Source organism: Ostrinia nubilalis, chromosome 24, assembly GCF_963855985.1.
Source record: "Ostrinia nubilalis chromosome 24, ilOstNubi1.1, whole genome shotgun sequence".
NCBI lineage: Eukaryota > Metazoa > Arthropoda > Insecta > Lepidoptera > Crambidae > Ostrinia > Ostrinia nubilalis.
In genome coordinates, this window is record NC_087111.1 from 4,206,980 (window position 1) to 4,351,158 (window position 144,179).

The following is a 144,179-nucleotide window of genomic DNA, read 5'->3' on the forward strand; positions in this document are numbered from 1 at the left end:
CATTTTCGGGAACGCCTGATTTTATCGTCTGGCTGCTACGTAGATGTAAATGAATTCTCATATTTTATAGCACCTAGGCCACATTTCATTTAGATAATTTTTTACAGCTTCGCATCTCAATTTTTCATTTCAATTTTATTTGAGCATTTTAATCATTATTATCATTAACAGGTATAGCGGTGGTAATAGAAATACTTGAAATGACGAATATTTGACTCGTATTAGCCAAGCATTAAAAACTGTTGGTAATTAAATATTTATGGAAGTTTTTTAATTGATTAATCAATATAATTATGTGAACCAAATTAAAGTCGGAAGACAATGTATAAATGCTTCTCATGATTTTTTAATTTCAGTTAAATTCTGTTAAAATTTTTACAGGTAAACAATACTCGTAGTCTTTGTCCCAAACCACTGGACGGATTGGGCTGAAATTTGGCATGCAGGTAGATGTTATGACGTAGGCAACCGCTAAGAAAGGATTTTGTGAAACTCCACCCCTAAGGGGGTAAAACGGGATCCACACGTACGAAGTCGCGGGCGGCCACTAGTTTATCTATAAGCGTCTTCGTATTTCCTAGTTATAATATTTACTTGGATATTGTTCACTGAATTCTCGTTTTAAAAACCACACACGGTCACAGATAATAAAACAGCTAAGTACACTATTTACCCGTTAATGGATTAAAAAAAGAACTCGTCAAAAACAAACGCGAATCACATTAAATTTTCACAGCGGAAGGCGCTGTCATAACACTCATAATCGACAAAATACTGTGATCAAAAACGCCTTCCTATTTTTTTATTACCCATAAATCAAACATCACATCACTACCTGCACCTAAACTCGATAAAAACTCGCGTACGATACACGCATGGTGACTAAAATTCGACTTTTCAATTGTTTTTAGGGTTCTTTTATGAAATAATAAAGTTTATAGAGTCGTCTTTATTAATAATTGTAAGGTACATTCACCACAATTTAAGATTAGAATAAAACAAATATCACTGAACTAGGTCTACTTAGGTAGAAAAAATGTCTCACTAAAAACAAGGTTTAGGTAAGGTTAAGATTTATCATACGTATGTACGCGCTGTTAGTATATGCAGGAAGTATTTCATTTTTTGTACTATCTCGTCCAGTTCCCTATTCCCTCCTCTTTGTATGCGTTCGTCAAACGCAACCCCACTTTATTCTTCCTTACTTAATCCATATTTTTTCACTTATTTATTTCATTACCAAGCTGCTTCTGACGTCATTTTATTTTAACGTGTGAACGCTTTTACGCTTTAGCTTTTTATGTCCGTTTTATTTTAAATTCAAAGCGGCCAAATTGTATTTTGTCGAGCCAAAGAGGAAAAAAAAAGTTTTCGGCGTTTTTATGCGGCACTTATTTAAACGCTTGCTGGAACGACGCATTTCACGAGGCAATATAAGTTACGTTTTGTTTACTACCACATGCGTGAGCATTCCTACGTAGTTTTAAATAAGTAAAAGGTGTAGGTACTATTAACCAACTGGACAACATGGAAAGCATTGGGGGAGGCCTATGTTCAGCAGTGGTCGTCCTATGGCTGAGATGATGATGATGATGATGATGATGAAAAGGTGTACAATGTAATTCCAGGTGCATCGTAGGATATTTCTTTTCCTCGACAAAAAGCAGCAGGTGGACGAAAAAAAATTGCTTTGCGTTCTCTTCCATTCCCAATCGCGTTTTTCACAAGGAAATCCGGATTGATTTCCCAAATCCTTGGGACATTGCCATAGGGAAATGATGAACCATAGTAAATTATACTACATCTATTCATAATAGCACAACTTCCGCTTAGTATGGGACAATGCAAGTAATCGGATTTAAACAGGAATAGAAAAATTTACATAAATTTTTCCCCTTGTTTTTTATCAACTCGAATCACATCTCCGTCCGTAACATTACAGAGTCAAATCACAGAGCATATTCAACGCTGTGCGTTCGATTTGCTGTGTCACTTAAAGAAGCATCGTTTGTGAATACGGGCGTCAAAATCCCAGTGATGCGAAATCCAAACAAGGAGGCAAAATTTGCATAAGTCCACAAACAGCTACGGGACCCTCAATTCTCTTCAGCTTCTCGCGCACATCTGTCTTTTTTCACCCATCTTACCTCATGTATATTCCCGCTACATACATAATAGATCGATAATTGCTACGATAGGCATTCGCATCGCGTGATGCCTTGCCGTGTGGCTTTCCACTCACTATTTTTAAGATGGCCACTGCTGAATGTGTTTTTTTTACAACGATTTTCCCCGATGTAATGTGTGTATTTATGCATGCTGGATCTTGACTCTCGTTCTTTCAGTAATCAGATGTTTATTTATCAAGTTTCATTACAGATAATGAGGTGGTGCAGTTCGAACTTTGTTGAAGAAAATAAGTTTTCCCATTTACGTTTCAAGTTCCTTTGACTTACTTGACTTATGCCCACCCGTTTTCAATTTTGAGGTGACCCCTATGAAAACAAAATTTCTGTTAAGTCTTACCATAAGGGTCACTTAAAAATTAGGGATTGATGGTGAAAACGGGCATTAATGTCCTGTCTCCCCTAGATGGGGCAGAGGGCGTCCACAACAGTCCTCCATCGCGTTCGGTCTTGAGCTTCGCGTTTGATCTCGTGCCATGTTACTTTAATATACCATACTTTAGCGCCATCTAATCTTCGAACCTTAATAAATAATCTTCCATAATACAGTTTTGTTTTTGAAAGATAAGTCTCTTTTTGATTCAAAAATATTCCTCCCGAACTTACCATGGATCTCGTGTAAGGTAACGGGACATCTGGCCTCCCCAACCCATCTGGCCAAGGGCTAATACCTCCATTTGTCCTTGGTGAATTGAAGAGGGTCTTGAGCAGAGGAGACTAAATGACCTCATGATGATGATTCAGAGATTTCAGCTTCGTGTCGCAGATAGAACGCACAGTGTAGTGTATTGTCACTTTGCGTGTTCCTTTCCAGTTAAGACATTGCGCGATTGAGTCAGCGATTTAGTTTGATGAGTTCGTACTTTAGAGGATGATGATGCATTGTTTTGATTGAGGCACAAATCCCTCCTCTCTTTCCCACCACTGCATCTCCTATACAGGACAGTCAGGATCTACATCTTGGTCTTTATGAAACCCATTCAGTGGACAGTTGATTGCGGCAAACGAAATGTTTAGCTCATAAAGATACCAGTGCACAGTGTGCTTACAATGAGTTGCTAGCGAATGCGTCACAAAAATCTATGAAGATTTTAGTTCTTGAAAGTAGCCGCTAGGGGCGCTGTACAATATGCGGTCACACCTAACGTAAACTTATGGTAAGCTCAGGATTGTGTTTATGTAGTCATTTATTTATAAACATACCTTTAACGAAGAACGTGTAAGCTATATAACGCCTGACAAAGTTTCCCAATAATTTAACTTCGAGTTAAACTGATTAACAACGTCAAACAATTCGACAGCTAGATTGATGTTTTAATTAAGACTTTGGTTAAGACTGTGTTAGATCTATAGCTTTTAAACAAATATGTCATCAATATTGGATTATTGCGTCCTTCAAAACAAAGTCAGTCTACAAAGTGTTTAACGGTACGACAGAAGTACTTATCAAACTGGAGTTCTTAATCGATCAACACTTTTCTAAACATAATTTACTGCCTTATAAGATTAATATCTATAACTTAACAGCCTATAATAATCGGGGAACATACATAAAAAATAAAATATTTCGACGATTTGAGAACCTCTTCCTTTTTTTGAAGTCGGTCAAAAACTGAACCTGTGAAGGCTCAAAAATCTAGAAAAAATAGAAGATCACTACATAAGTTACCTATTACTCAGATTGTAGTGTAAAGCGACATCCTGACTCAATTCTGTTCGTGAAAAATTCTACATATTTGTGAAGACAGGGTTAGATCAAACTCCTTAAATCACGAAGCTTTTTAAAAAAGTTTTAATCTGAAACATTTTCCTGGAAATAATTCCATCAAAATTTCAATAAGGACCGGAAAAAATCAATCAAAAAATTTACTTTTGAAGCAAATTAATAGGCACTTACAGGGCAGATAAATGTACCATGCTAAACTGCATCTCACTTAACACCAGGAGGTGCGATTTGCGGTCAAATAAAAAAAAAATTGTTGTCTTGAAAAAAAAATTACGATAATTGAGTTGAAATAGCGTGTCTCGCCTGCCAGAATTATCGATCGACCTGCCTATTATTGTACAAAAGGTTTTTTGTATAAAAATAAACAGTTTATGTTAATAAACCCACCCAATTAATGTTCAATTTCTTAGCCCCTTATCGAAACATCAGTGAAAATGAAACTACACGTTGCGTGCGAACGCGACGCGTTGTAAAATTAGTAAAATGTTGTTAATTAGGTATCGTTAATCCTAGTAGAGTTAATACTGGAACAGGTACAATTAACAGGTATAGGTAACAGGTATTAGGGAGCACTGGATTGGATTAATTACATTACCACGCCCTTGTATTGCTTCTGTGCCTATAATAATATCATTTCATTAGAGTAATTAAAATTTATTTATGGAAAGTTTTTGCTTATTGAGAAAGTCTATGTATCAGGAATCAAATTGTGCTTTTTAAATAACTAGGCACTAATAATAATGACAAGAAAACGCTAAAACATCCATTTTGTTTTGTAATCTAGATTGATACAGTGATACTTTTCCGATTAGAAATCATATCATTCTTCAACCACCTTGATGAAATCGAAATTCATACTTTTTAGACTTTTTTCTTATTTGTAAAGTATTTTTTATGGGCTGGGTTGCACCATCTTACATTTTAACTAACGTCAAAAGTCTGTCAATTACGCAAACCGCGAAAGCCAAGAAAAAAAAAAAAAAAAAAAAAAGTCTGTCAATTTGTCAAAAAAATATGGATAAAATAGGATTCAGCCTTACAACCGAAATTAGCTGTCAGTTGACAAATAGTTTCTACAAAGACCTTACTTTAAAATTGAAATGTCCTATCCCTAGCAACTAATCGATTAACTATCCCGATTAATTTATTCAATTGTACCCAAATCGGGGCTACTTTACCGATGTTTATGTTCACGCTTTGTTTGTTTACTTATACAGGGGGATAAAATTTTATGTTACTTCGCCGCCAATCCTTTTATTGGAGAGTAGACGTTCTATTTTGCGGGGTTATCTATACTTCTATACTAATATTATAATTGCGAAAGTAATTCTGTCTGTCTTGCTTTCACGCCTAAACCACTGAACCGATTTTGATGAAATTTGGCATAGAGATAGTTTGAGGCCCGGGAAAGGACATAGGATAGTTGAAGACCACACGGGAAAAACAAAGAATGTCAAAAAACTACAATTAAGAGAAAAACAGTTTTTAAAGGTACTTTGAAAATCTATATTTCTTTCATTTTAGACTCTTTTATGTGAGATATTGAAACAACTTACTACTGTTTTAACATATGCTTTGCTTGTACCTACTTCTAAAACTCGATTTCTTTAAATACGTTTTAAGTTATGTAATATAATATAACCGTTTCTTGCCATGGACAAACAAACACAAATTGAACTATTACAGTTGACCACGACGATTTTACCCAATTCTGATTTTTGAAATAGAATGTTTCCCTAAAAAGCTAACAGATGGCATTAAAAAGCAAGTTTCACAAAAAAGGTGACATTCATTGTTTTTCCCGTGTGGTCTTCAGTTATTATCCCGGTTTTTGAAACAAGGACGCGCGCGATAAAGTTTTTCTGTGACAGACAAAATTCCACGCGGGTGAAGCCGCGGGAGGAAAGCTAGTTAGAAATATAGCGTAACAAACAATTATTGGGTAAACGGGACTATTCCTACCTCTCGTTCCCACCGCTGCAACTCCTGGTCAGCCAGATCAAGTTTGTACCGCGGTAAAATAAACTGTTTGGAAAATATTGGTTTTTGTGCTAACTACAATATCTTCAATGTAGTTTTAGCATCTTAGGTTGTTGTTTGTCCAAAGTCCAAACCATCATTTCCACAAAAATAAATAAGTATAATGTTACTTTAAAAAAATATGTTGTCAATACAAGGTGGCTGTTGGGCATAGGTAGGCAACAACTTTTTTACAAAAATAGGACCAATCTACCTATATACCAAAACTTATCAAAATTAGATTAGCAGTGTGAAAATTTTAGCAAACAAAAATACAGAGTTTCTCGTACTTTTTCGACTCACATGACTTTGAATATGTCTTAAAAAGATTAAGGTATAGAAAATTGGCTGCGTTTGAAGAATCTTCTACGAATATTATTCAAGGGTTACGAGGTACGATTCGAAGTCAACCATGTATACGCAATCGAGAATGCTTTGTGAAATAAATATGAAGAATTACCATTGGTCTTGATAACGGGTGAGTGGATTCAAACGACCCCAAATACCAAATCGTCTAAAGGTGAGTATTGACTAGAGCGTTTACTTGTAACAGAACGACGAGTCGCTCTATGATAATAATTAGGCTCTAGGGTATCATCATTTTACGAACTAAACGTCGACCACGCTCGCTGTTTTATTACAACCTGATTTCTGTCGTCGTCGTCGTCGTCGTCGTTTCAGCCGAAAGACGTCCACTGCTGGACAAAGGCCTCCCCCAAGGATTTCCACAAAGACCGGTCCTGCGCCGCTTGCATCCAGGTACTTCCCGCGACCTTCACCAGATCGTCGGTCCACCTAGTGGGAGGCCTGCCCACGCTACGTCTTCCAGCTCGTGGTCGCCACTCAAGAACTTTCCTGCCCCAGCGGCCATCAGCTCTTCGTGCTATGTGCCCCCAGTGCTGATTTACAAGTCAACGAGTGTATTGGTGTAACATTTTGTCGAGTCTTTGCACGAGCGGACGATGCAAAGAGTGAACGCATAAGTGTTACTGCTAAGTGTTACGGGTAAATGCACATTCGCTGTGAGCATCACGCCGAACGGAGCGAGCATTCGCTTTTGAAACTGAGCTTTTACCTATCTTGTAAGAACGTTACATTACATTACGTTTGATAAAATGCTCTAGTGCAGGGGTGGCCAACCGGTCGATCGCGACTATTAGTCCGTTCGATCGTGGCAAGGCAAAAAATACTACATGATTGTGTACTAAACTATGCTATTTCATTTAAGATTTCAAGAAGTATGTACCTAAGTGGTAGATCGCCCAGAGTTTCGTTAGTAAACAGTAGATATTATGTCTAATCAAATTGGCCACCCCTGCTCTCGTGTGTATCCACTTAAAGTGTGATACACTAACTAGAATATATTATCATAGAGCGACTCGTTGTTCTGTTACAAGTAAATACTCTAGTCTATACTCACCTTAAGGGACGTGTAATGGAAAATATTTGGCAAATCCCATCTTACGTCATGTGGAATAAGACGTCTTGTGAAACAAATAAATGGTTTACCAACCGCAGACGAAATCTAGCCCGAAGCTAAGCAGAAGAACAAAGGCATCTACAAAAAAGGATTTACATACATTTAGGCTGGGTTGCACCATCTTACTTTAACTTTAACAAACGTCAAAAATCTGTCAAACTCTATACAAAAAACGCCGGATTGTTATAGTCCAGTCATTTGGTACAAAATAATGGGGTCTAGATAATATGCAGAGGAGCAAAAAAATACACGTAGCTTAATCTACCTCCTTCCAGGTGATGTGGAAATTAGTTTATGAGCCGAAATGCATACTGAAGTATACTTTGCGGCGATCTTACGCTTTAACTATTGATTTCACAAAAAAGTTATCTTAACATCAAACATAGAAAATTAATTATCTCTAATTTATTATTGTATAAATGTTTGAATAAGAAAAGATAATATTACACAAAATCTGCTATTAGGCGCAGTTTTTCAAATATGGCGGCGCCCGCGGCAACGGATAGGAGGTTGCAAAGTTGAAATTCGGAAAGAGCACATCGAAATCAATAAATTCCAATTTTCAAAACTCCCGGAAAACATTCCAGGAAAAATTACCAAATGTCTGGGCTATTATAGTTACGGTTAAAGTTAGGTGGTGCAACTCAATTTAGTTTGCTCTTGTTGTAACCTCACCCGAGGGTATACATGTGATTTGCGGCGGAGCCAGCTCAGATCTTTTATTATTTGATAAACAACCCAAATAAAGTTCGCTCTACCACCACTTCGGGACAGTATGTTGACCGGTCATTCTATTACTATAAAGTAGAAAGATTTGTATTTTTGCATTGAAACAATGGGACTGAATAAAGAAAAATCACAACCCACCAAAAACATTCTGTAAAAAACTAGCGAAGTCTCAATGGAGCTGCTTGTTTATCTCTAAAAAGTAATGAATTCTAGACAAAGTCGTGCCAAGTCTATGGTTCATTATTGCGATTTCTGTATTATTATAGTTGCTACATTGTCCTTGACGCCCGTATTCGCAAACATTACTATGAGGTCTCACAGTGCGCGTGGACGCACAGGGTGACATACCAACCAATCACAGAGCTCTATTCAACGCTGTGCGTTCGATTTGCTGCTTCACTCAAGCAAGCATCGTTTGTGAATACGGGCATAAGTTTGAAATTGTTGTATTTGAGCCAACTATATGAAAAAATGTTAAATTAATACCCACTGGTAAATGATTTATGGTTTAGACATTTTTTTTAGAATACAATTAAATTCACTTGTAAAAAAAACACAGAATACACTTAATAATAATTAAGCAGCAAGTGCACGCAACAGACAAGTTCATAAAATATACATAAATGAATCTACTGAAAATAAATAAGTCAATCAAATTAACAAACCGCTCAATGCTTTTTTTTGCCACCTTTGGTTAAAAATCATAACTTTATTCAACAGATTACTGTAAGTTCTGTATTATTAAATGCAATGGTTAGCTTAAATTATTTTCATTGAGATGCACTTGAATTCTGATTCATTCTGAATTTAATTAAGCCATTCATAAACAAAACAATGACAACCATAAATATAAATGTCACTCTTAATTGAAATACATTTCTATTTTGCAATCGATCAATTTAAGAGATACGATCTCTACTATAAATTTGTATTTTCTCTAATAATAAAGTTTTCTCCAATATCACTGAATCGAAAATTTTAATAAAAAACAGATTTTTTAACAAGATTTTTATGTGCTCTGAATTTATTATCACTATCACTGAAAAAAAATTAATGACTCGTATAGCTGATAAATGTCGGTGTAATTTATAAAATAAGCGAACCTATAGTCTAACTATAGTGGAACTAGCATCAGTTATTTAATCGAATGAATAGATAGTTCATGGGATGAAAATGAAAAAAGACAAAATATTTTAAGCTGTTTATGTTCAGGAGTTCACTACCATTGTCTGAAAATGATGACAATCTATACTTATTATTATAAAGCTGAAGTTTGTTTGTTTTCTTGTACATGCTAATAATATCTCTGGTACCTACTACTGGTCTGAAAAAATATTTCTGTGTTAGATAGCCCATTTATCGAGAAAGGCTTTAGGCTATATTATCATCACCCCTACAGCCAATAGGGGTGGAGCAGTAAAAAAAAGTTGCAAAAACGGAAAATATTGTTCAGACTATTTTGACGCGTACGAAGTCGCGGGCACAGCTGGTGAGAAATAAAGACTGTAATTATTTTTAATGTAATTTTAATTAAAAATAACAATAAATAAAAACAAAATATCGATCAAGAAATAAAAGAGGACTCAGTAGCGTGCTAATCCTGACGTAGGTGTTGACATTAATTATTATTATCTTCTTAATGATGACACATTTCAAATTGATTGGCCATTAAACAGTATTTAACATTAATCCGATTTAATCATTAAAACAATTATTTTGTTGATTTATTTATTTTTAATATTTCCTCGATACATATCCTCATTCTGCTTTAGCGTGATATTTAATAGACTAGTTTTTGCCCACGGCTTTACCCGCGTGAATTTTGTCTTGTATCAAAAAGTCTTTATCGCGTAATGTTTTCATAATTAGGACTCCGATAACCCATACAAATACCCATGTTGATTTTCAGACTGTCATGTCACCTCATTTCTCCCTTTTAGGGGATCAAAAAACCTGAGACACGTACTTATTCATTATAGATAAGAGTACCTACTATCCTGTGAAGTCTCAAATAAAATAGTCTTACTAATCTTGTTTCCTCACACAAACTATGGACCGCTTTCCCTTTACCCTCTAAGGATACTTAGAAGGTAAATTTTTAACAACCCTTTCTGAATACATCTCTAGATCTCATAATATGGAATCTAAGCCTTGAATCTCTAGACTAGTGGTTCGAGCTGTGCGTTGATTTGATAGCTAGTCAGTTAGTATTCTTTGATATTTGTGTAGAGACTAGCTGATCCAGCAAACGTTTTGCACCTAAGGGTATGAAAAGTAATGAACGTCCTATTCTCAGACTTACTGAAAATACACACAAAATTTTCGAAGCCCTTTCACAAGCCGTTTCGAAGAATTTTTGGTACAAACAATGTCACATAAAAATTTTATATAAATAGAATAAACGTAGGTAATTACCGTCTCATTCATTAGTCAAAAATTCAGCAAATGTGAAGTTTAACACGATTTCCGTGACGGCTGTAAGTTTAATGTCTTCTGCCTTTCCATTTCCTTTGATTTGTTTGTCATTTTTCAGTGTAATTTCAAATAAATGTCGTAAAATATTTACCTACACGAAATTACGAAAGCAAAACAACTTTGTCGTTAACCGTTTCCCAGAAATTGTTAAGTTGATTTTGATTAAAAGACTCGTAAACTCATATTATAAGTCATTTTATTTTTGCAAGTAGGTTTTTCTTCTTCTTCTCGTGTCGACAACAGGTTTGTTGTCACACAGTGTCAGCCCAAAAATCCGCTACAAGAGTGGCGTTGTCAATAGCCTTCATTAAATCTTCCTGCGTGCAGCTGTTTGGGCACACAGGGCACGACATCATCGTTGACTGGGGAACAAACCACACTTGCACTCCAAGTTTGAGCCATCCAAGAATCCCTACTTGAACAGATTGTCCTTACTACGGCCAACTTGCGTCTGAAGTCTATTTAAAGACTTTCAGGTAAGCCAGGGGATCTCATGTCCAGGTGGAGGACTCTCAAACATAGGGACAAAAGGGCAGGGAAGATCAGCTCTCTCACGCCATAACATGCATCTCTCTTTTGATCGATCGTCATGAAGGAGAGGGGGCACACTTTACAAAATTTCTTCGGCTTTTCAACCTTTGCTTACTTAGTAGGCTTTTAAAAAACTTTTACACGTCCCAGTAATACCCTACCACTGCTTCGGGGAAAAAAATGGGCCAGCTGAGAAGTAGCAGCGCGAGAAACTCAATGGATACAACTTTTGCAAAGGATGTACTACATTTTGTTGCCTGTGTTCTTCTGAAACCATTTTTTAGACATCTTAGGTGGTATGAAATATGGAATGTAATTGTAAAGGAGAACTAATAATAAATATCTAATTACCACTCCAGTTAGGATTAAGAAAATTCATATTTTTAGGTTTTGGTGATTCAGATCACGAGATTTGCTTTAAATAGATGTAGGCAAAGTCGAAGGCAAAACGTATTCTAGTATTAATTAAAAATACGTGGTAGACAACATACAATTTTTATAGCCCCTGAATAATAAACTTGAAAATACCTACTGTATGTTTGTACAATGTTCCTATAATACAGACGCGTATGATAGAGCATTATAAAACATTGTAACTTATTCCAAATTGATTCCGAATTGGTGTTGGTATCTGTAAAAATCTTACATTTATGACGTATTTCAAATGCTAGTTTAATTAATGTGCTCATGGATTTTAGCTTTTATTAAATTAAGAGCTCATGTAACTTATTAAAAGGCAGATGAAAAACCATTGACTTTGATGTATTGTATAGAGTTCCAGAAAAGATTGGATGAAAAGAAAATAACTTGGCACAAAAAAAAAAGATCGAGTATCTTTGATCCAAAAATGAATATTTCAAAGAAGCTAATTTATACAATTTTATTCTAAAACTGTAGCAAAGAATAATGAAAATCCGTCACACCATTCAACATCGCGTTGACAGTTTTCTCACTTTTCTTCGAGTTATGTGCTCGCCACCCCACTGCGTGTCCATTCGACCGTGTACGTATAAAGCTGTAATATGTGATACGTTTCAGCATTTGCTATACAACACCTACGTGCGCAAGTCCTGGGCGCACATTGAAAAAGTGCTAGTGAAGTGATCAATTATCGACAATCGATATGAAGGCGTTTTTGGTTACGATTTTGTTGTTCGGAATCGCGAGGGCGAGCCAAATCGATAATGAGGTGAGTTTTGTGGATTTTATCATTATTTTTTGCAATTAATGAAGTGGTTTGTGTGATTGTTTTGATCTTGTAAGAGTTAGAGAAAACTGTTTTATCTTATTAATGGGAAAGTAATCTGTCAGCTGTTTTAATAATAGGTAGTCGTTAGTCAATTAAGTTTTAAAATTATGTCTTAGATGATGAAGATCTGCAGTTTTTATCTTTATTATATGCCACAGAGAACTATTCACACTTACAAAGTATCAAGTAAATTATTTGAGAATTAATGAAGTAGTGCACTAATAATTGAAAATATTAATTGCAATCAGATGAGCAGTAAAATTAAATTATCTTACGTTATTTTAATTCTGGTATTGAAGTTTACAATAATTATACCTAACTAACTTATGATTAGTGATAAACATCATTGCATTAGAAATAGTATTTTACAAATTAATTACATTATGCTAGAAGTGTTGTATTCAGAAAAATATTAGTGCTACACATCAATGCATTAACAATAGTATTTCACAAATTAATTACAATTTATGTTACATGTTGTATTCAGAAAAATGTAGAAAATAGCAATAATAATAATTTATGTCGTGTAACAATTAGCCTCACTAATTTTACATATTAATACTTGACTTATATGAGAATTTACAATTGTAAAATTATGAATGACACATAGACACATCTGTAGACATAATTACGATGTTTAGCCAACAGCAAGTTAAGCTACACTTTAGTATCTTATGTAGTTGTAATTAGGTCCATATTACAACAAAAATGTTTGACTTGATATGCTGTCATCTGTATTACAAGTAGACGACTTTCGCGCTTGACATAGTTCTTGCGTGCGTATCAAAGTACTGATTAGTACCTAATTACGATTTCACAAAAAGTACACAATTAAAAAAAAGTCAAGATTTTTAAGCGAAATTGATTGACACGAAAGAAAACTTGACATGTGTACATTCTGTTGTTTTTCAATTTGCAATGATAATTTTGTTTATTAATGATTGCAATAAGTGTAATTCGTTATGATACAAGCAATATTTTATTGCTAATAAATATAAGTTAATTAATTGTGAACGGCGTTCACTTTTGCTTTTGTTCAATTTGAAAAGTAATTAATATGAATCAAATTAATTTATACAATTATTTTGACTTGTGAACTTAAGTGAAACTTGTCGATCGAAATGTTAATTTGAACTTTCTTTGTTACTAGAAAATGTTAATTTAATTTAACTAAGAATAGTAAGAATTTAATTAGTGTCTTACAGTATTTTTTATGTAAATGAAAAACAACATTTTCTTTTAACATTTTTGGCCCCAAAATTTTGCCAATTACTTACACATTTTTAAAAGACAACTTTAAAGAAGTACAACTAACAACTACACGATCTCATCAACCTGTTCAAATATCTATCTTGAAATAGCAAGGGGATCCTACGAAGCACCTAATTTCTGCGAAACATGCAAACCTTAAAACTATGTTCAAAGGGTTAGCAGAATGTTGTGTAGAATTAAGTTTATTAAACATACAGTTTCACGAACATTGTAGAGTCGTTTTGTGGGATTTATCAACTGGGATTGGTATAGGAAACTTTAAGGGATTTAGATTAGTTTCCCAACCCATTTGGTCAACGTGGTATAGACAGAATCCTCCATTGACCTCTGGTAAATTAGATAGGGTCTTGCTTCTGCAATGGAGACTAATGCCCGCATTCACAAACGATAAGTGAAACAGCAAATCGAACGCACAGCTCTGTGATTGGTTCGTATGTCACCCTATGTGTCCACGCGCACTGTGAGACCTCATAGTAATGTTTGTGAATACAGGCGTAAAATAGCCGATGATGATGAAATAAGTTTTGCATTTGAAATAGTCGTTTCAACTAAACGATTGGCTTCTGGCTTACAATCCCGTGGCGCAAAAAGATTAACGTCAAATATATTTACTACAGCAACAGGAAATCATTGCATAGATGCGAAAGTTAGAAACATTAAAATTAAATAGGAAAAATCAACGACAGCTCGAACATTAGGTATAATTATTATGTATTGTTCATCATCGCTAAAACTTTCCCGCTTATTACAAAAAAGTTAAACGCAGGACGAACACTGGTTTAAAATGTCATTTACATACTAATAACAATTAAACCGGAGTTCAACCAGAGTCTAACTTTTTGTAATAAGGGGGTTTTTGTCAAAGACCCTTTTTTACTTCAATCTTTAGCTAAACGTTTTTTCCCTCTTAAAGTCTTAAGTCTTTAAATAAAAACATTTTAATTTTTGTCATTGAACAAAATGTGCCGTTACTAAAAAGATCTGTAAATCCATTTCGAGGACTGCTGACTCTGGGACACGTCAAATGCAAACAGATTGGCGCCCTTATCCGCGTCGAAAGCAAAAAGTAATACGGCAGATGGCGTGATTTGTAACGGAATCTTTTTAGCGCGCTGTGGAAACGCTAAGCGCTAAAATCAAATTATTTTTCAAATTGCCACTTGAAAAATTCACTTTAACACGAATGAGTTTTCGTCACTAAATCCAGTACCTATTAACCTGGAAAACTGCCCTACATCAAGTCAGAGAGCTAAAATCGAACTTTGAATTATTATACAGGATGGCCCAGAAGAAAATTCACTTTTGAAAATTCAAGGAAACGAAAACTGTACATTTTTGTAGACCTTTAACTGTTGCAATTTAAAGGAAATTTAGTGCAATTACTTTGAGTAAGGAAATGCTTTCCAAAGCATTAGGAAAAAAATCTTTGAAAAAAAAAATTTTTGCAAACATCCCTCGAAAGAAAAATTGCATGTTGTATTATTGAAATAACGGCATTGTAATTATGGCTTATCGGAGTTATTCACGATACATTTTAATTCATAACGGGCAGTCTTCGTTAGAATCCATTAATTGCCAGCATACTCGTAACTGTTAGCTCCCGATCCGTTTGGTTAGAGAAACAATTCGTTCCAATCCGATGAATATTTGAAAAATTATACTCGGAAATTATTAGTAGAAGCAGTAGCAGAAAATATAGGCTGCACAAGTACCTTCTCTAACTTCATCATCATCATCTCAGCCATAGGACGCCCACTGCTGAACATGGGCCTCCCCCAATGCTTTCCATGTTACCCGGTTGGTAGCGGCCTGCGTCCAGCGCTTTCCTGCTACCTTTATGATGTCGTCGGTCTACCTTGTACCCACGTAAAGGACAGTTTATGTTTTATTAATGAGGAGACTATTCGTATTCGTTATCTTAATCATACTTCCCCCAAAAAGTATAATGTAAACAAATATTTGACATTAATATTTGACCCGCACAAGTCAGATTTCTCTCCAAAATGTAGGCGTATTGTTTTCTATATATGTATATATCGAGTTTTCTTTTATTATTATTTTTCCGTCGGTATTATGTTTACTTGGCACATTTTTACGATAATTACGTTATATCTGATTTCAGAAATAACGTAAACAAAGATGTTTTCGTAGAATTCTAGACAGAAATGGTATTTTTGTAGAAGTATTGCTTAGGGAACTGTGTGTATTATTTTATTTCAGATGTTTGTGAAAGGTATTGCTTATTTACAGCTTTGATTAAGTGCCTACATTTGTTTGTGTTTGGTAGATGTTGTTTTAGTAATTTGCTCTATAATTCTGAATATTGACTTTTTATTTGCACGTGTTATTTTTGTTGAACTTTTAGTACTCGTATTTGTGAATATAATTTGACGTCTAATGCCTTTTTCATTTTATTATTTTGAACTAATATCAGTATCTAAATACAAAGTATTATTAGCTGTCAATTTCAGTTCAATTTTAGTTCGTACGAGTATAATAAAGTTGTAAGCTCTACACAGCGCGATAATAGAAAATGTAACATTTTCTATTTCGTAATCGTTTCGCTTTTACGTAACTACTTCGCTTCGATTGCGAAATCAAATCTCTAATCATTAAAGTCGCGGGAAGCACTTGGATGCGGGTAGCGCAGGACCAGTCATTGTGAAATTAAGGGAGACTTTTGATCAAGGTGGTCGAATTAGGTTGAAACGAGAGAGATAAAGAAAAACAATAAGTGCTATCATATTTGCCCTCACTAGATGGCGCTGCTGTAGAGTAACGGTAACGGTAAAGGTACTGTCACTGGCTAGTATAGATCGATTCATCCACGAAGACGCGCCCCACCATTCTTCCGCTAATGTGTGAGTGTTATCGGCACACGCTAAATTATCCATGAGTGCACACACACACTACAATAATGACGCTCGGATTTCTCGGATCAAACTCCCCGCACCCCGCGCTTCCTCGCACCCTCCGCGTCTTTGTGGATGAAACGATCTATGACGCCAACTAATGACTGAATTGGTATGAGCTCTGTCGTATGTCGTATTTGCACTCACCAAATGGCGCAACTATAGAGGAAGACACTGTCACTCACTAGTAGCTAAAACAGTGGCGCCAACTGATGAGCGCTAAAGTGGTAGGATCACTATAGCATGTGCACTCACCAGGATGGCGCCACCGTAGAATAAGGCATCCGTCACTCGTCAGTGGTGCCAACTGCTAAGTATAAAAACGATAGCTCTCTTAAGCTTCAACCACACCAACGCGTGCCGATCGCCATCGCCGGCGCGATCAAATGCCAATGACAGGTCGCGCGACCTATGACAGTTCACGCGACCTGTCATTGGCCTTTGATCGCGCTGGCGATGGCGCGCGTTGGTGTGGTTGAAGCATTAAGCCACACAAGTGAGTTTTCACGTTTATCTTTCCAACTTTCTCGTTCTCTGAAACATAATACAACAAATACGTGGAAGTGTGTCAGACTGGGCGCTTCGAGTGAACCAATACGATTTGATGTGCTCTCTAGCTGACCCAATAATTTAGTTTTGCCCCGTGTGTTTACTCAGTTGTAACATATCGGGTGACGTTTTGTAAGTTATGACCGGGAGCGATTCTTACTTATGGTCATAGCAGACTTATCAACTCGGAAAGGGATCAACACCGTATCGCCTTTCGCGAGCTGTCATCGCGTTTCGCGCGCTGTCAACCGCGAGGCGAGATGTTTACGTTACGGTGCAGATAAGTTCTTGCAGTATGGAGTTTCATACAAAGATAACCGCCTCGAGTTGATACGGTTACGATACCTTTCGTGCTACGTCCTTATCAATGCGATCGAGCTCGAATGCTAGGTACTCCTCCTAACACTCACCCGCACTCCTCCTTGCGTTCCCTCCGTCCGTCACGAGAGCGTCGATGTGACGTAACGGCAGCCAGGTGCACAGTTAACTCGACTAGTTACTATTTGTAATTGTATAAACCTAATTTACAACCAACCTTTAAACCCTTTAATTCTTGGGTTCTTATTTTCTGATGTGGTACGAAAATGTCGCCAAATCTGTAAGCAGGTAATCATTCGTCATCATCATTTCTCCCAAAACTTACTGTAAGTTTTTTAACAATCAGTATTTTTTTTGTCAAAGTGACTGAATCATTTTACGCTAACCTGAGAACCAAATGAATTGAAAGTTAAAAGTGATTTTTGTTTTACATCATCATGAATAATATTCGTGCTATGAAATAGCGCTATTAAGTTACAAAAAAAGACAGTGCTAAGCTAGATAAGCATTCATTTTTAAAATAAAAAATCTATCGATAAATCACCAACAAAAAAATACCAAGTTCATTAACAACTCCAGTCCAAACAATAAATTACAGCTCTAAAACAATTTTCTTGTCTCACAATGCTTGCATGGAAAGTGCTGAAAGTGAAAAGTGGCTAATTAGCCAGTTTTTATTAGCCACTTTTTACGAATTAGCCGTGAATATTAATTAGAAGTGAATTTTCTCATCTCTTGTAATAATGGGTGCGTGTCCATGACTTCCACCACACGTATCATTACCATGGAAAGTGGAAAACTAGACCGCGGATTGTTCCCAGAGCGATTGACTTCTCTTAAGGCGAAGTGTTATTGGATATTAATTAATACTCGTATCTCTTGTTTTTCGTCACTTATGGATAGTTTACACGTATTAAGTAGTTAAGTAGGCAACTAAATTTTAACCTAATTCCAAACGTCAAGCTCTTGTTTACTATGAAACAGCTTGTCAAAAAGTGTCAAGTAACAAGCCCAATTTAGTCACCAATTTAGAGTAGGCGCACACCGTTGATTTTTCGTCGGCCGATAGTTAAGTCGGGTAGTTGATCAGTACGGGCATGTATGGGAATGCGCACACTACGCCGATTCGATTTGGCCGATTCTTCATACAATTTAAAAGTGGGCACAACTATCGGCCAACTATAAATCAACGGTGTGCGTCTACTCTTAGTTACCTACTTATCTTATTAACACGTGTAAATCAGCCTTAAGACTGATAAGCAGATTTATTGAATGTTTTCTTGCATTTTGTTTCATGATAATTTATACCGACTTTAAAAGAGGAGGTTGTAAATTCAATTGTATGTTTTGAGCTATCTGAAGGCTCTTTATATACTTGGACACTTTGTATTTATGAATTCTAGCGAGTTTATAGTTGATGATGTTTTTACTTTCATTTTTAACAAACTTCTGGCTTTACTCGTACTTTCATCTGGTCTTAAGTATTTAGATTACATAAAGTTTGAAATGAACCTGAAAGGGGTTAACACAATTGCAGAACTTTCTTAGTTCAAATTGGGATGAAACATAATTCATCAACGTTTCTGCCAACTCCAATTTGGAAGGTTTTTGACTTCAACACTTAGGCTGGGGTTGCACCATCTTATTTTAACTTTGACAAACGTCAAAAATCTGTCAAAATCCATACAAAAAGCACCGGTTATCGTCAAAGTTACGGTCAAAGTTAGGTGGTGCAACTCAGCCTTAGTTGTTCAATGTATTTTAAAAAACAGCTAAAGAACTTTCCTTTAACGAGGTTAATCGGTGTGTTTAAAACGATTAAACAAGCGTCATAGTTCAATTGTTTTCTTAATGTGAGGTGTACATAGTTCACATCTTTGTAAACGTAGCAAAAACTACTACGTTACGTAGCGCAGTGTCTTAACACCTTTATTATTGAGTTCAATATTCATTGATTTGTCAACCAATGGAATGCGGGTAAACGGAAGTGTAGAAAAGTTTTTTCCCATCGATTACAGTCTTACTTTGTTGAACATCGCAATGATTAGGTTAGATTAAGTTGTATGTATATTTATTTGTTATGTGATATACGTGTACAATATAGTAAGTACCATTATTGTTACTTAAAACTAGAAAAAACTGACTGCCTCAGGTGGGAGATGAACTCTCAACCTTTTGTTTGCATTGAGCTGAGATAATTAAATCAAAAACTTTACTAAAGATTTAAAAATGATCGTGGTTACTATACTAATATTAATTAACAACGAGATGCAATAAATTGATATGTATTCGCTGTGTGATTTCAATAACCATTTTCATATTGTATATTATGATTATGATGACGATATGAGGGATGGATATTCTTCTTAGCATTGGCCCATTTATTGTCCTGAAGCAGTGGTAGGGTTAATACTGGGACGTGTAGAAGTGCTTTTTTAAAGCCTACTTACAGAAATAAATGAGTTTTATTGAGTTTACTGAGATTTACTGAGTTTATTTATCCAATTTAATTCCAATGCATTCAAAATTATAAAGGCATTGTTATAGCTCAATTAAGCTGGATTAAATTGCTCCAGCCGAACACATTCCGTCCTCGCCCACAGAATCAATCAAAATTCCTCTGCAGTGTTTCAATTTAAAATAATATCATATTTCAAACTCCGTGGCTGAGTTAAAATCAGTCAAAAGATAAAACGGAGCCTTCAGAAGTTTACCCGGCAATTTTGCCCTCAAAGTTTAATATCCAGGGTTAACATTTAAAAGTTTTGTCTCTCTCTTTGCTCATAAAAATTGATGAAATTCACAAACTGGGGCGTTTTGTCCAGAATTATTAACGGAAGAAATGAAACGCTGGGAATAGTAAACTAGGCTGTCAAGATGAAACGTCGCGAATTTGACCTATTACTTACTAATAATGGACTCTAAAGTTTGAGAGGGATGGATACTGTTCCTTTTTTCATGCCAATGTCAATTTTTGTTTAGTGCTTTAAGTCACAGGCACGTGTCATATTAATGATGTCAAAATTAAATAAGGAGGAGGTTAAAAAGGAGGAAAATAATTAAATTATCAAACTTTGCCGTAACTTGTAACTGGCATTATAAATATAGAGTTTCATGAGCAATGAAGAAAGTTATAATCGCAAAATAAACACGCGATGAAGAAAAAACCGGCCAAGTGCGAGTCGGACTCGCGCACCGAGGGTTCCGTACAAACCTGCAAGGTTTACAAAGTTCGTTCATTACGACAATCGAGTCATAACTATGGTATTTTTATTGCAAAATGAAATTCATAACATTACAATGGGGAAAGATGGAGGAGCATAAATTTAAGACAAAGATCTCTTTATCGTTTAAGTAATCCTTTATTTTATAGTATTTGATATGAATTTCAACTTGATAGCTCTACGCGTTCATGAGGAAAAAAGTAATAAGTTTATATTTATTAAAAAATATATATTTTGTAATGTAACTAAAAATTTAAGGTTTTCGGAATTTTTCCTTTATGTGTGCTATAAAACGTTGCTTCATGCCAAATTTCAAGATTCTAGGTCGACTGGAAGTACCCTTTAGGTTTTGATTCCCTTGCGAGTACTTGCGAGTTTCAAAATATGCAGCTTAAATTGCTGTTTCTTTTGATTGCGTTGACATAGAAGTTTGATTTTGTTACAGCTTAAAGGTATTATAGACCTGAGTATTTGGTATGAATTTCAATTTAATACCTCTACGCGTTTATGAGGAAATGGGTAGTAAGTTTAAAATTATTAAAAAAAAAATATATTATGTGATGTAACTAAAAATTAATGGTTTTCGTAATTTTTCCTTTATCTATGCTATAAGACGTTGCTTCGTACCAAATTTCAAGATTCTGAGTTCACGGGAAGCACCCTGTAGGTTTTTAATCCCCTGCAAGTGTCGAAAATTTGCGGCATAAACGGCTGTATCTTTTGATTGCGTTGGCTTAGAAGTTTGATTTTTTCACAGCTTCAAGGGACAGTAGACCTGAGTAATTGATATAAATTTCAGCTTCATACCTCCACGCGTTCCTGAGAAAAAGGGTCTTGACAGACGGACGGACAGACGGACAACAAAGTGATCCTATAAGGGTTCCGTTTTTTCTTTTTGAGGTACGGAACCCTAAAAAATGGCGACCAAGGGTGTCGCCTGCGTGGCCAACTACCAAAGAATGTTATTTTTAAATTTTTGATGAGCAGGGTCAGTAAACCTTTCGTTCGTTTCAGTAAAATTATGTAAAGGCCTCCTTCAAGGATTTCCACCACGACCGGTGCTTTCTGTGACCTTCACCAGATCGTCGAACCACGTAGTGGGAGGCTTTCGGTCCGTGGTCGCCAGTCGGGAACTTTCAGCTCCAACGGCCATATTAAGCTCTATGAACTATGTGCCTCGCCCACTGCCACTTAAGTTTGGCAATTATTCGGGCTATGTCGGTTACTTTGATTTCATGCATCTCCTCATTTATGATTCAATTACACACTGCGAAAAATAAACCAAATATTTCTCTCATACTATGACTGAGTTGCACCATAATACTTTAACTTTAACAAACGTCAAAAGTCTGTCAAACTTCATACAAAATACACCGGTTGAGGTCATAGTTACATTTGAAGTAAGGTGGTGCAACTCATCCTAAGAGTGTAGTATGTTAGTTAAATGTTTAAGCACATGATGTCGTGACTTGCGTGCCCAAACAAATACACGCAGGAAGATTTCAGGAATGCTACTGACAACGCCACTCGTGTAGAAGAGTTTTGGGCTGACACTGTGTAGGTTTGTTGTTGACACGACAAGAAGAAGAAGTTATTTACCTGTATGAGACTCACCTGATAGTAAGTGATGATCAGGCCGAAGGTGGAAGCGAACTTCACCCGGAATCCTCAACCACGGAGGAACTGGCTATCTTACCTCTAACTGCCGGAACACAACAATGCTGTTAACATTGTTGTTATGGCGACAGACTTGGGTAAGATGGTGGTAGCTAGCCAGGCGGACTTAGAACAAGCCCTACCACTAACCAAACTAAACAGAAAAATTTGCCCCCACTAGGAATCGAACCCGGGACTTCTGCTTCTCCTCTTCTTCCTTCTAAAGCAGGTGGTCTTACAACTAGACCACAGAGGCGGTTAAATGTTCCTTTTTCCACGTTCCAGACAGCATCCCCATCAGAAGAGTCTCTCAAGCGAGGACTGAGCAACAAGTGCGCCCAGAGGGAAACGTCGGCATGCATCGCCGCGGAACTCGTAGGCTATGTGGATCGGATGCTCAGGACGGCGTCCGTTCAGCTCAGCGAGGATGCTATGATTGTTGATGAAAGGTAAGGGTTCAAATTCAAAACGTTAATTGCATGCGATTGCGGTCAAATACCTGCCTTGTTCTATTTTTTTTTGCCACACCTTAGCGTAGTATCTTCTTCACTACCAATCTGTAATAACCTTTGGGGCCATGTCTTAACAAGTATTTTTGACTAATTAAGATTTTTGTGCTTTTATTTTCATTATTTTTCCTCGTCATCCACCAAAAATATTTTTTCTAAACTAATTAGGTATATCATAAGGACAGCCTTATGGTTATGGATATAGTTTTTATTCTGTTCTTGTAAAGTTAAACTTTTCTACAGAATTAACTGGCCTGCACTGTTAGGGATTTTACTGGCGGTTGGCTTTGACTGGTCAGATTTTTACTGGCGATCAAGTGAATGGCATTAGCACACTATAGGTTGGTGGGGACGAGAAGTAGAAACAGTTAATTGGAATGACTAATTTTCATGGTCGAGTTGAGAAAAAAAACAAAGAAAATTGCAATTTTAAACACTCATACGTTTTGCGAGGCCCTGCATTAATGAACCCTGTAAAACTGGATTGCCGTGGAAACGAGCCCTCTGTCCTGGATGTATTAGGTCTTAACACTTCATGTAATCTCCTCACCCTTACCTATCCCATACAGCTTGTGACACACAATCATCCGGCCGTCAAAATGCCTACTAACCTCCCAAAGGCAAGCAGATTGGCCACAAATTGTTTCGGACACCCTTTATCCATGAGTAATAGGCACAAAATTATCAGCTAATCCAATTAATGAGCAAATCAATCTGCGGACAAAATGTTGGGGAATTTCAGCATCGGGAATCATTGACCAACTATACCTACTACCAATACGCACAATTCAAATTTGGGTTCGTAAAAAGCAGTGGATTAGAAAAAATAATTAGACATAATATAAACATGTTTAGCTATGTCGTGTGTAAAATGCAGTATATTATACTAGCTTAGAGACCTTGTATCCTTGGTAAAAAATAGGGGGACTTTTAAATAAATTGAAAAAATTGAATTGCCTAAGGTGGTAAACTAACCTACGACCTTTCGCTTGCTGGACGACTGCTCTCACCATCTGAGCTGGTACATTGGAGAACATATTGAATTTACTTATTTGAAATTCAGTTCTAGATGCGGCTTTTAACGCTAAAAAATATTTTTACAAATAAGTTTTTTTACCCTTCTTTCAAGAAAATATTTCAAAATATTGTTAACACATTTAGTACTATCGCCCGTATTCACAAACGATGCTTGCTTAAGTGAAGCAAATAGAACGCACAGCGTTGAATACAGCTCTGTGATTGGTTTGTGTGTCACGCGCACTGTGAGACCTTATTGTAATATTTGTGAATACGGGTGTATGTCTTTCATAAATTCTAAATTCATGGTTAAAGTAACATTTATTTAACAGTAGCAAATCCTTTCAGAATTTTCCTTTCGAATTCAGTAAGCGAATCAAACCCCTGTCATTATCGATGCACGGTTAAATATCGTTTACAAAACGATGCATTTATTTTAATATCGAATTGAAATGCGCATCCGATTGAGCATGATGATTAAGCGGTTATTCCAAACGAGCGATTGTATTCGAATAATTGGGACTCGTATCGACTTTACGTTAGGGCCAGCGCGAACTTTTTGAATTGTGGTTCTGTTAGGCATAGGATGAGCGCCATGATAAACTTTTATAACGAAACATTTTATCAATCTTAGGCGATTGGCCCATACATTAGTCGTCCGAAATCATCGATAAAATGTTATCAAGGCGCGCATCCGTTTTAGGCCTTTACCTACTACGGCGTTTTTTTTGTCTGAAGTTACTTCGCCCCGTGAATGGATTAGACTTTCGTAGGGAACAAAGAATTCCAAGCATCGCTAAGGCCTGGTTTTAACCAAAGCAAAGAGGAGATGAGATTGAATAATCAAATTCATTACTTCATCACCTCTCCGCTTATTTGATTATTAAAAAGCATCTTATCTCCTCTCCGCTTTGGTAAAAACCGGGCCTAAGAGCCATCAAGAGCGCTGGCGCGGCGTCCAAAGTTGCATATCACATGGCGGAATTGTCAAACATCGCTTGGCACCGCCAGGAGAAGTCGCGCGCTGGCTCTTATGACAGAACAGCTTACGATCCATTAGCTTTAGCACAATCATTTCCAATCGTACTACCAAGATACTGAGCTAGGTCTGCGCTGGCCCTAAGCATTTTCTACGGAATTTCACGTGCCATGTGTGCCGTGCGGTCATGTCCGAGCATACATTAATTTGAGTTAATCCTGTTATTTTAATGTAGTTATCGGTTCTGTGGAGTATTTGGATTAAACACCAGTTCATTATTAGCAATAGTGGAATATGTGATAATTGATGCTACTTATAATACTTAGCATAATACCGTAAAGGGCCTCTCAACAATGTATTACGGTTTTGTACGTATTTACTAGAGGTCGTATCGAAGATTCACGATTACAATCTCGAATTGAAATCAGTTAAATGTCACAAGATTTGCAAGTACTATTCGAACGACGGATCACGTTCACGATTTTGAAGAATTGAAACCAAATATCACACACATGTCTAGAGATTTCACGGGTTTTGTTCTATCACCACTTCGAGAGCTTTAGCAATTAAAGAGCTTAGAAAATATAAAAATCACCAGCAAAATGGCATACAACTCACCGCCACAAAATAATATCCTAAAATACTGCCCTAGAAGTTTAGTATACTCGTTCATTCAAGACTAGCGACCCGCCCCAGCTTCGAACGGGTGCTAAGTATACATGTCATATAAATCTTCCTCTTGAATCACCCTGTCTATTAAAAAAAACGCATCAAAATCCGTTGCGTAGTTTTAAAGTTCTAAGCATACATAGGGACAGACAGCGGAAAGCGACTTCGTTTTATAATAATACTACATATTATGTAGTGAAGTTCTCACCAACTTACTATATCTGTCATTCTTTCAAATTCCAGTAACGGTGCTGCCGCAGAGGTCACCGTCAGGCCAGAGACCCTCGCGCGAGCTGGCCACTCCCTAGAGGACCAGGCCCAACAGCTGATCATGGACAAGTTGTATGCCTTCGCCACGACCAGGTCGTTGAGATACAGGCTACTGGACAACGCTGACCTGGTCATCTCTGGCAAGACTGAGAAGGATGGCACTCTTGGCGTTGGTGAGTTATTAGTAATTATTTTTTGTAAAGGCTTTTAAAGAGCGCTTTTAAACATCCTAGTGTTACTTAAACCCTATACTGCTTTGGGGCCGATGGTTCCAAATAAACAGGCCAATGCTGAGCCAGCCACCATCTCGTAACTCTCAATTTCATAATACATCTGTTTAGACACGTGGTTCAGGCAAAGTTGAATAAGATCACGTGCACAGCTCGTGGATATCGTAAAAAGCGACTTAAGGAGAAAAATCAGGCCGATCCCAATCCGTCTAGGTCTTTGGTAGAATGTAAAAAATAGCTCAAATCTTTGATCGTTGATGAGTTCTAGAATGTTCTTCAATTATTGTTAGGAGATCTGGTTTGGTCTTCTCAAGTTCAACTAAGAGAGCAATGAGACAACTAATTTATAGCACCTCAGGTTAAAAGAAAGATCTTACCATCATTATCGTCATCATTATCCTTAATAACCAAAACCACTTACCAAGATCGTGAAAAATATTTAAAAGACTTGTAGTTATTATGGCAATTTTAGACACCTAATCGATTTTGTTTGCAAAGATCTAATATTATTAGTAAGAAATCTTTGTTTTTGGTTATTATTATTCGATGCCTGCCAATAATGTAGTAAGTAATATTGATAACACAATCTAATTCTCTAAAAGTGTTGCCTTTACTGTCGATAGCGGATTTATCGATTATGTGATAACTTTTATCGACGTCAAAATGTATGGGTAAAATCGATATAATGGCGTGATAACCGCTTATCGCGGCGCGCATCTTAGGCCTACTGAATCCAATTTATATTTAGAAAATGTACGTTTAGTATTAATATGAAATTGATTTCAATTTGAATTTAATTGTTACTCAATTGAATTCATATTTAATACTCATGTTGAATATGATTTATTAAATAATTAAATTGAAAACCAATCAACCAATAACTTCACGAACAGTTATCGACAAATTAACTACACACACGGACGCAACCCCAACACTATTTAGTAATCAAGTTCTAGTAACACAATTTTCAGAACTAAGCTAAGTTGTTTGGTGAAATACATTTATATCATACAATGTGATTATTATTAATAGAATTTTCGTTAGCTTTATTAGGCAACCTAATCACTTTAACTAGTAACTCTCGTGTGTTCAAACATTAATTTTGTTAGTAAATATTATGTTAACGTCTCCGTGGTTCACTTAAAATGAGCTATATGAAACGTCCATCCACAAAATGATGACTTCATAATAACGGTTCCAGGAAGGCCGCTGCCAACCGGCCAATCTGGAAATCATTGGTCTCCATCCATTGGCCTCCGCCTATGTTCAGCAGTGGACGTCCAGTGGCTGAAAATGATAATGATGACGAACATAATTATTGAGTATTCACCAATTGCGGGATTTATTCCACTATACTTTCCCACCACTGCGACTCCGGTAAAGCTAGGATCTACAACTTGGTCTCCAATGAAACTCAACCAGTGAAAGTTTAGTTAACCCGCAACGAATTCAATCAGAAGAATTATAGGAGGAGTTCATCATCGTTTCAGTCATAGGACGTCCATTGCTGAACATAAGCCTCCCCCAATGATTTCCATGATGATCGATTGGTAGCGGCCTGCGTCCAGCGCCTTCATGTCGTTTTTTCGTCTTTGGGAGGAGTTCGAAACATGTATGATATCGATTACCTCCGTTGCAAAGCGGGAAACAGAATGACTCTTAATTTGTGTATTCACCAATTCTTATCAAAGTATTTATTTTCCCTTCTTCCAGGAGTATCAATGAAGGCGCCCAAAGCAATTGAAACCGGTCGCGCGCGGAACAAGAACATCGGCCCGTTCCTAGCAGCTGCTGCCATGAAATTTGGCCTCCTCGGAGCTCTGACCTTCAAGGGTCTCACGCTCATGGTCGGGAAGGCCCTGCTGATCTCCAAGATCGCACTGCTCCTCGCCACGATTATCGGACTGAAGAAACTTTTCTCCCATCAGGTGAAAGACTAGTGAGAGAGGAGTAAAGGTGTTGCATGAGTTTTGGGTTTTATTTCACGGTGGAGGTTTGTGAACATGGATGACGATTCCGTAGAGTTAAACTTATGATCAGTATAGGGTTTAACATACTGGATGCGGTCTACTGTAAGTTCAAAGGAATCGTAGAACTGCACTAGAAGCGAATGAAATACTATTATTTAAGATCTACCTGTCTATGGACAAGTTTCTGATAGTCTTCTGAGAAGGACAGTTTGGCATATTTCATACATACCTTGCTTTTTAAAGCAGCTAGGTAACAGGAAATGTGTGAACTTTATGACCTTACAATCCGGTTGAGTTAACTGCGCACCTGGCAGCCGTGACGTTAAAACAGACCGGGCGACCGGAGTGCGGGGAGGATTTTTTTTATTATCCACAACAAGGAAGCTCTTGGCCTGTATCTCACCTGATGTGATGATCAGGCCGAAGGTGGAAGCGAGCTTCACCCGGAATCCTCAACCACGGAGGAACTGACTATCTTACCTCTAACTGCCGGAACAAAATAATGCTGTTAACTTTGTTGTTATAGCGACAGACTTAGGTAAGATGGTGGTAGCTAGCCAGGCGGAATTAAAACAAGCCCTACCACCAACCAAACCGAACAGAAAAATCTGCCCCCACTAGGAATCGAACCCGGGACCTCTGCATCTGAAGCAGGTGGTCTTACCACTAGACCACAGAGGCGGTTAAAGGTGTACGAGTATGTGCAAGGGAGAATTGCATTCCAGCGAACCTGTTTAATTTAGTGCTCGTTGTAACACCATGTTCATAAACCTTCGCGATTTTACCCTCACAACAGCATGGTATGTCTCTCATACAATATGCACGGAAAATAACATTATTGCAAAATCACATCTGACATAGACTCACGTAAAAAATAATCTCGCACGATGAATGTGGAACATTTTAACATTGAGGGTTTAACATTGAGTATGAGTGTTATATTTCTTGGAAAACATTTTCATCAGCTGTGAAACTTGCGAACTTTATAATTAACTACACCAACTGTTAATTCAGGAGCTCTAACATTATTACAAATAGAAAATTTATTATCTGTGGGCTGAGTGTGAGTTTACATGAAACACCCTCACTAGTGAGCGCGTTTAAAAAATGTATGAAAATTTTAGTTTTTGAACGTTTCCCGCTAGGGGCGCTGTACAATCCGTCATACATTTAATGTCATTTTTTGACGCGCTCACTAGTGAGCGCGTTTGATGTAGACTCACACTAGGCCCTCTGATACTTTATTGCACTGTAGGTATGTATACATACAATACTATAAACTAAATTCTTTCTAGAAAAGTATGATAATTTAAAAATAAAAATAAGGTCCATTTTATAGTTTTCGGCCCAGGAAAGAGAGCTGTATTGAATTTTAGATATTAAACTCTCGAACACAACCAAAAAGGGACCAATGGGTTTTCTGGGCAGATCCAATCAATAAACCCATTAGCATACAAACAGAAATATTAATGAATCCGTTGATTTAGGCTGATAGGTATCAGATAATTGTTTTGTTCACTAACCGAGCTACTTAAAATGTCTAGAAGTTTTGAATGAAGCCGCCGAACTGGACATGACATGTAATTGATATGAAATAATTTATTTCTACATTTCAATATTCATTAGAACTGTTCCAATTAGTACATAAGGTATTTAACATTTGAATTCCCCGCAGATTACAGAGTTCATGTCGGCTAATAATTTGTCGAACAGTTAATTAGTATGAACATGTACGCACATTACACCGATTTAGTTTTGGCCGATAGCTCTACAATTGTACAAGTCGAATTTAGAAACAGTGTTAATATATTTTAGTAAATGCACCATACGTAGAATGTTCCCTTCACTTGAAAAGAAAACACTCACTATGAGAAATATTAGTCACTCAGTATTTTTTTAAATCCATTTATAAACCATACATCGTTGGTTTGCTAAAGCACGTTAAGTCACGTTCACACGACAGTATCCTGTTTAGTAAAAAAAATGCTAATGTATCAACTGTGTTAGCTCTAAAACTTTTACTAACCCTTTTGCTCACTAACTCTGTTAACCCTCACACATTCACTTCTTTAGTCTTTTATTGTGTTACAAAAACGGACCCTACGTGGATCAACACTGGCTAAGGGTTACACACATTCGTTTGGCTTGGCCAACATAGTGCTGATATACATAATAAGTAATTAAGTAATTATTGTGGATACTGCTATCTTGCACACATTGCACTGTAAAGAGAAAAAATGACAGTTTGTCTTTCCCCGGGACAAACTTGACCTTCACTGGTTGGGTTTTTATAGGTGGTCAAGCTGTAGATCCTGGCTACACAGGAGTTGCAGCGGTGGGAACGAGAAGTGGGAGTAGTCCCTTGTAAAAAGGAGGAGAATTCATGTATCACAAACAACTCCAAATTAATCGTATAAACAAAGTCCAAAATAAGTAGCTACGAATTTAAGATTGTAAACGGTAATTTGTGCAATACCTACTAGTAAGTGTAAGCTTTAGGAAATGAAAGTGATACGGCCCTGTAGATTACTCGTATAATAATTAAAGAGAGTTGCCGATACAAATTACGATTTACAATCTAATTTGCATGTAAAATTATTTTTTATACACAATAACGAAAGTAAAAAAGTTTGTTTTACCGGAATGCTGTCTTCTAAAAGAGATTTAAGTACGAATACGTTTCAGGCTGTCATCAAAAAGGATTAACTCAAATTCCTTGAATGAGACTTGATGGGATGGAGGCACCGTGGCAGGAAATACCTCAGCTAAAATATGTAACCTTTTGGCCCTTGGTAAAACATGCAAAACAAGGTTAACTCAGCCTTTCGGCCCGGGCGTACACACGCACTGTAAGGGTTAACAGAAAACAAAATGGTGTCTTCTAACCCAGCCAGAGAATTGATACGTGCCAAAGACCAAAATCAACGAATATAAAAAAAACATAAAAATAATCAGTCCCCTGATGATATTTATACAAAGTCTATAGTTTAGTAATGTAAATAACACGTTAATTTATTATTATTTATTTTTAACCTTAGTTTTATTTTATACTTGTGCTAACTTGTACAATGTGCTAATTTCGCATTTAAACAACTAAGCATTTGCTTACAATAATAATTTATTAATTTATTGTTATTTAATTATTATTAATTGTACTAACAAGTATTTATTATGGATTAAACGAATTAATACGATTGTATTTATTTATTTCTTATCCTAATCTACTAATGGCGAATTATACTAAGAATGCTAATCTGTAATTTTATTTACCAATGACAAACAATGTTTATTGTTTTACGAAGGTTAGGAAACTTTTTTATTTGTTGCCTTATAAAAGTTACATAATGAAAAGTCCTATATGTATATCACTTCGAGAAGTTCGAGACAACAGTTGATAATAAAAATAATGGGCAAAAGATATGGATACGCTATGATGAAGGCTACTGACAACGCCATTCTTGTGGCGGAGTTTTGGGCCGACGCTGTGTAGGTTTGTTGTCGACACGACAAGAAATAGTATAGATACGCCCTGTGAGACTTTCAGACAGTTATTATTTATTTAAGAAAAATTAACTGCAAGATTTTAGTTCAAAATCGGCTAAAGTTATGGTTAACTTCAGCCGATTTTGAACTGAAATCTTGCAGTTACACAGATACTAAATACCTAGGTTTTTATTTTTAAACTTCATAAACTGTCTGGCAAAATTAGGTTTGAACAGGCTATACTCAAAACTGTAAACGCCCGAAGCGTAATGGATTCTATTCGTACAGTCGACCGCACATCAAACTATACATTTTGTTGCAATCTCGCCTTTATTTCGACTACATAAGATGGTACAATATTTACGCTTATTATGCTGTCTGTACACCGATTGAGTCTTGGGTCGGGTTGGGCAAAAACCAATCGAAAGCTCAGGCAAACAAGAAACAAAATTAGTATATTTCTAGGCCTTTCAATTAAATTTTGTAATGGATGAAACGTGTTGGAGGCAGTCCAAAAAAGGTATTGTGTATTGTATTGGAAATCATAGATACATGTTAAGGACATAATAACAGTTATCTACAGTGTGCTTACCATGAGTTTACGTTGGGTGTGCTCGCTAGCGACTGCGTAAAAAAATGACATTTAATGTATGACATATTGTGCAGTGCCCGTAGCGGCTACTTTCAAGAAATAAAATCTTCATAGATTTTTTTGACGTACCTACTCGCTAGCGATATTTTGTGCTAGCGAGCACACATAACGTAACCTCATGGTAAGCACACTGATCGGACAGAAATAATTGACAGAATACAGATGTAATGCAATATTAAAACAAAAATATAGGAAATCTTAGTTTAGTAGGTACACGTACGTTACATCTGCATGTAGGATGGCCAAAGAGCATACTCTACTTTTTTTCCTACAGACACTGCTAGCTATTTCCTTCGGGGCATCTGAATAGACTCAAATAGTCCTTTAGATTTTAAGTTTAATATTATTACTACTCTGAATGGATCATAACGGTCTGAAATAAACGCATTATTATTATTATTTATATTATACGTTTATCAAAACCAGACTCAAAATTAGATTTTGTGACTGACCGAATTCTGTGACATACGCTTAGTGACTAAACTTACCTTAAGTTTAGTCACGAAGTTAGATGAATTTACCGTATAGGTAGTTACCATTACCATTTCTTCGGAAATTGAAGATGTACTGATGGCAAACAGGAGTTTTAACCAAGATAAATACATTACAAGATGTGATTAATTTTATTCCTCTTGATAAGATAAATAAGCAAATTCTTTCAAACCATGATTGAGTTTGCACTGTCTTTGTATCGATAGCCTTTGATCAATCAAGGATTCAAATAACGAAAAAAGTTTTAAACTCCAATCCTCTTAGGAACACGTTCGGAAAAAGGGTGTACAATAGACAAAAGAGTAGTGATTTTGGGCTTTAATATCAGATAAATAAAGTACATTCGGAGAGCAACTTGTGCTGTTGTTTGTACAATAAAGAATCATTAATTTATGTCAAGGGAATTGCTTTTTGGATCCTATTTCATTTGTTACATTGTGATGAATACTGAATGACTTTTAAAACGAAGTTAAGACAAAGGGTTTCTGATCTATAAACATTCCTGCATTTATGAGTTTTTTATTGGTTTAGACTTAAATAACAAAAGTAAGTAGAGTTTCGTGATTGATTAGTGGCAAACCTAAGTTATTTATTTGAGGCTCTAAACTATAGAAAATAATATTATAATATAGTTAATTTAATATAGAATATATTTCTTAAATTGTTGTAAGGTAGGTAGGGGAGACCGAGGAAAGTTGTAACAGAGGTTCAGATGTCACACAGCCGATTCTTTAGCCGAAAGAGCAACGAATCCACAGAGTTGCTAGCTTGATAAATAAGGTTCGGAAAATTGGCTTTATTACAACCTACTCCTGTTACAACTCTCCTTGGTCTACATGTACAATTGTCAATTGATTTCAAGTCACCCTGCGGCTTGTCTTGACAACTGCCTACAAAGTCAGCAAACAGACCGACATTATTTTATCTCTACCCATCCAAGGAAACGCTTGCGAATAAACTAAATTAGCAAGTAATAATGTACGAATAATAGTCTCTATGGTATCATCCATAGAAGTGTGGAACCATTTAGTTTTATTGCCCAACTCTATCATATCTCTAGGGACGAGTTTTGCCGTAATTTGATTTTTTGTCGACGGTAGAGTTGTAAATCCTAAAAGATGTGTCAGCGGTGGGAACTAGAGGTGGTATTAAACATACGGGCCCTTGAGTGAACTCGGCAAGTGTAGTGTAGAACGCCCTCCAGCTGGGTGGAGTGATGATTTGTGATAGGTCGCCGACTGAAGCTAGATGCGGCAAGCTGAAAACAGCGTAAAATGGCGTATATTGGAGGAGGCTAAAGCCGCGTTTTCATTAGGAAACATTTGTCCCGCGACTCTGTCGCCCGACACGAAATTCACGTGTCCCGCGCGATGTCGCGCGACGTCACTTGCGACATCTACGGGTCGCGAGACTTGTCGCTTGTCATGCTCTATGCACTACTGGCTACGGGACTATTCCCACCTCTCGTTCCCACCACTGCAACTCCTGTATAGCCAGGATCTACAGCTTGACCGCCACAAAAACCCAACCAATGAAGGTCAAGTTTGTCCCGGGGGAAAGTTAAACTGTCATTGGACCCGCAACGAAATTAATCAGACATAGGAGGAGTTCGAAATTAAGGTTCGACTTCCCTCCATTGCAAAGCGGATGACAGGTGACAAACAAAGAATTAAAACCTTTAAGAAAAGATTATGCACCACGGACAATAAATTAAAGTAAGGGGGCCTATCTTATGAGCAATTAGCCAATAATATTTTTCACAAAATCGCTTAAAAGCACGGAAATTTTTCCTTGTCGCGACAAGATCGGTGTAATAAATTGCGGAAACAGATATATTATGATGTATTCAATTAATTATTATATCACGTTCATGTTTCCAAAGATCACACTGGCACTACTGGCTAGTGTGAACATGTCAAAGGTAGAACAGGACAAAGTTGCAGAGACAAACTACGTGAATGTCGGACGACTAATCTCTGCGACATGTCCCCAGTGAAAACTTGACTTTATATCCAGTAGCGGATTGCTAGAGGCTGATTGATGACAACTGTTCTTATGACTACTGCTGAACAAAACCTCCTTCAAGACTTCTACAACGAACGGTCTTGCGCTGCCCGCATATTAATAGGTGCTTCCCTCTACCTTCGTCAGATTGTCGGTTCACATAATGGGAGTCGCCGCTCGAGACCTTTTCTGCCCTTAAACGGCCATCATTCTATTCTACGTGCTATGTGCCCGTAGGAATGCAATAATAGTATTAAGTATTGAGTAATCTCTATAATGAAGCATTGACCTCAATCCCAGAGTTTGAAAGCTTAAGTATAAACAAATTAATTTAGAATTTATTCCAGAAATAACTTGACTTCCTGTTAAATATTAAACTTTGAGGAACATGGTTTGAGTTCTGTTGTTAAGTTTTGACAGACTGTCTTTTGCAGGTCAGTAAATAAATGAGTTGGTAAGGTCATGGAGTGGAAATATTAAATAACATGGGAGATAAGGGTTTAACTAACTATCAATAGGCAAAGATTGCATGCATAATCTTCACAAACTAATGTTAATTATTTAAAAAAAAAATAACTCTTGAAAAAGCCTAAAAAATATACAGGGTGTTAGGTAAATGGGTATATGAGCCGACACTAGCCCATGTTAACATGGGCATATAAATGGTATGGTGAAGTCAGAAATTTGATATCATCATTTTAATTTTTTTAATTTTCATAGAAAATAAATTTTATAAGATCCGATTTGTATGAAAATTAAAATAATTAAAATGAAGATATCAATTTTCTGACTTCACCACACCATTTAATATATGACCATGTTAACATGGGCTAGTGTCGGCTCATATACCCATTTACCTAACACCCTGTATAAGACTTCTCACTCAAATTTTCTGAACATGATATTGTCTCATTTGTAGACTTTATAAAATACTAAGCGGCTGCTCGCGACTTCGTACGCGTGAATCCCGTTTTACCCGCTTAGGGGTTGAATTTTTCAAAATCCCGTCTTAGTGGGCACCTACGTTCTAAAAGGAACCCTCATGCATAATTTGAGACTCTTAGCACTTGTAGTGTTTGAGATTTCGTGATGAGTGAGTGAGTCAGTCAATGAGTGACCTATCGCTTTTATAGATATAGATGTTACAACCAATGCCGTTGGTTTTGCAAAATCTCTATACAATTTCAAGTATTTCATAATTTATTTGTTCTTTTTCCACACACAGAAGAAAAACATTACCTTCGAAGTGTTCACCGATCTACGACCTCCAAAAGACTGGAGCCACTGGAAGCGGAGCCTGGATTCAGAGTTGTATAGCTGGCAACGAGGGAACTACTTATAACACAAATTATTTTACGTGTTTATCAGTAAGATTAGCCTATTTTACGTAGGACCAATGTAGCTTTCCACTGGTAATTTTTTTTAAAATCGGTTCAGTAATTCGGTTGAACTTTAAAACAGTTTTCCACAGTTTTGAAGTTCAAAATCGGTTCAGTACTTAAGTTTTCACAAACTTATAGTTTTATCTCTTTAAACAGATTTTTAAATAAATATTCGAGTATTATCACATTGTAAAAATATTAACTTTCTCATATTTTGATTAGGTACCTACTAACTGTGTGACTATCTGACTAATATTTAGGAGACCTGTAAATTGATGCAAATGTATTGAATTAATGCAAAGTTAATAATCATGTATAAACCTACCTAATGAGAATAATTTTAAGGAAACAGCGGTTTCATTATTTGATTGAAATAATTCTCTGACTGAAAATAATTAAACAACTGCTCAGAGGCAAAATGTTGGCTCTATTGTAGAGGTATTACTATAACAATTTACAAGCGCCCCAAAAAGGTATTAATTTAGTTACGAACAAGGACTCTGAATGTAGGATCAAGGTGTAATCTAAATTATTTTGAATGAACTTTATTTAATTTGGCGTTAACAATTTATGTTTCATTTTAATACGGTTTTATGCCTTCTAAAAAGCGTAATAGAATTAGAAATGAGTGTTAGTAAATGAACGCTCCTGAAAATTTTATGTGAGCAATATTTCACAGCGGTAAAATATTGCTATACAAGTCTTATGCTGGGTTGCACCATCTTACTACTTTGACAAACGTCAAAAGTTGCCAAACTCCATACAAAATACACCCGGTTATAGTTATTAGTTACGGCCAAAGTTAGGTGGTGCAACTCAGCCTTAAAAGTGAAGTAGCATCAGCATCAAGTACGTTCAGTCAGTCATTTTCATGGTTGTTAAAATTATTATTTCTAATAAAATTAATTAATAAATGCTCCAGATTTTATTATAATTTCTTATGTTCTTCTTGTTAGAAGTGTCTATTCAGTCTAACAGAAAAATAAGTTCCTAGACTGTTAGACATCAGCCAATTGTGTCATCATAATCATCATTTCAGCCACAGGACGTCCACTGCTGAACATAGTCCTCCCCCAATGATTTCCACATTGAGCGGTTGGTAGCGGCCTTTATGAGGTCGTCGGTCCACTTTGTGGCCAGCCAGCCAGTTGCGTACCAAGTATAAAACGCACTGTAGTATTTTTTCCTAAATTTGTTATGTCTAAAATCGTTTGATATTTTCTACCTTCATCTTAAGACAGGCGGTAGGTAGGTACTTTGAAACCTACTCAATGAATGGTTATTCGATTGGAATGAATTTATGCTCGAGTAAGAATCGAGACTCTAAGACGGCTTCATAAACATTAATTTGTTTGATGGTTGTAGGATGTGGATTGTGGCTGTCTTTCTAGTGCTAAAATAACTTTAGACATTAGACTTGATAGACATTAGACAACTCGGGGTTCTAATTTATAGATGACCTAAACTGAACTCTCCCACGAAACTCATTGACAGGGGGACGCCACCATCGTTCAACTATAGTTTCCAACAAGGCAAAAATCGGCACCAGCGATCCAGTATTGACGGTGGCGCCCCGCTGTCAATGTCACGGATAGGACAGTTCAATATATTGGGTCTTTATAGGAATAACTATGAACCTACTACCCGTTCGCGCTAAGTTTGCCGGTCCGTGGAATGCGTTTTGCGCGTCCCCTCTCCCAACCGCGATTAAACGCAATTAGTTAGTGATTAAACGCAATTAATGTGTCTTAATTTACACAGATACACAATTTTTATCAATATTAATAAAACAAATTATTTTCAATATACTTTACTGTACCTAGTTATAGACGATTCCCTTCGAGTGACGTCATATCGCTAGCGGTAAACATATCGCGAACGGTTTGTGCCTGTATTTTGAAAGTAGCTAACATAAGCTACATTGCCTTGATGATGCTTGATGTATTGATGAATTTTCAGGAGCTTACTTATAAACATTTTCAGGAGTTTACAAGTAGACAAGTAATTAGTATATTTTTTAAATAATTGAAGTCGTTAACATCACCCTACTCATGAACCTGATTATTCTAATACATAAAACAGTTAAAATCCATCTTCTTCTATTGAATGTTGATTGAAGTTTAAAATGGTAATAAATTAAGGTTTAAAAATTCTGTAATTTGACTTTTGACCCCTATTTTTTGTAATTAATATTTTTCGGGCCTCATCCCAATAAATTATTAATTAACCTTTACTGGTTTGACAGGTTGGATCGCTATTTAATAAGATGACAACTACAGGCTACTTTTTTGAGTCAAAAATATTTGTATTTTTTTACGTTATCCTAAAATGTCAAGAATTTACTGAAATATGTTTTAATTATTTAATTACAATTATGTTGTTAACTTCAAACTTTGACTTATTAATTTCTATAGTGAATAGGTACTGATTTAGCCACTTATCAATGTAATTCAATTGTTTCTCGTTATCATCATCATCATCATTTCAGCCATAGGACGTCCACTGCTGAACATAGGCCTCCCCCAATGATTTTCATGTTGATAGATTGGTAGCAGCCTGCGTCCAATGCATTTCACGTAATTTATTAATTTAATTTGCTTAATTGCCTGTAGAAGAGAAAATAAAAAATGCGAGCTTAGTTAAAATTATTTATTTAACTAAGTGCTGAATAAATATCTTATTACAACAACTCTTACAACTAAAAATAAATTACAATATTTAAATAAAGTCGACGGGGCTCGCGCTTAGTACAGTCTTCGACAAGAATCAGTCTTAATTAAAGGTACTCAACGTCTTAATTCATTTGGACATCAACGAAGGTTTGAACTAGAACAGGGTCCATTTGGTTAGGACGTTGAGTGTTCACAGCTAAATGCCAGACCATCTGGGAATAGCCACAAAATGGATAGGATCAGAAGACAATCTACGTACAAAGTGCACTTGGGTAAAGCACACGTAGACAACGCGACAATAGCGCGAAGTATCGCAAACCAGTCTAAACCAGTTAAAACCAGTCTAAACCAGTGCGAGCGCAAATGTGGCCCGCTTAAAACACGCGTCTGTATGTGTTGCTGATTGTCTTCTGTTACTATCTATTTTGTGGTAGCGGATCAAATCGAAACGATGGCCTGGCATTTAGCTATTGCAGTGTCACATGATCCGTTCGTCCAATTATGGGGTAGCCGTTGGCATGGCCACAGGTGTGCCGTACATTTCGGGCATTTGGGGCATTTGGGGCAACTGGGGCATAACATACATGGGCATGGTCATGGTCGGAGCGTTACTCAGGCCCGCGGGCGGTAGACCAAATAGGAATCTGAAGTAGCGCGCGAGGTTCCATAAAACATTGGACGTCTCCGGTACCCTGTAGAACAATATCCGTAAATTACAAATAATAATGTCAAATCAAATACAGTACTTATAGATCTTTTCATCCACGAAGACGCGCCCCACCATTCATCCGCTAATGTTTGAGTGTTATCGGTACACGCTAAATTATCCAAGAGCGCACACGCACACTACAATAATGACGCTCGGATTGCTCTGATCAAACTCCCCGTACCCCGCGCGTTTTCATGGCTGAAACGATCTTAGTTTTTGCAACTCACGAAGGCGAGCGAGCTTTACTTGTGTGTGTACATGCACAAACGATAGTGTAAGGTCTGTCAAAACTTTTGAAAAACGTACAGTAGCGAGCCACCACACATGTTAAGCTCACTCGCCTTCGTGAATTGCAACAACTATACTATACCATGAGTTTAAATTGATACCCCGCAGACTCCAGACTTTTAGTATATTAGTTGGGTAGACTTCCAATTTTAATGAGGAATCGGCCGATGCCAAATCGGTGTAATGTGCCCACTTCCATACAAGTTCATACTCATTAATAACCCAAACAAACTATCGGCTGACAAAAAGTCTGCAGTCTACGGTGTGTCTAAGTGCGAGTGCGTAAAAAAAAACCGGCCAAGTGCGAGTCGGGCTCGCACACCGAGGGTTCCGCCGTACAAACGTAGCGGTTTACAATTTATGACGTATTAAATCAAATTACTTACTTGATTCCGTTGCGAGTAGTGGCGAATTTCAAAATATGCGGTATGATTATTTTTTATTTATTTATTTTTCCTATATTTGCATTATAGGTAGGTACCTACCTCAGCGTTTTGAATTTTTGCGTTGATTTAGAATTTCTCACAGTTTAGAGGCAATTAGATTTAAGAAGTGTTTGATATGAATTTCAACTTTAATATCTCTACGCGTTAATGTGAAAAAGGGTAGGTAGTAAGTTTATAATTATTAAAAAAATATTTTATGTCATGTAAGCAAAAATAATATTTTAAATTTTATATAACTTCAAATTTATCATTTTCGCAATTTTTCCTTTATCTGTACTATATAACGTTGCTTCGTGCCGAATTTCAAGATTCTGAGTTCACAGGAAGTACCTTGTAGGTTTTGATTCCCTAGCGTGTGACGGAAATTCGTCTAAGGTGTCGGTATAAACTGCTGTATCTTTTGATCGCGTTAACTTAGAAGTTTGATTTTTTTACTTCTTAAAGGGACAATAGATCTAGGTATTTGGTATAAATTTCAATTTGATACCTTTATTCGTTCGTGAGAAATAAGGTAGTAAGTTTCATTTTATTAAAATATTTTTATTATATTATATAACTAAAAAAATGTAATTTTCGCAATTTTTCCTATATTTGCATTATATGACAATGCTTTATGCCAAATTTCAAGATTCTGAGTTTACGGGAAGTATCCTGTAGGTTTTGATTCCTTTGCGAGTGTCGAAAATTTGTTGAAAATATCGACATAATCGGCTGTATCTTTTGATTGGCTTGGCTTAGAAATTTGATATTTTCACAGCTTAAAGGGACAATAGACCTGAGTATTTCATGTGAATTTCAGCTTGATACGTTCACGCGTTCTTGAGATAAAGGGTCTTGACAGACGGACGGACGGACAACAAAGTGATCCTATAAGGGTTCCGTTTTTTCCTTTTGAGGTACGGAACCCTAAAAATACATAAAATGTATGATTGTACAGCGCCCTTAGCGGTTACTTTCAAATCATATTTATATTTTTTTGGCGCACCCGCTAGCGATGACATAATGTAAACTCATGGTAAAGCTACACGTGCAGACGTTAAGTTTAAAGTAAATATTCGGCTCGAAGAGTTTGTTTTGATACGATCAGGAATGGTTTAAGTACTAATAAGGCAAAATTAACGAACCTGGATCAGCAGATTATTATCAAAGTCTGTTATCTCTGTTATCTCCAACAATAACAAAATTAATAATAATAAAATTATGCTGATCATATAACAAAACAAGCTTTTAGAGACTCGCAACTAAATTTCCATGATCACTTTTCAATTTCGATTAATTTCCTAGAAATTTAAAATGTTATAAAACACGAGTTAAAAAAAGTGATCATAAAACTGAAATTAATAGCAGAACATTGTAAACATTCTCATTGATATTTACAAAATAGTCCACCCTTTAACACCATGATACAAAATTTTATACAAAATAAATCTGCATTTAAAAACCTTTGAAAACCACCACCAAGTTGCTGACGCTACCCTATAAATGCTAGTTTAAATGCAAAAACCTTAATTAAATGCAAATTGTTCGATTCCGTATATAAAACTTGAACCTAGGACTTCGTTTTCTTTTTCTTTTTTGTCGTCTTTACTTTTGCTGGTTTTATCTTGTCTACTTCTTTACTATTAATATGCTCATGTAGCTGTTCTTCTACACTAACATACCCATCAATCAGTTCTAAAGTCCACATTAATATTTCGTAGGCAAAACTGTAATATTTCGGAGGCTCTTTAGACTTAAGAGAATCTTTGATTACATATTTAGCATAGTCTTGAGCCTGCTTAACAACTTTATCCATAAAATCTGAACTAAGTAAATTTTCAAAGAAATCTAAAAAGCCTCTACTTCTCCTACCGACTCCAAAACTGTTTTGATTCACATTTTCAAAGACAGTGGAATTGCGGTAAGTGACTACAGTAGAATCATCGTCGATACTTCTTTTAGATCTCATGCGGTTTTTCGGTCCAAAAACTGGTTTAGTTTTATTGTATGCTTTTTTTGGTTGGGCCTTTTTAGTAAAATTAATCGACAAAATTGGATGTTCAGCTAAAACTATAATAGGCTTCCATTCACCAGATGCCGATAATGTTGCATTACTTATATTGTTGGTTGCGTTATTAGTAGGCACGAATGTTTCCCTTCTGTAAGGCCTAAGCCTGCTATTATTGGGCCTAGCCATAAAAGTGTTTGGATTGACAAAAAACTTGACTTTCGGGTAGTAAAAAGTATTCGGATAGTTGTATTTATATTTTTTCGTTTTCAAATAATCGTACAAGTCCTTGTTGTGTTTCAACCGTTCCAGGCTGATTTTCAGTTCTGTGTATTTCTTCGGCCTGTGCTTGAACGTTTTTCTGTACGTCATTTTTCTTTGCGCAATCAGTCTGGGTTGTGGCACGAGTATGACTTTTGGTTGTGGTGCACTGTCAGCAACTTCTGGTTCGTAGACCGCCGTGGTGGGAACATCCGAGTTCATCCCTCTGAAGGTGGCTGGCATCGAGTAGAATACGTTAGCGATTGGGTCGACAAGACTCCTGATGCGTTCTAGGATTGGTTCAAGGAATTTTAGCAGTTTCGACTTACCGTCCCATCTTTCTGATGCTCTTGTTGAGTTAACTAGTTGGAGAGTCGGCGCCTGTTGCGACTGCTGAGCGGTGGCGTCTGCGGTCTGCAAGAGCTCGTGTGCATGTGGGTGGTTTGCCATTGCAGTGGGATTATACATCTCTGGTGCTGCAAACTGTGGGCTCACTCCGCTTACGGAGTATGCGTGCGAAGAGGCGCTCGGAAAGTCAATCGGGTATTGCGAATATAGATACGGGTGGTTTTGTAAACCGACGCTGGAATTAAAAATACGCTTTTAAGGTGTGCGGCTCTAACATAACGTCAGTCGTAGTCCAAGTCAGGTTTGTTGTTTAGTCCGGAATTACGTTTGCATTTGCGTTAACGGTTTCTAGTAGTCTGTAAATTTTTTAACCCTATTTTGACCCCAATCTCAATGATTAGTTGCTAGTGAGTTTGAAGGTGTTTTTTTAACTTGTTAATTGATGCTACCTATCGGTTTTTTTACTATCATCTATTTTTTGAGTCTGTTTTGACCTAAGGCGAAAGCAATTGGTTTAATTCTATATGAGCAAAAGTGAGACCTAAATATATTTTTAAAATGGTTAATTTTTTAAATGTCGTTAGTTTGTAGTTTACGAAGTCACACAGTGTCTGAACTTTTGAAGGCTATTATGAAAGTACCAATCAGCGTGTAATTTTGTTGAATTAATATTTTAGTGCTTATGAAAGCATACAAGGCTAGAATCAAATAGTGCATACTCATGTGTAATTATTTTGTGAAGTTTTTAAACAAATCTGTTGCGAAAATCTAAGTCTAATTAATTTTTCAGTCAATCATGACTTATTTTTGCAAAAAGTGGCTGATTCCTTATATTAATTACTAATTATTTATATTTATACAACACATCCATTAAAAGGTGTATAATCCAAAAATAATAACTTTATTTCAACAATGTTTCCCGAGTTGTAACTTAATTATAATTTATTTCCTGTAATAAATAATGAGATTTATGTAAGTTCTGGTTACAATGTATCAATATTTATTAATAATAAATTGTTATTATTTCTTCAAAGTTAGCCGATAGTTAATAATTTGTAGTTGATGTATTTATTCGATTATGAACCTAAAGTCAATTGAAGAGCTCCAATAAAAAGTAATTTTCGTGTCATATTATTATGTTATTATTCCAGCGGACAGTTTTCAGTCAGTCACGTAACGCAAGAGAAACTGTACAGTCTACAAGAAAATTTTAATTACCACCAGGTGAAAGTCACAAAAAATAGCACGCAGTCTGCGTGAGGAAAATCTTGCATTTTTCATGTGTCTAGAAAAATGTTTTCCTCCGTTCAAGTGGAACTAACTTCCACATTATGTACATTACTATACGTGCGTGTCATTGTCAGTCAAGTCATGCTTTGAATTTACAGATTAGAGCGTTTTAGAAAAGCAGAATGAGCCAATGAAAAGTCTGGCTCACACTGCTTTTGTCAAAAAATAAAATAGGCGTAATGCTATTGAGAAACTGGTATTTGTTTGAGAAATATTGATTTGTGTGCGATAATTTACTAAAAAAATACTTCGCGTTAAAGTTTCTGATGATGATAAGCTTGTTAGATAGAACATATCAATTCTAAGTGGCCTTTTTTCAATAACTAAAAGGAAAATGCTATAAACTATGACTGTATATTTAACAATAATAAATTACGCGTGTTTTTATTACACAATTATTATAATAACATTATTATTTTCTCTTTTTGAATGTATAATTTATTATTAGCTATATTTCACTTTCAGAGAATACATAATATTATACAATTATTGTAATATCACATTTTGATTTATTGACATTTAATTATTATTGTTTATGATCTAATATTTTATATAGTAACCATATTATTTAATTGATTTATATTAATTAATTACCTACGTTAATAATTTTGTATAATTAGATTACGATACGTAATCTACGTCAAAACAAGCAAAAGAATTGTTGTTGTATACTGAAATATTTTTGTTATCCAATTAATAAGATAACAATCTAAGTAGATGGAATTCTTCCTTCAATTTCTAAAGATACATAATTACTTTAATTGTTTGCCACAACAAATAATAATTTTACAGTCACTGAGTCATTGAAATAAAATTGATATAGATCATTCCAATTAGAAAGAAACTGCATTTTTATAGCAAAATAAAGAAATTAAGATACTAAGTTTAATTTCTATTACTAAATTGGTTTATCGTTTCTTATCTTTTGTGAATATGCTTCAGTTTTGAAACAGTTGATTTATTTAGAAGGCAGGGGACTGATCTCTTGTTCATAGTCTAATTATATTTGCGAGTCTTTTTAAGCAATAATGTGAAATAAAATATGCTTCAGTTTTGAAGCAGTTGATTTATTTAGAAGCCAAGGGACTGATCCCCAGTCCAGTGGAATTATTTTTACTTGTTATTTTTTTCAATTAGTTAGTTCTTTAGTTATAGTTATTCATTTCCATGTAGGTATGCGTGTTTGTCTTGTTGGTTGTCCTAATAAATAAAATTATTCCTTTTTTTCTCAAAATGCCAGAATAGTTTCTCAATAACATCACACCTGTTCAATCACCATTTTTTTGTTTACTTACCCACTGGTGTATGATTCGTACAGTTTCTTGGCGGCCATGCCAACTGTCACCAGTAGGGCCAGTTTGCTAGCAACGAACGCCTTCAGCGTCAGGGCGGTGACTATGGCAAGTGCGAAAATGACTACTGCAGCAGACTTCATGCCGAAGAGCAGGGGAATTACAGCCATTAGGACTTTTTTCCGTTGCCGCCTCCCTGGAAAGAGAAAGGGATTGGTTGAGAAGGTGTGTTTTTGGTTAAGCAATAATAAGACTTATGACGTAAAAAAGTAAGCGGACAACACTATAGTTGGACAACACTGAAATATCCCAGATATGACATTTATAGGAGACTAATATCAATACTGCGTTATTAGTTCTATTTTTTGCCACTAAAGTGTCCCCATATTTATGACATTTAGAGGGTACAAATATCAATACTGGGTTTTTTAAATCCGATTTTGGTTACTTGACGTTTCAGAATCGGTAGATGTCAGGAATAACGACATAATTATAACTGTCATTCTTTCCTTCGGCAATGACATTCTACAGGACGAAACACACTTATCAGCCTGAAAATGGATCGTAATCGAATTAACTCCAGGCAGTCAGTAGTTTTTTGTATGAAACTGCAACGCACTTATTCGCACCGTAACGTAACGTAAACGCCTCGCGGTTGTTGTTAACGTAAACAACTCACAAAAGGTGATACGGTATTGATCCCTTTCCGAGTTCATAAACGTGATACGTCCTTTAATCTCCCCACATACAAGCCATGTCGCACTATACTTTCATTCCAAACACCTCACTTTCAGTTACTGATAGTGTCTGGTCCATGAACTTTTTTAAGATGTCATTTTTTGTAAGTACCTATCAAAGATTTCAAATTGCAATAGAATCCTACATACTGCTACAGAGAAACAGTCTACACCATGTCGATATCACTTGGAATGGGTCTAGACAAAGCAATAAAGGAGAATTAAATTCTTCACTGCAAAACGAGTGTTAGGATATCGTAGTGCGAGGCATTTGTCGATGGTTTTATCGATTAAAATAAGCGGGTCATTCTTACTAAGTGATTCTAATGTACATGATTTATAGCAGCAATGCAAGTAAAACTCAAGTAAAGGCTTACTTAGTCTTGGAAAAAAGTTGTGCAGCATTTGCAGAAAGAAAAACGAGTACTTTAAAATAAACTAAACGACTATCATTAATTTTGTAGTACAGTAAAAAAAAAAACAACTCTAGCGGGATAATTAACTGTGCTATGTGTTTCTATCTATCGCATGTAAAATGGAAAGGTATATCCAAAAATACTGAAGTAATTGTAGTGTAGCAGCGGAGCTAAACAACACAGAAAATGTTTCTGAACTCTACAGTTCTACACAATAAACATAAATTACTCAATTATAGATTTTGTCTTTAAAATAAATCAATCTTTTACACGACAAAATGTTGTTTATACTCATATACAATGAAGTCAATGCACTCGAATTAATTAACATTTTTAAAGTTTTAATACAAGAAGTATACATCTAGTTTTGGTCTTTAAAATAAATTTATTTTTACACAACAAGCTGTTACGTTCAGTTCATATTCTTAGACGATAAAGGTAATGTTCTCCAATTAATAATTTTAAAGTTATAATTACTATAATACTTAATGTTATTAAGAAAAATAAAATTTTATTACCAGTAAACCGCACTCAAGCGTCACAAAACATTTATTAATAGTTTTGTAAATTAACATTGTATCACTGGTAAAATTGAGATTTTAAATTTATCGATACTAAAAAAATTTAATAGCTTATGAATTCCTGCACTAGAGTTAGTCGGAAAATGGGAACAGGGTGTAACGCGGAAATGTTCAGAATTCAAAAATTAATGAAACGGATTTTTTAAAAATTCATTTATAAATTGGTGAAAAAATCACGTTTGAGATTATTTTATGTCAGTTAAATATGATAGAAACATAAATAAATTATCATCATCATTTCAGCCACATGACGTCCACGCTGATTTTAAGCGATCCCCCAATGATTTCCATATCGCGCAGTTAGTCGAGGTCTTCCGTCCACTTTTTGAAGAAATGTATAATGTGCGCTTGAATACTTTTAAACACATTTATTTTGCCATTTTGTGGACTTTCATGAAAAATATTCGATTTTATCAGTTTTTTTCTAAAAATAAATTTTCTCTGAAAATCTTATCAGAGAAGAAAAGTACTTGAAGAGCAAGATCAATCTAAACTAAGTCTTATTTCTATGTACCAAATAGACTAAAATGCTTTCTAGATAATAAAACAAGGGCGAACATCTGTATCCTTCGAACATTGATGAATCTAGATGACATTGAATAACCAACAATGTCACTGGAAAAGCAACTCTAGCTTTTAGTAACAAGCTTTATATTTCTTTGAGAATAATATTGAAAATGTTGCTTCAATAGATATTTTTGGAATTAATAAAAATGATAGTATCTACTTGTATCGATATTGTACGAAGCGGTGTAATATTTTACCATAGAAACCATTTATCTTACTTACTATTTGTGAAAAATAGTCACTGTAAATGATAGATGTGTTTTGAGAGAATTGTTACACTAGATTACACGATACATTACTGTTCGTTCGTTTCAGCCAAAAGACGTCCACTGCTGGACAAAGGCCTCCCCCAAGGATTTCCACAAAGACCACGGAAGAAGACCCTGGGCTCTTTCCGCGACATTTATCAGATCGTCGGTCCACCTAGTGGAGGCCTGTCCACGCTACGTCTTTCGGCTCGTGGTCGCCACTGAAGAACTTTCCTGCCCCAACGGCCGTCAGCTCTACGAGCTATGAGCCCCGCCCACTGCCACTTGCTTTTAGCGATTCTGAGGGCTATGTCAGTCACTTTGGTTCTCTTACGGATCTCCTCATTTCTGATACGATCACGCAGGGAAACTCCGAGCAAAGCACGCTTCATCGCCCTTTGGGTGACCTTGAGCCTTCTTATGAGACCCATAGTAGGTTACTGTAATCTAGTGTAATAATTCTGTAACACACCTATCATTAAACTTAATTTATAATATGGGTCAGATTTTATTTGAATAGACCGGTACTCTAAAGTTTTTATACGTGATAACAGATATCAGACCATAGCATAACGTTACTCTCACATTATACGAAATACCTTTACGTGACTCAAATTTTAATGTCACACACGTCCTGTGAAAACCACAATGTAATCATAAAACTCATTAATTTTCTACAAATAGGCTTTTTGAAGCTTTTACGCATCCCATTACGTTGAGACCTACCACAGCTGTGGCTATACTAAATGTATGGAAACTGGAAACATTGAATTTTCAGATAGATCCAGTTTATTCTGTAACCTATTATTGATATCGATTGAAAGTTCTCGTGAAGCACTTTCAGGATCAATAATCAGTTTTTCGATAATTATCTTGTATAGTTTAGAAATAATCGAGTGAGATCACTTTCTTATCGTTTTCACCCTGTATGATGTGGGCTACGTTCAGTTTGATCTGCCTCAGAACGCTTCAAATATGACAAAGGTGTCCTTTGTCATATTTGAAGCCTAAATTGACTAAAAGTCTTGAATAAAAATTGAATAAAAGTCTAAATTGACCCTAAAACGAATCAAACTTTAGACCAAGAGCTCCACACCTCACCACTACGCCTTCGAATTCCATTCACAACAAAACCGTTCTTTGTTCCTACATACCGCAACGCAACGGAAAAGCGCACTACAAAAACTACACTATATTGAACCTTATTTCCTTCGAATAACGTATCAATTGAAGCGTGAAGCTTGATAAGTTGTATTATTAGTGCTGGCTGGTCAGTTAATAGTGTCAACGGATACCGGCTCAAAAGAAAGCATTTGCAATTAGTAGTTGCATCCGCATTACTTAAATCTCAACGAGTAAGACATTCCAATAGACATTTTTAAGCAAAATAGTATTATGGTAATAAACAACTAGGTAGATGGATGAAGAAAAACAACAAGGGGGACAGACGAAGAAGGCAGCAGGAAGGCCCAGGATGCAAGCCGCTACCAACTGGTCAATCTGGAAGACATTGGAGGAGACATTATGTCCTGTGGCTGCAATGATGATGATGATGATGAATAAAACAATTGGTTCCTTGTGCGAATCTTGTTAAAGACTCTGTTAAAGTTCTGTTTTGCACGAGTACTGAGTTTATTCACAAAATATTATAATAAGCAAACATCAGACCATCACATAATATTGCATTGTCATCCGACTTACACATGCATGCAAAATTTTAGCTCAATAGGAAACCGGGAAGTGGGTCAATTTTAAGTTGCAAGATTTGACGACAGACACCAGACATGTGAAAGTACAAACACCCTTTCGTGCCGCTCCCATACCTCAAGCAGTTCTGCAAATAACATAAGGCATACAAATGTACGTTAACCTATAAAATATATGATTTACGATTCACTTTTCCAAACTCAGTAACAATTAGTAGGAATAACATATGTGATTTATCAATAAAGTACTAGGTATGTTTGATGACAGTTTGAAACTAGACCAAAATGTAGAAGTTTCCCTCACTAAATCCTGCACTAAAAATAAAGTGGGCGGACTCGGGTAGTTATTTACAGCGGCACTTAATAAAAATGCTGGGAATATCCGATACTTCAGGAATATTCAGGTCTTACGCTGAAAAAAACCGGCCAAGTGCGAGTCGGGCTCGCACACCGAGGGTTCCGCCGTACAAACGTAGCGGTTTACAATTTATGACGTATTAAATCAAATTACTTACTTGATTCCGTTGCGAGTAGTGGCGAATTTCAAAATATGCGGTATGATTATTTTTTATTTATTTATTTTTCCTATATTTGCATTATAGGTAGGTACCTACCTCAGTGTTTTGAATTTTTGCGTTGATTTAGAATTTCTCACAGTTTAGAGGCAATTAGATTTAAGAAGTGTTTGATATGAATTTCAACTTTAATATCTACGCGTTCATGTGAAAAAGGGTAGTTTATAATTATTAAAAAATATTTTATGTCATGTAAGCAAAAATAATATTTTAAATTTTATATAACTTCAAATTTATCATTTTCGCAATTTTTCCTTTATCTGTACTATATAACGTTGCTTCGTGCCGAATTTCAAGATTCTGAGTTCACAGGAAGTACCTTGTAGGTTTTGATTCCCTAGCGTGTGACGGAAATTCGTCTAAGGTGTCGGTATAAACTGCTGTATCTTTTGATCGCGTTAACTTAGAAGTTTGATTTTTTTACTTCTTAAAGGGACAATAGATCTAGGTATTTGGTATAAATTTCAATTTGATACCTTTATTCGTTCGTGAGAAATAAGGTAGTAAGTTTCATTTTATTAAAATATTTTTATTATATTATATAACTAAAAAAATGAAATTTTCGCAATTTTTCCTATATTTGCATTATATGACAATGCTTTATGCCAAATTTCAAGATTCTGAGTTTACGGGAAGTATCCTGTAGGTTTTGATTCCTTTGCGAGTGTCGAAAATTTGTTGAAAATATCGACATAATCGGCTGTATCTTTTGATTGGCTTGGCTTAGAAGTTTGATATTTTCACAGCTTAAAGGGACAATAGACCTGAGTATTTCATGTGAATTTCAGCTTGATACGTTCACGCGTTCTTGAGATAAAGGGTCTTGACAGACGGACGGACGGACAACAAAGTGATCCTATAAGGGTTCCGTTTTTTCCTTATGAGGTACGGAACCCTAAAAAGCTCACTAGAAAAAGTTATCTTAAAAAGTTATCTACTTAGAGAACTCACAGACGAGCGACATTAATCGACAACTACTTGCGATAGTGGTATGGGACTATTCGCACCTCTCGTTCCCACCGCTACAACTCCTGTGTAGCCAGGATCTACAGCTTGACCGCCAATAAAAACTCTTCCAGTGAAGGTCAAGTTTGTTGCGATTGTGGTAGGCAACGGTCAGTGACTGTCGGCGACAGTCCTTGACTCACGCCTTTCACTGTCATGGCATTGACACTCTCTGACTATAGGTAGTGACTACCCATCTTCAAGAATCGCGATACATTGGCGACTGTCGGCCACCATCGGCAGTATTCGCGACGCCTCGGCAACGGTCGTCTAATTTGAATATCTGTCGTTGGCGATTAATATGTTCCGATTATTGCTACTATTTGAGCTAGCGCTTTGAATATGCTTTTAGTGTTAAATGTTAATTTCCCTTTTGGAAACTAGATGGCACGGTTCTTACTTAGCTCACGATACCCAAATATTTTTTTTCGGCTTATAAGTACTTCAGTCTGATTTTTTAATAAACTATCTATGCTCTGGAACTGGCGTTTTGTTCTTTGCCTAACTCGGCATACCCTCGGACAACCATATTATAATTATGACATTTACAGGAGGCCGCTGCTATCAATCCTGGGTTGTTAGTTTTTGATTTTTGCCACTTGAATTTCAAAATCGTTAGACTATACATATTATCGGCAATTGCCGAAAGTCGCTGTCATAAATCGCAAGCAGTCGCCGATATAATCGCTCGTCTGTGAGCTCCCTAAATCAAGATCGGAATTTATAAAAATCTTTTTATGACATCCGAAATTATTTTTATACGAATAGTTGAGCACTTCAATAAGTATCAATAAATAATATCTACAAAAAGTCAATTTTTCAGAAGGCGAAAAAACGTTTCATTACGTTTTTCTATTATTTTATTGATTAATTGTTTTTACATGTATTATAAGTGGGTTGCGAAGGTATGATATTCAATGTTTTGATGAAATATTGCAGCATGTGCATAACCCTATTTTGATCACGATATACAGGCTGTCCCAGAATGGGTGAATCAAACTGCTAGGGGAGGTAGCTCTACTAATGTAATATCCCAAAAAAAAATGAAAAAAAAAAATCCGAACTCAATTTTTTTTTTTCATATTTTTTGTACTTACAAATAAACTCCAAACGCAGCAATTATAGCCAGATACTTAGGCAAAGCTGATTTATTTTCACATTTAAAAAAAAATGTTTCCTTATGCGCTTTATTTTTTTTTCATATTTTTAGGGATAGTACATTAGTAGAGCTACCTCCCCTAGCAGTTTGATTCACCCATTCTGGGACACCCTGTATGCAATGAAACATAAATCGCCAAAATGTCAGTTATTATTAATCCAAAAGCTCATTGACGTTTGTCCAAGGGCTGGAAGATGTAGTGTGGGCAGCCCTCCTACTAGGTGGACCGAAGAATCTGGATACGGGCAGTGCAGGACCGGTTGTTATGGAAAGCCTTGGGGGAGGCCTTTGCCCAGCAGTGAATGTCATTTGGCTGAAACGATGACGACGACGACCCACCGTTTGTTGCATTCAAAAAGTCCAGAATGGCTAATTTTGATTTCTTTATTCAAGCTTTCATGTTGTCGTAAAGTGTACCTAATTCCAATGTAACACAATGTCAATTACTGAAATACCTGACCAAGTGGTCAGTCTAATTGGTCTGCCTTGATGTGGCTGCGGTGAGTAGCTCCTGACTGGTCTGTAATTAAGTCCAATTTACTGTGGCACACATGAGTACTAATTTCACGTGATCGAAGTCAAGGTTTAAGAGCATTTTCTTCAATTAAAATAATACTAACATCACATCAAAGGGAAATTATGTTATTTTTGTAGAGTTGGGCTGAAAACATGTTCAGAATTTGCCTTCCACGTGAATTTTGAATCGTAATTAATCGTAATTATTCTATCTATATCTATAAAAGCGAAAGGTCACTGATTGACTGACTCACTCGCTCATCACGAAATCTCAGAAACTACAAGTGCTACAAGTCTGCATGGGGTTCCCTTTAGAACGGTGGTGCTCACTAAGACGGGATTTTGTAAAATTCAACTCCAAAGGGGGTAAAACGGGATCCACGCGTACGATCGCGAGCGGCCGCTAGTACAGTAGATAAAAATTATGTATCCTACTCGTATACCAAAACTTATTACCCATTATAAAGTTTATTGTTTATGCATGAAAATAAAAACAAACAGGCAGGCAGTAAGAGTTAATTGCTTTGGCAATAATTATAAAAAAATATTACATGCCCGAGACCCATTGTGTTTAAAAAATCGGTTCGCAATGCTTTTTTATTTTGGTTCATATTTAGAGGTAGGTACTCGATTATTTTTCAGTTATTTTTTTAATCCAAAACAAGTCAGGTATTTGACCCCAATCACACCTGGTGTTAAGTGGGATACAGTTTAGGATGGTACATATCTGCCCTGTAAGTGCCTATTCACTCTCGCCTTGATAAGACCCCGACATAGTCTTCGGGAAAGACAGCAGCAGGCAGCGAATGCAAATTCCAGTCCCTAGCTGTTCGCATTATAAAACAGTCATCGAAACGCTTAGTGCGAGCTGGTGATTGCATGATAATAGAATCAAATCAATATCACGCTACAATTTTCAACCCTCTATTACCCGCACGCTACTGCAATATCATTAAGAAAACAATATCTTCCAGCCTAATTACCTGAGCTAACATTTTTCATAGAATTTCATACAGATAGCGAGCTCGTAAAACATAAACAATTTAATTGCGGCTTTATTAATCATTTAGCGAAACAATTCTAAGAAAAATCGTGTAAGAATGTGTTTTATATGGATATTTTATTGCTTCGAAACTTGTCGTACAATTAGTAAGTTTTTTTCTATATTATGTCCTATACGTTCCAGTTAAACACGCAATGGTTAACTACACTCGGTGTCCAATAAATCGCACTTCCCGCGACAAGCACTTTCAAACGTATGCATCGTTTGAAAGTTACTATTGGTAACATTTGAAAGCCTAGTTCTAAACTTCGTTTAATTAAAGGAAAGGTTTTTACCCAAAAAATATGTATATGAAAGATCCAGTGTCTCTTCTTAAAGTGGCAGGTAGTTACGCTTGAGCCAACTTTTATCGTTATAAAACTCTTAAATTGGGATTGATTGCTATCCATTGGTTAAAGATGACACGTGAGATCATTATTTGGTTTTATAACCACAAAAATTGATCTAATGGTCCGACATTGGCTTTTTTCAAGTCACATTTATGGCGCCTTTATTTATAAATAAAATAAATGTGTTTTTCTTTAAGTTTACTTATTGGGCTTTCAAATAACACCAATATTGGTGGAGCACCATGATAGTGTCAAAAGAAAATCTTTAAAGTTATTGTCGCGGGAGAAGCGATTTCTTTGTAGCCGAGTGTATTACTGTTTGATAGATATTTATGTCGATAATTCAAAGTGTAAAAAGCATCATAAACGATAGTAGTCGTTGATATTATCTTTTATTTATGTATGGACATAAATTAAAAGTGAAAAAATATGTAATATTTAAGTTGTACATAATTTTTCACTTTTAAGTGTGAACGTAAATAACTTATGTTTGAATTTCAACAACTACAAATGATTTATGTACCTAATAAATCACTACCTTAATTAATATACTAATGATAATGGTACGTTACATATGTATAAGACTTAAAATTATCTTTAGGTGAAAAACAAAATCGTGTAAGTGAAAAGACAGTGTTCTCTGTGATAGCGTTTGAAATTGCATAAATGGAAGCATTGATATATAAATATTATACAGCTGATCAAAGCTATTCGTTATTTTAGTGGATAAATATACAAAACCGATTAAATTCGGCCTGATCGTCACTTACCATCAGGTGAGATACAGGCCAAGAGCTTCCTCGTTGTGGATAAAAAACAAAATACCATCCTTTTTTACATCGGCAAAATGCTTCGGTCATGCCCGCTGACTGGGATGACCAGGCTCACCCCCAAACCCTCCTCTAGTATAAAAGTATTTTAGAAAGATTCTACTAGTCGTTCGTCGTCGTTTCAGCCAAATGATGTCCACTGCTAGACAAATAAGGCCTCCCCTAAGGATTTCCATGACAACCGGTCCTGCGCCGCCCGCATTCAGGCACCTCCCGCGACCTTTACCAGATCGTCGGTCTACCTAGTGGGAGCCCTTTCGCCACTCGAGAACTTTTTCACCCCAGTGGCCATTAGCTCTACGAGCAATGAAGGGAAGTCGAACCTTAATTTCGAACTCCTCCTATGTTCTTCTGATAAATTTCGTTGCGGGTCCAATGACAGTTTAACTTTCCCCCGGGACAAACTTGACCTTCATTGGTTGGGTTTTTATGGCGGTCAAGCTGTAAATCCTGGCTACACAGAAGTTGCAGTGGTTGAAACGAGAGGTGGGAATAGTCCCGTTGCTCTACGAGCTATGTGCCTCACCCACTGTCACTTGCGTTTAACCATTCTGCGAGCTATGTCGGTCACTTAGGTTTACCTGCGGATCTCCTCATTTCTGATTCGATCACGCAGGGAAATTATTAATTACCTACTTTTCTGTAAGATGACAATATTTTAGGAAGATAATTCTACTTACTTAGGCCTAACTTTTGTCGATGCGGCCCTTTGTCTTCTTCCTTTTCTTCCTCGACTTTGCTTGACGATTTCTTCGGATTCTGATCCGAAACATCTGGAAATAGACAATTTATTTCTATATTTACACATCTTTATACACTTTACAACTAAGATACATGGATTACCAGACACCTTACAGAGTTCTTTGATTTGTGTAAAGTTATTTTTAATTTTTCTTGCAAAACTAGGTGGGTTAATTTGTGAAATCTAAATCTACGTTAAATGTGCGTAATTTAAATTCAATATTTTCATATTATGTTTCCACCACTATGTGGCTAGAATCTACAGCGAAACCGCTGATACAATCCAACCAATTATAACTAAGTTAGATAAACTTTGCATGAAAAGTTAGTTACAGAGTCAAGTTCGGCAAAAATAATAATACAAATTTGTTGAGTCTACGAGTTTTGAGTAAAAATTTAGTTACCTACTTAATAAGCTTGAGGGATTAAAAGAAATTTTCCTTCCTAATTTGTCACATCATCAACTGTAGAAGGACGTCCCTCTCTAATTAACTCAGGACAAAAGGGAGGATTTAGTCCTAGTAGTTAATTAAAAGTAACATTGTGCAAAATTATATTTTTTTATTCAGGTCAAAGCTAAGTTGTTACATTTATATTTAAACTATAATACAGTTAACATACTCGTAAAATTCAAAACTGACGAGTTTGACAAATGAGTACTTTTAACATACTCAAATATTAAATTTTATTAAGGTTGGCTAGCTGTAATTTCAAGTAAAACACTGCTTCTATTCAAACACAAGATTATTATTCAACTAATACAATCCTACAATTCTAGCCATGTATTTTACATACTAAAATTATATCTCAGGACATAAAAGGGATGAAGACCCAACTTGGCTGTGGGAGGGCGATATCACACATCCCAGATACTATTCAGTAATAAAATTAATTCTCTGTAGGGTACTGAATATCTTGTAGGTACGACTTGGCACATAACTAGAAGATTTTAGTACAGAAACTGGGAGCCCGTTAGTATAAAACGCTAGAACCCACGTTTGTTTGTTTAAAATTGAAGCTAGTAAAAACTATTTTTTTGTTAGCACACTTTTACACAAAGACCGGTCCTGCGGCGCCGCCCGCATCCAGGCACCTCCCGCGACCTTCACTAAATCGTCGGTCCAACTAGTGGGAGGCCTGCTCATACTACGTCTTCCGGCTCGTGACCTCCCCCAATGATTTCCTCCACACCCGGTTTGTAGCGGCCTGCAGCCAGCTCCTTCGTGCTACGTTATTGAGCTCGTTGGCTCACCTTATGGGTTGACGTTTCACGCTGCGTATTCTGGTACCTGACCTCACCGGAACCTTGCTGCCCCAGAACACAGCTAGTTGTAATATTAAAAATCTTTCTACTAAAGTTTATACATTTTTCAACGTAAGGTGGACCGACGACATCTTAAAGGTAGCACGAAAGCGCTGGACGCAGGCCGCTACCAACCGGGTAACATGGAAAGCATTGGGGGAGGCCTATGTTCAGCAGTGGACGTCCTATGGCTGAGATGATGATGATGATAATTATACGTTTTTAAACCTATTCTACATGGCTTCACGATAAAAAGCTACTGTATGTACATTATTATTTATTCTTTCTTTATCAGGCTATCAAGCTTTGAGCGTTACTTCTTTGTAGTCAAACACAATTACATAAATGATATGTACGCCCGTTACAGTATAATTTTGTTCTGAGAGATCAAAGCAATTTGTTTGAAGTAGCGTACCTATTTAAGCATTTTTGTTGTTCAACATCAGTTCACTCCCTGTTTTATAAACAGTAAAGAGTCGTAAATAATATTCTGACAAAATGTAATGAACAAAATAATATGACTTCTATACCCGGAGTCATATTATTATTTTGTTTAGTTATCAGTTATACAGGGTGGAATTTTATCAAGCCACCTGGTGAAAAGGTTCACTCCTTAATGAGTATAGTGTAGATAGAAAGTTTTACTCAAGGAAAACATTCCTTTATTTTTGAAAAGAATTACAAGTGCAATCAAAATTTTCTGATTTTTATACCAAAAATAAAAAAATGTTTTCTTCAACTAAAATTTTCTATATACAGTATTAAGAGTACTTTCCCTCCACTCTGTATACTTACTCGTGTATAAATTTTACTTTGAGTAGGTTTGTAAAGAAAATAAGTAAAAACCTATAATAAAAATAAAAACTAACCTTGTTCCTAATTCCTACATTTTTACGACTTTTTAACATTTCTCTTTGTACAAATATTTGCTGAATTCTTTTTCATTCAGCTCTTATTTTAATTTAATAATCCTATCCAAGTTTACCCAAACTTATTGTATTACATACCAAGTTCTGGGAACCGAAAAAGGTTCGTAGGGAAGACCGAGGTGAGTTGTAACAAAGGAGAGTTGTAACATCGATTTTTGGAAACCTAATAACTATCAGTGAGCTCGCAACAACGGTAATTTTTTAGCTCGAGGCTAAGGCTGGGTTGCACCATCATAACTAAACTTTAACAAACGTCAAAAATCTGTCAAACTCCATACAAAAAGCACCTGTTATCGTCATAGTTACGGTCAAAGTTAAGTGGTGCAACTAAGCCTTAAACTACATTAATTTAGGGCAAGCTGGAAGGCAAGAGAGCACGTGGTCGATCGCCAACCCGCTGGATAGACGCCATCACAAAGGCTACTGAGTCCACCATGGTCCAGTGTTACTCACGACGCCTCTAACCGTCAGAAGTTGAAGCACATCGCTACCTAGGAGCGCTACCCTCGAAGATGATAAATCACCCAACCGTGTACCTCGGCAGCGCAACCACGACCACTCTGACAAGAGTGCCCGACTAAGAACTAACTCGTTTGCCTCCTACCACATAAAAAAAAAAAAATGAAGAAGAAGAGAAGAGACTTACGCCCGTATTCACATACAATACTTGCTTAAGTGAATCAGCAAATCGAACGCACAGCGTTGAATAGAGCTCTTTGATTGGTACATGTGTCACCCTGCCATGTGCGTGCACTGTGAGACCTTATAGTGATGTTTGTGAATACGGGTGTTACTTATACTAAAAATGCGCACTGTTACAAGATCGATAGTTAATAAATCCAAAATATATCTACTATATTACAACTCTCTTCTGTTCCAACTCAGCTTTGTCTCCCCTACTGTTTTATTTTAATTTTAGGACCGGCCAGGTATGTAAGGGCTTCATTCCGAGCTAAATTTTGGGCTAAGTGAATAAAAACAGTACCTAAGTTACTATAGGTACATTTTCAATTTTCAAGGTAAGCCCTGTGGCATGTGTATTATGTATGTAATAAATTATGAACAATGTAATGATGGCCAACCTAAAATATTGTTATGAATTTTCATAGAATTATCTTGAAAAATAGAGGTTCGATCGTTTCAGCCAAATGACGTCCACTGCTGGACAAAAGCCTCTCTCATGGATTTCCATAACGACCGGTCGTGCGCTGCCCGCGTCCAGGCTTTAAAAATAGGGGAATTTTATTAAATTCTTTTTTTGCGAAAAAAGATCACGAACCAATTCAACATTAGCAGTACCAGTAGTCTAAAAAACAATTATTCAACACTAGCTTTTGCCCGCGGATTCACCCGCGTGAAATTTAGTTTGTCACATATCGTCATAAATTATGGCCTATATGTTATTCTGAGTTAAAACAATAATACTGTAATGTTTCATCAAAATTCGTTCAGTAGTTTTGTCGTGAAAGAGTAACAAACATCCACACAAACTTTCGCATTTATAATATTAGTAGGATAATTAACTAAATCTATGTTAATCCTACTCTACTTTTTTTTTTAGCAGACTTAATAAAAAAGTTTCTAAAAGTAAGTTTGCCTATCTCTTATCAGTATTGGAAATTCAAATTTATCCGACCGCCAGATCACAAAATATTATAGGTTCCAACTTTCATAGTTTTCGGCGTGTACTTTGAAATATTGTGTCTAGACTAGTTCCTAAAGCTGGGTACACATGGATTGAATTATAACCAGTTTCAGTTTTCCTAGAAGCAGAAGCTAAAACGGATTAGCAATCTACTGGAAGTTACTTTTTTTTGGGACAGGAGACAAACGAGCAGACGGGTCTCCTGATGGTAAGTGATTATCGCCTCACTGGGGATACTTCCATACTACATTTCATAATAATCATCATTATTTCAGCCACAGGACGTCCACTAAACTTCTGAACGTAGGCCTCGCTCGATGATTTCCGGTTGATAGAGACTTTATTTAGGTCGCCTGTCCTCCACCAATATACCAAGTATGGAAAAGAGGAGTGTTATGTGTAACCACAGAATAATAATAAGTACTACGTACAGAAGTTTTACTTCGCGAAGGTATTTAAAAAAATGTATGCTCAATTTCATTAACAATATGGTATAATTTAGCCTGTCTCAAGAGTCAAGCACCATTTTGTTGACAAACGTCAGTGATCGGCACTGCGCCGAAGCTATAGGGCTGACTTCGGTAAAATGATGTGACGTGAGGTGCCAAACTGCAGAAAATGGCGGAGGAAATACATGATTTAGCATGAATTATCATGAATAATATTAACTACTTATTTACCTCTCAGTGTCTTGAGGCAACTTAAAAAAGTACATTCTGTATTTATATTATTATTTAGGCAGTTAAATACTGCACAGTATTTAGTACTGTTCGCTCGTATGTGAGGCCTTGTCGAATCGTATCCTGTAGGTGGGCCATCGTGCGTGTTTTGTTTTCGATGTAAACTCGCGGAGATGAACAGGCCTGGTGTAACTTACAAAGAAACATTACGTAATTTTACGTATTCGTTGGTTAGACTTAGAAGTCATTTAAAAAACCTATATAATAAAAGGAACGAAATGTGCAAGCATTTCATGTAGGTACTTATTTTGAAAATAAGCAATACCCTATAACCCCAAAAATTAAATACAATCTTCGTGTAGGTACGATGTTCCAGTTCACAAATATTTGTATTTGTTCGTGTGTACCCAGCCTAAGATAGCGGATTCGCGTCACGTGACCAGCGTTCAAAGATTATGATCTAGAGAAGTTGTCGAGTGGCCATAAAGTGTCATGTATTTTGCAAGCATCTTTACTTCTTTTTTATGGTTCATTCATAGTAATAATCTTGTTTAGGGAACATTAAATAGTGTAAGTATCATTTAAATCTTTTAGGAGTATTCTAAAAGTACTTTAATTAAACTCGATTCGTTATCAAAATTAAAAATCTTTTTTTTTAATTTGGAAGGATTATTTTATAAGGTTTGAAATTTACGACAGCCTACTTAAAGGTCAGTACCAAATTCCTCAGATCATAAAGCTAGCTAAGGTACTTTTGCAGATATATCACATTTTTTTTTTATGCCGTTATATGTAGGTACGTTTGATCTTGGCCTGTATCTCACCTGATGGTAAGTGACGATCAGGCCGACAACGTATAAATCAATGGCCGAATCCGCCGTAAAAAGATTATGAAATATTCCACTCTTGCATCGCACCCTCAGACCAGAAAACGAAATGGAAGGGAAAACAAAAGAAAAACCATTTCCAAATCATACTGTCCTTTTGACATGACTTCTTCGTTGACATAGACAAATGGACCTCGTGAATGGCGGTCAGCACCCATTTTATCGGGATGGCAAAATTTAACGTTAACAAATCAAAATACATCTTCACTGTGGACCTTTGGGACATTGTTTCCCTTTTTTTACCGAAAGACCAAAAAGACATTCAGTGATAAGATTTCACTACTAGCTTTTTGTTTTAGTTCAGATGTTGCTTATAAGAATGAACAATTACATTTTGTTGGAAACGGCCATGTCTTGAAAATGGTAAGTACTCGTATACCTACCTATGTTGAGCTTTAGGAAATGACGGATAAATTATTATAATAATATACCTATCGTGTGTCCACGACGATCACTGGACTATGGTGGTGGAACCCACAAAATTCCAATATTTTAATAAAAATCCCTTTGTATTTCAGGTAGGTGTACACGTCCTTTAGGTTTATAATTCTAAGAACAAAAATTGTCAGGTACAATAATTTCTTCCATCTATTTTATTTACCTAAAAGTAAACCTAAAAGACATTACTTACAATATTAAATCAACGGAAACACTGAACAAAATGCCATCTTTTATACAAAACATTGTCCTACCCACGTTTTATAAGTCCTAATATCACTGTTTCATAAACTATGCGCATAAAGTATGAATGTAGAATGATTGATGGCATCCAATACAGTCCGAAAATGGCTTTCAGATCTGCTGAAATGATATTCTTCGGATCCTAAATGTTATAAGTTTAAAAACTTTCAGAAGGGATGAATGGATTTAGGTTTTGCGGGCATCAGTTTTTTGGGCTCTTACAACATGGATCTAGGTGTGATATGAATATAGGCGACCAGTTTTACTTCTAGTTCCAAGTCTTATTTTATCTTTGTCAATATCTTTTTGAGTCAAATACGAGTAGGTATACATACAAGGTGTACTGAGGATTCCTTTCATTTTATTCATAGCAAATATTCTATAATGTGATGTGACGTCGTTACAAATGGTATAATACTGAATAGGTAATTAACTACGTTTGGTTGAAGGGGTGATATTAACACTAAGGCTGGGTTGCACCATCTTACTTTAAAATTAACAAAACGTCAAGAATCTAATAAACTCCATACAAAAAAAAACACCGGTTATTGTTATAGTCACGGTTAAAATAAAAATGGAGACGTGTGCGTTATTTGTGAAAGACCGATATTCCCACGGGAGAAATCATAGGCCAATGCTAGTATTAAATAAAAATATTACCGTTTCATCAGAGAAAGTAAATTGAATAAAGACTTTTGCTTGCAATAATCTTTATGAAATCTACATTTGAATATCGATAGTGCGTAACGATATGAAGAGTGATTAAAGAAAATTGCAAGTATTATAATAAGCAGTTAGGAATATGCATTTCACTGCAACGCATGCATTTGAAAACGAAGATTATTATATTGCACGAAGAAAGTGTTAAAACAATAACGCCCGTATTCACAAACGATGCTTGCTTAAGTGAAGCAGCAAATTAAACGCACATCGTTGAATAGAGCTCTGCGATTGGTTCCTGTGTCACCCTGTGCGTCCACGTGCACTGTGAGAAAATTACTTTACAATTGAATAAAACTATTTTGAATAAAAATTGAGTTCGCGTTTTAAAATATTTCAAAAGTTTAAAACCAAAACGGGTTATGAAAAAGTGTCTTAATGGCCAGATGCTCACCCTAGGTGACTTTAATACATTTCACAATTTTTATTTTATTTTGATTATTAAACTTTAGGTACCTACCTACACAGCATACTACAAAAGATTACTGATATAATTTACAAAATGCATAGCTCGTCTCATAATTTTTTGCATATTTTTACACAGTTCGCTCTTTTGCTACAAATATAATCAAAAAATATTTTAAGTACATAAATAACATTACCATAAATCTATTCTTATAGGGAAACCTATAGCGATGAGGTTACGGACTAAAATAGGAATATCGTCCTAAAACTAGATATTGTGATTGGCTTTCTTATTTCGCTGAAAATATATTTTAGTCCTACTAGAGGAAACCTCTGACGTCACTTTTGTATGTAGAGTATAATATTATATTGGGAAAAAATTCACCGTCTTTTTAGTTTTGGTCTATATTTTAATCCCATTCAGAGAAATATAATGTTTTTAGCATCAGGAAACTTCTCCATTGGTGGCGCAGCAGGTTTTTATTGCAGAGTTAATTACAAGTACTTCTATTGTGAACTGTTCATCTCTAAATTTTCATCACACATTTTCATCTCAAAATAACTTCTTAATCTTGTTGTTTCATATACCGCACACTAACAAAAGCGATAATTATAACAAATATAGCAAATATTATTTGGGAACAGAATATTCCATAAATACACAGCGATCCTTCGGCAAAACAAACACGAATTAATTCATAATATGAATATTAAATACACTCTATCAGTTTCTGAAGCAAATGAGGGTGGGTAGTCAGAGATCGATGGGACAATAGTAAATATAGAGCAAAGGGTAAACATGGTGGACAAAGGATAGAGTCGCAAACACGTGTATGGATCATGAATAAATATGGTGAAGAAGGCTTTAGTTTTAGTTTGCCCGTAAAGAAAGAGGTAAACACTGTTTCTTAAAAAACAAGAAAGAAAGAAAAAATTACAACTAAATAATACAAAACACATCAAAACATTAAAGAGAAAAGAAAAAAATGTCAAAGAGGTCACCCTTAAAAAGTTTAGTTTGTAAAAATGTCTGCTGTCAGTGAATTTTAAACATAGCTCACAAACTAGAGGAATATAGTTGTTGCGATTCACGATGGGGAGTTTGCTTGCACATGTGTGATGGCTCGCTACTGTTCGTTTTTCAAAAGTTTTGATAGACATTACATTATCGTTATGTTCATGTACACACACATAAGTAATGCTGACTCGCCTGCTTCGTGAGTTGCAAGAACTAGACATTAAAACGGGTATGAAACTGATCTTAATAATATTAATGGCTCTACGTTATTTTGACCCTGTCCTTTACTTGGAATACAATCCTTTGACATTATTCAATTAAGTTAAAAACACTGCAACATGTTGTAATTGTAATTTGGGTTAGCAATTCTCTATATCTGCAATGAAATGCCTATAATTTAAAATTGTCTGAACAGTAAATTTTAAAGCAAATAGTTATTTTCGTGTTTCATAAAGAAATATTAATCATAATAATCATTTAGTGCAGTCACTTGCCTGCTTGTATAACTAGACAGCTTATTAATTTATTTTGTGGCGTGTACATCTATTTTATTAATTAATTAGTATGTCGAAACGAAGTCACTGTTTCTTTTTATAATGACTTAAATATAAAAGCCAGGGGTATCGTATTGCGATTTGATCCTTTGTTTTATTGATTTCGTCTATTTTTGTTATAACAATGGGTACAATTACGTATTGTTTTCGGTTATTTTGGTAACAGGGTAAATATTTTAAGAAAAATTAAACACTCTTGAGGTCTCACTTGACATGCCTTTATATTTACGCTCAGCTCTTGTATTCTTAAATAACCGCCTCTGTGGTCTAGTGGTAAGACCACCAGCTTCAGACGCAGAGGTCCCGTGTTCGATTCTCAGTGGGGGCAGATTTTTCTGTTCGGTTTGGTTGGTGGTAGGGCTTGTTCTAAGTCTGCCTGGCTAGCTACCACCATCTTACCTAAGTCTATCGCCATAACAACAATGTTAACAGCATTGTTGTGTTACGGCAGTTAGAGGTAAGATAGCCAGTTCCTCCGTGGTTGAGGATTCCGGGTGAAGCTCGCTTCCACCTTCGGCCTGATCGTCACTTACCATCAGGTGAGATACAGGCCAAGAGCTTCCTCGTTGTAAATAAAAAAAATAAATAGATAAATATAGAGTGCAAAAATGAATCACGCATCCTGAAATCAAATACTTGTTATCTTTTTAAAAAAAGTTTTTGGAAATAAACAACATTTTCATGTCTTATAACCTCATCTAGCATAAAAATATCTAAAAAACAAGCAGAGTAATTTGGTATGTGATAGAAAAAATCCATATTCCTAAAACACAAGCAAAGCAGCAGACATAGTATTTTTGCTTTTATAAAATTACGATACATTAAATATAGTAATTTTCACGTTGTTGTAGTATAACTATTAATTCTACTATGAGTTCCGTTAAAAGCCAATTTTTCTGGGCTACTTGTTTCACAATCGCGTGCTGGCTAACCCATAAATTTACTCGAAGCGTATGAATTAAACCCATCTTTCTGATACAGATTAGTGGGAAAATCATTAATATTGATAGTTTGTTAGTTTTCACGCTTGGTGAACAAAGTATGTGTGTCAGTGGTGGTTTCTTTTGATGAAGTTGAATGTGGATCACTTACTTAAAGTGTGTTTTAATAGAAGCTGGCAAATTTTTGTCACAAATAAAACCTGAAATTGACACCGAGCTGTCTATGCATTACCGATATTACAGTAAAATTTTACTAACATTTTTTATGCCTACTTACTGCTGTCTATCCCGAAATTCAGGGTACGTACGGGCCTTTTTAAAGCGAGAGTGAACAGGCACATACAGGGCAGGTATGTACCATCCTAGACTGCATCTCGCCTGATGCAATTGCGGTCAAATATCTGCCTTGTTCTGCATTTAAAAAAGTATGTTTGTTCTACGATTGGGTTCACCATGATAGACCAGTGTTGTAAAGTAAGTCTCAGGAAGTATGGAATCATCAATCAATCAGCAAGTTCAATATTTATGTCTTTGATATTTTTATCATACTATCATACTCGTACTTAGGAAATGTACAGTTTCTACTGATGGCGCCGACTTAAGGTAATGTATATGTTACAGGAAATGTATGAATTCTAGGAATTGTACATTGAACATTTCCTGTAACATATAGAATATTTGTAATCTAAATGGTGTTTATTTTCAAAAATGTAAATTCCGATTTATTTTTCACCTTATGTACTTCGAGAGAACACTTAAACTTTTGTAGTAAGCCGTAAGTCTCCATCGGATTTACGATTGACCGTAACTTGCCGGTTTTCCCTTCATTTTCCGGTTCGTGACTTCACTATGCCACACGTTATTGGTTTTACTATACTTTGTTCATTTATGCGTACATTTTAGTGCCACTAACTTTGAAGGCTTGTCATCGTGTTTAGTATAGTAGTTACCTTAGAGTATTCTAAATATATGGGATTTCCGCAACAAAGTTTGAACTTTATCTCTACAGAATATGGCTCAAAACAGTGCGATTGTTTAAATCATAGAGGAAAATCTAATCTTAAACCTGACCGTTGTTTAAAATCCTACTTGTGCCCCAGTAATCGTAAAATTTAACAAAGGTTGATAAGACATAACTTAGCCTAGGCACCGATTTTATTTGGCCGATAGTTGGGTCAGGCTGTTAATCAGTATGGATAATATCTCTTCAAAGATCAAAAGGAAGAAGGAAAGAGAGGATGAATATATTTCAAGTACCTACATATTAACGGCCGCCGATAACGTAAACATGAGATAAGGGGGCATAAAATGATGTAAAAACAGTAGACCACTCCAAGATTCAATTTATAGTTTTTTTGTGTTGGTATTAATGATTAATATCTATACCCTGTTGCTCTATGAAATAAATACCTATCCTACCTATGTCCATACAAAAATAAAACGTGTTTAAGAGGTATAGGAGCTAAGAGAGCCCTGAGGAGATATTAGAAGTTGCGCACTTCAACGGTTACAACGGTTTTATATCGGCCGATTCTTCATACAAATTAGAATCGGGCCCAACTATCGGCCGACTAAACATCGGTGGTATGGGCCTAGGCTTATAATTACGGACGAAAATTAATTTTCTTTGTAGAAATACCTGTAATTTTTGCACATAAACGGATGTGTACGTACATCTTATCAAAATACGCACGTTCTGTGAAGTAAATGATTTAATCATACGCTGTTATGGTTTTGCAACTTCTGATCTCATTTCTAATGAAGATACGTGGGGCGAGTACACACAAGTAAATATAATATTTGTTATATTTTATTATTAAAGTATTTTTTACTGGAAATATTATAAAATCATCAATTAAAACGACATATCTTGATCATCAAGTAATTACAATATCTAAGGGCTATTTCACCGGGACACTATGGCGGCGCAATCAGTCGCCGGCTACCAGCAAAATGTATGCAGCTCTATAGAGTCTGAGTAGAGCTGTCCGTTTGGTTGCGCAAAGCTGCATACATTTTGTTGGTAGCGGCGACTGGTTGCGCCGCCATGGTGTCCCGGTGAAATATAGCCCTTAAAGTGATAACTTAACAGATTGTAATACCTACGTCAGAACCGGGCAACATGGAAAGTATTGGGGGATACCTATGTTCAGCAGTGGACGTCCTATGGCTGAGATGATGATGATGATGAATACGTCTTCCTCATCGTCAACTAGTTCATGATACTTTTGTCAAAGTGGCCAAAAAGGTGACTACACAACCAAATTCCAATTATTGTAACAAAGACGTTGAGAACTTTTTTGGTGTCACGAAAAATTTGAAACTGACTGTACCACTTAAATGTTTGACATAACACACTAAAATTTGTGGAATTTAAACTTTCAAGTAGCATTGCAGCTGGGTACTTTAATGGGTAACACTAAGCGTAGTGCCAAAAAATACTCTATTATTTTGTCACAAGATTCCAGATACCTATTATAAATAATGACTTAAAATAAAATATGCAAAACCATTGTCATCAGAGTTGTCAGTAAACAACTTGACGTCATCAATTACGAGTGACTTCACAAAACATATACTTAAATAAGTAATTAAGAAAGAAGTATTTGAAATATTAGTAAAACTAATTCATAAGTAAACAACGTTGATTTGACCTGAATATCTCATGCTCACTGAAAAGAAAAACGTTAACAGCTTGTTAAAACCAATTCATCTCTAATGAGTTGTTAGTATATTGACAGCTTCTAATCTTAACTAATAAACACTAAAATCAATCTCATTATCAGCTTATTGATTAAGACAAGTTTTTAGTATTTTTAATTATTTGCTAAGATCAGCCAAGTGAAGCGCAATGGTTACCGGCCAAGTCCCATATTAACGAGATCGTGTAGCCCGTTTTGCCCGGGTCACGATGTAGGGGGCATCTTAAAAACTCCCACAGGTGGGGGCTGCCGGAACGTTTGCCCGGGCCCATTCTTTAGAGTGTCGCTCTCGGTACTTCACTGATCAGCAGAGCTGACTGAGCAGCGGCATGGAGCAGACCGTAACCTGCTATGGCGGGCCGGGGGTCCTGTTGTACCAGGGCCTCTAAAAAAACAACTGGAGGAGGGGATTGGGGGTTCCCTCGAAGCCGGAGACTCTAGCCTGAGGCGGAGCTGCGAACGAAATAAAATTTCCGAGCTAGGAGAATAACAAGTGGCTCCGTTTCTTTGGGTTCCTGTGGACACCGTCAAGCTTTAGTTGTAGGCCCTGCCTTTACTGAGCAGGCGGGGAAAGTTCCACATAACCCACTAGCCATCCCCATCGACCAGTGAGTATGCGTAAAGCATTACCCGACGTTAAAAAAAGCCCGTGTAGAGTTAAAAGCTTGACTCTACATGAGATCTGATAACTTAGATTATTATGAGCCATACGGTTTCATGTTAGCAACATGGCAGTGTAGAATTAGAAACTTGGCTCTACAAAAGATCTAATAACTCTTTGACAGTGCGAGCCATACGGTTTCGTTTTGCCAACATAGCACTGTAGAGCTAGAAGCTTGACTCTACATGAGATCTGATAACTTTTAGACATTGCGAGCCATACGGTGAAACCTTGATCCTGACAATATAGCAAAGTAGGGCTTGGCTCTACATGAGCTCTGATAAGTTTTTGATAGTGTGAGCCATGTGGTGTTGTCTTGGCAACTAACAGTACAGAATTAAAAGCTTTGATAACTTGTTGACAGTGTGAGCAACATAATATTACATGATATGTAACTTATTTTTTGATAGTGTCAAATCTTGACAATATTGCTTTTATTTATTTATATGAAAATGTTTCTGGTGGGATATTTGTATCAATCATTGTGTTCGCACCTTAACAAAAACTTAATTAATGCAACGAAGCATAACCATAACGTAAAAGATTATAACAGGCGCTCGTTATATTGTACGTATAATTATTAATAATAATTACCACGTGAAACTAGAAAAGAAAACGGTTTGATGCAAAAATAGTGCATTTCTTCTTCAGTACCTTGAGTTATGCTATTTATAATTTCAGATATTTTCAGGCGTAACTTTAAAGGATAACAGTAATTTTAGGCGAAAATAACAAAACCTACTGGGGATACATAGGTATTATATACTTAATAAAAGATCGGAACCCTCGTCAACGATAATGTACATAAAGATTTTTCTCCTGAAAAAAAATTACTGCCTTAGGTTGGATTAGATTCCACAACCGTTTGCTTCCCGAGCAATATCTACCTATATTGGATTAGAATCATCTAGAAATCATGGTATGATGATATCGACTATTTATATTAGGAAGTACGTTATCTCACAGCGTAAAAATAACTTGACTTCAACAATACAACCAAGTCTAGTGATATAGAGTTCAAAAAGCTAAAGGTCAATATTAAAGTTACATCTAAGTTGGATTAAAAATGCCCGTTTTTACCATCAATCCCTTATATTTAAGTGACCCTTATAAATACAAAATTCCTGTTATGTGTTACCATAGGGGTTACTTAAAATGAGGGATTGATGGTGAAAAAGTGGCATAAGTCTATTTAAGTAGCCTAAACAATTAAACTAAGCCCTACTTATTAGATTACTTAATTTCCGATCTACAAAACAAATCCTTACCCTAATTATGTACCTTTTAAAGATACAATGTTACCTATGTAGATCACCTCATTATTTCATAACAGGTAAGGCATTGAACTCTTCAATTAACTGTGATTACGGTTAACTACGAGTTAATGATTGATGGGGGATAGTTAGCGCAGTCAGTCTTAATGACCCGAAGCGGGTATGTGCAGTGATACTACGATTTCTATGCTATCAGCTATTTGCATACTATATTATGGCAAGAAGGAAGAAAAACTCATTAACATAATTAATTTTCAGTAAGTTTGGTTTTGAAGAGCACTTTTAAATGTGTTATGGTACTTTTACACGGCCTAATATTCAGAACTACTATTCACAACTAAAGAAATACTACAGAATTGACAGCCCTAATGTAAGGATATGGGTCTACAGAAAACAAACCGTTTCAAAATAGACATTCAAGTAACTATAACGTGTTTTAAATAAATCAAGCTTTTAGTATGACAATAAGCTAATCAAATACTTAACTGTGAATAAGGTTTGTAGATTATTTTCCTAAGTATTAGCATGAGACTCTTATTGTTTATGCTATGATTATAATTATACTCGTATCTGTCACGGAATAGTGACTCTACATTCTTAATAATTAAGTAGGACACTAGTAATTTTTCGCTTGATACCTGAAACTAAGTATCTAATAGAGATAGCTACCAACCTTTGGCACTCCTGCTCTCATAGATTTCCAAGTCCATGACGTCACTCCTGCCCTGCGGTCGCGTCACTCTAAACGTATACTCGTTCCAGTCGAAGCTGAAAGCGTGATTCTTCGTGAATCTCGTCAGAGGACTCTCGTTCGCTCTCGCCGACCTCATGCCCAAGGGTTCGATCGTCAGTGCATCGAACAACCTAACTGTCTTCTGCTGCCGCAAACTCCTCGCTGTATCCTTAAGCATCTGCTCGATGCACGTAGCATTGTCACTACAGCTTAACTCCACCACCCCGGTTACATGTCCAATTGTCAAAGCGAACAACAAAACTAGAGGAGTCATTTTGAACTTTGTCACTTCTGTCTGTAACACTAACATAACACTTTCGCACTCGCTATCACCAATCCATCTGTAACCCCGGTCGTTTGTACCACCCTCGGCGGTGGTTTGTTCGTCAATGAAGCCCTCTGGCAGCAACTGATGATTTTTATCCAACGTCACGCTGCAATGGCTTTGGTGGACTGTGTGCGTTTTTTTTTCTGCGCGTGTGTTACTAACACTATTTAACTGTGTGCACTTTTCTTTGCTGCCAGTGTTCACAGTCAATAATTCGCCATGCATGCTAACCAGTAAGGTGCAAACTTGAGGATCAGTTAAGAGAATTTATGCAGGAAAAAATACAGCACCAATAATGGGTTGGAGAAATGATATTTTACTTTCAAATATAGTGGCAGCAAAATCAGTATATGGAGATGATGCTGAAACGGGAGAGAGTGAGTGAATGTGGTGAAAAAAGTGTAATAATGTATACAGAGAAACAAAGTAAAACTGATACAGTTGTATTTCTTTTGCTGTAATTAGCTGCATTAATACAAATCAATTGATACATACATGTATGATAAAGTATCCATTGACAACTGCAAGGCCGAATTATCTAGATAAGGTACATGCTTTGAAATTTTTTTGGAAATGCTAGCGATTCTTTAAGATTAATGTTATCATGGGTTCTCCTACTCTCTTAAAAGTTGCTAAAGGATGGAGTCTTTACGGAAACCCTGGATTTTCTATATTTTTATGCCCATGACAGTCCGCGCGAACTGTCATTGGCCTATGATTACGCCGGCGATGGCGATCTGCACGCGTTGGTGTGGTTGAAGCTTATGTCTTCATTTTCAAAAAGACAGATCATTTATTTCACTTATCTATAAGTCATTTTATCTTGAGAAAGCTATAAATTATTACGAGCCAGTATAAACTGAAACTAAGCACATAATCATCCTTCATCTTTGCTAATTAAAGATTAAACTTTAGTATTAATATCGTTTTACCGAGAAATCACATGAAGTTTTTGATCGTTTATAAACTTGTGTAAATAAATACGATAGTTGTTAGTTAGGTAATGGTCTTTAAGTAACTCAAGCGAGTAGAGATTCATCTTGAGTATAGATTAATACTTTACTGGAGGTTCATGAAACTCGTATCATATTAACTTATTCTAATTTTTCTTAAGTCAAAAGCACTGAAGATTATTATTTTAAATCTGTATCTATAAAACGAAAGGTCACTGATTGACTGACTGACTGACTCACTCACTCATCACGAAATCTCAGAAACTACAAGTGCTAGGGGTCTCAAATTTTGCTTGTGGTTCCTTTTCGAACTGTCCTCACTAAGAATGGATTTTACGAAACTCTACCCCTAAGGGGGTAAAACGGGATTCACGCGTGCAAGTCTCGGGCCACCGCTAGTTTTTAAATAAACTGCATAAAACTTTCTGGAAACCAGGGTCAGGATTTCATTTCTTTCTGATATCTGCTTTCAGTCTAAAAGAACGATAAATAAAAAGAAAAAGCCTTTTTAGTTTTCTACTAACGGTACATTATGATGATATACAAACACACAGGTATGCAGTGCGTCAATATATCACGCGATGTCCACTTATATAAGTTACCAGGTAAATCTATTAACGTCCGACTAAGGTTACTTATTGACCTATATAAAATATTATTTAATCAATTCGACAACAATAAGTTAACACAGTAAACCTAAAACATTAAATAACAAAGGTCATAAAATGAGCAATATACGTGGTGTAAGTAATAATAAGTCCGAGACTATGAACCAGGCAGGTGACCCGTAGTCTCCATCCATAGCCCACTAACCAGTCCATCCATCCTTCATCCATAACCCTAGTCCATTCTTCCATAACTGCAGTAGCTCCTGTGCACAGGCTGGGGATGGTCTCTGGCTACATCCCATGATATAGTCAGAGACTAGATTAAGCATGTGCACCACTGTCACTTTTGTCGATTATTTTGCGCTTAAAACGGCCTCTACGTGTTGGATCTGTATCCCCACGCAAGCCTTATAAAGGACCGGGCCACTTTTGACCCGTGAGCTCTAAAGCGTACAAATAATAATAATAAATAACTTTATTGTGTCTTTAACAATGCTCGTGGTATCTTCACAAAAAAATACATTTAACAATAGGAGCTGTATTAAGATAGGGATCATTAACGTCTATACTAGTTACATTTAAACTGTGTGACAGACGCTAATTCTTCCACCAATTTAATTTAACAGTTGTAATAATTTAATTTAAGTAGGTACATCCCTTCAAGTACCAGCAATTAATCGAGACATAGTAAAAGACAAATTGTTACTGCGGTCTCATGCGACCAGTAAGTAGTAGAATTCCCTGAGTTCTGTGTCTTTACAAAGATTTAAAACTTTGATTGTCTTCTGTTATCCGCTTTGCACTGGAAAGAGCAAAAATTTCATTGCGGGTCCAATACAATGACAGTTAAAATAGAGTAACACGATTTATGTGTGCTTACCATGAGTTTACGTTAGGTGTGCTCGCTAGCGAGTAGGTACGTCAAAAAAATCTATGAAGATTTTATTTCTTGAAAGAAGCCGCTAGGGGCGCTGTACAATCTGTCATACATTTTGATGTCAATAATTTAAGCAGTCGCTAGCGAGCACATCTACTGTAAACTCATGGTAAGCACACTGTAGTTGAATTGAAATGGAACGCGAAATCTTATCCAATGACAGTTTTACTAGGGCCTTCATTGGATGAGTTCTCTTGGACATCAAGCTGTAGACCCTAGTAGCCAACCAACACAGGAGTTGCAGCAGTGGGAACGAGAGGTGGTATCTGCAAGTATTCTAAACATAAACCTTTTTAGATAGTAGGTATTATTCCCTCAGAATGAATTTGAATATAGTCCCAATTTTTCCCTCATGGTTATCACAAAACTTTCTAAAAATAGGCACTCGAGGTAAATATTTTATTTCCGTATTTAAAGGTCAGCTTATCAAATCTTAATGGAAACCAGAGATCTTGATACTTTTTCCCGGAAATTAAAGACGAATGCTTGCTGCTTTTCCTTTTCCAATTAATGAATATTAACATTTAATGTAAATGAGGTTCAAAACTCTTATTTACATCTCGGATTATCTATTTTTGCGGTTAAGGGTGTATTTTATTACAAAAATACACTCAAGGCCACATCCTCCATTTGCAATGGAGACTAAATTATAACCTGTATCAAGCCTGTACTGTATATAAATAGTAAATAATGATATTAATAATCCTACTTAGTATATAAATGTGAAAGTTTGGATGTCTGGATGTTGGTTACTCTTTCATGCAAAAACTACTGAACGGATTTTGTTTAAACTTTACAGTATTATTGTTTGTAACCCAGATTAACATATAGGCTATAATTTATGCCGATCTGTGACACTAAATTTCACGCGGGTGAAGCTGCGGGCAAAAGCTAGTTATTTATATTGGTGGTCAATCTGCAGATAGCCAGGATCACAGGAGTTGCAGCAGTGGGAACGAGATGTGGGAATAGTCCCCTAACCTGTATAATAGGCCTAGAATGTGGAGTCGCCACGAAAACCTTTATCAAGTCATTTTATCGACTTTGCACGATAAAAACCATATTTTCTCGTCTTAAATTATCGACAAGATTTTATCATCACGCGCATCTTAACCCGGCTGATCATGATGATGATGATGACATGTCATTAATGACAGTTTTCTAAAAGCCCTCTTAGACCCCCTCAAAAGATGGTAGAAAAGGTGGTTGACCCCAGGGAAACGACTATTTGGTATCTCTATACTAATAAGATCATTGTGATCTGCCTTTATATCATGAAACCACAACAGTACGTTTCACTAGAAACTTCCAGCCCCGTACAACCAAACTGTGGAATGGACTGTCGTCTGCGGTGTTTCCGGACGGATACGACCTGCAAGCTTTCAAGAGGAGAGCGTATCTTCACCTTAAAGGCCGGCAACGCACCTGTAACGCCCCTGGGTCTGCGGGTGTCTATGGGCGATGGTAATCACTTATTATCAGGTGATCCGTCTGCTCGTTTGCCTACTGTCACATAAAAATTATAATAAAAAAAACTTTTTTAAAAACAAGCTTTATCATGAAATGCAGTTGTACTAAAACGAAATAAATAATTGTATGCTTGGTTCTCATAAGAAGGAGAAGCTTACTATGGGCCTCATAAGAAGGCTCAAGGTCACCCAAAGGGCGATGGAGCGGGCTATGCTCGGAGTCTCCCTGCGTGATCGAATCAGAAATGAGGAGATCCGCAGGAGAACCAAAGTAACCGACATAGCTCGCAGAATTGCTAAAATCAAGTGGCAGTGGGCGGGGCACATAGCTCGTAGAGACGATGGCCGTTGGGGCAGGAAAGTTCTCGAGTGGCGACCACGGGCTGGAAGACGTAGCGTGGGCAGGCCTCCTACTAGGTGGACCGACGATCTGGTAAAGGTCGCGGGAAGAGCCTGGATGCGGGCAGCGCAGGACCGTTCATTGTGGAAAACCTTGGGGGAGGCCTTTGTCCAGCAGTGGACGTCATTTGGCTGAAACGAGATGCTTGGTTCAAATAATTTCAAAAGCTTGTATCGCGCATGGAATTTATTTCCTTTTTTTTCTGTTTGCGCTACAAGCTTTCGAAATTATTTGAACCAAGCATACAATTATTTATTTCGTTTTAGTACAACTGCATTTCATGATAAAGCTTGTTTTTAAAAAAGTTTTTTTTATTATAATTTTATTTTACACTTTTTAGTTGTATCTCAATCTCTGGGTCATTATTTAGCACCAAAGTGCTCAAGAAGTCGAATCCAACGAACCAAAACTCGATAAGATTTCGCCGTTTCGTTTAGGAGTTCCTATGGCCACCTCCTGACTCCATCATCAGGACCCTGGACATCATCTAGCACCCATTCTTTTTTCATTGTACGTCAATGACATCCCCAAATATCCGAATACGGATTTAGCCCTCTTTGCGGACGACACCGCACTCTACAAGTCCGGACGTAATCGGAATTACGTCATCTTGGCGCTCCAACGCGCAGTCACACAATTAGGCGAATGGTTCAGGAAGTGGCGTATCGAGGTAAATCCCGAAAAAAGTGCAGCAGTGTACTTTTCTAGGGCTTTGTCTGCGAAACGTCCTCCGGTTTGCACTCGTCCTAATGTCCTATTTGAACAAACTATTCCGTGGAAGAGTGAGGCCAAGTACTTAGGTGTCACCTTCGACCAGAGATTATCGTTCGCTCCGCACCTCAGACGCGTCTTGAGCCGTGCGAACCACTACACCCACCGACTCTACCACCTAGTTGGAAGGAAAAGTAAATTGTCACTTAGAAACAAGTTGACAATTTACAAAACCTGCATTCGTCCAGTGTTGACTTACGCCAGTCCGGTGTTTGCTCACACTTCCTGCACAGTCCTTAAGAAATTCCAGACCCTCCAAAACAAATTCTTACGCCGAGCCGCGGATGCCCCGTGTTTCGTGCGTAACACGAATCTCCATAGAGATTTCGAGATCCCATCGATTGATCACTTTATGAAAGAAGCCTCTCGCCGCTACTTTGATAAAGCGATCAACCACAAGAACCCTCTTATCGGCCGTTTGGTGTAGTGGTTCAGAACGGACTACTATGCCGAGAGGTCCCGGGTTCGATTCCCGGCCGGGCAGAAATTGAAATGATGAATTTTAATTTCTGTGACGGGTCTGGGTGTTACTATGTATAATATGTATGTATTTAAAAAAAAAAAAAGTATATAAGTAGTATATCCGTTAAGCTAGCACCCATAACACAAGCATTAAGTTGCTTACTTTGGGGCTAGCTGGCGTTGTGTGAAAAGTGTCCAAAGATTTATTTATTATTTATTTATCGTTAGCGCCACCACGTACACACCCCAGAAAGATGTCGCTGCACAATACCGACAAGCTAGGCATGTCCTAGATGACCCGGACGATCCTATTACCGAATTTCTGAACACAGATATCACTGCCTTAAGAACGCCAACTACTCCACAACACAGTAGCTCGTTACGCCGGCGAGTACGAGGCCCTGCATTTCATTTCTGACGGTACTGACATGTACCGGGCCGGTTCTCCCCAATCCGTCCCCCGGACACGGCCTAAGCCGAGGTCCGAGCCTACCGTGGCGCCCTCAGGCCGCGTCCGTAGTCCCCTCGATCGGGCCCACTAGAGTGAGCCCGCCGTAGGACTGGACTTTGGTCCAACACCGCGGTGGGCAACCCTCTAGTTGGGTTCGCCACTGATCGGGCGCCTTATGCGCTCGATACGGCCCGATCGAGAACAGCCCACACTCGGCCTTGTTAGCACGCGCACCGACGATCGCCAAACGGCTAGAGTACCTTCTGTACTCGCCACTCTGCCCGGTGAAGCTAGAAAAGCTCTTCAAGATACGAGCGCGCGTCCCTTCAAAAAAAAATAATCTAGCACTAAACTGCTTGAAAAGACAAATCCAACGAACCCAAACTCGATGAGTTTCTGCCTTTTCGTTTAGGATTTCCTATGGCCACCTCCCAAATCCATCATTAGGACCCTGGACATCATCTAGCAATAAACTGCTCGAAAAGACAAATCCAACGAACCCAAACTCGATGAGTTTCTGCCGTTTCGTTTAGGAGTTCCTATGGCAACCTCCTTAATCCATCATAAGGACCCTGGAGATCATCTAGCACTAAACTGCTCGAAAAGACAAATCCAACGAACCCAAACTCGATGCAATTCCGCAGTTTCGTTTAGGAGTTCTTATGGCCACCTCCTGACTCCATCATCAGGACCCTGAACATCATCTAGCACTAAACTGCTCGAAAAGAAAAATCCAACGAACCCAAACTCGATGAGTTTCTGCCGTTTCGTTTAGGAGTTCCTATGGCCACCTCCCAAATCCATTATAAGGACCCTGGAGATCATCTAGCACTAAACTGCTCGAAAAGACAAATCCAACGAACCCAAACTCGATGCGATTCCGCCGTATCGTTTAGGAGTTCCTGTGGCCACCTCCTGACTCCATCATCAGACCAGCTCAATAGTACCATAACATTGCATTGTCATCGTACTTACATAAGTATACCAAATTTCAGCTCAATCGGTTGAGGAGAAGTGGTCTTAAATTCAGTTGCAAGATTTGTCCCACACATACTAACAAGTGAAGTCAATATAAAGCTTGTAATTGTAAAAAGCTTGTAATAAAAATGAAACATTTCTTTCAGTCTGGTAGTAGTAGGGAATTTAGTGCAAGAACCCCTCCACTTTGGTATAGAAGGCTCATTTTTGCAACAGTGGTTCTTTGGGTGCTCCTGAGTGGATTCCCGTCGGTAGACATCGGGAGCCCCCCCTGTGGTAGTAGGGGGAGGGGGGGCAAGTTTCCTTCTGCCGCGCTTCACTTTAAGGCTCATATCTTCAAAACTATGGGTATTAGGGCAAGTGTGGTATCATTTTCGGATAATTAAAGGATGGGGAATTCATTTCTAGAACAAACTTTTTGCCTTTTTATACAAAAAAATAGAAATATTGAGGAAAATTCACAAAAACCAAAAAGTATTTTTTTAAATAAACGTCGTTAACTTTTAAACCACTGGAGATAATCTAATAAAAAAAATATGTCCTGAAAGCTACATTTATCAGGATTATAAATATATACCATTGTATGGTAGGTACTTTTTTCGAAAAAAGTTGGTGAAAAAATTTTTTTCTTCAGGACACAGCGACAGAATTTTATTGTGTATAGGAAAAAAATATTTATTTTATCCATGAATTCATACTATTTGGTTCATAAGCAAGTAAAGATTATTATTTTAGAATTTATTTAGAGTTGCTGGCACATCAATTTACTATGATTTGTATTTTTTCTTCATTTGATTTTGAACTCTATGTGTGAGACATAAGGTTGAAAATAGCTTTGATACATTTTAATATTGAAAATATTATAAGAAGAAAGCACTTAATAAAAAACTTGAATTGGTCTAAACGTGTAATGATTATTAGTATTTTAATTATCACTTTTATTTCTGCATACTATTGTACCAGTAATTTAACGGAAAGGTAAGTGTGAGGAAAGTGAGGATTGACAATTCATAGTAAGTACGGGAGATATTTTTAGCACAAAGGCTACGGCCGTGATCATATTAATTGTTTTTTCAGACAGCACCAGCTTCTGCACTACTTCTTGCACTTACATCTCACCATTTTCAGGCAAGCTTCGGCAGCTACGGGCATATCGGTCCATGTAGGCTCCATGTTGCTATCGATTCTGGTCCACCCCCAACCAGTCGGGTAAAGGGAAGACTGAGTCGGTTGCTTGCAACTGATCCTATACGCGAACCCATTGACATACTAATTTTTAAATAATTTGAAAAAATCCTAAGGACAATATGATTACTGCCCTTGATATACTGTCAGAACAAAACAAAACCAGTGGATTAATAAGATAAGTGGGAAAAAAACAGTGGATTAATCTAATAAGTGGATAGATCTTGAACAAGGGACTACTAGAAAAGAGGACCAAAATCCCAACAGAACAGCCTAATCTAATTTACTGACAACTCCAAGATGGCCATGGGAACGTGCGTCTACTGTAAACACTTCGAACACAGTGAACGCATAAGGAGGTTGGCTACAGTGTTTCAAGCTGAATTCTACGCTATAATTATGTGTGCACTAAAGAATAGGGGTGTAAAAAACTCTATATTTAAATCCTGAGCCCCAGGCAGGCAGCACACAAACAAAGCCATCACCTCAGTGAAGGTTGAGTCTAAAATTATTCCAGATGCAATCTTAAAGATGAACAAACTCGGAAGGCATGACAAAGTGTCCCTGGTGTGAGATACCTGGACATACACGGATCGAATGCAATGAGAGAGCCGACAGTCTAGCGAGACAAGGGTCGGAGACGATACCTATTGGGTCAGAACTGATAGTACCTTTATCTAAAAGCATACCTCATGGCCATATCCAAGAAGCACATGACTGAATGGGAAAGCTCCAAAGATAATAATAAGCCTCTCCAAATCATCAACTGGACATTATGGAACGAACCACATGTCCTACAAAATGGGCTTAGCAACAGAAGACAGCTCTCGAGCATGTGGAATACATGTGGGGTCCATGAAACACTTAATACTGTAAGGATGGGTCTGCTTGGGTCAGCATATCCGGCATCAGAAGACTATTAAGTAGGTGGCTTTCACTCGGACGCTTAATTCACCTAATGGATAAGACTTTTTTGGATGATAGGGAATAAAAAAGGGAGCATAAAGATCCTAATGGGTCGCTGTGGTAAGGCCCTACATAAGACAACCCAGACAGCTTTGTATCAGCATTGGCTACTGGCGTATATCAAGGGATTCGCGTATTTTAAGATCAGTAGCAAGCAAGCGACTCAGTCTTCCCTTTACCCGACTGGTTGGGGGTGGACCAGAGTCGATAGCAACATGGAGCCTACATGGACCGATTTGCCCGTAGCTGCCGAAGCTTGCCTGAAAATGGTGAGATGTAAGTGCAAGAAGTAGTGCAGAAGCTGGTGCTGTCTGAAAAAACAACTAAAACGGTCACAGCCGTAGCCTTTGTGCTAAAAATATCTCCCGTACTATGAATTGCCAATCCTCACTTTCCTCGCACTTACCTTTCCGTTATATCACTTGTACAATAGTATGCAGAAATAAGTTTTGTGGCGGAGTTTTGGGCTGACACTGTGTAGGTTTGTTGTCGACACGAAAAGAAGAAGAGAATACATACTAATAATCATTAGACATTTAGACAAATTCAAGTTCTTTATTAAGTGCTTTCTTCTTATATTTTCAATATTAAAATGTATTAAAGCTATTTTCAACCTTATGTCTCACACATAGAGTTCAAAATCAATTGAAGAAAAAATACAAATCATAGTAGATTGATGTGCCAGCAACTCTAAATAAATTCTGAAATAATAATCTTTACTTGCTTATGAACCAAATAGTATGAATTCATGGATAAAATAAATATTTTTTTCCGATACACAATAAAATTCGCTCGCTGTGTCCTGAAGAAAAAATTTTTTTCACCAACTTTTTTCGAAAAAAGTACCATACAATGGTATATATTTATAATCCTGATAAATGTAGCTTTCAGGACATATTTTTTTTATTAGATTATCTCCAGTGGTTTAAAAGTTAACGACGTTTATTTAAAAAAATACTTTTTGGTTTTTGTGAATTTTCCTCAATATTTCTATTTTTTTGTATGAAAAGGCAAAAAGTTTGTTCTAGAAATGAATTCCCCATCCTTTAATTATCCGAAAATGATACCACACTTACCCTAATACCCATAGTTTTGAAAATAGGAGCCTTAAAGTGAAGCGCGGCAGAAGGAAACTTTCCCCCCCTCCCCCTGCTACCACAGGGGGGGCTCCCGATGTCTACCGACGGAAATCGACTCAGGAGCACCCAAAGAACCACTGTTGCAAAAATGAGCCTTCTATACCAAAGTGGAGGGGTCTCCATACAAATCGTTGCACTAAATTCCCTACTATAGTAATGAAAAGTTATTTAATATTTTAACTACTTAGTTTTGTTGTTGTTTTTAAATTCGCCATTCCGTTTGGAACTTTCGTTAATCTTTCAAAACTACCAATTTAAACTTTTGTAAGATACAATATTTTTGTCGAAGATTAAGTACTAGAATAAAATTTTATTACATTGAGTCACGCTTAGTGAAAACGTTTTAAATTTTAATGAAAGGAAAAAACAAAAGCACTTATTAGTTTTTTGCTAATGGAGAGAGCATTAAAGTTTTATATTTTTTTAATAGTTATTGTCTTTAAACATACAACAGTTCTATGTAGTTACAAACAGAAATTACTTGCTTCGTTAAGAATAATATTGATTTCTTTTTTAAGGAGTTTAATTTGCTGGAAAAGAATGAAATGATACGGGAGAGTTCTGTTTGCTGAGTTCTGTCTGCTGAGTTCTGTCTGCGCCTACTCAATTAAGCTTCAGACGCAGAGGTCCCGGGTTCGATTCCCAGTGAGGGCAGATTTTTCTGTTCGGTTTGGTTGGTGGTAGGGCTTGTTCTAAGTCCGCCTGGCTAGCTACCACCATCTTACCTAAGTCTCTCGCCATAACAACAATGTTAACAGCATTATTGTGTTCCGCCAGTTAGAGGTAAGATAGCCAGTTCCTCCGTGGTTGAAGATTCCGGGTGAAGCTCGCTTCGGCCTGATCGTCACTTACCATCAGGTGAGATACAGGCCAAGAGCTTCCTCGTTGTGGATAAAAAAAAGCGCCATGTCAGTATCAGTAGTTAAAAGATGATACAACTTAAAACGGGGTCAGATACCACCGCTCTTGTTTGTTGTCATTGCTTTTTTGTTGCTGTCGTCACTATTTAAGCCGTCGCTTGCTCCGAATGCCATTCTACGCTGGGGCACTGTTCTGTGAAGAGCTGTCAAAGGCTCGTACGTACGTTCTCTGCATGATCGAATGAAGTACGATATAGAATAAGCCACGATAGCCGGTGACTTTTGTAGTGAGCTCACTCGTGACACAAGCATATTTAGCTTAGTACGAAGGGCTAACGAGACTATTAGTAATTTGTATAAAAACAAATTACTAATATTTTTTTTTTAAATGAGGAGATCCGTAGGAAAACCAAAATGACCAACATAGCCCGCAGAAATGCTAAACTCAAGTGGCAGTCGCTCGTAGATCTGATGGCCGTTGGGGCAAAAAAGTTTTGGAGTGACAAGTACCTGGATGCGAGCAGCGCGGGACTGATCATTATGGAAATTCTTGGGGGAAGGCCTTCGTCCAGCAGCGGACGTCATTTGGCTGAAACGGACGAACAAACTCATATTTTACTGTATTTTTTTTACTTAACATTAGCAGAACATAACTGTCGAACCGAATCTCTAGTAATCATAACAACCCTGGCTGGCTTGCACCATCTTACTTTGACTTTAACAAACGACAAAAATTGACAAACTCCATTCAAATACACCGGCTATCGTTATAGTCACGGTTAAAGTTGGGTGGTGCAATAGACATGTTGACACCACCAATTAATTGACGTACTTTTTAACCCTTCATTCGACGGGTTTTTTTTTTTAGTTTAATTTATAAAACAGTTACAGATTTCGTTTCTTAGCTTGTATGGGACCCCAGAAAAAATACCCAAAAAAATCTTACTATTTCAGTTTCCTGAAAAACCTATGTCCAGTATACTGGACATTGCCAAGTTCATAAGAAAGTGACGTTCTCCAACCATGTCCAGTATACTTCCCGTTGTCGAAGAGACAGAAAAAAGAAACAAGTGGTTCCGTAATAAAATATTAATTATCATCATCATAATTTCAGCTTTATGACGTCCGCTAATGAACATTATCCTCCCCCAATGATTATCAGGTTGGCAAGTGGGCTAACAACCAGCCAATCTGATAGTCGTCCTGTATCCTGCGCCTTCCTGCTACCTTTACGGGTTCATCTGTCCACCTTGTGGGTGGATCTCCCACGCAGCGGTTGTCGGCACGTTGCCTCCATACTAGAACCTTGCTGTAGCCATCAGCCATCAGTTCTGAGTGATGTGCGCCCTGCCCATTGCCACTTCAGCATGCTAATCCATAAGGCTATATCAGTGATTTTAGTTCTTTTATGGATCTCCTCATTAGATGTCGCACAGAAACACCAAGCACAGCCCTCTCCATGTCATGCTGTGATATAGAGAGGGTTTATTGTGAGAAGTAACCTTTCAGTAGGTATCATTATGTGATTACTGGTAAAACACTTGGACCTGTTGCTGATTTCTTCTCCTGCACTTGGACCGCCATCAAGGTGGCGTTTTGTGCAAGCACTTCAGCACCAAGGGTCAATACGAAAGCTCTCTGGAAAGACTACAGCACTGCTCAAGCTTCAATCAAATCGAAAGCCTCCTCATAGTCCACGTACGCCAAGCGTTATGGCAAGTAATACTCTTTGGTCTTTTGTATACCCTGCCGCAGCGTATGGATGTGGTTTATGGTTACAAAGACTTCTCGGACACCGGCATGTAATAACCCTCGCATAAAAACTTGTAGATATGGCTCGGAAGCGTGATGGGACTATAATTCTTCAGTAAGGTGTTATCCCTTTTCTTGAATAAGGGTACCACCACGCTTCTGTTTCATGCCTCTGGCATTATTCCCTCGAGTAAGACAGAGTTAAAGATTTAGCTGTCTATATTCATGCGTTCTATGCAAGAACTGATGGAAAAGCAGGGTGAGAAGAACAGTTTTCTGATGAAAACCAGTATTTATATGAAAAGGAGTAGTGTTAGGCGGCACCAATGCTACTAAGGCTTGTTTTTTAGAGTTGAAACTCTGAAAAATTGTACATAGTGAGGCAGAAAACATATTATGTGTGGATCCCTAAAATATTATTATCAAAAACCACAAAAGTTAATTTTCTAACAATTTGGCAACGGGAAGAATACTGGACATAGTATTTAGCAGTAACTTTACTAGTAATTCGACGACGGGAAGTATACTGGACATGCAAGTTATAGGTGTCGTAAAACGAAAACAAAACTCTGTATGACAGTAAATACATTGTAAGTAGCTTCGCAGGTATCCTATCTATAGTTTTTAACAATATTACAAGAGTATTAAGCCGTAAAATAATGAATAAAATGCAATTTACCGAGAGCCCGCGCAGCGGGCCCTTCCTCCCCGTCATAATATTGGAGATTGCTCGCGTCTCATCGATATTGGTGCCTTGCTGATTTTAGACAGCATAGTTAGATAGTTCAGGTAGCAAATAAACACCTTGAGTTCAAGATATACGGTTAATTTTTTTACGGAGATTTATTTTCGTTCAATGGGAAGTATATCGCACGTCGTCGAATTAAGGGTTAAAACTGTCAAAAACTAAACTCTAATTTTTAAATAATTTAATTTACACGTGTTTTCATGCGATGGCCAAGTCAATATATTTATGTAAAACGTTAAAGATTTCCTGGCCTGGACTTGGTATTACATGGATCTCACAACTTTTTACCGTAGAACAACTGAGTTGCGAGACTTGGTTTTTTTGACAAGTATTGTTTTTGATGGGATCAGTGTTGTCTTCATACATCATAAAGAGCAAACATATTGACATAATCACCTCGTTAAAGCACTTATAAACCTATCAATCATCCCCGACAGGTGTTTGTTCATTCATGCAACTACATTCAACGAACAAATGTAGTAAAAATTTTTTTTTTAAATAATCCTATCCTACTAATATTATAAATGCGAAAGTTTGGATGATTGTCTGGATGTCATGATGTCTGGATGTCTAGATGGATGTTTGTACTCTTTCACGCAAAAACTACTGAACCGATTATGTTGAAACTTTACAGTATTATTGTTTATAACCCAGATTAACATAATAAGCTATAATTTATGACGATATGTGACAAATAAATTTCAATAAATAAATAAGACGTGTCTAAAAAGCGCCATCTATCGTCATTGGTTAAAATATACAGCGCTGGACAAACTACTGTTTTTGACGTTCGTAAATATTCATGCGGGGGAAGCCGTGAAACGCCATCTATCAACATGATATCAAACAACAGATTTTACGAAGTAAGGGGTAAAACGAGGTCCACGCGTACGAAGTCGCGGGCGGCCGCTAGTTTTCTATATAATTAACTTTGTCAGCAGTCGTTGGGAATCTGAAGTAGGTAATTAGGAAGTGGCAGAAAGTGAAAAAATAGGAATAGTAGTGGCACACGCGATAGAGGGGCTGCACGCTTGATAATCAATTTCCTATAGCAAAGAATATCTGAACAGAAGTGATTCACGATAAAAAAAAAGTGTACCTTTAATGCCTGTCACATATTGGGCTAAGCGTTTTTATGCTAATTACAATACGGAATAAATTCATCATCATTATCATCATTTCAGCCATAGGACGTCCACTGCTGAACATAGGCCTCCCCCAATGTTTTTCATGTTGATCGATTGGTAGCGGCCTGCGTCCAGCGCTTCCCAGAATACGGAATACCTAAATTGTTTAATGTTTAAGCTAACACATGGAAGAACTACTATAATGATATAGAAAAGGGCTTGTTCCCACAAAATGAGTAAAATCCCGTTTTTTGCAGGAACTGTTTTTTGTTCTTCTTCTTCTTCTTCGTCGCTACACTCTTGCCAGAGTGGTCGTGGTTTGTTATATGTTGTTTTTTGTTATATGTGTTTTATTATTAACGAACATTTCACACGAACATCCCGTTCGCAGAGTCCGCAAAATTGGATCCGTTCGAATTTGTACGAGTAGAATTTCAAAGACACGTCATTGTGTGTTCACTCGACAGTCCAGTTTTGCGGGATACTGCATTACTGGATTCCTTTGCAATTTCCAATCCCGACACAGTATCCAAAACAAAATGGATAATCAACAACTTATCCTTGGTAGGTTGCTTAACACAAAGCCTACATATTTGGCGCTAAAACTTTTCAATGGACCCTCGAGAAAATACTTCGGTGCCATGAATGTTAAGGTTGCCATCCATTCAGGTTTCTCCGGATTTGTCCGGGTGCAGTTATTTTTTTTTTTAATAAAAAATTTAGTTCGAGATGCGATAAAAATTTGAATAGCTTAGGAGTCTCATATTTTACTGGGTTTAAAAAATCTAAGTCTTAGGCCGATCACGGGCGCTACGACTAAGTTTAAAGAAAACCTAATGGCATAATGTCCGGATTCTTTACTTGACAAATATCGTTCTCATTATGGTATAGTAGGTTTTTTTTAGGTATAAAAAACAAAACGGCAGTGCTACGGTTTTGGAATACGAGAACTGTACGTTCTGATTCTGATGATAGGGCACTGGACTCCAAAACCCGGAGTTTTAACTCGTCTTGTCTAATCGGGCTAGCATGCGTGCCGTGATAAAATCTTATCGACGTCTTAAGACAAATGTATGGACTTGTGCAAAATCGATAAAAAATGGTGAACCCTGCTGAATGCAAACACTTGAATCGTCAAAAGGTCCTCTTTGAAGCAGCTGAGGGTCCATTCACATCTCAAGAGCCTATAACTTTACTTTTAAAAGCAAAATGACGGCGCCAGATATAAAATATTTTTAATGATAGACCTTAATCCTGTGTCAAGTACGAAGATTATTCATTGTTGATACTTAGGTTTTATAACCGTGTGCTCCTTAAAGATAATAACAAAAGAAAAATCAGCCAACTAGCTTTAAATAGGTAGACACTTAGACAGTAGGTACACAAAATATAGCTCACGCATTATCATATATAGTTTCCCATTCCATATACATACAGATGTTAGAGACAACTGCACGAAAAATATGAAAATTAGAGTTTTGTACTATCGCAATAAAGTCTATAATATCTAGTTATAAACTATAGTATTTCAGGATCTGACTATGGGACTATTTCCCACCTCTCGTTCCCACCGCTGCAACTCCAGTGAAAGTCAAGTTTGTCCAGGGGAAAGTTAAACTGTCATTGGACCCGCAACGAAATTAATCAGAAGGACAATTAACTGTATGTTATGTTGTTTTACAAGACACGATTTGCTGTAACTCTCAATTGACTAAAGAATCTTTATGTATTGATGGATTTTTAGTCCATAAAATTGTATGAATTATTCATAACCTCGTTAATCATCTTAAAAACATTTTAACCCAAAAAATTTAGTTTACTTGGTAATTTGATAAAATAGAAAATCATATTTTATGAATTCGTTATAAAAAATAAAACCTTTTAGAAACACGCGCACGTAGTACCTTTAAAGGGCTCTGAAAGAATATTAAAGAGTAAAGTTGAATTTTATTTAAATTAGAATTGGTTATTTTACTTTTATGTCACTTCCAAACATTTTTCGCCAAAATAATAAATTAGTTGGATGTTTGTGATTTCAATATCAAAATGTCATAAATGCTTCTTTTTTTTTCAAATCAGTCTTTAACAGAACTAGCTACTCCCCGTGGCGTCGCTTGCATGGTATCTAGTTTGTAACACAAAGATCGACCTACTTGACGTTTGTTAAAAAGTAAGTAGTTAAAACTGAACAGTACGTTACACAAAACCTTAACAAAATATAATACCTTAATCCTCTTCATGAATCTATTAATAGGTTTTTTTTTAATACGATAAAAAAAACCTTATTTGACACAAAGAGAAAACTAAAAAGATCAAAGAGATTTAAAACTAAACACCATAATTTTGTGCCAAAAAGGCGCCCGCTCAGCATTAATAGAGACACGCGTGCATACGCGCATGCCCCGACCCTGGTTTTCAGCGTTTTTTGAGTTTTTCGCGAATAAAAAGTCAAATTAGGCATTAAAAACACATTTACCTTCTGTACCGCTTACTCTTTGACCATACGTGGTGCGTAGCGTGCGTGTAAATGAATTGTATCCCTGACTTTGTGGCTTGTTCCGCTGGGTCGAGGAAATCGGGCCCATTTTATTTTATTTATTTACTAGTTGTTGCCCGCGGCTTCACCCGCGTGAAATTCAGTTTGTCACAGATCGTCGTAAATTATATCCTATATGTTATTCTGGGTTATAAACAATAATACTGAAAAGTTTCATCAAAATCCGTTCAATAGTTGCGTGAAAGAGTAACAAACATCCAGAGATCCAGACAGCCAAACTTTTGCATTTATAATATTAGTAGGATACAGTCCAATGTGATAGTGAAACGGTAACGTAATGTATCACAATATTGTATAGTTGGTTAACGAAACTTAAGTCTGCGTCTGCGGGTGTCTATGGGCGACGGTAATCACTTACCATCAGGTGATCCGTTTGCTCGTTTGCCTCCTATCACATAAAAAAAAAAAAAAAAAAAAGTATATTATGTGGTATATCCCACAAGGTGAACTGACGACCTGATAAAGGTAGCAGAAAGGCGCTGGATGCAGACCGCTACCAACCGTGCAATGTGAAGTTATTTCCTATGTTCAGCAGTAGACGTCCTGTTGCAACTATTTGATAGTTCGTTAGCACTTATAGGCACGCTGAAAATTTTAATTCTAAGATATTTTCAGATTTTACGTGAGTTAATGAGAATCCTCTAAGAGACGGAGAGTCCAACTATGACCTCTGTCCCAATAAAACATCAAGCTGTAAGTACCTGTTTGAATTCTCTTTACAAATTACTCTTCTTCTTAGGTCATCAAGAAACATTAAGCCCCTTATCTACAAATTAAAACAGCGTTATTACTAAGCTCTTAAGTCTTTACTATCTCAATAGACGCTTAGAATTCAATATGACATTGTACTTAAATCTGTTCGCAGTAAAAAGGTTTAATTGAAACCTTTTGAGACTGTAAAATTAAGTTTAAAGCTAAGTAAGACCTCCTTTCGCATAGTAATTTGAATTTAGTAAAGTAACTATAAAATCATTTTCTGATTTATTTACAGTTTATGGAAATTTTGAAGATTTTAAGAAGCGATTTAAGTAAATGTTCTTAATCCTTGATGAAACAGTGATTACCTGTTTCAATAAGAAATAGTTACGTAATAATAATATAGTTGACGTATTCATACAGTGAAGAGTAACACTGAAGGCAGTGCACATATAAATATATCCTTGGACATTTTACACTGCGCCTCTAGTCCCAAACTAAGCAAAGCTTGTACTATGGGTACTAGACGACGGGATAAACATACTTATATACTTTTTTTTTTGTAAATACATACATATTATACATAGAAAACACCCAGACCCGTCACAGAAATTAAAATTCATCATTTCAATTTCTGCCCGGCCGGGAATCGAACCCGGGACCTCTCGGCATAGTAGTCCGTTCTGAACCACTACACCAAACGGCCGGCAAACATATAGTACACAGAACTGTCGGCCGATGGGGCAGCAAGGTTCAAAAGTGGAGGAAACGTACCGGAAAACGCAGCATAAGACATCCAGAAGGTGGACCGACGATCTGTGAAGGCGCTGGATGCAGGTCGCTACCAACCGGTTGAAAGGGAATCTTTAAAGGAAGCATATGTTCAGCAGTGGACGTCCTATGACTGAAAAGATGACGATGATGATCATCATCATTCAGCCTATGGCAATCCACTGTTATACGTGACTGCCAATCTTGGGTGTTCGTTCAACGTTACCGTTTTCCGAGGTTTTTATACTTACTCTAAAGGGAATTTAAAACCCCATGAACGCTACTTAGTCTAAAACTAAAAAAGCTTCAAAGTTTCCAAGTAAAAGTAAACAAACGTTTTAAATTACAGTGTGCAATTTACTTAAAGCCCCTCTTATTCAAGTAAGATTTTGTTGAAACAGAACATTTTGTATCCAGCTCTCGTAAAGCTTCCCGACAATGTATAGCCGACAAGCAATGTCGACAATGTTGCGGTGGTTTTCTTAATTTTATTACTTCAACATTATTCGGTCTGTTACAAGTATTACAACTGTTGCCGTACATTGTTTTCTTTGACTTGAGGATTTGTGTTTTCTAAATTGCTTAAAATGTCGCCTTTTTACTAAAAAAAAACTCCTCATATGTTCTTCTGATTAATTTCGTTGCGTGCGGGTGCACCATTATCAGTTCAAATAACTTTCCCCCGGGAGAAACTTGATCACTAGTTGGGTTTTTATTGGCGGTCAAGCTGTAGATCCTAGCTACACAGGAATTGCAGCGTTGGGAATGAGAGGTAGGAATAGTTTCATAGACTAGTCTCAACTGCAAGAGAACCACCTACTCTATTTAATTTTCTCCTTGCCACGTTCTTATAAATACGACATCTCTTTTTTCTAAAGCCCCATGGAGTAATGGCAAGACACGTTCTCCATTCAAAAACTTATCAATGACTGACTACTACAATACATAATTACCGAACACATAAAATGTTTTTTTAAAGTTCCAGTTTCGCAACATTACACATTCAATTTCAAATTACACCGTTTACTTTCGATTTCTACAAAAAGGGCAAAATAAGCATCGATGCCGTTGCTATTCTGGTGCGCGAAAAAAGAAAAAAGTCAACTTTGGCGGGCTTTCTACGATCTAGTTGAGGTTATTATTCTTCACTTTCACTCCTTCGCACAGGTGTTCGCGGCGATATATCTGTCTCTTTTTGGCACGAGTATTTAGTATTTTTTGTGACATTTGGGAATGTAATAAAGCGGTCGCATGACAAATCCATTGTTGCGTAATTTTCGTAAGAAAGTTTTCATAGAATTCAGTGAAATGACTTTAGCAGTTACATATTTGCAATTCACGTTACGAAATTGGTATTCTTTTGCCATTTATTGTATAGAGCTGTAACAGATGTAATACTCGTATGTTCTGCTCACTAATTACTTTAATATTTACGACTAGCTTATGCCTGTGGCTTTGCCGGCGTGAATTTGTCCTTATTACAAAAAAGTTATACGCGCGTTGAACTGGTTTAAAAATACATTTCCATACTTAAATGACAATTTAAACAAGTTTTTAACATTGTAATTATGCCCCTATGAATTACTCTACTACCCAGTTGAGATAGCTGCGTACTTCTCTGGAATGCGACTCTCCTTCGCACTCGTCCACTCATCTGCCCTCGTTCGCCCCGTTTGTACCAGAGTCAATGTGACGTCACGGCCTCCAGGTGCGCAGTTTACTCGACCGGGTTGTAAGTACATATCTATTGATAAAAACCTCATGAAAATCTGAAAAAATATTAATATTTCACGAACCACCCACAAGGTGGACCAAATTCAATGACCTTATAACAAGCAGGAAGGCGCTGGATGCAGGCCGCTACCACCCGGCCATTATGGATATCATTGGGGGAGGCCTATGTTCAGCAGTGGACGTCCTGTGGCTGAAATGATGATGATGATTTCGCATACAGACAGACATGGCGAATGACTTTGTTTTATAATAATATGAGGTGATTAAAGCGAAATCTTTTTTAGAATGTTATGCATTAACAGCCTTACTTATAAACGTTTATTAAAATTAAGACACAGTTTAACGGTCTATTAAATAATATCTTAACTTAAAAACGATAATTAGTGTTAACCAACGTCTTAGTGACTGCTTAAATAACTGTCAAGTTAAACAGCGTCGGACCCTTGTTTAAAGCCCTAATTACCAAAATGGCGGAACAAAAAGTTAACAGCTGATGCGTGACGTGCCATGCAACGCGCTGTGTTGCTGCGCTGCGCGAAGATACACACAAAAAATAGCATGAAACACATGGCAAAGGTTGACGCAAACATAATACAAAGTGAAAGTATAGCAATAGATAGACATTACAACGGTTGGTGTTTCTTAATACCTACTCAGTTAAAATAATTCAATGGACTAATAATACACCACATGTTACGTCGGCGAAACCCGAAACACTAAAAAGACTTGAGTTAAACATTCCGACAATAAAATCCTAAAGGCTTCCTAAGGGTGCATGTGCGTGAGAAACTAAAATTACCATGCCTTAAAATTGCGCTAAAAACTAACAAAGCATTTACATCTTAAGTTTGTACAAGAAGTATTACAATTATCTAGTGTATATTATTATAATTGGTACATAATTTTAATATGGCGTATGTGGGACATAGTCGCTACAGTACTTTTGTTTGTTTGTTGTTGTAGACTTGACAGTTGACTGACAGACAGCGTTTCATTTGACATAACTTTGACGTTTATTATTCTTAATTTTAGCATTGGCTTTCGGCATTTTGGCATTAGAACTGGTCTGAAGTTCGGTTCAGGTGGATTTAAAAAAGAAAAACTCTAATTAACAGTTGATTAGTTAAGTGACGCTTAAGCAGTGTTTATAAGTGAGAAATATTTAATTACTGATTAAGAAGTTAACGAGTCATTAGTTAATTAGTTGCTTAGACGTTGATTAGTTGATTTTTATAAGTAAGGCTGTAAGATGATAATAATTAAGCTAAATTTAGAATACTTGAAAGTCGACAAACCAGTGGTTCAGATAATGAGTATAACAAATGGTTAAAGTATAACTAAAAACTTTCTTGTAAACTACAGTAAGCAATTTAACAAAAGGTTCAAATTTTGCGGTATTTAACCACAATGTATGAAGGTCGATGGGTAGGTGCCACAGCCGTCGTTAAAAATGACACGTGCTGCTTTAAATTATGTAGGTTAAACTTCCAGTTATTGGACATAATACCCCTTGAACTTCATATATCATCATCATCATCATCATTTCAGCCGCAGGACGTCCACTGCTGAACATAGACCTCCACCAATGATTTCTACATCGTCTACTACTACACAAGGTGGACCGACGATCTTATAAAGGCAGCAGAAAGGCACTGAATGCAGGCCGCTACCGATCGGGCGATGTATCATTCATTGATGGAGCTATGTTCAGCAGTGGACGTCCTGTGGTTGGAATGATGATGATGAATAACTTAACGGGACTATTCCCACCTCTCGTTCCCACCACTGCAACTCCTGTGTAGCCAGGATCTACAGCTTGACCGCCACAAAAACCCAACCAATGAAGGTCAAGTTTGTCCCGGGGGAAAGTTAAACTGTCATTGGACCCGCAACGAAATTAATCAGAAGAACATAGGAGGAGTTCGAAATTAAGGTTCGACTTCCCTCCATGATGAATAACTTGTGAGCTCTAGCTAGCAGAACTCCAAACTAAAAATACCTACTAGTATGTAACCGATAACTACTCGTAGATCGATGATAATGATGACAAAAGCCTGTACGAGTAATAATATTATCTGCAAAGTCAATAAAACACTATAAAAAGTATTGCATTGCTTGCTTATCGTTCTCTTTTTCACACAGCTCTAAAAAGTAAAAATTGTACTTGCTCGCCTTTTCCTACGGCCCTTGACTATGAAATCAAAACTTTCGTACTTACACGTACACTCTCACTCGTGAAAAATAGAAAAAGGACGGTCCGCAGCCGGCGGCAACGAAACTCCATCTTGCTTATTTTGCGTTACACAGATGTTGAGGTAATTTGGGCGTTTACTAGATGTGGCATGTTTTCTATTGTTTGTAACAACCAGTGGCCTAGAATTCCGTATTTTGAAACTTGAAACAGTTAAAATGTCATTGACGTTTAGAAATCGTCCTATTGAAAAACAAACCTAAATCCGAAATCACGTGTCATTTCGATAAAACGATTACTCGATAGGATCGCAACTGAGCGATTTGTCATTTGACATTTAATCACTGTCATCCGATTAAACTCTGTCTGTCTGTCTCTCTTTCACGCCTAAAACACTGAACCGATTTTAATTAAATTTGGCATAGAGATAGTTTGAGTCCCGGGAAAGGACATAGGATAGTTTTTATCCCTGTTGCAAAAAACAGGGATGCGCGCAATAAAGTTTTTCTGTGACAGACAAAATTCCACGCGGGCGAAGCCGCGGGCGAAAAGCTAGTATTACTGTAGGTAATAATAGGTGAAAACCGCGGGCATGAATAAGGCGAGGCATGAAAACGAAATCGAAACAAAATCGGGCGATTAACACGTGAACACAAAAAGTTACTCCAGTGATGAAATCGCTTACGTCATGTCGTTGAAGTTTTGTTACGTGAATTAAGTGGGATATAGGTTTTTAAATCTTCCAAAAAGGGAGCGTACTTACTTATATCTCAACGCGCCTGTAATGCCCCCGGCCTGCGGGTGTCTCGTGTTCTATAAAGTTACTTTTATCAATGGATTACACAATGTGTTGTGTTAAACCGTAAGTTTTATAGCTGTTTTCGAACAACACCAATCTATTAACAACTGAGGCATTAGAGTTTAAACCACACATTATACAACGTAATAAATTGAAATTAAGTTGTTAATTGAACTCGCCAACAAGCTTTGAATAGCGAATTTAAAATTCTTATTAATTCTTAATATAATAAAGTAAAATAGTTTTATTTCGAAGGTTTCTTTAGTTATTAAGTAGACTGGATTATTAATATAAGTAGACTGGAACCTCCATTTAAGCAAAGAATACGCTCAAAGCATTGTCGCTTCCAGTGGTCTTTGCTTTCGTTTAGCAAATGTAAACTATTGTTTTACTCTTATTCATGCGGCTTTAGCGTCGAGATAGTAAGCAGGGCTATTCTCCAATAATTTACAAAGTAAACATTACATAGACATGGAATGGAATATAATATTTAGAACTTATTTTTTGCTTCATTTTACACATACTCTTGATACTGATTGGTTAGTAAATTGAAGTTTTTTAAATAATTTATTTTGTAATTTTCTTTAATAGGTAAATATTTTTGGCTTTAAATATAAATATTATTTTTATAAAGCGAAGTAATATCAATAAAGTATTCGTCACTAAGTAAACAACCGACCTACTTTATTATCTTCGAACGAATGTAACCCAAGTTACATTATTTTACTTTCTAATAATTACAAAACATTAGGGCTTATTTACAAATACATTTTTAAGATATTATTTTATCACATTCAAACTCGTTATTCATGAAACTGACAGCCAATAACTCATTATAATGTTATAATAAAACAAGGAAAGTGAAAACACTAACTTATATTAGCACATAACTCAATAAACGGAAATTTATGTCAGAATATTAATTTATTTGACTTCCAACGATCAATTATTTTTACGTATCGTAACTGTATGTATATTAGTTTTTCAACGATATTAAAATATGTTTTAAGTGAGTTCATGCTTTATAACTCAACAATTAGTATTTTAAATAAGCATTTAAAGTTTAGCTAAAATAAAACTAAAATATTAAGAAGGACACAGTTTTATTCACCATCATCTAGTCGCTCGCTTCCAATCGACTAAATGAGTTATTGATACTTACCAACAACTTAGAATAACTCAGTTCAGTAGAGCCTGCATGGATATTCTTAAAATATGTAGATTCTATCTAAAGTGTGCTTACACTTAACTATAGCATGTTAAAATAATACCGGAAACAAAATAAACATTGTTTCATCAGCCTCTCAAAAAGCAACCGTCGCAGAATCACCCACATTTTTTACCTCGACGATCTCCGGCAATTGCTCGATATAAACTTCTCATTTTTTTGAAAGCTATCACTATAAAAGCATTTCTGTCTCCCTTTCTTTCTTATTGCTCAATCGGTGGCCAGGCAAAATGTATCGGGAGGCTGTTTTAGTGTTCGCCCTTATTGGGACAGCTATAGGGTCCATTTTGGACGGTGATTTGGACTTAGCTGATGGTGTTCGTTTAGTCAGTATTCCTGTGTCGAATAACCTAGAAGATGAGGGCAGATCGTTCGGTGGGAACGCCATTTTGTTCAGGATGGCCAAGTTCTTGCAAGGACATGAGTTGCACGTGAAACTGCCTAAATTGATCGAGAAGGAGAAACTGACTGAGTTCTTCGCGGATTCGCTGAAAACTGTGGATGAGACATACAAGGAGAACAAAGGTAAGTGTAATATCTTTTATAATAAGTTCAGTGTAAAAGTGCATCTCATCGCCTTCGAGTGAAAACCTCGGGAATGCATTTTTTGACATTTTTATGAATTTTATGCATTTCGGCTAATGTTACAGAATATAACATTTCTGGATATTATAACCTACTTCTTTTATACTTATGAGGTTTTCACTCTCAGGGTGGATTCGACCAAACAAGAGTAAATATTATTCTCAGGATAAATTGTCAGTTTTGACATAGGTATTTCCCGTACTGAATCTGTCAATGTGCCAGTTATAGCAGGAGTTATTCTCGGATAAAAGTATGGACGAATAGGGCCTTAGGCGTCGATATTATACTGTGTATGATAGAGATGGGACAGAGTCATATTAGATCGACTCTACTAACAGTTCACATTCCAAATATTATGTGGAGTGACATAATATCAACCTCATTGATATACTTATTCTAACAAACTCCGATTTTAACTTAAAATAGCAAAACATAAATCCGTATGTTTTATGTCAGGAGTTTTGATTGTGTACTTATTATTATTAAGTCCCATTGACAATCAATTAACAATAATTGTTCAAGAAAAATTACTAGCTATGAAAGATAATAAATAATAGTATTTTGAAGCCTTTAAAATGACAAAGGCTATCTAAAACAAGAAAGACAAAAATAGTAAGGTGCTGAAATATTTCATTCAATATTAACCTTACAAATGAATTTCTCAATTGGAAGCATTGTTCTTAGAAAAACGTTTCAAATATTTGAACGTGTAATTTGTACAATACATATTTTACTTTTGTTTTTTGTTTTTGTGCCTTTCACAGTTTTACATTGCAATAATAATTATTATTACCGCTTATTTTGGTTTAAAAGATAGAAGTTAAATGACTGGAAAATCGGTTCGGTCCTAATTATTGTAATACAGATTATTTTTTAGAGTTATCGGAAATAGCACCGCTCTTAATTATAATTATTAAATTTTAATACAATTATTACTTTCTGAACTACTCTCTGCATCTATTATTACAAACAAACAGTTAATTAACTCTATTTGCTAATAGTACAAGAAGTTATTTATTTTAAACAATTATAGATTTAATGTAATTAATGTAATATAAATACGAATAACAGATAGCTTCTTTACATTAATGACAGTAATTAATATATCTTCGTGACAGCAAAAATATGAAAAAAGTGGAAGCGTTATGAAAATGATTGAATGAAAATGGGGTATAAAAACGGTATATTCCACTTTGATCACCTGGATATGATCACACAGGTTATCAAAATAGTTAGACTCCGACATTTTGGTGTCCTTTGATCGCCTACGGATAAGATCACCCAGTTGTTCAAAGTGGACTCCAGTTAAATTATTATTTTAGTATCCTTTGATCACCTGTAAATAAATCACATCTCCTATAAATTAATGTCTAATTTGTTTTTATAGGTGATCAAAGAATGCTAAAATAATAATTTAACTGGAATCCACTTTGATCACCTTTGTTATCTTATCCATGGGTGATCAAAGGACACCAAAGTGTCACCTGGAATCTACTTTGATCACTAATTGGGCGATCAAATCCAGGTGATCAAATTGGAATAGACCATAAAACGTTTCTTTGGGGGAGAATCAGTGATTGTGAACGATGTCGAAAAGAGAATGGGACAAAAAAACGATTGATAGAGGGATTTAGTATAGGAATAAACTGTCTGGTCCTGGTAGAAATTAATAGGACTACCCCCACTCTTCCCGTGGATGTCACAAAGAAAAAAATGTGCGAACATCAGGTTTAGAGTAGGCGCACACCCTTGAGTTTAGTTGGCCGATAGTTGTGCCCGATTTTAAATTGTATGAAGAATCGGCCAAATCGATAATCGGCCCATGATACATGCCCATACTGATCAACTGCCCGACTAAACTATCGGCCGACGAAAAATCAACGGTGTGCGCCTACTCTTACTCAACCCTAGCTAGTGCGGGGAGTTTAATTAAGCCAAATCCTCCATATGCCTCTGGTAAATTGACAAGGGGTCTGCAGTAGAGAATACTATCAGATGTTGATGATAATGAGTGAAGGAGCACTAGACTGTGCTGCATTTGACTAGTTTTTTTTTACTGACATGCTTTTGTTTCAGTGGCTTAGCTAGTCTGTCTTGGACTTGACTGTATGTTTCTTAAATTGTTCTCTTTTTTTCAGCGACTGGAAGAGGCAAGGGTGGTGGCGGTGGTGGTGCGGCTCTCCTTGGACTAATGTTCGCGAAAGCCTTGGGAGCTGCCGGTATTGGAGGCTTGGGTCTTCTAACTATGAAGGTGAGTTGTTATTACCACTTTTTGTTTATCAAGATTATTGGGAAGTATGTCAATAGGGGGCACGAAAAAAATAAAAAAATATGAGTAGGTTTATTTTCATTTAGAAATAGAATAAATAAACCTTTATTGTCACTAAACAAAAAAAAACATACATAACACAGCTTAAATACTAAAATCAAGGTGACAAGGGCATCCGGCTCAGTGTAAGCTGTACGTCACTAAGTCCTTGCAGCGCTGGTTTTCAGCCGGTGCCAGTCTTCTGCACAGTAATAAGCATGTATAGGTAGACAGTGATATTAAAAAAAAAGATAAAACAAAATAAAAAATCTCACATTACTTTTCATAAATAGAACAATCTTCATATAGTTACTATGTTATTCTCAAGGACTCTCACCAAAGCCGGCCAATATGGTGTCGGCGGCTTTATTTCAAAAGAATCATGTCGACGACATGTATTTTCTACGATTTTAGACATGATAAATGTCGGCGGTATCTGTAGACTGCAATAATGTGTGTGTTTACCTTTTAACTTGTGTATTTTTGTTGTAAGTAGGGACATACAACATTTTTTACATAATAAACATTTTATGGACCCAATTACTGCGTGTAAAGATATCTAGATGGGCATTTAATTTCTAATTGCTGTGCTCAAATACCAGCACCCAATTCCTCGATTGGAATAGCATTTTTTATACCAGAAGAGCGTTTTCGTGCCATTTACATCGGCCGGCATGTTACACGCCGAAGCGCATATTTTCGTGTGAAAATATAAGGAAATGTGCGTGAGGAAGTGGTGGTACACGAAGATAGCATAGTTAAAATTTAGTAGTAAAGCTATCCGAAAGAGCTGAATCCCTGATAAAGATTCATACAGTTCTTGACATACAGGGTTTATCGCCCAGCAGCAAGTGACCGCCCAAAATATTCTAATCATTCATTAAAATTGTCGAGAAAAGACATTAAAAGGGTCTAACTGTATAATTTTTTTAGTTATTTACTTTTAATGCTTGTAATAGTCCTAAAATACTATCAGCAAGTAGTGAAACAGGCCATCGATTGTGTGAATTTTATGTCATTATGTACGCTCTTTCAGAGTTAAGTACCTATTTTACATGGAGTTCGATAAGTACTTATCAATTAACTGAACCTAACATAAATCCAAAAGCCATACCTATAGATCCAAGATTTTGCAAACCGCATTCTCACCTTCAGTGGTCTCCAAAAAGTAGTCTTACTATACATTTTTACTGTGACCATCTTTTGTTTGCCAAGGCTCCTCTATGTGTGCGTGTTTCCTATGTCTATCGTATCAATACGAAACACACACACAAACCTAACTTAACGCACACATTATTGTTACATGCGCACAAGCAAAAAGCAACCACGACATCAGTAATTTTGTTATAATTAGGCTTCAAATTGAAATGTTAGATTGGAATTTTATTATTTTGGAATTCAGGAAGCATTTAAAGATTATTAAAAACAATTTAATGGTACTGATAATAATGACGCTTGTTGCTTGTTTCGATGAAAATAGATTTTGCCTCATTTATTATTTTATATCTTAATTGATGAGGGAACAAGGGTTTTTGAAAGAAAATACATTAATGAAGTTAATAATTTAATATTCCTCGAGGAAAATATTGCAAATTAGAAAATTGAGTGCTTTTAGTACATTCTACGAAATTATAAGGTTCTTAGAATTGGATATCAAAATTTTATCTGAAAAATCTGTAAGAATAATAACATAAATAAAGTTATAAATAACAAAGTATTGGTCTGTGTGTAGCTTCGTAAAATAGGAATCATTAGAAGTTCTATGAAACGGGCAAATTGTGGTTCTCCTCGTGGAAATTGAAAACAACACAAAATAATAGTTTACTATTAATTATGAATCCCGTGCTAAAAGGAATCACTTTAACAAAATATAGGATGAAAAGTTTAAAATCAATAATGAAGGATTTAATTAAATTACTAGCAAATACAAACTTTTTTTTTTGCAATAATCATTACCCAGAACTCATAATAATTAGAAAATCGTTGATCTAAGATCTATATGAGGCTATTTACCTCTTTATCAGTATAATAATAAATATTACTTTTTAAACTATAAGATCTTGTCTCTGCCATAGTGTGCAAACAGCTTTAATTGGTAAAAGTGAATAATTAGAGACCCAGATGTGCAAAGCGCGTGACGCCTCGCGATCGGGAGTGAAATGTGCGAGTGATTTACACTCTGTTATACCGGGTGGCTAAACACACATCGCATACTAGACTGTGAAATAAATGTCATATTAATGTGTAAATAAAAATATCATAATGATCATTAAGAATGCGCGCTTCAAACTTTTGTATGTTTGTTTTATTTTCAAACATTCTTGCTTTTTACAAAGTAAATATGAGTAAATAAAATATTTTTTCAAGGATGAATGATGGCATCATTTACATTATGAAGGAAATCACCAATGATTATGAAACTTCTGTCAAAATAAAATAAAGTAGGTACCTACTACTTTACAAAACCTTTTTAGGAATTTCCTTCCGATGAAACCCGATAGCTCTACTTACGTGACTATCCCGTACAATACTTGAGATTATTTATTTGGATACTGTAAGAATACTTATAAAATCCAAAGCCTCATTCTGCTGCACATAATAATAATATGTAGCTTCTTTATATTGGATTAATAGCAGAAACTAAAAAGAAAGATCTGTTGTGATGTAATTAATTACTTTAAGGATTTAAAAATGGAAGAGTAAACTTTAACATAAATCGTGATACAGTTTCAGAATTAGCTCAATTCAAATTGGACAGGCTTATCCATCTGTGTGTGTTTAAAATTAAGCCTGGGTTAATCAATAGTTATTATAGACACCCCGTATTGAACGGAACTATGATAAATATCAGTATAAATGTTCGGTTTTTTAGCAAATCCGTTGGATTTGAACGCATGAGGCGTTTGCAATGGGCAAATAAATTTCAATGTAGCTGGTTTCAAATAATATATCAACGTGGGATTTGCCACACTGGATACGTTCTGCGATCTGCGGTCAAGTCAAAGTGATGAGCAACATAGTCGGTCTCTATAGATACATTTTGTCCCACGCTGCGTTTTCCGGTACGCGGCCTCCACTCCAGAATCTTGCTGCCTCATCGGCCGTCAGTTCTGCGTACTATATGACCTTCCCATTGCCACTTCAGCTTGCTAATCCGTCGGGCTATGTCAGTGACTTTAGTTCGTTTACGGATCTCCTCATTTCTGAATCGAAATAGTAAAGAAATGCCAAGCATAGCCCTCTCCATAGCACGTTGTGCAACTTTGAGCTTCTGTATAAGGCCTATAGTGAGAGGCCACGTTTCCGAACCCTAAAATCATCACTGGTCCGGGTGCAAGGTGGACCGACGCGACGACATCATAAAGGTAGCAGGAAGGCGCTAGACCGGGCAACATGGAAAGCATTGGGAGGTCTATGTTCAGCAGTGGACGTCCTATGGCTGAGATGATGATGATGATGATAAATGTATTGATGCGATCTGACCGTGCGGACAACGAGCAAAGAACGCAAACTGCTGACAGATTGCCTTGTCACGACCGCTGACCTCATAAAGGTAGCAGGAAGGCGCTGGATGCAGGCCGCCACCAACCAGCCTCTGTGGAAATCAGGGGAAGCCTATGTTCAGCAGTGGACGTCCGATGGCTGAAATGATGATGATGATGATAATGACAGCTGATAGATTGTCTTGCCTGGACCGCTGACCGACTATGTTGTTCATTCTATTCAATAGTGACTGAGTTTCTTGCGCTGCTTCTTCTCAGCACTGGCCTATTTATTGTCCCGAAGCAGTGGTAGGGTAGTGTAGATGTGCTTTTTAAAAGCCTATTTGCAAGAATAAATGAGTTTTGTGAGACTTTTATGAGTTTTATGATGCGGGCTGCGTTCACTTTTGACCGCAGATCGCATTTAGTGTATCAAATCCTGTACTGCTTACTTGATAATACTGTAAAATTTATGTATTTCAGTTTTGGTTAAGTATATTCATGTTGAAGAGACATTAAAAGTTGAAATCAATCATGGCTATAAAGATGGTAATCTGACATAATTACGAGTTCTGTTGAATGATAATAGTTAATAATAGCATCATTAAAACAGCGAGAAGCTAAACACGTAGTAAAAAGTATAAAAAATTTAAGAGTCGCTTAATTAAGCCAGTCTAAATGTCTAACAATCGATTAAAAGTCTTGATACCAAACTGTGGAAACAATTTGGCTTATGCTTTCTTAAGACTACACTATGGTAAAATATTCTCTAATGAAATAAAGAAAATGTTTTTGTGAATAGGTGTATGTTTGTCACTCAGTCGTCACTACATTATTTTGGTGAAACATGAAGTTTTACGCAAAGTCACGCGAAGGAACTGATAATAAAAAATTAAATTGTTTTTTATTCAGTCACTCCGTGATCCAATATTGAGAGAATCTTTCACCTTAAATTGTTGTACATAAGTTGTGTAACTGGTGCATAAGTTAGCTTCTAAATTTTAACCAAACCCTTTCTTCCCCAGGCTCTAGCCGTATCAGCGATGGCTCTCCTCCTCTCAGCTGTCGTCGGAGTCAAGAAGCTAACCTCCCACGATGACCACGACGACCACCAGGTCATATACGCTGGTCACCACGGTCACCACAGGCGGCGTCGTGACCTCGTCACTCCATTACCTTACCGAGGATGGGAGCAGTACGTTCCTAGGAGCTGAAGGAATCAGTAGTAGGATTTCGCACTGGTGGTCTTAGTTTTTGAAAATACAGGGTGAGCTGATCAAATTTTACAGTCTGTTTGAAATTTTGATCAGCAGGCCTACTCCGAAATGTAGGTTATGTAGTTTTAGTATCTGTCACTGTCACTCACACTGGCATCTAGCTAATTATGTGAAAGGGATGAAGAATTTGAAACTACGGATAACGTTTTTGGGAATAGGTCATAATCTTTGTAAGGGTTGACAAGTTAATTATTATTATGTACTTGTCATAGTACAATCAAAAACTATAACCACAGTATACGAAGTTCTGTCTATTGTTTCTGTCAATTTTATTGTTATTGTAGCTAATTTATTCAGTGGTGACAAATCATGCCATTAATTTATTTCGTTTTAAGTATTTATTTGTTTTATTTATGAGAAACTGTTGATACTAATAAATAAAGAAATATATCAGGTTTTTTATTTCCTCCTTATTTTTTGACATATACTTACATAAGTTAAAATAACTACAGCAATTGCGAGAAAAAAAGTACGTAGACACTTGTCTTGTAATTGGGTTCGGGTAGGTATTAGATTTTCAAGACAATTAGAAGGTTAGTAACAAATATTGTTTGGTTTTTGGCAGACTAATAAATCTTCAGATAAATGAGGAAAAGTGCTAAGACCTGAACATGATGTTTGATGATCATGACGAATATTATCGTAAATAATAAAAAATAATATAATGATTTTTTAGAGACAGCAGTTGAAATACCCAATCTTCAATAAATACAGTATGTAGTGTAAGCTTGTAAGTAATCATGAAAAAAAATCGATTTTTATTATGATAGTCTTATTGCAGTAAATTAATTTTGTGTTAGATGTCATAATTGAAATATCAAAAAGTATTACATACCTACTTCATGTGCAGATTATTTCTAGTTTTTATAACGTCACCTTCTTATTAATAAAAAGTTACACCCTAGTTGAACACTGTTTTAAAGTGACACTTCCATACTAAACGTCACTTTAAAACAGGGTTCAACTATGGTGTAACTTTTTTTAATAAGGGGGTTAAAGTTTGCTACAGACATCGTAAAATACTTCGTGACACTGAAAGTGGCCAAAAAGTTGATAACAAAACCTTATTCTAAAGAAAGAAAGAAAGAAAGAAAGAAAAAAAAAATTTAGTACCAAGCAAGTTATTGTTGCGAACTTATTGGCCACTTTGGGTGTCACGAACTATTTGACGCTGACTGTACCATCAATGAAGTTTGCAGTAAACTGTACCAAACAAGATTACAGTTACTTCTGCCGCCAACAGTTAATCTTGTGGCGTTGGTAAAAGTTACCAAAACAGCAAGAAAGGAAAAAAACTAAACTATTTCTCTACCAAAATAACTTTCGCTCTTAAAATGACTTTTGCTTTTTGTCCATTTAGCTTTTTTGCGATGCGATTGAAATTACATAGGCAAAAACTAACTACAATGTTTTATATAACAGTCATGAAAATAAGAAACATAGGTCATAGCTATTGGGGCAAGCAAGTTCTCGAGTGTGAAATTTGGCTCGGAAACGACAAACGATAAAAACAAAGCAGTCCATCCACAAGATTATTGTAGAGTTAACTTTATCATTTAGATTTTTTGTTGTTGCAAAATCGCCTCTAATCCTTAGTGTATAAGAGACCACGGTCCTTAGCATGACATGCTATCGTCTGGTACATTATATTAACTCATCACCATCGTCATCATCATTTCAGCCATAGGACATCCACTGCTGAACATAGGCCTCCCCCAATGCTTTCCAAGTTGATCGATTGGTAGCGGCCTGCGTCCAGCGTTTCCCTGCTACCTTTATGATGTCATCGATCCACCTTGTGGGTGGACGTTCCACGCTGGGTTTTCCGGTACGCGTTATCCCCTTGTCTAATCTTAAAATGGAGGAAATATTTGAAGCACATACCAATCAACATCATATTAAGCCAATAATTCCGTTCAAACCGAAAACAGAATAAGCGAAAAATAAATTATATTGTGTACATAGATTATTACATTCCGTATTATTGTAGTGACTGGACCCTGTTTGTGGTAAGTCCGATTTATTCTTATTCAATCCAATTGTATTTCAATAATGCCCGTATTTACAAACAATGCTTGCTTATGTGAAGCAGCGAATCGAACGCACTGCGTTGAATAGAGCTCTGTAATTGGTTCGTGTGTCACCCTGTGCGTCCACGCGCACTGTGAGACCTCATAGTAATGTTTCTGAATACGACCGTATATAAGTGTACCTGAGGTGGAATTGTGTAAAGCAATCGTAATCATTTGACAGTTCATAACGTACGATAAAGTCAGTTATACAAAGCGTTTGACAGAATAATCGTACGTTATGAACTGTCAAATGATTACGATTGCTTTACACAATTCCACCTCTGGTGTGCAAAACAAACAATCTCCTAACTTTAATTTGAATTATTTTCGTGACCTTGCCGAAACTTAATTTCTTCCCCAGTGATTTATTTTCAGACGCGTCTCATTTCAAACCAAATCAATTCCGAAGGCACGTTTCAAATTAAATTGGACATGCTGTCTGTTTTCTTCTCATTTTAACTTTGGAATATGCCGTAAATTTTTGCTGTAAAAACAACTTTTATCTCAATATTAAGTAATGTAGAGTCACGCCCGTATTCACAAACGATGCTTGCTTAAGTGAAACAGCAAACTCTGTGATTGGTTCGTGTGTCACCCTGTGCGTCCACGCTGAATAATATAGAGCTAGCTAATTAGTAAGTATTATTTTGAAAGGATTAATTAATGTTTTAGAAAGAAATAAAAATATTTCAAAAATATTTTATCGTCATTAAATTGTTAACATTCTCTTCTAGTCTGCAGCATAACAGGTTTAACATTTTTGTTGCAAAATGTCACTTATTACAATTGATTAAGATCTCACAGTGTTAAACATAATGTGTCGCGTACGTGTATCTCATAAAAAATAAAAAATATCAGGAAATTAAAACAGGGAACAGCAATTAGCGATTTTAAAAGGTACTTAGTAATTTAGATAGTACTCGTAGCATGTTTTCGTACAAATTAGGTACATTATTTGTGCAAAAAAAAACCTGATTGAAAAATTCAGCAGCATTCTCCGTATCTTATACTTTATTATCACTACATAGTATAAAAGAAAGTCGCATCGAACACCTAGGGACTGGCATTCGCTGCCTGCTGCTGTATTTCCTGAACACTATAATCCGGGCCTTTTCAAGGCGAGAGTGAATAAGCACTTATCCTAGACTGCAACTCACTTGATACCAGGTGCGATTGCTATCAAATACCTGCCTAAAAAAACCCGTCTGTCTGCTCTATGTGCATACATAAGATATTATATGCATATATGTATATCATTAAAACTACGCAACGGATTTTGATATTAAATCAAAATGTTTTCCAGACATTGTGTAGTTATTTAGTATCAGCATTGCACCCATGCGAAGCCAGGTCGCTAATATTATGTAGTGGCATTATGGCTGGGTGGTTGTTGTTTTTGACAAAAAAATCTCCTTCCTTATTAGGCTGGGTTGCACCATCTTACTTTAACTTTGACAAACGTCGTTATTCGTTATAGTTACGGTCAAAGTTAGGTGGTACAACACAACACAGCCAAAGTTTGTAAGAATAAATGGATAAAATGGTTAAAGGATATTAAAATTTGCTACTCTTTCAACCTGTAACCACTGAACCGATTTAGATGAATTTGGCATAAAGTTTGAAACCCTTAAAAATACAGGATAGTTTTTATACCGGTTTTTGGACGGGAAGTTTCAATGAGACACTGAAATTCAACGTAGTCCACTTAGATAGAGCACGCGCCCAAACCAAGTGCTCTATGTGGACCAGGCCAGGTGTTGTTCGTGCGGGTGCTATAGAAGGATACGTCAGAAATTCACGTGACGAACAAAGCAGTGAGCAAAAAATAATTTAAGATAAAACAAGGCATTTTGTGCGTGCGTTATTAAACTAATTGATGACAAATCTTTAAAAATCTGTCAATTCTAATCAATTTATCAAATTAATAAATATCTATCGCTAAAATACGCGCAACTTAGCCAATAAATCGAATAGACTCGAATCGGATAGTTTCAGCGACAATCGAGATGTCTTGATTTTCACTCGAGAAGATTTAGTATCACAGCTCTTTTTCTATTTCTCAGTAATCCATTACACGAGAATGTCAGGCCCGATAGCATGAATTAAAAAAACTGTAGTACGCATGCAAGGTACAGTTAGAGCTCATGAAACTATGAAAACAATAATTTCGATGATGGATTTTAATTTGACTCTAATATAACGTAACTATAAGGTTTTGAATCGAGTGATGAAAATAATAATGTTCTCGATATTTCGTTACAGTTACATCACGTAGTGGGGCTTGTTATAGTCCTTACATTATCATCATCATCATTATTGTCATCCTTTGGAAGTCCACTCCTGGTTATCTCTTCCAAGAAACGACACAAAGCACAATCTCCCGCTTTTTTCAGGATTTTTTCAGATTCGTCAAGTCGAGAGCGCCAAAATATCTACCACTTAAAAATATTATTAATAAGAACTAAAACATACTTTATTTACAAATTAGTACTTAGGAGATTTTGTGTCAAAAACCATTTATTGTTTACTTGAATATAAGTTACAATCCGCTTTATACCAGGCATCTATAATATTTATCAGCATCAACTCATGCATGACTGTACCAACTAGAGATGGGTTATACTAGGTAAATTTGATACTAGGTGCACCTATTCCTAGTATTTATAAATACTCGATCCAAATACCTATTCCACCTAGTACGTAGTAATTTAGCATACTTGACGCGACTAGTGCGGACTAATCCACGTAATATGACTTTAAAATACATTTTTTGTTTGAAAAGATACAACCGTAGTATGAATAATGCAATTTGAAATTGAATAATAATTTCTCCCTTCATACTTCAACAGGCTTAGGACTGTCAACTTAAAAGTTGGTGTATTTAAAAGATATCAATTTCATAAAAATATTTACATATTATTTTTTCTTATTTACATGAATATGGTTTGACTACGTTTGTGTGCGTTTGCTTCGTCGCGCTCAAATTTGTTTGGTCAGACAGAGACGGAGTGAATCTCTACGTTCGCACATAAGCTTAGCGAGAAATACTAGGTGCGCGTAATACACGACTACGGATTACGCAATAATAACCTCTATTACTTTGATGGTAGGGTCGGAAATCGTGTAATTTATAAAATACTAGGTGGATCAAGTATTTAAAAAATTGGAATAGGTGCCGCCTAGTACTGTAAAATACCTAGTGTGTGGATCTGTTCTAGTAAATACGTCTCATCTCTAGTACCAACAAACAGTATCAGAATCAAACTTTCACTTTACTTTTTAATCAATTAGTGACATCTACGAGTAGTTGTTAGAACTTTATTTTTAGCGATTCCTATTAGTCATAGTTAGAACTTTCTTTTTCCAATCTACGCCATCTGGTGATTCATCCAGGTACTCCTTACTACTTCCGCGAACTTTCTTCTTTCAATCCATGTCATCTAACGTCTACATACAGTAACTCTTGCCACTTTCTCTCCGCGGAGTGCTTTGAGATTTCTTGGTGAAAGGTTGTGAGGTGATACAACAGTTCAATACAAGATGGCGCTGGCTAGGAGTTTGTTTTGTTGTTCCTAAAGTGCATTCGTTCGTGCATGATCATCTAATGCTTTTTCATCCAATTCTGCTAGGTTGCGATGGTAGATGGAAAGAATACAATATTGAATAATTTATTTTTGGTATACCAAAGATTCAATGTATTTGAGCGCACAATAAGGTAGTCCATTTTGAGCACTCAACTTTGAGCCATATAGCTCATAAAGTTTGACACTATGATGACCTCAAAAAAGAGGCAAACTAAACATAAATGTTCTACATTTCACGTCTGTAACTCAAACAAATGGAATTCCAAGTTTTAGCTGCACCCCAATAAATGGAATTGTAAGTCATACAGACACTTTAAACGTGACTGAATTACAACTGTTGTTTTAACAAAATGCGCCATTTTTTATTGTGTGAACAGCAGACAACAAACTTTAACATTCATCTCACATAAGCACTTGTAAAGCAGGTTACTGTGGAATAGTGATGGGGAAGATATTTGTCGATAAAATAATGTCACATCGCTAAATCACACTTTAAATTAATTAAGCTCCGTAGGGAAATTTAAAAGAGCTTTTTAAATGCTTAATTTCAATAAAGAACTTACATTTAAGTCTATGTCTCCCTCAGTGTCTTAATCTTTTCAACATTTAGAGAAAGTTTGAATATGCCTATTTCGTTACCACATAATATAATTTACATAAATTGCAGCAAAAACAGGATGATTATAATAAAAACCATGTCAAGTTAATATCCAATAATAAAGATACAATCCAATTGATTGCAACCAATTTTCAATCAATTTCTACATAAGAAAGTTACATTAAATTATTCTGTGCCTCTACACACAATTCGCTATCTGCCCTTACCAGGCAATAAGGAAATTTTCTCCAAACATCGATATATCGACAATTGTACATACATCACTAGACGTAATATGGGAGCGATATACCATCTGGGTTACAAGGTGACCTGCAGACTTAGTGCTTTACTGATTAACACCGCATTTTCCTTCTCATTACCATAAATATCGTTTTCACAGCGCAAAAAGGTAATGAGCCATCTAAAAGCATAGTAGAAATGTAAGACGTAGTTCCTCTAGTAATACTTGCATTGAAGTTAGGATGAAACAAGTTATGCTCGGAGTTTCCCTGCGTGATCGAATCAGAAATAAGGAGATCCGCAAGAGAACCAAAGTGACAGACATAGCCGCAGAATCGCTAAAATCAAGTGGCAGAGTCGCTCTTTTTATTTTTATTACTATGGAGGCTTTTAGTCATGTGTTTTTTTTTAAGTTATCTGCTAGATAGAATACTGTTCAAAAAGTGGGTTTTCTTTGACTATCTCAAGCTCTATCATTATAAAGATGTAGTCAAAAAGATACGTTTGTTTGCTAAACGTGTCAATTTAACGAAGACTGACAATAAACAATGGTAATGAACTTGTTAGATGTTTTAATTAGATAAAAGTAATGATTACTTTATTAAAATACTTGTATTAATAATGTATGCTTTTGATTGCTCATTTGAATTTGATTTTTTTTGTCATTGACATAAAGTTTCAAGTATTACCTACCTACATACAATTTCTTTTGACTAGTACGAGAACCTTATAAATTGAAAAGACCACTTAACATTTTATTATCAGCAGAAACTAACAGTAAGTTGATTCTAATCTCATTAAAAAACTATCTGAGTTCGATTAACAATCTTCTTCTCTAAGAAGGACATAAAATGGTATATTATTTACCGGTGCTTTAATGGTGAATTATTTACCTTTGGATGGCTTTGACAAGTATTCTGGCAGTTGGAACTAAGATAGTTCTTCTACAGGGTGGAAACGATAAGTGATCTCACTCGATAATTTCTAAACCATACAAGATATCGAAAAACTGGTTACTGACCCTGAAAGTGCTTTACGAACTCTTTCAAACGGTACCAATAACAGGTTACAGAATAAACTGGAAGTATCTGAAAATTCAATGTTTCCAGCTTCCATACTAAATGTATGCCAACCACACAATATTAAGTCTAATTTTTTAAAATTAAATAATGAACCTAAAAAAAACTCGTAAATTGCATTTTTATTTAAAATTATTCAAGGAAAAAATTAGTTTTAGGCTTTACTTGCTATAAAGTGTTGTATCAAGTATCAAGAGATGAGTGCCATGACTGTGGTAGTACTAAATGTATGGGGGATGGAAACATTGGATTTTTGGATAGATCCAGTTTATTCTGTAACTTAGTATTGATACCGTTGGATAGAGCTCGTGAAGCACTTTTAGGATCAGTAACCAGTTTTACGATACCTTCTGTAGTTTTTAATATTATGAGGCTGTACCAAATGTATGGAAGCCTTGAAACATTGAATTTTCGGATAGATCCAGTTTATTCTGTAACCTGTTATTGGTGCCGTTTGAAAGAGCTCGTAAAGCACTTTCAGGATCAGGAACCAGTTTTTCGATATCTTGTATGGTTTAGAAATAATCGAGTGAGATCACTTATCGTTTCCACCCTGTATAGTTGAATATTCCGATCAAAGCTCGCTTCCACCTTGACCTGATCATCACTTTCCATCGATGAGAAGCAGGGAGCTTTCCCGCTTTAGTAAAAATAGTTTTTCCTCATCACCTATGAAAGCTTCAGAATGGCGGGATATCCTCTGTCGCGGAAGCGGTGATTATGGCACATTATAGGGAGAAGCGGTTTCTACTAGACGCAAACCGGACTTTTAATGTACACTCAGGTGCGTAAATATAAGTTGGCAAAATTTTATAGGGGTATTTTTAGTAAACTATGTTGTAAGAATATTTTCTTAAATCGGCAGACAGTGGTGACTGGTAGGGCAAAAAAAGAATGAGACATGTATCTCTTTAAGAGCATTTGACGATTTGTAAGTACTAATTTGATTAGTTCTAAACAAATAAAGAAAATTTTGATTTTGATTCTCTTTCACAGTTCTGGTACAAGAATGCTACAGAGATTTGACGTGATTGGTCAACAGTTTAAGTAGCATGGAATTATTTATTTATCTTTTTTTTAATGAGGTTGATTGATTGTTGATTGTTGAAGGAAATTCCTAATGTGGGAATAAAAAAATTAAACTGATTTCTCTAGGAACACCAGGTAGGCAAAATATAAGCTTCTGCGCCCATGACCACAATTAATATTTAAATTATTTTGACTAACAAGAATTACCTACTTCTTGAAATAAGTGCAAATAAAAATAAGAGTTCAATATGATGAATAGATAAATTTCAGTAAAAATAAAAGATAAAAAACATAATTTAGTAAAAAAAAACATAATAAATAGGTAATAATTAATCCAATACCTAACATAAAAATTTACTTACCTACTTATGTAATAACGTGAGGAATAAATTCAATATGTCGGAAATGACTAAAAAAAAGTTATTTGGTTCATGATTAGTGTCGAAAAAGTAGTCATTATACAAAAATTACGATGAAATAAATAATAAATCATTTATTTGCTCTGTAAGATATAATTATTATTTAATTGAACATGACGGAAAATGAAAATGGTGTGTATAAATCATTGGCTCGATTTATTTCGTTTTATTAGTCCATTTCGAACAGAACGGTTCTGGCGCTCAAATTAAATAGAAACAAGTTACTAACTTCGTTCGTTTCAGCCGAAAGACGTCCACTGCTGGACAAAGGCCTCCCCCAAGGATTTCCACAAAGACCGGTCCTGCCCGGGACCTGCGCCGCTCGCATCGAGGCACCTCCCGCGACCTTCACCAGATCGTCGGTCCACCTAGTGGGAGGCCTGCCCACCAAGAACCGTCGCCACTCAAGAACTTTCCTGCCCCAGCGGCCATCAGCTCTACGAGCCATGTACCCCGCCCACTGCCACTTGATTTTAGCGATTCTGCGGGCTATGTCAGTCACTCTGGTTCTCCTACGGATCTCCTCATTTTTGATTCGATCACGCAGGGAAACTCCGAGCATAGCACGCTCCATCGCCCTTTGGGTGACCTTGAGCCTTCTTGTGAGGCCCATAGTAGGCGACCACGTCTCAGATCCGTATACCATCACTGGCAACACGCTACTAACTTACCCCGTCCATATTCTAATGTGTACGTAGCCAACTGTACCACACTTGCCTCAATAGCCTTGTAGCAGTGAAACCTCGTGAACTAGTATCCATTGCACTTTGTATAGATGGCGGCTATAAGTGATTTTATTGTGGGACATTCACTGCCAATTTAGTGTTCAGAATCGTAATTAGTGTTTTCTAATTAAATAAATTATGGACGAAATGGTTATTGCATAAAAGCGAGAGATAAACTGACTCACTCATTACGAAATCTTTGAAACTATAGGTACATCTATTTAGCAGGTAAGTTTCTTATAGGGTGTAGACATCCGCTAAGAACGGATTTTACGAAACTCCCCCACTTAGGTAAGGGCGTGAAACATGATCCACGCGTACGTCGCGGGCGGCCGCTATAGTTTTAGATATTACTATTCACAATGAGTCTTTTTACAATAATTTTGTAGAGATGAGTTAGTTTTAAATGTTATTTAACTTTACGTAACGTAATAAACACAAGTAGGTACGTGATAAGCGTACTCGTACTTTGTGTAAAATGTATTATTGAATCCTTACCTTCTACCTACAACTAATTTTATCTGTAACTTTGTTTTGCATAAAATAGAAATCCCGACAGAGAATCGGGTTTTAAACACAACAAATTATAAAATATAACCTCCGCAATAGGTATAGACGACGGCACGTCAACGTAACCACTGTGGGTTCTTGTGCAGTTGAAATAGGGGCGAGTTTGCAACAAAAATGGGTAGCCAGATGTGCTGTCGTGTGTACAATCATGTTCAAAAGATTTACTCACACACAAATAAGTGAGATCTAACCGTGAATTTGCTTGCCCTCCTAGACAAAGTGATTTGGAAATCGATCGAATCGCTACGACTCTATAATTTTTTAAGACATGATGCGTTGGTATAGATTATTATCAATGTAACAATATTATTCTCTAAGTAATTTCAACCACAGCTCAGTACAATAATATGTGAAATGCGTAACACACGTCCATCTGTCAGGTCTCCGGCAATTTGTGTAGAAAGTAACAACGTTTTACCTCAAAACATAGAAACGGTACAGTCAGCTTCGGCCATTCGCACGTTTCTAGCTCACGTAGTTTATAAGAAACAACTACATACTCGGTTATTTGAATGCCCACTCGGCTACTAATTAAAGAGAGTAAATCTATACTAATATTATAAAGCTGAAGAGTTTGTTTGTTTGTTTGTTTACTTGAACGCGCTAATCTCAGGAACTACCGGTCCGATTTGAAAAATTCTTTCAGTGTTAGATAGCCCATTTATTGAAAAAGGCTATAGGCTATATACCATCACGCTACGAGTAATAAGTGCGGAGAAAAAATTAAAAATGTTGCGAAAACGGGTTTTCACGCGTACGAAGTCGCGGGCACAGCTAGTAGAGATATAAAACGTGTTTTGTACCTCTATTTTTATAAGAAACTAGCTTTAAGGCAGCGGCTTCGCCCGCGTGAAAAAAAGAGCTGTGTTTAGGGTTTTCCCGGAACTTTTCTTGCCGTTAAAACCATCCTTGGACTTCAACAAACATTAAAAAAAAAGAATTGATAAAATTGGTTCAGGCGTTGTTGAGTTATGCGCTTACCAACACATTTTGCGATTCATTTTTATACTATCGAAGAAGAAGTGGTCTAAAAGTGAACATTTTTAGTTGTATTTTTAAGTCCGATGATGGACGCAAGACTACGAGTACCATCACCCACCACAATGCATGATCTTTTTCAACCAGACGCTACTAGCAATCTTCATAAAAGCGTTTGCATTTGACCAAAGCAAAGTCATGGGTTTTCTGGTAATTAAATTCCAAATAACCTTTTTTACGCACAAGGGGGAAAGATTGGCTTGAATAATTCCTGCTGAAAAAAACCAAACCGAGCACAAAATTTTGCACTCACTGGGAATCGAACCTGAGACCACAGAGTCGGTTAATCTATAAAATAACACGAGGGTGAAGCCGCGGGCAAAATCTATTAGAAAGAATATTCAATACATTTGCATGACTGTAATGCAACCGACGATCGTTTGGGCCAAGAATGTGCTGGAAGCTGCGTACGCGCATATAAGTGTTCCATACACATCTCTCCGTAATGGCGTGTAATGGGACCGCTTAAATCGAGAGTTGCGGTTCGAGTCCCGGTAGAGACATACTGTAAAGTACAGCTTTGTGTTTCTATGCAACGTACTTATGCCCATATTCACAAACGATGCTTACTTAAGTGAAGGAGCAAATCGAACGCACAGCGTTGAATAATGCTCTGTGATTGGTTCGTGTGTCACCCTGTGTGTCCACGCCCACTGTGAGACCTCATAGTAATGTTTGTGAATACGGGCGAAAATGTACCAACTATGGTAGCTAGTCATAAAAATTTTTTTTCGTTTTCTGCAAATGCTTTTAAAACGGTCCTGCGCTGCTGGTATCCAGGTACTTCTCGCGACCTTCACCAGATCATCGGTCCACCTAGCGGAAGGCCTGTCCCACACTACGTCTTCCAGCTCGTGGTCGCCACTCGAGAACTTTTCCGTCCCAGCAGCCATCAGCTCTACGATCTTAGCAATTCTGCGGGCTATGTCAGTCACTTTGGTTTTCCTGCGGATCTCCTCATTTCTGATTCCATCACGCAGGGAAACTCCGAGCATAGCACGCTCCATCGCCCTTTGGGTGACCTTGAGCCTTTTTATACGGCTATCAATGGGCCTCATAAAAAGGCTTCGTTTGTTTGTTCGTTTCGTTCGTTCATTTTAGCCAAATGAAGTCCACTGCTGGACAAAGGCCTCTCCCAAGGTTTTCCACAATGAACGCTGCCCGCATCCAGCTTCTTCCCGCGACCATTACCAGATCGTCGGTCCACCTAGTAGGAGGCCCATAGTAAAGCGAAGGAAACTAACAAAATACTTCAAACTTGAACTCGCGAATCATAACCCCTTCATGCACAATGGTCTATTCATCAAGACCCCGCGGAATTTCCCATTTCAATGGCATAGACATCTTCTCACCGATTAATCGATTAAAAACACTGACACATAAACACGTTGACCCGATCATACGCAAACCGTTATTTAACCTCTGCACAATGGTTGAGATTTGCAATTAGTACAAAAATACAGGTTAAAAACAAAAGTCTTTGGGATATGACCCACTGTGCAATGTGCAGGTGGGAGCAATGACTTCTGATAACGTAGAACTTTTGTGTCAGTTCAAGTTCAAACAGGTTTTTGGTAGTTAAAATGTCTACCACATAGTCATTGTAAATGTATGTAGCTTACATTGTAGCGTTGCAGTTTTGGCTGTTTTCACAAATTGATATTTCTTCTCGATATTTGGATTTAGGATACCACTGGCGACATCTATTGGCGTGATTTAGAATTAATTTGCAATAGATGGCGCTTTTTGCTCAGTCAATTCAAATATATTTTATTGAAACATTTCCTAATGTTTTTGTTTTGATTATTCTATTTTTTAATAGAATATTTTCAGTGTTCAGGAGATTGTTTTCATCATGGTTTTTATTAGTATTTGCTTTTTACCTAAGCGGCGAAACGAAACGTCTTGCGATGTCGATGACTCGCAGGCTGTCAGTTGAGCTGTCAAATGACTTTGGAATTTTGGTCGATCTTGCGCAACCGCAATTTTATTGTTTTCGGGGATGTAATCCCCTGTGTTTTAAATCGTGTGTTGCAGAATGCATCCACGATAATTTCATAATATAATTTAAAATAATCACACATGAGAAATTCCCTAAATTCTATTCGGATGAGGGTATTGGGTTGCTGAGGGCTGCGAGCGAAGCTCAAATTAGTGAACAGCCTTCATGCGGTATTTCAAATTTCGTATTTTACAATTTCATATTTTACGATTTTACATTACATATTTTAGATATTTCAATATTTCATATTGATTTCTATAATTATTACTCCTTTCTGAACTGCTGATCTCTTCGCATTTCCTCCTTGTCATCAAACCTCTGTCTCTGCAAGAGTTTGAACGCTTACCTGTCAAAGAGATGCAAGAGCTTCACCTGGCACTGCGCGCTTGAGGCCGTGGAGGACGCTGCTTGTAACCTAAAAGTGTGCGAGACCCGTTGGACCCCGGAAGAAGAGAGGAACGTTCAGGGTAACGGCTTATAACCGCATGGCTTCCAAGGTACCCACTTTTCCATCCTTCAAGTAGGAGTCTTTCCGACCTGACATCGCGCAGTTATCTTAACTAGTAGAGTCTTTTAATATTTAGGCTGAGTTTTAAGAAATTTGTAGTGGCAATAATATTCACCAAACCGAACCTATTTAACGACCCTGAATCCCTTGAGATTGGCACTATTACAGTAGTTATTATAATATCGTAATTGTTAACTATATACGAGTATACGAGATAAAAATAAATTGTGTCAATTGAGAGGGAGCTGTTTTATTTACATTTTTTAATTTCACACAAGGAACGGTAACTTATATAAATTTCTGCAAGCCGGACAACCTCTTTTTCACGTGCAGACAACTCACCATCTTCTCCGTCTGCACCGGTGGCGGTTCAATTCCAGTCACCAAGCCGCCAGGAAAAAATCCTTTCTTGCAGTGGCGCCCCTCTTTGGTGTTTATTATTGCCACCCTTTTTGTAAAAGGTTTATGGGTGGATGGTTAATAAAAGAAGCGACATTGTTTGCTGACTATCCTCTCATACACTTTTGTATAGATATTTTAATATTGTAATTAGGGAATTTCTCATGTTGTGTGTTGTGTTTGTCCTGTATTTTATTTTTGTGGCCCACATTTTGTTAACAACATAAACTTATAACCTATTTATAACAGAGCGTACTTACTCTTATTTATGAGGAACTACATAATGTTTGGTTATTTTGTTGAGTTGAAACTTGTTTTATAGTTGGGACAAGTAAGTAACATTTTTATTGTTAGGTTATCAATCTAGTATACCTACACTGCTTTTGTGTTTCTTTATGTAAACATATAACCCGTTACTTACTTTAATTTTAATTAATTTTTCAAGGACAAACACTTTTGTTGAAATTTAAAATTAGTTTATTTAATAGGATAACAAAGTACCTATTTACCTGTTATTTTGTACTAAGGTAACAATTTCCTTTGTGTCAGCGGACATATAACATTAATTTGAAGTTACCTAGTACATTTTTTTTTGTAAATTATTTACATACTTGTTAGTTACTTGTATAATTTTTATAACAATAACATTATTGTTGTTATTGTGTGTTTTAGAACATAAGTGAGAGGTTTTATCCAATCTTGTAAGGTGCCATTCTCAACAAATTTGACAATTTAAATTCATTTTCATTCTAAAGTTTTTAAATAATATTTTTGCCACTTAGTTTATTTTACACATAGTTTTTTTTAACAATGGATACCAAAACGGTTTACTACCATTCATTATTACGCGACGAACTTATTTATGAGATAACTGTTCGATCTGAGTCTCCGGAAGATACGGTTCCCAAAATGAAAAAACAACTTAAGTCATTGTGTTCTGAGTTTAGTCCTGAGGAAATTATTGATGAAGAACTTAAACCTAGTGTGGAATTGCCCAATATTTCTGGCAAGTTAAAGGAATTACAATCACACTTAGATAATTTCAAGAAGACTAAGGAGCGGTATCAGCTGACTCGTGCGAAGGCTTTGTATTGCCACTTGCTTCACCGACTGGATAGGCTAGCAGCGTGTAAGGAAACTGTTGACGCAGCTATTCATGCTAGCTTAAGACAGAAGTTGAACTTGAGCCTTTCAGTTTTAGAAGGCTTTGTCACAAACAAATCAGATGGCGAATCTAGTTCCAATTTATACTCAGACGATTGTAGGGAAACTGTTGTTGTGGACCAGTCATCGAAGGTAAATGTTTTAAATTGGAACATAAAGTTTTCAGTTGATTCCAGTGTGCATTCCTTTTTGGAATTAGTTAATGAACGCGCGACAGCTTTTGGTGTTTCTGATAGTGTTTTATTTAAGTCGGCGTTTTGTTTTTTCCATGATCAAACACTTTTATGGTATAGAGGTGTCAAAGATCAGGTCTCGTCGTGGAAGGAACTAAGTGAATTATTGGTTGAGGAGTTTGCACCTGCAGATTATGACTATAGGTTGATAGGAGAAATTCGTTCTCGTACACAAGGTCAGGATGAACCTACCCACATTTATTTTGCTATCATGAATGGAATGTTTTCGCGTTTGAAACGGCCATTTTCTGAACAAGATAAGATTGAGATCTTGTTACATAATATTAGGCCTATCTATGCTGAATTGTTAGCTTTACACGACTTCGACACTGTTGCTGACCTCAAGGATAAATGTCGTAAAATTGAAGTAAGACGTCAGCAAACTAGTACCTTCAATGAACCATCTAAACAGCCGTGTATGAATCCAGAGTACACTTACAAGGGTAAATCACCAAAGCCTGTTACTGCTGTCACACAACCACCCTTTTCTGACAGTAAACCAACTTCTAACAAAAAACTATTGTGTTTGAAGTGTAAGGCAAATACACATAGTACAAAATACTGTACGGATAAACGGTTGCTATGTTTTAAGTGTGGTGAAGTAGGGTACACTACTAAAAATTGTGCTAAGTGTAAAAGTGCTACCAATTCAAAAAACTAGCAGGTAACCGAAGTGATGTTATTTCAGAAGATGTCGAACCTTCTGAAAATAAACAATGGTTAGACATTGTTGATTCTTATTTCAAAAACAACAACGTTACTTCGGTTTTGTTTAAACCTAATATAAATGATGTTCGGCCATATTTGAACGTGAACATTTTAGACATGACTGTTTGCGGATTATTGGATTCTGGAGCTGCAATTTCAATTATTGGTAACGGAGCACACCAACGTTTCATTGATCTGGGTTACTCTTTGGATGAGTCGTGTGCATCAACGGTTACTGTTGCTGATGGGTCTTTCTGTAGCACTATAGGAACCATCACATTACCTATTACATTTAAGGACGTCACAAAGGTAATTACATTTTATGTCATTCCTTCAATTGTCTCTGATGTCATTTTAGGAGTAGACTTTTGGAAAAAATTTAAATTAATGCCAGAGATTTTTCAAAATATTTGTTACGTAGAGGCACCTAAAAATTTTCTTAAAACTTCATCGAACATTGACAAGCCTATCAATTTTATTCAGTCTTTTGAAAACTTAAACTTGGAACAACGTGAATTGGCAGACAGGATGATCAAACAGTTCCATAGTGTTTCTTTTGAAAGCAAGGGCTTAGGTAGGACGGATCTTATTGAGCACACAATAAACACAGGCGAAGCTTCACCGATTAAGTGTAGGCCATATCCCATGTCACCTGAAAAATCTAAGGAGTTACATAAGGAGGTAGATAAGATGCTGGAGCTAGATGTTATTACACCTAGTGAAAGTCCGTGGAATAATCCCGTACTTATGGTTCCTAAATCTGATGGTTCATGGCGATTTTGTTTAGACTGCCGTAAACTTAATGCAGTCACTAAAGGTGATGCTTACGCTATTCCGTACATACCTCAAATTTTAGACAGCCTTAGAAATGCTAAGTACATCAGTTCTGTGGATTTTAAATCTAGTTTCTGGCAAATTAAATTAGACGAACAGTCACAAGAGAAAACTAGTTTCACTGTTCCAGGGAGAGGCTTGTTCAAATTTAAGGTAATGCCATTTGGTCTTTGCGGAGCACCTGCTCGTCAGCAAAGATTGATGGACATGTTGTTCGGAACGCCTTTTTGTAGTGACATAACTAAAGGAATGATCTTTTGTTACGTTGATGACGTCATAATAGTTGCAGAGGACTTCAATACGCACTTATTATTACTACAGCGACTGCACCAACGTATCCAAAGTGCAAATTTGACGATTAACTTCGAAAAAAGTAAATTTTTTAGACAGTCGCTGAAATATTTAGGGTACATCGTTGATGAGTATGGTTTGAGGACAGACCCAGACAAAGTGCGTGCAATTCTTGATTTCCCGGTACCAAAAACTTCGAAAGAGGTTAAAATGTTTATTGGCACTTGTTCTTGGTACCGTCGGTTCATCCGGAATTTTGCATCCATTGCTGCGCCTTTGAATGCCCTCACCAGTACTAAGACTAAATTTTTGTGGAACCCAGCTGCACAAGAGGCTTTTGAATCTTTAAAAAATTGTTTGGTCTCTGCTCCAGTTTTAGCATGCCCAGATTTTGAGAAGCCCTTTTCTGTTCATTGCGATGCGTCAAGTTACGGCATAGGTGGTATGCTAACCCAGACAGTAGACGGGAATGACCATCCTATTGCATATATTAGTAGATCACTTAATAAGAATGAACGTAACTACAGTGCAACCGAAAGGGAAGCACTAGCGGTAGTTTTTGCGGTAGAGAAATTTGAACCGTACCTAGGCACCAGACCATTTAAGGTTATTACGGATCATGCTTCCCTTAAATGGTTCATGAACTTAGAGAACCCGACAGGTCGTTTAGCTCGTTGGGGATGTCGTCTGTCCCAATACAATTTTACTATCGAGCATCGTAGGGGGAAGGATAATGTTGTCCCAGACGCTCTCTCGCGTTTATTGAATGTAGATGCTATAGATACCTCAGTTTCAGTAGACGTTGATGACGAGTGGTATAATAAAGTGATACATGGTTGCACGGCTTATCCAAAGAACTACCCCAACTATCGCATTGAAAATGGGAAACTGTACAGGCTTAGTAAAGGTAAATATACCCTGACACAGGAGTTTGACTGGAAAGAAGTTGTGTCCAAGTCCAAGAGGAAAGCAGTCATCGCCGAAAACCACGAACCTCCGACTTCAGCACACTTTGGTGTATTCAAAACACACCGAAGATTGAGCCTGAGGTATTATTGGCCGGGGATGTACCGCGACGTCATGGACTTCGTAAAAAATTGCACAACTTGTTCCGCGTACAAACACAAGACTACCTTGACACCTGGACTCATGGGTCAGCCTAAGCAATGTTTCAGACCGTTTCAAGCTTTGTCGATAGACTTAGTCGGACCTTTGCCTAGATCCCGATCAGGTTACATTCATCTGTTAGTGGTCACTTGCTGTTTTTCAAAATATACAATGCTATTTCCCTTGAGACGCGCGACTAGCGCAGCTGTGGCAAAGGCGTTCGAGAACTATGTTCTCCTGGCTCATGGAATTCCTGAAACCGTAATTACCGACAATGGGGTTCAATTTACGGGATCGGAATTTCGTAGCCTGTTGGAGAAATATAACGTCCCTCGTGTACATTACGGTCCTAGATACACGCCACAGATAAACTTGGTCGAAAGGTATAACAAAACAGTAATGACTGCCGTATCTTCGTACGTGAAAGAAGATCATAGAACCTGGGATCTCAATTTGTTTAAGATTCAGTTCGCACTTAACAGTGCTGTGAACGAATCTACCGGATTTACACCGTTCTTTTTGGTTCATGGCAGAGAACCTATAATAAATGGCTCCTTTTATAAGCAAACGGACGACTGCGAGTATGAAGTTGCTATGCCAAGAGAAGACTATGCAGGGGAGTTTGGCGTCTTGAAGGAAGTGTTCGAGAAGGTACGTTCGCATTTGCTGAAGGCCCACGCTACGAACACCAAGTACTACAACCTCAGAAGACGTAACGTCAAACTTTCAGAGGGTCAGGAGGTGTGGCGCAAAACGTACATTCAGAGTGACGCTGAGAAGTTCAAGGCTACCAAGCTTGCCCCAAAGTACGAGAAGTGCATTGTCAAGAAGGTACTATCTCCGCTTGTTTACGAATTAATTGCTCACAATGGCAAGCCTCTCGGTACTTGGCATATCAAGGACATCAAGGTTTAATCCTTGTCTTTTGTTTTCACCCTCAGTTCGCCGAATAGTTTTTTTGCCAGGGTTCTCAGCCGTAGGACTTGTTTCACAAGTGTTGTTTGGTATTCTACCAACAATGACGCCAAGGCTACTTTTCCCTTTTAGGGAAACCTTTAGGTTAGTTTTTTTTGTGATCGCCCCATTTAGGGTATGCGATTTATTTTTCTTTTTTCGAGTGGACAAGTATCTGCTGTATACTTGCCTCGTGTTTTTTTTTCTCTGTGACTTTATAGTCCAGATTTTTGTTTCCAGGGATGACATCATGTGCTTTTATGCACTATTCCCTGTGCTTTATGTTTTGTTGCGATGACGTCCAATTTATATTGTGGCCAGCGACATTTTTGTTCTGTGGTTTTTAACCCAGACATTTTTTCTAGGGATGACATGTGTTGAAATATACACTTTCCCTAGGGCCCACTGGATGGCTATTCCAGAAAATATGTTCGTAATGGCCGAAATAGCCTTACAACGTTACTGGGGATTCGAGTACCACTGGTTCACAGTTGGGACTCTATGGGGAATTTTGAATGCAGGTGGCAAGCAGTGTAAATTGAAACTGATGCTTACAGGAATGAAAGAGAGGTATGAAAGATGATTGTATGTTAGTGTTGGGTTTTATTTATGCTCGGACAGCAGAGATTGTTTTAGGTTTGAAGAACATCAGTCCTGGTAGTTGGTTTTCATCTGGTTTGTGGTGCTTAGTGAAAAGTCAGTTTGTTTTTGTTCCTGTTATGTCAGCATACCCTACAACTCGTTGTTTGTTTTCTAGATTTTTTTTTTCAGTTGAAGTTTCTGCTGGAATGTTTTCTTTTTGAGGTCTTTCTGCGTTTAGACACATTTTTTTTCTTTTTCAGTTTGTAGTTCGCTGAGGGCAGCTCAGATTCTTTCTCCGTGCGAATGTCTAGGGGGGAGGGTATTGTAGCGTTGCAGTTTTGGCTGTTTTCACAAATTGATATTTCTTCTCGATATTTGGATTTAGGATACCACTGGCGACATCTATTGGCGTGATTTAGAATTAATTTGCAATAGATGGCGCTTTTTGCTCAGTCAATTCAAATATATTTTATTGAAACATTTCCTAATGTTTTTGTTTTGATTATTCTATTTTTTAATAGAATATTTTCAGTGTTCAGGAGATTGTTTTCATCATGGTTTTTATTAGTATTTGCTTTTTACCTAAGCGGCGAAACGAAACGTCTTGCGATGTCGATGACTCGCAGGCTGTCAGTTGAGCTGTCAAATGACTTTGGAATTTTGGTCGATCTTGCGCAACCGCAATTTTATTGTTTTCGGGGATGTAATCCCCTGTGTTTTAAATCGTGTGTTGCAGAATGCATCCACGATAATTTCATAATATAATTTAAAATAATCACACATGAGAAATTCCCTAAATTCTATTCGGATGAGGGTATTGGGTTGCTGAGGGCTGCGAGCGAAGCTCAAATTAGTGAACAGCCTTCATGCGGTATTTCAAATTTCGTATTTTACAATTTCATATTTTACGATTTTACATTACATATTTTAGATATTTCAATATTTCATATTGATTTCTATAATTATTACTCCTTTCTGAACTGCTGATCTCTTCGCATTTCCTCCTTGTCATCAAACCTCTGTCTCTGCAAGAGTTTGAACCTCAGATCATAGAAAGAGAATAGATATGAAGTCGCGCGTAACTACAACGAGAACCAGTGTCCCCACATTTCCCCCACCACAGCTCCCACACACACATTCAACTGTGTAAAAACAAAGCGACTGAGAGTCTACGACAACATGTGCAACCGGCTTAAAAGTGCTGTGATTGGCCAGAAGGCGTGCCTTATGGCCAATCAGTGGCCGCGTGACGTGACGCACACTTTGAAAACTAGTGAGAGAACAAAGATAAAATGGAGTCGACAAGATATCGATACTTTAACTCGCTAGGGGCAAGGCTCGAAACTGGTTTCACAAAATGCTTAGGTATGTAAACCTTTTTATTATTATACGTTATTATTAACTACTATAACGCATTTACTTTTTAATTATGGCGATCTGCGTACCGCATATGTTTATCAAAAATAATGCCTATATTAGGCTTTCAACTAGCTCTTATAGTAATTACATAGTTGACAGTTACTAATTTAAGTTAATGTATTATTATAAAATTTATTCTCTAATAAATAAAGAAAGAGGCTTCTACTGTTATTTTATTTTTTTTGTAAAATCTTATAATCGCAAGTAACACATCATTTTTTTATTTAAAATTACAAAATAGAAAATTATAATTTACTTCTATTTATCGATAATAGGAAACCGCATTAGAACACGAGCACGGCACTATGTTACGACCGGCACATGCGGCCGTACTGTGTATTTTCACACGACAGTGGATATCGGAAGAAATTAAATACATTGCGCAGTAGTTGAGCATGACATAAAGTGGTTGCTAACTAAATCGTCAATGTACAAGTGTGTTAGAATTTTTATCACCACTGATTTCGATATCGCAGTAACTGTTACGGCACTGAATTCGTTCGTAAAAATGTTTATTTTTTTTATTTATAAGCTGAATACCAATGGATTTGCAATACTTACATGTAGTAAATGACTCCATTGTTCCTGTAGTTCTTCGTTTCACTTGTTTTATTGCACGTAACGACGCATTATCCAAAATATCGGAGAACATTTCCTTAGTACGACTGAATCGCGACTAACCTAGCTACGCGGCCGATGTTCGTTTCTGGGCATATCGCGGAGACACGCGCCACGCCCCCGTTTCACATCTATTCCCTTCTATGATCTGAGGTTTGAACGCTTACCTGTCAAAGAGATGCAAGAGCTTCACCTGGCACTGCGCGCTTGAGGCCGTGGAGGACGCTGCTTGTAACCTAAAAGTGTGCGAGACCCGTTGGACCCCGGAAGAAGAGAGGAACGTTCAGGGTAACGGCTTATAACCGCATGGCTTCCAAGGTACCCACTTTTCCATCCTTCAAGTAGGAGTCTTTCCGACCTGACATCGCGCAGTTATCTTAACTAGTAGAGTCTTTTAATATTTAGGCTGAGTTTTAAGAAATTTGTAGTGGCAATAATATTCACCAAACCGAACCTATTTAACGACCCTGAATCCCTTGAGATTGGCACTATTACAGTAGTTATTATAATATCGTAATTGTTAACTATATACGAGTATATGAGATAAAAATAAATTGTGTCAATTGAGAGGGAGCTGTTTTATTTACATTTTTTAATTTCACACAAGGAACGGTAACTTATATAAATTTCTGCAAGCCGGACAACCTCTTTTTCACGTGCAGACAACTCACCATCTTCTCCGTCTGCACCGGTGGCGGTTCAATTCCAGTCACCAAGCCGCCAGGAAAAAATCCTTTCTTGCAACATACATGCAATAGAGTAGGTAGGTATGCCAAGAAATTAAATAGGATAACTTAGATATAAGTAACATTATTGTGAACATTCCATTAAATTAAATAAATGTTTGCATTTTTGTGACCTTTCTTTTCTGTGTGATGGATCAATAATAACGAAAGAAAAATCATTCCTTTTCTAATTAACTTAATATTTTAGTTCGTTATAGGTAATTGAGAGTTCAATATTGAACTAGATACAAACTAAAGGTACCTTTCAGACCAGCTACCTGTTTATTGTTTTATCGTGCCCTTAATCTTTTGCTTGAGAAAGCTTTAACTTTAAAAGCTTAAATAGCTCCAGCAAAATCTATTCGGCCACGTGAAATTAAGTTTGCCGCAGAAAAACTTACTTACTGGACAATTATCGTTGTAATTTGGCAAAAACATAAATGTAAATCAGTGTGTTATGTTATTTTGATGTAAAAACAATAAGGTTGGTTTCACCATCTTAACTTTAACAAATGTCTGTCCAACTCCATACAAAAACCACCGGTTTCGTTATAAGTAGTTACGGTCAAAGTTAGGTGGTGCAACTCAGCTTAAATGTCATTTTATAGCACACCTAATAATGTAAAGTCATGGTAAGCACACTGATGTAAAAACAATAATACTTACTGTTAAGTTTCATCAAATGGTTCTTGCGTGAAAGCATCCTCACAAACTTTAAAATTTTTATTATTAGTAGGATAAATAATTAAATAAGATAGGCACCTCTAAGGATAGTAGGATTTCTTAAAATACTAAGGCTGGGTGGCACCATCTTACTTTAACTATGTATAACAAACATCAAAAGTCTGTCAAACTCTTTACAAAAACAGCAATCAAAGTTACAGTTAGACCCAGAACAGACGGTGAAACGCAACTGCAACGAAACTGCAACTTTCTGATGATTCTGATGAATGAAACTTAAACTGAAAGTTTCAAACTGGTCGCGTCATGTGTGGTCTCTCAACGGACGCTATGGCAGAAACTTAGATGCAACTCAAAAGTAACTAGCAGTTGCAGTTTCGTTGCAGTTGCGTTTCACCGTCTGTTCTGGGCCTTACGGTTAAAGTTGAGGTGATGCAACTTAACCTTATCACAATCATCACAACATAATAAAATGAAGTCGGTTTCCTGTTTGTCCCTATGTAGGTATGCTTAAATCTTTAAAACTACACAGCGGATTTTGATGCGGTTTTTTTTAATAGAGTGATTTAAGAGAGAGTTTTTAAGTATCTGTGAGAAGCAGCAGGGGTGGATCGCTAGTTTGTGATAAACAAGAACTTACGAGAGCAAAGCCAAAAGATCGTTCGTACAAAAATAGAATGATTTATTACAAATGTTCTAACATCACGAACTCTGTAATTAAGTTTTCATCTCGTGCATTCGGTGATTACACGGTAATAACAGTGCATAACAACACAAACTTTCGCCTCTAAACTCATATTATGGTTAAATGGGTGTTATTAGTGACTTTTCGGAGATTTCATTGGACAAAACATACTTAAATTAATTTTAGCTACAAGTAGTTATTGTACCTACTAACAATTTATTTTATCTACGATAATAATTAACGATTTTTTAATAAGATTGCGTTTGAAAAGTTTTCACATTTGTCCCGATGTTTTTATAATCACTGCTAAAAAAAAAATGTGAGCCAATCCTTTTAAAAGCAGTATCTCAACCATTTATTATTCTATCATTTGACATTATTTTAAACGTAAAACACAACAAAAATATATCCCAAAGCAACTTAATTTAATAATACAGTTTAATGCTATAAAAGATGGTGTTAGATTCCGAGAAAATATTAATCTCATTGAGAAAATGCTTTAAATATACTTTCCCGTTAAACACATTCTGTATCATTCACTGACATGTCAAAATTCTTGAAATGATAAAGCGCAATACACACTATGCCTTGTGCAGAAGCTTAGAATAGATATGAAGAAATACAGCCTTCAGCCTCGAGTCTTTGCGCGCACGCATTTATTTTTTAAATCAATTTAGTTTCTAGTTAAGTTATGTGTATTTTTGACTTTCATCTACACTATACGTATTACAAAAAAGAATGTTTTGATTTCAACCCTCAGCTATGATTTGAACCCGGAAAGGGATCGTAACTGTATCAACTCGAGGCGGTCAGTATTCTTTGTATGAAAACGCAAATGCCTCGCCTAGTAATTGATTTAAAATGATTTTTTTTACCTTTTATGCGTTCGAAGTGTGAACTAACCTTGCCACTAAGTATCATTGTCGAGAAGTTCACAAGATGCGCAATTACCATTGTCGATCCATCTTTAGTTACATCAATTAACAACGTCATTAACAACCTGGTGAACAAGAAAACAATACTTTTACTGCAAGCCTATTGTATTAAGCTTAATTAATGGAAATTCGAAATTTTTTAATGAACAATCCGGTATGGATAGTATGTCTCTGTATTTGACACAGTTTTTACAGAAGTGTGAATGTTTTTCCCACAAAGTGTAAATGAATGTCATATTTTTTCCAGGTACAACTGAGATCATTTATGATTAAATTAGGTAAGGACTTTTAAGCTTTATAAATAAAATAAAATAAATAATAAAAATCTTTTTTACAGTTTTTCACAGTCATTTGATTACAATCTAATTTCACACACTCTCGCGTTGACTACTATTGTTATTAATTATTATTATTATGCTTTCATAAATTCCTGTAGAATACTGTAGATTAAAGTTTCAGCACAATAATGCAGTGTAATTTCAATATACTTTACATCTGAAATCATTGGCTTTTAGTATTTCAATGTTTTTATTTGAATTTGGTCTCCAAACAAAAATGATAATTCACTAAAAATGGTTCATTGATTAAACGTAAAGAGATAATAATTATTTAAGAATTTTAATATTCTTTATTTACAAACATAGAATGGAGGCCACGTACCGGAAAACGCAGCGTGGGACGTCCACCCACAAGGTGGACCGACGACCTGATAAAGGTAGCAGGAAGGCGTTGGATGCAGGCCGCTACCAACCGTGCGATGTGGAAGTCATTGGGGGAGGCCTATACGTTCAGCAGTGGACGTCCTGTGGCTGAAATGATGATGATGATGATGATGATTTACAAACATTACTATGAGGTCTCACAGTGCGCGTGTCCACGCATGACACACGAACCAATCACAGAGCTCTATTCAACGCTGTGCGTTCGATTTGCTGCTTCACTTAAGCATAGTTTGTGAATACGGGCGTTAATTTTTCATGGTCAACCATTAACTTGTCAGAGTGAGATCACATTGACTTTACTATGCAAATGGATTTCCATTGAGGCGACGAACTCAGTAGACGCATGCTAGACGGAGGAAACCTGTTCGCTTTAAAAACGTCTGGTTTGGTGACCTAACTTGTGTAAGGTTTGTGGCACACCGAGAACAAAAGCTTTGCTAAGCTAAAGGCTTTTATGCAACGTTGTGGTATGGTCTTGTTGATTCTGCACCGTATTTTAGAGTAATTACGAATATCGTACAGTTCTTTAAACGTTTATTTTATTTTATTTAAAATGTCTTCTCTTTGCCCTTGCCTATAGGTAAAAATAATTATAAAATTGCCTACTGTAAAGACCTATTCATAGGCAGGCATCCTTGAAAATATAAATAACTAATTCTTGATAGACAATTGTGAATGTTTGAGCTGAAAAAACTACAAAAAGTATGTCTACACCTAACTGACACATAATTATGATCTATAAAAGTCACAATGCATTTGAAGCTCCTTGTACGAGTATATAGGCCTAGTATGAGACCCATGATAAACGTTACATAGAGGAATTTGATCTATTTTACGCGGTAAGCCCATACATTTAACGTCTAAAATCACCTATAAGATTTTATTACGGCGCGCTGGCTGGCTTCACTTCCATTTCTTTTTAATTTTTGTCCGATTCAAAAAATTCAGTGTAGCCAAAAAATATTCCAACCAGCCGTTCGTTCCTACTTTCTTGCTCTCAGTGTGCCAGCGGCTTTAGCAAATATTTGTTTATCTCATTAGCATTCAACCTCCGTAACTCACAGCCTCAAATAACGTAATATTTGAATAATATTTGTCACCTCAGTGACTCACTCATTCAACATTGTTCATTCACCTTTGAAAATATGTGAAAACTAATGTTTTTATCTTGTCTTGTTTGGTGTCTATGTATCTAGATTTTTGAATGGCTTATTATGATTTACTGGCTGTGCCCCGCTGTGTTAATCGCCGTAAAACGTAGCCTATGTGTTAATCCAGGGTGTGAGCTTACTCCATACAAAATTTTATTAAAATCTCTCCTGCTGTTTAGACGTGAAGAAGTAACAAACATACATACTCATCAACTTTCGCCTAATATTAGTGTGAATGTGTGATGATTATTTTATCACTTTCATATCGGAAAATTGTAATCCATTAGTGGTCGTAAATAGGGATGCAATTCCGCAGTAATTTCATTGCGGGTTCAATGATAGTTTAAATTTCCCCTGGGACAAACTTAACCTTCACTTGTTGGGATTTTATTGGCGGTCAAGCTGTAGATCCTGGCTACACAGGAGGTGCAGCGGTGGGAACGCACTCCCTGCTGGATTCCAGCAGATTAATAAAAGAAGGCATCTTCAAGACGCGGATCAAATTAAAAATTTGGCGCTAAAACTTTTTCGTAAATCGCGAGTAGCACGAGCGCGATGTTGCCATATTTGCAGTTCACTCAGAAGCAGGCTCATCATCATCATTTCAGCTTAGGACGTCCACTGCTGAACATAAGTCTCCCCCAATGATTTTCACAATGGCCGGTTGGTGGCGGCCTGCATTCAACGCCTTCCTGCTACCTTTGTGAAGTCGTGTCCTAAGCTCGCACCTTGTGGGTGGATTTCGTACGCTGCGCTTTCCGGTACGTGGCCTCCACTCCAGAATCTTGCTGCCCCATCGGCCGTCAGTTCTGCGTACTATGTGCCCTGCCCATTGCCACTTCAGCTTCAGAAGCAGGCTCAAAGATGATAAAATAAATGAAGCTTATTATTATTCTGTGCAAGAAGTACCAAAGAGCATAATCGGCAGTTGGAGATAAGATAGATGTTGTGGATTCAGGTGAAGCTCACTTCAACTTTCAGACTAAGGGCTTCGCTGTTGTAATAAAAAAACTACGGTCAATTTATTTAACAAAAATTGAGTACACTCAAGCACACAACTGATTAAATAAATATTATTCAAAATGTTTTCTACTGGACACTATAAGCACGTTTCGAATGTAACGCGACGTTATATTCTCAAGTATACTACAATAGTTCTAAAGCTCAGTGAAAACTAACGAACATGCTGACGTCATTTCCGCTTGACACAGAATTGAACTTTGTACCTTTTGCTTTCTTTGACCACAGTTGACACATCAGGTCATTCTATATTTGCTGCAAAATCGCCTTTATTATAACGGTATAAAGTACTACAGTGTAAAGCTTGATGAGCCATCGTGTGTAAAAATATGAAAGTAATAATAAACTCGTCAAAATACACCTGCAAGGCAATGGTCTAATTAGAATGCGTGTTACAATTTAACATACTTTATGTAGCGTGTAAGTCGTGAAAAATTATGATGTTAAAATACACTCTACCTCAGAATTTACATCTTTAACAGGAAAGCCAAAAAGGTAGTGTTGTATTTTCATCTTTACTATGTCCATAGATGTGTGTGGTATCTTAAATAAAACACTGATATATGTTCACTGTGTAAGCTAGTGCAAGCACTGACGTCCGTCCCGTGTGGCGGCCCGACTACGACTGACCCCCCACCGCGCCGTACTAGTCAGTGTTGCCATAGCGCACACTCTTTATTTGTGTAGTAGTACACCACATCTCTTCCTTATTTTATTTGATTCGAGACAAGCTATATTATAATTAATACTACTACTAAATTAAAGTACATTGGTTTGTAATAACTAGTAAGTAGGTACTTTCTATAAGCTTACAAATTATACACAAATATTTTGCTTATTCAATTTCCTGACACGTTACTCATCTTCCTTTCAATTAAATTGAAACAAGTCAAAAGGTCAAAATATTCAACCGTCTTTGGACAATAACCCATTAATGATCTGTAATACTTAATTAGTAAGTACTTCCTATAAGCTTACAAATTACACATAAATATTTTGCTTATTCAATTTCCTGACACGTTACACGTCATATTCCTTTCAATTAAATTGAAACAAATGAAAAGGTCAAATTAATATTCAACCATCTTTAGACAAAATAGCCAATTTATCAAATAAAATATTAGACTCAAACATCACAACACATTATTATTTGACGTCAAATAAGTTAATAAATAGTAGGTGTGTCTACTTACATTACGAATTTCCCACAAGATAGGTAGGTATCTCAAATTAACATGTCAATTATTTTTCTTACAATTTTAATTTCCTTAGTGGAGGCCTAGGATACGCGCCATGATAAACTTTTTATAAACTTTGAATGATAAGCCCATACGTCTGTTGTCTAAAATCATGGAAAGATTCCATCAGGGTGCGCATCCTAGCTCAGCTGATCTAGTTAAATACAATAAAAATAAAGTTTAATCTACCACTGCTTCGGAACAGTAAGTGGGCCAGTGCTGAGAAGAAGCAGCGCAAGAAACTCAGTCACCTCTGTGGGCCGCTTTTAAAGGCTTTACTAGTATTTTATATATTGATGCGAGCGAGCGAAGATAGTTATCATATTCGGATCATTTACCTTTATACAGTTTGTGGCATAAAATATAGTGCGTTCACTACTCCCACAGGTTAATCTTATGTAATTAATCTGAAATGTGTAGGCAGGCACATCACTCACACTTTTTCATAGACTTGTCTTTATTTTGCCATGAAATATGAACTGTGAAGCTACTGTCTCACTGACTGGCTTGCTGACAAGGTTTCGATATGTTGTTGAATTTCTCAATAAATGACACTTACGAGTGAATAACAACGCTGTTGAATAATTTACACAATTATTTTCAACGTTCATTATTTGTATGCTACGGAGTTAATGAATTCCTATCGTTGTTATATGCATTTTTTAGACATAATTATGATGTATGAGACTTGAAGTTATAAATGTCTATTCTTTTCGAAACTAAAATGATCTGTCACGCTATATATTATATTGTATGTATAATATTATGTAATATCATTTTGGTAGCGTTTGATTTTCCAAACCACCACCGGCACCGAGTGCGCTTCGATTTTCATCGAATCATCACTGGTTCTAGACCCATATTGTTTTCCCATTTAAGGCGTCACTGGACTATGTCAAACATATCAAAACCAAAAGCATCCAAATTGGTGCAGCCGTTCCCAAATTTTAGCAGGGAAAAATTAAATGAACAGCAATCTTTTTTTCGTAATAATGTAATATTGTATTATTGGCATAGCAACATAATATTCACATAGGATAGGTATATATATATACAGGGTGTTGATTTCAATCCTCGCCATATTTATTTAGGTGATCTATTATGACTTATATAAACGCATTATCCACCAAAAAAAAAATTACAAACTAAAGTAGAATTTTTAGCGAATATTTTCCGTGCGACATCAACTGTACTGTGGCTCGTAATACTGCAATACGTTTCAACTGCGGCACCCATCGAGCTACGCGGATCGCTCGCTTATCATGTCTGATAGTCTACTGAAGGAAGCCACGTAAAATAGGTAGTGTAAATAAGTATTTTTGTTTGACTAACTAAAGTTAAATTAGTTTGCTGTTTCCTATGTGTGTGTGTGTGTGTATTGGAGCGTACCTACGCGCTTTCCGCCACTACCTACCGCAATCGCGGGAGTATTTTGTACACAAAATTACCAGATTATTTACTCCCTACATTAAAAAAAAACACATTCCTTTAAGTTTAGAACTAGGTACCTACTCACCGATGCGACTTCAGATGCGTTTCCACGTGCCCTCCCGTAACAGTAAACCATGTTTACGTACTCACGAGCACTGTACGTATGGTTTGGCATCTTCCTAACACTCACTCACTATTATTACACTCACTATCACACTTTCACACACTAAATACTCAAAACCGCACGAGAAAACAATCAAAAATCGCAAATTTGCAATTAGAAAAGTGCATTCGATGAAATACGTCCATCGAATGTCGTCGTGAATCGGTAGTTATCGTTATTCTTCATTTTCAACTACTTTACGTAATTTTTAACATCAGAAAAGTTTAATTTCGTCAGTTTAGTACAGGAAGTCTATCAACGAATGAGAATGTAAAAGCGGCGGGAAAAATACTTTGTTTATTCTTTGTGAACTAAAGATTCGTCCTATCATTAATGCTCTTAAAGCAAGCTTTCAAAACACTCAAATGCAAATGATTTGTAGATCTTTAATTACTAATCGTTATTATTAAAACGATAAGAATATCAATAAATTTTGGTAGTTATTTCGTGTAATGAAATTACATTAATTTAAAATAATCCCGAACATGATGATGAATTATTTTATGTAAGTTATGAAGAATGGAAGTCTAACCTGAACCTAACTAACATTCGTTCAGGGTATTTAAATTAAACGCCGATAGAAATGAAATTACGTTATTACGGTAGTAGGAACTAGTAGGAAGTAATAAGTACTAGAAAACAGTTATCAAGCAGTGAGGAAGAGAAAAGTTGAAGTTACAAGGCAAGAAATAAGAAAATAGCGATTGAGTACTAGGTATTCTAAATACGAGCTAGATTTCGCGGAGCGTGCGCGCGGCCTCTCTGCGTGGAAAGCAAAATCGGACTGATGAACAGAGAAAATCGATGATCCACGATTGAGCGCCGGCCGCCCGATGACGCCCGAAACACGAAGATGGGGAAGTACCTATTCCGTGCGAGCCCGATGTCCGTGCCGCGCGCGAATCGGTGGTATTATTGTATTCAATTACAAGTCACCGCTCCAAATGAAAGATATGAAATTTTCTTTTAAGATATGAAATTTTGTTTAGGTACTGAAATCAATCGAGTTTAAAAACAAAATCTTGTCTTATCTCCTATCGAAAGTGAAGGAACAAGAGTTTGCCAGTGTGTTATTTCTAGGTGTTCAGTTTGCGGTATTAAGTAAGTTAAGTTTTATTTTAATAATTACTATCGTAAAGACGTAAAAGTTATTAAGGTAGAGAGCTGGAAATGTAAGGAATAACGAACCTGTATGAAAGAGCATTATTGTCATCTGTTTACAGTACTTTTGAATGATAAGTAGGTACAAGCTTATCACACACATAAAAGCATGGTTTAATTAAAAAATAATAATAATGTAGGTTCTGTAAAAAAAATTATTTTGCGGAAGGAAGCAAATTCGTGTAAATGGTTTTTTTATTAATTAAAGTAAAGAGTACTTAATTAATTAGTTTTTAGAACAACAAATAAACTCGTAACATGATAAGGTGTAAGTAACTAATTTACTCATTACATTTTTAGGGTAGATTTGGATTAAGCTCTGTCCAGTAGTCGTCTTTGAACTCACAGCTGATTGTGGCTGATAGTTGACTGACTCATGGGCGAGCGCGGGTAGTGGGGCGTGGGACGGGGGGCGCAGCGCTTGCCCGGGTCACCGGGTGAGCGCCGCGCGCCGTTTGCGTTGGGGGACTATTTTGCACTGTAGTGGTCGATTATGGAAATCGTAGATATTTAAAAAATAATAATAAAAAATTTGGAAGTCAGTTTTTTTGCTGATTCGTGATCAGAATAAGCTACTTAATCTACTCCCTAAATATGGCGGGTATTGAAATCAACACCCTGTATATATTTTTTATTAGGCTAAGTGTACGAATGTCTGTATAGTTTGTCTGTATATTATAATATGTCTAACGGTACCATCCGCGGTAGAACATTATTATTGAAACTGACTCAGATACTGGATACCTGTATTATCGTGACATTGGTTCTGCTAATAAAATATTTGATTAGATTTGACTTAATTTAATTTGTTGACAAGACTGATCACATTTCTCAATTATATTGACTTCTTTATTCTTAAGAAGAAATAATATAGGTACCTACATTTATTTGGCACATTAAAACAGCGAATTACGAATTTGGACAGCGTATAAATTAATTTGGTAATAATGCCAAAAGGGCTTCCACCCAGCATAATGCCGCAGTGCGTAGCACTACAACGCTAGTTTCAAGTGGTTGCTGAGAGAAGAGGTCAAAACATTCATTTTCATCAAAGTTGATTCAGTAGTGTAGTTATTAATAACTGTAAAATATTGTCTATCTAAGTTAACGATTTCCTTTCCAATCGATATATATATAATATAAATATATAAACATTTCACAATTAATTTCAACCCCTTTTTTATTCCCACATATATCACGTCCTTCCACGACTAGCAATTTTGATTTACAACGTTGATTATTTATTAGCACCGGTCGATAATTAATCATTTTGTGCATGCTAGTGATTATCGCACCCCTGCTACTAAGTGGTTATCAGTTGTATTTTTCAATATACAAAACGAACATCAGTGCCAAGGAACAACTGCCATTTTTCGATAATAGTTATTGTGATGAAAATCGCTTGTATAGGTATAATCGTTCCACATGATGGCTAATATATAATATCGGCTTTATCCCTGGCTATACAAAATGACTATTACAAACCTGCCTTTTATACGCCTTTGTACCTTTGATAATGTACCCTTGGTGATTGATTGGTGATAACCATTGAGGTAATTTATAAAAATTATAGAACACTACACTACTTAGGTAGGTATGATCCATACAATATCAGCGATTTAGTTGCTTGCCAGCTTTAGACGTGTTATTAAAGTTATAACACTTTTCTTTCTTTCTTGAAATAATGTGAAATGTATTTGTGCTGTGACTGTGACAAAATGCTGTGATGTGAAGATGTTGCATACATAAACTCAAGGAATACGGCAAAGTGCCAAGGAATAACTTCCCATCGGATAAATAAGATTCCTGGATGGCTCAAACTTGAAGTGAAAATGTGGTTATGTTCTCCAGTCGATGGACCACATGATGTCGTGCCCTGCGTGCCCAATCAACTGCACGCGGGAAGATGTATGCTATTGAGGACACCACTCTTGAAGCGAAGTTTTGGGTTGACACTGTATAGGTTTGTTGTGGACACAACAAGAAGAATAATAATTTGATGTCATAAAATTCAATGCAATCACCATATTTGTCAGACGCTATAATATCTACATCTGACCAACGATACAGCGCTTTGTCAACTGCATAGACAATTTGGTTTGACTTTTCAAAATAGAGTAGGTACGACTTTTGTGTACCGTCCTCTAGTTCACATTTGACACAGTAAACAGGTGTACCGATTAGTTTCTTTTTTAGTGGGACCTAAGTAGGTAAACGACATTTATTTTATTTTTATTTTTTTGTTTGTCTGACAATACTGATTCTTAATTGTTTTCAGAATCAGGCACAGATTGGTTGCAATGTAGAGAAATTGATGATTATGGGCACGCTGTACTTGTATACCACCTTATGAGTGCCGTATGCACGATTCACTGGCTCACCGTCACACTGCTGACGTCTACCATTATTACTTCTAATTTGACAGAGATCAGTTGACAACCTATCACTTGTGCGCGTGATACAGTACTGTAGGTACCTTGTAAATGTTTTCGATGGAAGTCACGTCCTTTTTTTTATAATAGATATTCTAGGCTACGTCAAATTTAATGGTTACCACATTTCTTCATCAATCATAAATCATCACATCACAATTTCAAAAAGAAAACCGAGACCAACAAAATCAGCTGTTTGTACTGTGTGAGATATTGTTTTACTTTTTTGACGGTTCATAGCTTGTCTCTGACAATTCACAACTTGCCTAGTTTTTTTTTTACTGATACAATACTTCAATTTTTTTTGACGGGAAATCATCATAATATCATGAAGGTTTAAAATATTATCTTGTCTCGGGTCATGTCAGTTCCTTGGAGTAGGTACTTTGTAATAAATTATGATATTTTTTTGTCTGCTAACCTTAAATAGATATAAGTAGGTACTTACTAATATTTGATGTTTGTACAGATTTAGTTTTAAGACCTTTTTAAACCCTTAGTGTGCAATTAATTAAATGAATACGTAATTTCAAATTGACAATGTGAGTGCTTAGGATTTATCTCTAAGCTCACTTGCATTTAAAGTAAATAAATAAATCTATATACTTTACTATAATAAATCTATCATTTTCAGCCACAATAATAAACCTATATTATGGTGCAATTATTTCATGAAACTCAAACACACAACGATACCAGGAGGATAGATATACTTTAAGACCACTAATGAATTTCACAACTTTCATTTTTGAATATTTTCTACGTGACAGTAAATTATTATCTTGTCTCGTGTCGTTGTATGGAACTCTTTAATAACAGACTGATACTTTGTACTAAAACTCTTTAATAATACACTGATACCTACTTGATTTAATAACACACTGATACTTGGCGCTAATAGTAATCTCCGAGTTCATTATTACGTGAATATAAATGAAGTTTCTTTATTATTCCATATTAGCAATACACTACTTGCTTTGTTTATTGTATATTATTGTATATTAGCAATTCACTACTTGCTTTGTTTATTGTATATTAGCAATTCACTATTCAATAACAGACTGATACTTTGTACTAAAACTCTTTAATAATACACTGATACTTGATTTAATAACACACTGATACTTGGTGTTATTAATAATCTCAGAGTTCATTATTTATCACTAAATACTTAATTTCAGTGTGGGCGGGAATCGAACACGCGCCCTCACACGTACCTACGTGAAATTGGTGTTAAATTGAAGTTTGTTTATTATTCCATATTAGCAATTCACTACCTGCTTTGTTTATTATTCCATATTAGCAATTCACTACTTGTTTTGTTTATCATTCTATATTAGCAATTCACTACTTGCTTTATTTATTATTTAAGATTATATACCCAATCAGATTGTCATAATTTCTTTACAATACACTATCTTGTCTCGTTTTATAGGTAGCATGGATGTAAACAGGAGGTAACCTACTAGTATTACGTATATTTCATTGTAGTAAAACAATTTAATTCGTTCAGGAATACGATCATTGTAATAATATAAATTATTTAGTTCGATAAGGAATAATGATCAAAACGAGTCTCAGTGGCATTGCAAATTACAGTTTAAATAGGTACCCTTCAACTGGCAGGCAGACATATTCTAACTGCGTCAGTTTGGCTCAAATGATCTTAGATGATTTAGTTTTAACAAGACTAATTACTTAATAATAACAATTGACTTTTGGTAAGTAACGAGTTTGTTACTTAACATAACACCTGTGACTCTGTGACTCATGCGTACGCGCAACATAATCAAAATCAATATTACTATGGGTTGGAGGTTTGGTATTGTTTGTAAAATTAAATATTAATTGACTTGACGTTGATAATAATAATGATTTTGATAAATAATAATCGGCAAATAGACTATGAATGTACATTCTGTAAGTGTAATGATTGTAGCTACCTCCCTTTTATTTTATTTAATTTATTGGGTATATAATCATTAAAATTATTAATTACTCACTTTTATCCTCGTCGCCATTGTGGTATCTTAAATAAAACACTGATATATGTTCACTGTGTTAGCTAGTGCAAGCACTGACGTCCGTCCCGTGTGGCGGCCCGACTACGACTGACCCCCCACCGCGCCGTACTAGTCAGTGTTGCCATAGCGCACACTCTTTATTTGTGTAGTAGTACACCACAATGTGGATAAACCATTCTAAGATGAGTTGCTAACTGATCCTTACTGGGTTTGTAATGTAATTGATTGAATTGTAAGACTGAAGTGTGAGTACTGTGAGTGCACTAATATGGTAAATCATTTCAGCCATAGAACGTCCACTGCTGAACATAGACCTTCCCCAATGACTTCCACAATAGCCGCTTGTTGGCGGCCTGCATCCAGCGCCTTCTTGCTTCCTTTATAAGGTCGTCGGTCCACCATGTGGGTGGAAAACTTGACAGTATTTCAGCTTTAGAAAAAAGTCCCTTTTACAAAGTGACCAGTACATTTACTGTAACGAGATCTCAAGCATTGACCTTCCATAGCCCTGGTCATAGAGGTGTGTAGCAAACTTTACATTTCATAATTCTATATGGATGTCATAATTTTAATTAATTCTTATAATCTACGGGTAATTTTATGTGCCATAAAACTTATAATTTTTAAGTCCAAAATAAAAGCAACATTCTTGAATCATCCTGCGAATAATTATAAACCATACCTCATCAATTTTAGGTCCAAAATAAAACAACATTTCTGAGGTCGACTCTACAAAACGTTACGTAATCTAGCATTCGTCTCAGCACTCATCAAATGTATTGTATAGCACGATAAAGCCAAATACTTTCTCCCATTGAAAATAACGTTTGATGTATATTCACATCGGATTTTTAGAGATCCACGGAAAGTAATTTCATTGTTTGAAGATAGTTTTTAGCTCGTTAGTGGATCAAAAAGAATCTGAGAAATCGTTTGTTTTTGACTCTACGTACGTCACGAGATAGTGAAACTTCATTAGATGTTTAATCTTAGGAAATGTTTCAGTCACTATTGTGGGCTGAGTGTGAGTTTATATCAAACGTTCGCACTAGTGAGCGCGTTTAATGTAAGTAAACTAACGAGTAACATGATTGTTAAAGTGGTTTCTTACATAAAATAGCCAAGCTATATTTTATGTAAGAAACATAGATAGGTGCAAGACTTTTCTATAACACCCAAAACAGACATAGTAAAAGTTATAGGAATACGAAACGGCACAATGAAAGCCATATCAAATTTTACCCACCACCTTGTATCACCATCACTATCATCAACAATGATTGTATGCACAGTTTTGACAATAAATCACTATCTATCTATCGATCTAACAGTAAATAGAGGTATTACTCTAGTAAGCAATATAATAAGACTCTCTTATTGACATTTCAGGTCTAGGTCAAGTCCTTACGTCATGAAGGTCATGTTTGGCTAAAACCTGTGCATAAAATAGCCAACGGCCAGATACTCCAAAAATCCGACGTTCTTTGTAGCCTACAATTTTCATACGGAATCAAATTCAAATAATATTCAAATGCCCATCTCTTCCATTAAAAGCTAGTAACTTTAAGCGAGACAGCGTTTCTTACTATGAGACGTCGACCTGCAGTAAAAGTGAAAGGGTACATTACAAATCTTCTAATTTAAGACTTCTTGATTGGCCCGTGTTCCGTAGAAGAAAGGGTCCCGTATAATTTGCAAGTTTTTACAAAGGTCTGTGGGGTGGGCCTTTGTCCAGTAGTGGAAGGAATTTGGTTGAAACGATACGATAGGCTTAAGATGAATAGATGAATAAACAATATGGATGGAATAAACAATGCATGTGACAAGGGACAGAAGTCGGTGGAAAGTTGAAGAGGAGGGCTATGTTCGAAGACGGACCCCAAAGGCTATAATAGATAGATAGATACAATAAGTCACAGATTATTATTAACGGAATCTGACATTGCACATATTCATTGCTTGTATGAAACCTTGTCGGTTTTCTGTTGCTACTTAGTAGCATGTGTGTTGAAACATTGCTAATAATAAGCATGTTCCCGTGCTCATTTCGACTTGTTCAAGCACGCTTGTTAATTTGCACCACCTAACTTTGACCGTAACTATTACGATAACCGGTGCTTTTTGTATGGAGTTCGATAGATTTTTGACGATTATCAAAATCTTACTTCAGATGGTGCAACTCAGCCTGAGCTATGCTATACTTTTTATGAGCATGTGTAACTGAACCCTTAGATCACCAAATACAACATTGCCAGTTGGCCTCAAAAACTATTTTTTGAAAAATGTAGCAACACAACTTTCTGTAATTTTCTGAACTTATTTTCAAAAGTAAAGACAGTCCGTCTCCATAACTCTCGAATTTGAACCATGTCGCAATAAAATCTTAAAGCACACTCATTTCGGATGCCATCACGTATGATGCAAGACCCAGATGGTTCCACGATGCCTCACACACTACGCTATAGCCTTACCACAAAATAGATAGGCACAGAAGAGTAACCTGTCTGACATTCGCGCTCGCACTGGGTTAGACTGGTTTGCGATTTTTTTTATGCATAACAAAGCAGGTATTTGACCTTAATCGTACCTGGTATTAAGTGAGATACAGTCTAGGATTGTACATAAATCTGCCCTGAAAGTGCCTATTCACTCTCGCCTTGCAAATGTCCAGATTATAATGTTTGGGAAAGACAATAGGAGGCAGAGAATTCAAGTCGCTGTTCTTTTTTTTATGTGACAGGAGGTAAACGAGCAGACGGATCACCTGATGATAAGAGTTATCGAAAAGCTTAGTGCAAGTTGGTGGAATGTCGACAATGAAGGGATGGTACTCTAACCTGCGTCTGGTTCCCCGGTGATGGGAGGGGGCTGGTGGAATTAGATCGTGTATTGGCGATATCGTGTACGTTACCTAAGCGCACTTTGTATGTAGATTGTCTTCTGATCCTTTGTATATTGTGGCTTTACTTTCTTAAGTTTACAAAACAGCGCTCCTTTTCGTTGGATTTGGAAGACGTGACTAACGTAAAACGCGTACATTTCTTTCAAATGTACGTCATTGAGGCTAACTCCATTGTCGGTTAAAGATGTGCGTATAAAAAGTCCGTGCCGATAGAAACTGGAAATTCAAACAGTGACTTGGATAAATAAAAACTATGGTCTATTTTTTTTTGGTATCTATTTACGGTTTCAATACTTGTAATATTTGACTTATCTTTAAGTGGAAAGAATACTGGAATAAATCAATCTACTTGTATTTTTGAGTCAATTTGTGTCCTACCATTTACAAAATTGACAGTTCCTATTGGCGTGGACTCTACGTAGCGTCTTTCCGTTCTATACATAGCCAGAACGCAAGGGTGTGAAACTAATCGAGTATAGTTTGGAGATGACTTTTTTTACTAAGCTCCTCCAAACTATACACGACCAGTACGCATATGCTGCGTACTGCTCGCGTATACTTTGTAGTGACTTAGGTCAATTATCTTACTCTAAAATATACATCGCCAGTACGCATACGGACTAATCATGTATGTATTGTAATAAGTGCGTGATTACAATTTATACGCGAGTAGTTGCATGCTAGTCATTTTGTCTTATTGACCTCTCTTTCTATTATATATTAATTCATATCTGCGTGTCTACTTTAAACATTGAATCATCTTTCGACACGTATTCTGCCATAGAAAAGATATTTGTTTTGGGGCTGATATTTAATTTTCACCAATTCTCGAATAACTCTTAAATTAAGAATTATGTAGGTATGGAAATATTATTATGTCAAAATGATTTTGTTCTTAAGATAAAAGTTAACAAATAAAATAAATAATAAATAAATATCCTTAGACATTTTACACTGCGCTTCTAGTCCCAAACTAAGCAAAGCTTGTACATAATACTAAGTATTAAACATACATACTTAAATTATTTTTTTTTGTAAATACATACTTACTATACATAGAAAACACCCAGTCCAATACAAACAAATATGTTC

At 36.5% G+C, this 144,179-nt stretch overlaps 3 protein-coding genes across 7 annotated transcripts; 2 read left to right on the top strand and 1 right to left on the bottom strand.

Moving 5' to 3' along the window:
- The first annotated feature begins 12,173 nt into the window (after positions 1–12,173).
- Positions 12,174–31,169, top strand: LOC135083981 (uncharacterized). 2 transcript variants are annotated; one of them, XM_063978743.1, is made up of 5 exons: positions 12,174–12,335; positions 22,612–22,775; positions 25,744–25,943; positions 27,714–27,928; positions 30,656–31,169. In XM_063978743.1, exons 1-5 carry the CDS (start codon positions 12,270–12,272, stop codon positions 30,674–30,676), a joined length of 666 nt encoding a protein of 221 aa, XP_063834813.1. In that variant the 5' UTR covers positions 12,174–12,269; the 3' UTR covers positions 30,677–31,169. The 2 variants fall into 2 exon arrangements, with proteins under 2 accessions (XP_063834813.1, XP_063834814.1); XM_063978744.1 differs by having other exon boundaries at positions 30,671–31,169.
- Positions 31,170–39,032: 7,863 nt separating this feature from the next.
- LOC135083875 (uncharacterized) lies at positions 39,033–71,450 on the bottom strand. Of its 4 annotated transcripts, none has more exons than XM_063978621.1 (5): positions 70,823–71,450; positions 55,689–55,781; positions 45,280–45,472; positions 42,676–42,929; positions 39,184–39,347 (listed from the first exon to the last, which is right to left on the bottom strand). In XM_063978621.1, exons 1-5 carry the CDS (start codon positions 71,433–71,435, stop codon positions 39,268–39,270), a joined length of 1,233 nt encoding a protein of 410 aa, XP_063834691.1. In that variant the 5' UTR covers positions 71,436–71,450; the 3' UTR covers positions 39,184–39,267. The 4 variants fall into 4 exon arrangements, with proteins under 4 accessions (XP_063834692.1, XP_063834691.1, XP_063834689.1 ...); XM_063978619.1 differs by lacking the exon at positions 39,184–39,347 and adding an exon at positions 41,563–42,582; XM_063978622.1 differs by lacking the exon at positions 42,676–42,929 and having other exon boundaries at positions 39,033–39,347.
- Positions 71,451–96,204: 24,754 nt separating this feature from the next.
- Positions 96,205–103,907, top strand: LOC135083813 (uncharacterized). Its single transcript, XM_063978557.1, has 3 exons — positions 96,205–96,517; positions 98,716–98,828; positions 103,393–103,907. The coding sequence occupies exons 1-3, from the start codon at positions 96,223–96,225 to the stop codon at positions 103,579–103,581; spliced, it is 597 nt and encodes a 198-aa protein (XP_063834627.1). The 5' UTR covers positions 96,205–96,222; the 3' UTR covers positions 103,582–103,907.
- The last annotated feature ends 40,272 nt before the right edge of the window (positions 103,908–144,179 follow it).

Bases quoted from the DNA above. Each gene is read 5' to 3' on its own strand.
- LOC135083813 (XM_063978557.1), top strand. From the start codon at position 96,223: ATGTATCGGGAGGCTGTTTTAGTGTTCGCCCTTATTGGGACAGCTATA. The intron at 96,518-98,715 runs GTAAGTGTAATA...TCTTTTTTTCAG, and splicing joins GACATACAAGGAGAACAAAG to CGACTGGAAGAGGCAAGGGT. The intron at 98,829-103,392 runs GTGAGTTGTTAT...TTTCTTCCCCAG, and splicing joins TGGGTCTTCTAACTATGAAG to GCTCTAGCCGTATCAGCGAT.
- LOC135083875 (XM_063978619.1), bottom strand. From the start codon at position 71,435: ATGCATGGCGAATTATTGACTGTGAACACTGGCAGCAAAGAAAAGTGC. The intron at 45,473-55,688 runs GTAAGTAGAATT...TTCTCTTTCCAG, and splicing joins TCGACAAAAGTTAGGCCTAA to GGAGGCGGCAACGGAAAAAA. The intron at 42,930-45,279 runs GTAAGTAAACAA...TTTTAATTCCAG, and splicing joins TACGAATCATACACCAGTGG to CGTCGGTTTACAAAACCACC.
- LOC135083981 (XM_063978743.1), top strand. From the start codon at position 12,270: ATGAAGGCGTTTTTGGTTACGATTTTGTTGTTCGGAATCGCGAGGGCG. The intron at 25,944-27,713 runs GTGAGTTATTAG...CCCTTCTTCCAG, and splicing joins GGATGGCACTCTTGGCGTTG to GAGTATCAATGAAGGCGCCC. The intron at 27,929-30,655 runs GTGAAAGACTAG...AATACGTTTCAG, and splicing joins AGAAACTTTTCTCCCATCAG to GCTGTCATCAAAAAGGATTA.